The sequence below is a fragment of the Lampetra fluviatilis genome, chromosome 73, assembly GCF_964198595.1.
Source record: "Lampetra fluviatilis chromosome 73, kcLamFluv1.1, whole genome shotgun sequence".
Taxonomy (NCBI): domain Eukaryota; kingdom Metazoa; phylum Chordata; class Hyperoartia; order Petromyzontiformes; family Petromyzontidae; genus Lampetra; species Lampetra fluviatilis.
This window is the reverse complement of record NC_136347.1, coordinates 2,363,091-2,503,591: the sequence shown is the minus strand read 5'-3', so window position 1 is coordinate 2,503,591 and position 140,501 is coordinate 2,363,091. Positions and strand designations below refer to the sequence as shown.

General features: G+C 48.7%; 6 protein-coding genes across 8 annotated transcripts; 2 read left to right on the top strand and 4 right to left on the bottom strand.

Moving 5' to 3' along the window:
• Positions 1–9,061: 9,061 nt before the first annotated feature.
• LOC144953269 (glycine receptor subunit alpha-2-like) lies at positions 9,062–23,143 on the bottom strand. The gene is made up of 9 exons (XM_078883840.1): positions 23,088–23,143; positions 17,967–18,082; positions 17,342–17,409; positions 16,507–16,733; positions 15,674–15,756; positions 13,698–13,835; positions 11,866–12,080; positions 10,483–10,620; positions 9,062–9,241 (listed from the first exon to the last, which is right to left on the bottom strand). Exons 1-9 carry the CDS (start codon positions 23,141–23,143, stop codon positions 9,062–9,064), a joined length of 1,221 nt encoding a protein of 406 aa, XP_078739966.1.
• Positions 23,144–29,315: 6,172 nt separating this feature from the next.
• LOC144953268 (glycine receptor subunit alphaZ1-like) lies at positions 29,316–53,218 on the bottom strand. Its single transcript, XM_078883839.1, has 10 exons — positions 53,189–53,218; positions 44,674–44,744; positions 42,765–42,943; positions 39,487–39,554; positions 37,198–37,424; positions 34,793–34,875; positions 34,090–34,224; positions 32,670–32,884; positions 31,354–31,500; positions 29,316–29,450 (listed from the first exon to the last, which is right to left on the bottom strand). Exons 1-10 carry the CDS (start codon positions 53,216–53,218, stop codon positions 29,316–29,318), a joined length of 1,290 nt encoding a protein of 429 aa, XP_078739965.1.
• A 1,852-nt stretch (positions 53,219–55,070) lies between these two features.
• Positions 55,071–62,527, bottom strand: LOC144953236 (uncharacterized). 2 transcript variants are annotated; one of them, XR_013640778.1, is made up of 5 exons: positions 62,437–62,527; positions 60,199–60,383; positions 58,663–58,839; positions 57,001–57,198; positions 55,071–55,753 (listed from the first exon to the last, which is right to left on the bottom strand). XR_013640778.1 is itself a non-coding variant. In XM_078883805.1 (5 exons), the coding sequence occupies exons 1-5, from the start codon at positions 62,474–62,476 to the stop codon at positions 55,677–55,679; spliced, it is 702 nt and encodes a 233-aa protein (XP_078739931.1). In that variant the 5' UTR covers positions 62,477–62,527; the 3' UTR covers positions 55,071–55,676. The 2 variants fall into 2 exon arrangements, 1 of the variants encoding a protein (XP_078739931.1); XM_078883805.1 differs by having other exon boundaries at positions 58,638–58,839.
• Positions 62,528–69,432: 6,905 nt separating this feature from the next.
• LOC144953231 (uncharacterized) lies at positions 69,433–79,684 on the top strand. Of its 2 annotated transcripts, none has more exons than XM_078883789.1 (6): positions 69,433–69,573; positions 73,262–73,316; positions 74,438–74,622; positions 75,154–75,355; positions 76,081–76,282; positions 77,452–79,684. In XM_078883789.1, exons 2-6 carry the CDS (start codon positions 73,277–73,279, stop codon positions 77,531–77,533), a joined length of 711 nt encoding a protein of 236 aa, XP_078739915.1. In that variant the 5' UTR covers positions 69,433–69,573; positions 73,262–73,276; the 3' UTR covers positions 77,534–79,684. The 2 variants fall into 2 exon arrangements, with proteins under 2 accessions (XP_078739915.1, XP_078739916.1); XM_078883790.1 differs by having other exon boundaries at positions 69,435–69,573; positions 73,265–73,316.
• Positions 79,685–112,692: 33,008 nt separating this feature from the next.
• Positions 112,693–119,042, bottom strand: LOC144953308 (uncharacterized). The gene is made up of 5 exons (XM_078883878.1): positions 118,970–119,042; positions 117,445–117,584; positions 116,678–116,846; positions 116,165–116,363; positions 112,693–115,842 (listed from the first exon to the last, which is right to left on the bottom strand). Exons 1-5 carry the CDS (start codon positions 119,019–119,021, stop codon positions 115,731–115,733), a joined length of 672 nt encoding a protein of 223 aa, XP_078740004.1. The 5' UTR covers positions 119,022–119,042; the 3' UTR covers positions 112,693–115,730.
• An 8,542-nt stretch (positions 119,043–127,584) lies between these two features.
• On the top strand, positions 127,585–139,503 carry LOC144953222 (uncharacterized). The gene is made up of 6 exons (XM_078883780.1): positions 127,585–127,739; positions 135,886–135,940; positions 136,543–136,727; positions 137,258–137,459; positions 137,839–138,019; positions 138,389–139,503. The coding sequence occupies exons 2-6, from the start codon at positions 135,901–135,903 to the stop codon at positions 138,504–138,506; spliced, it is 726 nt and encodes a 241-aa protein (XP_078739906.1). The 5' UTR covers positions 127,585–127,739; positions 135,886–135,900; the 3' UTR covers positions 138,507–139,503.
• The last annotated feature ends 998 nt before the right edge of the window (positions 139,504–140,501 follow it).

Below are 140,501 nucleotides of genomic sequence, written 5' to 3'. Positions count from 1 at the left end.
CTAGAAACTACTATATATTACTACACGACTATATACTACTACACTGATATATACTACTACACTACATTATATACTACTACACTACATGATACACTACTACACTAGATTATATACTACTACACTACATTGTATACCACTATACTACGTTATATACTATCATATACATTATATACTACCGCACTCCAGTACAGGGACGCCTCTACTTACAAACAATTTAGGTTCCAGATGTCTGTTCGTAAGTCGATTTGTTTACAAGTCAAACTTTACTCCTGTCGATTCCAAACATGTTGTACGGCGTGAACACTAAACACGGGGAATGGCTTTAAACGTTGTATAGTCTCCTGTAGATGTAGATGCCACTGGTTCTTCATGCTCTGTAGATGTAGATGTCACTGGTTCTTCATGTTCTGCAGACGTAGATGCCACTGGTTTTTCACGTTCTGCAGATGTAGATGCCACTGGTTATTCACGTTCTGCAGATGTAGATGCAACTGGTTATTCACGTTCTGCAGATATAGATGCCACTGGTTCTTCATGTTCTGCAGATGTAAATACCACTGATTCTTCACGTTCTACAGATGTAGATGCCACTGGTACTTCATGTTCTGCAGATGTAGATACCACTGATTCTTCACGTTCTACAGATGTAGATGCCACTGATTCTTCATGTTCTGCAGATGTAAATACCACTTGTTCTGCAGATGTAGATGCCACTGGTTCTTCACGTTCTGCAGATGTAGATGCCACTGGTTCTTCATGTTCTACAGATGTAGATGCAACTGGTTCTTCGTGTTCTGCCGATGTAGATGCCACTGGTTCTTCATGTTCTGCAAATGTAGATTCCACTAGTTCTTCACGTTCTGCAGATGTAGATACCACTGATTGTTCACGTTCTGTATATTTAGATGCCACCACCGCCATCTATTGCGGGGCGGTTGAACTTACGACTCTCGGTCCGAATAGTTGCAACTGGACCATACGGACAGGTTTGTTCATATCTCTAAAAGTTCGCAAGTCGAATTCTCATAAGTCGAGAAGTCACTGTATTGTGATGCATGGAGGGGGGTAAGCAATGGAATGGATGGGTAACGGAAGAGAGATGAATATTGGGAAATATGAGGAAAGTGAAAGATTAGGAAACGTAGCGGGGAAACGAAGATAAGGCCCCAACTAAGTGGCTGATATTATCATCATCATCACGTGCAAATTTATAGCAGCTGCCAAATACTCTAAACACGTGGTGATGTCGTTTTCTAAGTGTGGAGGGAAAAAAAAGGAGGGCTCAGAGAAAACCCACACGACCACAGGTAGAGATGCACGCAAACTCCAAATATGCAGCAGCAACAGGCATCGTCAGGGTCGGGGGGGGGGTCGGGGCTGTGAGGGCGGTGAGGGCGGTGAGGGGGGTGAGGGGGGTGAGGAGGTGGAGGAGGGGGAGGAGGATGTTCTCACAGCGGGCGGTTTGTGTGATGTTGATGATGTGGGTGATTTGGGTGATGTGGGTGATGTGGGTGATGTTGATGATGTGTTGAACCTTGATTGTAATCTGCACTCCTATCCTGTTTGTGTGAATCGTGCGATTGCTGTTGTAAAGTCCAACTGGGCATCTGCGACGGGGAAAAATTGCTTTATAGCTAATCGGATTCCTCCTTCAGGATAGATAAACAGATTCTGAAAGGGGAGAGGTTCAGAGAGTTGGGGGGTGTGGGGGCATGGGGAGAGTCGAGGAGTTCCCAGAGCACCAAACGATGCGAGAGACGACACGAGGGCCAGGCAGCAGAGGAGAGGCCAAGCGAGTCGCTCGACGTTCATCGTTGTGAGTGAAGTAGAGGTCAGGTGCGAATTGCCCAAGTACACGCATTACAGACCACACCAAGATCACAACAACAGTCCCAGACCACTCCAAGACAACAACAACAGTCCCAGACCACTCCAAGATCACAACAACAGTCCCAGACCACACCAAGACAACAACAACAGTCCCAGACCACACCAAGACAACAACAACAGTCCCAGACCACTCCAAGACAACAACAACAGTCCCAGACCACTCCAAGACAACAACAGTCCCAGACCACACCAAGACAACAACAACAGTCCCAGACCACACCAAGACAACAACAACAGTCCCAGACCACATCAAGACAACAACAACAGTCCCAGACCACACCAAGACAACAACAACAGTCCCAGACCACACCAAGACAACAACAACAGTCCCAGACCACTCCAAGACAACAACAACAGCCCACACTCCAAGACAACAACAACAGTCCCAGACCACACCAAGACAACAACAACAGTCCCAGACCACTCCAAGACAACAACAACAGTCCCAGACCACACCAAGACAACAACAACAGTCCCAGACCACTCCAAGACAACAACAGTCCCAGACCACACCAAGACAACAACAACAGTCCCAGACCACACCAAGACAACAACAACAGCCCACACACCAAGACAACAACAACAACAACGGTCCCAGACCACACCAAGATCACAACAACAACAGCAGTCCCAGACCACAACAAAACAACAACAACAGTCCCTGACCACACCAAGACAACAACAGCACGTACAAGTGTCGCTACCATTAAAGTTGGGTCTGATCCTGTAGTCGTAATCCTTGTACCGGGATTCTACTGGCTCCACCGTGGCATTTGCTGCTTCTGCTGTTGTTGTTGATGTTGCTGATGTTGTTGTTTCCACTGCAAGGCTTGGCCTGCAGGTTACAAGCAGCAGTAATAATAATAATCATTAATCATTGCTCCATGTATATATGTTAGAGGCTTTTCACCAAGGATACAGGACACAGCAGCAGCAGCAGCAGTAGCCATTCGGCATAACACGTAACAATTTCATCATTAACACATTTTACAAGAATCCATTTACTAAACAACAACAGTCCCAGACCACGCCAAATGTATTCTTGAAAAGTCAAAATAGTGGTTTTTAAGACGCATTTCAACAACAACCCAAAACGAGACGTCCACAGACTCGCACCGAGAGAGAGAAGAGAGAGAGAGAGGAGATCCCCTGACATCTCTCTCTCTCTAGAGGTCAAACTAGAGGGGTGGGGGTGGCCTCTCAGAGGCAGCTCTGTGGTGTCCGCTTCCGCGGGCAGCTCTCTAACACTGGGCCAGCTACCTGAGGGCGAGACTCATGAGGAGCCACATTGCGGTGGCGGTGGTGCTGCTGCTGATGGTGCTGGTGGTGGTGGTGATTGCTGCTCCTCCTCGGGTCCACAGAGCCTCCATGCTTCTGTCGCAGCACAGCACAGAGGCAGTGATCCCTCGTACGGGCGAACAGAACCCGTCGGGACAAGTCCTGTTGGCAAATAGAACCTACGAACCCCTGTGGGTGGCTAGGAGATGTTAACTACCTCGCCTGGTCTACAGGAGGTCGTGGGATTCGATCCCGACCCCCTGACGCCTGCTGCTGCTGTATATTTGGAGTCCGCGTTTCTCTCTCAGTGGTCACACGAAATTGTAACGGGGTTCTTGAGGGTTTTCCCCTCCACACTTCGAATCAACTCCACGCGTTTAGAGATAATTTTAATGATGTTATACATTTCCACGTGGTGGTGATGATGATGTTGATGATGATCCCAGTTCGTCGAGCAAGCTATCAATTGTGATCGCCCAGGTCGCTTCTGAAAAAGAGCGACATGGCAGCTCGGTGTGGCCTTAGAGAGAGAGAGACACAGACTCCAAATCTACAGCAGCAGGCACCGTCAGGGGTCGTGATCGAACAAACGCCCTCATGTAGACCTGGCGAGGGAGTTAACATCTCATAGCTACCGTGATGATGATGATGATGAGAGACAGACGCAGACTCCAAATTTACAGCAGCAGGCACCGTCAGGGGTCGGGATGGAACCCACGTACTCCTGTAGACCAGGCGAGGGAGTTAACATCTCCTAGTCACTGTGGCGCCCTGTAGAACTGGGACCAGCAATGGTTATAGAGAAAAGGTGATTATTATCATTTGCATTTACACTTTTCATAGAGACCCACAGACCTACATAGAGACCTGTAGACTCACACCAGAGACCCGTATGCTCACAACAGAGATCAGTAGACTCACACAGAGACCCGTAGACTCAACAGGGATCTGTAGACTCAACACGGAGACCCGTAGACTCAACTTAGAGACCCTAGACTCAACTTAGAGACCCTAGACTCACACAGAGACCCGTAGACTCAACGCAGAGACCAATAGACTCACACATAGACCCGTAGACTCAACAGGGATCCGTAGACTCACCACAGACACCCGTAGACTCCCACAGAGACCCGAAGACTCAACACAGGGACCCGTAGACTCAACTTAGAGACCCGTAGACTCAACACAGACACTCGTAGACTCAACTTAGAGACCCGTAGACTCAACACAGACACTCGTAGACTCACAACAGAGACCCGTAGACTCACAACAGAGACCCGTGGACTCACACAGAGACCGGTAGATTCAACACAGAGACCCGTAGACTCAACACAAAGATTCGTAAACTCACAACAGAGACCCGTAGACTCACACAGAGACCCGTAGACTCAAAACAGAGACCCGTAGATTCAACATAGAGACCCGTAGACTCAACACAAAGATTCGTAAACTCACAACAGAGACCCATAGACTCACAACAGAGGTCTGTAGACTCACACAGAGACACATAGACTCACGCAGAGACCCATAGACTCACACAGAGACCTGTAGACTCACAACAGAGACCCATAGACTCACGCAGAGACCCATAGACTCACGCAGATACCTGTAGACTCACAACAGAGACCCAGAGACTCACACAGAAACCCGTAGACTCAACACAGAGACTCATAGATCATCACAGAAACCCGTAGACTCAACACACAGACAAGTAGACTCACATCAGAGACCCGTAGACTCAACACAGAGATCCATAGCATCAACACAGACCTCAGGACTCGCATAGAGAGCCAAAGGGGGACATCGACTAACCTGGATGGTGGTAGGGTGTGTGGGGGCTCAGGGGGGTCAGGGGGGGGGGCGGTTCAGGCGACCCTGATGGTCTCCCTCTGCTCTCTGCCTCTGTCTCTCTGGAGACAGACAGAGTGGATCTCTGGGAACAGATTTCTCTGGAGACGGAGATCTCTGGTGAGAGGTGGGATCATCGACTGCTGCTCCTGCTGTCTCTGCCTCTCTCTCTCTGGCTGGCTCCTTCATATACAAGAAGAGCAGCCGGTAATCCGCGGGCTTGCTAAGCGAAGCCAGCCCCCCCCTTCCCCCTAGATCCTGCACCCCCCCCCCCCCGTCACTTACCCCTCCGAGAGAGACGCTGGGGGAGTCGCGGGGGGGGGGGGTCAGGGCCCCCCACCCTCCACCTGTGTTTGTCTTGGCTCCGTCACACGCGGATCCATGGCTAAGACCCCCCCCCCCCCCCCCCCGAGTGTAAGCGGACGAGAGTCGGGTTACTTCTGCACACAAGGACGGCCCCTTACGTAACCCACACAGTCCGGCTGAGTGAGCAGAGTTTGTATGATCTCCCTATGTTCTACAGAGTGAATGAGTGGAGTTTGTGTGATGTCCCCCTGTTCTACAGAGTGAGTGTGAGTGGAGTTGGTATGATCTCCCCCTGTTTTACAGAATGAGTGAGTGAGTGGACTTTGTGTGATCTCCTCCTGTTCTACAAAGTGAGTGAGTGGAGTTTGTATGATCTCCCTCTGTTCTACAGAGTGAATGAGTGGAGTTTGTGTGATGTCCCCCTGTTCTACAGAGTGAGTGTGAGTGGAGTTGGTATGATCTCCCCCTGTTCTACAGAATGAGTGAGTGGACTTTGTGTGATCTCCTCCTGTTCTACAGAGTGAGTGAGTGGAGTTTGTATGATCTCCCTCTGTTCTACAGAGTGAATGAGTGGAGTTTGTGTGATGTCCCCCTGTTCTACAGAGTGAGTGTGAGTGGAGTTGGTATGATCTCCCCCTGTTCTACAGAATGAGTGAGTGAGTGGACTTTGTGTGATCTCCTCCTGTTCTACAGAGTGAGTGAGTGGAGTTTGTATGATCTCCCCCTTTTCTACAGAGTGAGTGAGTGCAGTTTGTTTGATCTCCCCCTGTTCTACAGAGTGAGTTAGTGAAATTTGTATGATCACCCTCTGTACTACAGAGTGAGTGGAGTTTGTATGATCTCCCTCTGTTCTACAGAGTGAATGAGTGGAGTTTGTGTGATGTCCCCCTGTTCTACAGAGTGAGTGTGAGTGGAGTTGGTATGATCTCCCCCTGTTCTACAGAATGAGTGAGTGGACTTTGTGTGATCTCCTCCTGTTCTACAGAGTGAGTGAGTGGAGTTTGTATGATCTCCCCCTTTTCTACAGAGTGAGTGAGTGCAGTTTGTTTGATCTCCCCCTGTTCTACAGAGTGAGTTAGTGAAATTTGTATGATCACCCTCTGTACTGGCTGAGTGAGCAGAGTTTGTATGATCTCCCTATGTTCTACAGAGTGAATGAGTGGAGTTTGTGTGATGTCCCCCTGTTCTACAGAGTGTGTGTGAGTGGAGTTGGTATGATCTCCCCCTGTTCTACAGAATGAGTGAGTAAGTGGACTTTGTGTGATCTCCTCCTGTTCTACAGAGTGAGTTAGTGGAATTTGTATGATCTCCCCCTGTACTACAGAGTGAGTGGAGTTTGTATGATCTCCCCTTGTTCTACAGAATGAGTGAGTGAGTGGAGTTTGTATGATCTCCTCCTGTTCTACAGAGTGAGTGAGTGGAGTTTGTATGATCTCCCCCTGTTCTACAGAGTGAGTTAGTGGAATTTGTATGATCACCCTCTCTACTACAGAGTGAGTGGAGTTTGTATGATCTCCCTCTGTTCTACAGAGTGAGTGAGTGGAGTTTGTATGATCTCAACTTCCACCACAACCACCACCTCGTCCTCATCCTCTTCCGTCTCCACCGTCTCCTCCTCAACCACCACCATCTCTTCCACCTCCTCCCTCTCCTCCACAGTTCTCCACATCCTCCCCGGCCAACCATCTCAATGCAAGGACCCTCTTGAAAATTAGCCTTGAGACCCAGTTGGGGATTTCCAGAACCTTTTATTACATATGTTTGATTAATCTCTTCTTAGACGCCCTTTACGGAAAGTGAGACGCACCCCAAACAATCATGCCAATACAATTCCACAAATCTGCTCACACACAGACAAAGATCCCCCGTGTAAGCTGTGACACGTTGTTGGGGGCAAGTGCTGTTAGTAGCCGCACCGCCTATAAAGGCCCGGGCACTGTGGCACACGAGGTGGGGGTGGGTGGCAAGCACCACGCACGCCTGGCCGCCTTTGTCTCCCGAGTGGCAATCTTTACAATACCACAACCGTGTGCTCTACTGATTTGAGGCCGAGTTGACCTAGGAGAGGCCTACTGGTGGTGTTGGCCGTGAGCGGGAATCGATGTAAAAGGATTGAATGTTGCTGCTTGCCATTTCTATCCTGGGTTAAACCGGGCTGGATTACAATGTGAAGAGCTCACAAATCCCTGAAAGATCTGGACAAAGTCCCATCGGTGAGCTCCTCCGGCAGGCAAAGCTGCATTGGCTGGGTCATGTAGCCCGCATGCCCAGTCACCCCATGCCCAAACAGCTTTGTTCGACCGGATAGAGGGGGCTAAACGGGCGCGGCACGGGCTAGAGAAGAGATGGAGTGATGTGGTACAGGGGGGCGTGGAGCTGAGTGGACTTGCCGATGACTGGTACCAGCTCGTGAAGGACGCTACTGGGCAGTTGGAGGCAGTCGCCCTCCAACAACAAAGGAGGGCAGAGGAGCGACGCTCACAACAACGGCAGAACGCCGGGTGACTAAAGCACAGCAGGTTGGCTCCATAAGAGTCATAGGTGGTAAATCGGCCAGTCGTTTCAGTCAGTCGACCCGTGGCACCTGCTGGGTCTGCCCCGTGACCTCCTGCCAGCAGGCGTTCGACACTTCACGTGGCCTCAAGGTGCACATAGCCTGGCACAAGCGTCGTGGTGACGTCACCGTCACTTAGTGACGAATGGCGGTTGTTGTTGTGAGAGTGAGTGGGTGAGTGAGTGTCAGAGTGAATGGGTGAGTGAGCCTCTTAGCACTACGGGTTTTTGTCGGGACACACGCTCCCCCGATTCTGATCATCGTTCCTCGCCGCGATCGTACTCCGCGTGGACTACAGCGACCCCTCGTGCACTCACGAGACAGATTCACGTGGGGTGAGTGGTTGAGTGGGTGGGTGGGTGGATGAATGAGTGTGTGGGTGGGTTAGTGCATGAGTTAGTGGGTGAGTGGATGAGTGGTTGAGTGGGTAGATGAATGAGTGTGTGGGTGGTTTCGTGTATGGGATAGTGGGTGAGTGAGTGAGTGTGTGGTTGAGTGGGTGGATGAATGAGTGTGTGGGTGGTTTCGTGCGTAAGTTAGTAGGTGAGTGAGTGAGTGTGTGGGTGAGTGGTTGAGTGGGTGGATTAATTAGTGTGTGGATGGGTTAGTGGGTAAGTGTTTGGGTGAGTGAGTGGTTGGATGAATTAGTGTGTGGGTGGGTTAGAACATGAGTTAGTGGGTTAGTGAGTGAGTGTGTGGGTAAATGTGAGTTGTTTGCAGCTATTTCGCGAGTGACTTAGTTACACGAATTCCCGTATTGAGTATTCGGACTCCAGTGTATGAGCGCTAAACCCACCAGCAACCAGGGAGGTGCACGTAGAATCTTTATTACATTTGATAACCGGTCCCTTTGCAGATATACATCTGGAGCAAGTTTACCAGCATTAACTTGAAGCAGAGCCTGGCCTTGCTGATGATTCTGCTGCTGCTGATGATGATGAAACACGAAATGTCGAAACGGGCCCAGTATGGGGCTTGCGTTGAACTGATAGCTGCTCAGCGAAATTCACTCCCACAAGTCCACGGCGCCAGATGGAATGTGTGAAATGGGATGTGTTTATCGTGTGAAGAGGGACATATACCACCTCAGTCTATCCCCTGAGTCTATCCCCCTTAGTCAATCCCCTGTAGTCTATTCCCTTTAGTCTATCCCCCTTAGTCAATCCTCTTTAGTCTATTGCCGTTTTACACCTCGCCCTCATTGAGCACCACGAGCAGGATGGACCAGTAGAGGAGGTTGAAGAAGAGGAAGCAGATGGGGAAGAACACGCGGGAGACGTTGTCAATGCCCTGAGCCAGGGAGGAAACTTTCTCTCCAAACTCCGTCTTCTTCTTTGTCTTCTTGTCGACCTCCGCCTCCTCCTCCTGCATCACGGAGAGAGAGATGATCATGATGGGGGGGGGGGGGGGAGACTAGCTAGATGTTAACTACCTCGCCTGGTATACCAGAGCTTCGGGGGTTCGATCCCGTTCCCTGAACGGCATCTGTATATTTAGAGTTTCCGTATTTTCTCTCCCCGTGGTGATTGCGTGGCTTTTTCTCCAGGTCCTCCAGTTTTTCTCTCCAAATTTAGAATCAACATCACGTGTTTAGAGTAGTTGGCTGCTAAGCATTTCCACACGATAAGCCACTTCGTTGAGCGATCATTTGTGGCCAGGTCGCTTCTGAAAACGAGCTACATTGCTCAGTTGAGTCTTACCTGATAAAAATAAAAATGGTTTAGTTTACTAATAGCCATAGTTTCACTGCACAAGCATTTAGTAATGCTCCAATTAGCCATCAAACAAAGACGATGGTCACCGTATCGCACGTTGCTTTCTGATGCATTTCTGCGGCCATCTAGAATGCCGTTCCTTCCGATATAAGTGAGCCACTGGGAGCTATACACTTTTAAATCACCTAGATTGACAAACGAATTTCTTTAGAACTGCTTTTTGTGTTTAGTGTTGTTGTCATCCCCCCCCCCCCCCACAACCTCTGATTAGCAGCGCGGTTGGCTACGTACATTGGTGCGAAAGAAGTTCAACGTACATACATTTGTACGTTTACGAATGTTTCAGCTCAACATAACGGGCGAGTTTAATGGCAATTCTCACAACCTAATGTAGCAATTCGATATCACTCTTATTGTTGTTGTTGTTGTTACGGGCCGCTTAACGTTTTGGTGCCTTTGGATGTTTGGGCCTTTAGGCCTTTGAACCTTTAGGCTTTTTGCCCATTAGGTCTTTGGACCTTTAGGCTTTTGGGCCTTTAGGCTTTTTGCCCTTTAGGTCTTTGGACCTTTAGGCCTTTGAACCTTTAGGCTTTTGGGCCTTTAGGTCTTTGGACCTTTAGGCTTTTGCCCTTTAGGTCTTTGGACCTTTAGGCTTTTGGGCCTTTAGGCTTTTTGCCCTTTAGGCTTTTGGACCTTTAGGCTTTTGCCCTTTAGGTCTTTGGACCTTTAGGCCTTTGAACCTTTAGGCTTTTTGCCCTTTAGGTCTTTGGACCTTTAGGCTTTTTGCCCTTTAGGTCTTTGGACCTTTAGGCTTTTGGGCCTTTAGGCTTTTGGGCCTTTAGGCCAGTCTTACTGCAATCCGCAAACTGTGTCTGAGAACTCATGACGAACCTTGCACTCGGCGAGCTTGAGGAGGAGGTCGTGGCCGTTAGTGAGGGCGTAGGTGACGGCGATGTACTCGAGGAAGGCGGCGAATACGAAGACCATGCAGGCAGTCATCCACACATCCATCGCAGTGGCGTACGACAGCTGTGTGAGAGGAGGTTTCAGGGTTCTTTCTCTTTAACCCAGGGCCCGATTATCACCAAATCTGGGGGCTCCTAACCTATGTTAAGAGGCCCCATCGAGGAATGTCTGTACATTTTAACATAACCATTGCAGAGAGTATTTTTCCCACATCTCCTTTATTTTTCAACTGATTATGGTAAACTTAAACGAAACTAAAACAACTATTAATATTAAGCGGGTGTAAGGCCCCACTGAGCTATGTAGCTCTTTTTTAGACGCGACCCACTGGCTATCACAAATGACAGCCCAACAAAGTGGCTTATCATCACGTGGAAATTTACAGCAGCCAAATACTCTCTAAACGTGTGCTGTTGATTCTAAATATGGAGGGGAAAAACCTGGAGAACCTGGAGAAAAATCTACACGACCATGGGGAGAGAGACACGCAAACTCCAAATATATAGCAGGAGTCAAGGTCTGGATGGATCCCACGGCCTCCTGTATACCCGGCGAGGTAGATAATATCTTGATACCACGGCACTCCAATATTATACGAACTTGACGCTTTGTAGAATTTTTTTCCGTATTTTGTGGCCCCTCATAACGTGAGGTCTTAAAATCGCAGCTGACTTAGCTTATGTTTAACACATAGGCTTTCACGACCAATATCATCCATAATACAGTTTTTTGGGTTAGATCGCGAAAATATATAAATGTGTCGTTAAACCTGCCACCACCCGACACAGCCAATTAGTAAGGTTTGTCACGTAAACAGAACATTCCAATTCGTTGCTAGTACAGCATACCTCGGAGTATAAATGTTGTGGACTTTGCTCTCCAACACACCGGTGTGCTGTACTGTATTATGGATGATTTAGCTTCTGCCTAAATCCAATTGACCAGGATAGGAGTCTCACTTGGAAGAGTGATGCGGGTCAGATAAATTAACAAACAAAAAAACATTGGCATATGATAAAGTAGATACGACAATGACGCCAACCAAAATCAGAGCAAAGGTTGCCAAAGCAAAATCATATCACCCATGTGGTGGCCGCGTGGTGATCACCTGGTGATCACGTGATGGTCATGTGGTGGTCACTATGGTGACTACTTGATGGTCATATGGTCGTCACTATGGTGACCACGTGGTGGCCAATTGATGGTCATGTGGTCATAACCGTGGTAGCCACTTGTTGGTTACTACGATGGTTACGAGTGGCCATGTGGTGGTCACTGTGGTGGCCACGTGATGATCACTGCAGTCACCTTGGGCAAGAAGGTTCGCGAGCCGCTGCTCTGCGTGGTCATGGTGAGGATCGTGGTCATGCCTAGCGCGACGCGTGCCGGCGCCGACTCCATGTTCACCCAGAAGGCAGCCCACGAGATGATTACGATGAGCAGGGTGGGGATGTAGATCTGGAACATGTAGTAGCCAATCTTGCGGCGCAGGGAGAACGTCGCACGGATGCACGTGAAGTTGCCTGGGGCGAAGTGAAGTCACGCGGGAGGTAATAAGAAGAGAAAAAAACATCTCATTCACTTTCCTGGCTGGCTTGTCGCCAGTGGGATGCTGAGACTCCCTCTCATCCTCCCCCTGCAGGACAAAAACAGATTCCGATCCTGTGCTATGAGGCTCGGCACCTCGCCGTCTCTTCCCTCCGTGATCGTATTCATTAGCAAGCTGTAATGCAGGCTTGGGTTTGCCATTAACAGTTGGCTCATGCTCCAAGATTAGCGTGTAAGCTAACCTGAGCTAGATAAAAAAAACTAACGACTCTTGAATTTGTTTTTAAACATGGCCCTGATATTGACTTGTTTTGTTTGGTTTGCCTCCTTGCGTTGTCCGAGTCGCGAGACATTTTCAGGAGGGCCCTTCTAAGATGTCACAATTATGGGGGGGGGGGGGGGGGGGTGGTCACACTTCCTTTGTGTTTCCCAACCGAGTCATAAAATGTTCCATTTTTGTTATTTGAAAGGTAACGCCGGCACGCCCATAGCCTCCTCGTTGAATATCTCATAATCTGTGAGACTGCAGGAATCCCATTGAGTTATGTTGAAGGTGGCACCTGCCCCCCCCCCAATGATCCGATCGAAATCCCAAATATCGATCGGATCATTGGAGTTTATTAGTAATAAATCGGTATTTTGCGACCCCCACTGCCACTGTGTAGCATATTATTGCGTGCCAGGGACTCTATGAGATGATAGGACAATAGTCTGAGTCCATAATTGGCAATAAGTCGAATAAAAAGCAAGGGACAAGTCCTTACCTACTAACAACTCCTATAATTTTTCATTGCTGGAGGGATTGCCCCCCCTACCTGAAAATCCTGGCTTCGCATTGTGAAGGTGTTTCACACCCGTGGCATTAACCGGGGGTGGGCCCATGGGCTGAGAACCACAACGCTTTGCAACAAGCCACCCAAACCTTCCATGAAACAAATTAAATCGTCACGTTCTGCAGGTTTTGAACGCGCCGTTCCATAATTACAGTGTCAAGAACACGGAAAGCAATCCTCACAGCCAAATTCAGAAATGGGTTAAAATAAACTATAAACAATTTTTTTTTGTTTTACCAAGTAAGGCACAACTGAGCTATGTGGATTTTTTTCAGAAGCGATCTGGCTATCACAAGCGATAGCTCAACGACGCCTCTTATCATCGTGTGAAAATGCATATCAGCGAAATACTCTGAAGGCGTGTTTCTAAGTGTGGAGGGGAAAATCGGAGGACCCGGAGAAAAATCCACACAACCACGAGGAGAGAGACATACAAACCCCAAATATACAGCAGGCGTCAGGGTGGGGATTAAACCCACAACCTTCTGTATACCAAACTAGGTAGTTAACATCTCCTAGCCACCGTGGTGCCCAAATTACATGACGAATCACAGGAAAACTGCATCAAGAATCTTCAGGACACACCTCGGGAAATCAGAACTAATAATAATGAGGAGGACGTGGAGGATGAGGGAATGGAGGTGGTTGTGGTATAGGAGAAGGAGGAGACAGAGAAGGAGGAAGTGGTATTGGTGGTTGAGGAGGAGGCGATTCTCACGTGGAGCGCTCAGTGAGTGAAGGTGAGTGCCTCCAACCCACCGGTGCTGAAGTTCTTGGTGCAGTCCTCATGCAGGGTTTTGTCTCCTAGCTTGAACTCGGGCATGGTGATCTGGTCGCTGTACTCCACAGGATTCTCCAAGCTCCACCGGAACACGATATCTCTGGTCGACATGCTGTCTGCGACGCTCAAGAGAAGACGGGGGAAAACATTCGGGTGGCTCTGATATAATTGTCTTCACAATAATGTATTATGAGAATATGTTTTCCCCTTTTTTCTGGCAACAAAACAGGTGTTAAGATCTACACTATGGGAACCTCATTTGCCAGTAAAAATATTATAATTGGTTCTTTACCCTTCTATCTGGCAACAAAACTGACACCTTTTTACAAGGAGTCGTGTTTGCATAGACCGCAATACCTGCAGTCATAATACCTGCAGGTATTGCGGTCTATGCAAACATGACTCCGGTCTATGCAAACATGACTCCTTGTAAAAAGGTGTCAGTTTTGTTGCCAGATAGAAGGGTAAAGAACCAATTATCATATTTTTACTGGCAAATGAGGTTCCCATAGTGTAGATGCTTGCCCCGAGCTCTCATACTCTGATGGTGCATTGTCTTTGAGTTGTGCGCCTTTTGGCGTCATCTGGTCCAACCCATGTGAGACTAGGCTCTAAGGAAAGCTGTCTCGGGTGTGGACCAATCAACTTCAAGGACAGTGCACATTATCAGAGTTATATTCTTTGTTTGCATTATGACTGCAGGTATTGCGGTCTATGCAAACATGACTCCTTGTAAAAAGGTGTCAGTTTTGTTGCCAGATAGAAGGGTAAAGAACCAATTATCAGGTGTTAAGATGTTAAAATACCAAACTGAAACCTTTTACAATGAATCATGTCTGCATTAACCACAATACTTGTGGTCAGGATGCAAACAAAAAACATACTCTGTTGATATATGCATTGTCTTTCAAACTGATTGGTTCACACCATAGACAGTTCTTTTAAGACTAGTCTCAAAACGGTGTTAGATCAGAGGACGCCTTCTGGTGTGGACCAATCAGTTTCAAAGACAATGCATATATTATCAGAGTATGTTTTTTGTTTGCATTCTGACCACAAGTAGTGTGGTTAATGTAGACATTATTCCTTGTGAAAGGTTTCAGCTTGGTGTTTTAACATCTTAACACCTGTTTTGTTGCCAGAAAAAAGGGTTAAACCTATTCTCATATATTTGGTACTGGCAAAGGAGGTCCCAATAATGTATTAGTACATTTACTATTCGTCCTGATAATTGTGCGATTCTGGCATGGTGTCTCAACACAGGCCTCTTGGCCCATCATCTCAGGCATCTTGACCTCTCAACTCAGGCCTCTTGACCTCTCAACTCAGGCATCTTTACCTCTCAACTCAGGCATCTTGACCTCTCAACTCAGGCCTCTTGGCCTCTCAACTCAGGCATCTTGACCTCTCAACTCAGGCATCTTGACCTCTTAACTCAGGCATCTTGACCTCTCAACTCAGGCCTCTTGGCCTCTCAACTCAGGCATCTTGACCTCTCAACTCAGGCATCTTGACCTCTCAACTCAGGCCTCTTGGCCTCTCAACTCAGGCATCTTGGCCCCTCATCTCAGGCCTCTTGACCTCTCAACTCAGGCATCTTGACCTCTCAACTCAGGCATCTTGGCCCCTCATCTCAGGCCTCTTGACCTCTCAACTCAGGCCTCTTGGCCTCTCAACTCAGGCATCTTGACCTCTCAACTCAGGCCTCTTGGCCTCTCAACTCAGGCATCTTGGCCCCTCATCTCAGGCCTCTTGACCTCTCAACTCAGGTCTCTTGACCTCTCAACTCAGGCACCTTGACCTCTCATATCAGGCCTCTTGGCCTCTCAACTGAGGCTTGCACTGCGCAGTTGGTTCCAATGCCGCATCAGTGGAGGGTGGAGGGTGGGAGGAGGGAGGATGAGAAAAAGGAATCGCTTGCAGGCTCGGGTGGCGACGTGGAGGAGTCACTCACAGCTCTCCAGGTATATGCTGCACGTCACCACGTCGACAGGGAATTGGCGAAGATTCATCGGGCAGTCTAAAGTCAGAGACAACCTGCGAGATAGTCATCAACAGAAGCAGCATTATGATAAATTATCAGAATTAGCAGCATTACGAGCTTCATCATCGTCATCATCACCATCATTATCAGCAGCAGCAACAACAACAATAGCATCGTCATCACCATCTTCATCAGCAGCAGGAACAACAACAGCATCGTCATCACCACCCGCACTTACGAACGCCCTGCACTTATTAAGGAACTTATGCACGACCCTCACTTATGCACGAACCGCACTTACGCACGAACTTCACTTACGTACGACCCTTATGAACGAACTGCACTTACGAACGACCCTCACTTACACACGACCCTCACTTACGCATGACCCTCACTTACGAACACCACCAGCACTTAAGCACGACCCTCACTTACGAACGACCCTCACTTACGCACAACCCTCACTTATGAACACCACCCGCACTTATGAACGCCACCCTCACTTACGAACGCCACCTGCACTTATGAATGCTACCCGCACTTACGAACGCAACCCGCACTTACGAACCCCCCTTAATGTTCGTAAGTAGAGGAGTCCCTGCAGTTTAGTTTAACTAATCTAAAGTCACGTTTCTAAATGTAGAGGTGGGGGGATGACGGGAGGGGGTCAAAACCGGAGAGACCCAGAAAAAAATCCACACCACCACCAACCAACCACCCTGCACCTCCATAGCCAGCTCGGTTGTGCCAGTGGGGAAAAAATAATTGCATTGGCTGGTGGTTTGAAGGGGTGCCAGGCGGACCTGACGGAGTAAAAGACGTCCCCATTGGCGAAGACTCGCAGCATCGTGTTTTCGGCGGTGACCGTGTGCAGGGCGGCGCTCTTCTCATTGGAGAAGTACGCGTCGGGCTTCCAGACGGACGCGGCCACCTCGGGGCTCAGGTCGAGCCAGCCGAGGCGCGTTGCGCCCGTGAAGGCGAGCCGCTCGTCGTTCCACCAATGGCGCAGGAACAGGGTCACCGTGTAGTCCTTTGGGCGGTGGGCGGCAAGGAGACGAAGATAAATGCAAAGTTCTAGCTTTGAAGCTTTCGTGACTGCAAGGATTCATACTCTTAATTTTTTCGGTAAAGTCACGTAGGTAAAAAATGAAATAAAAAAGAAAATGTTTTAATCATTTAATTTTTTTCCTACGTGACTTTACTGAAAAAAATAAGAGTACAAATGCAAAGGTCCCCCGTGTAACCTCTCGACAGACTGATGGGGCACGATGCTGTTAGCGAGCAACAGCTATGAAGGAGACAAAGGCAAAAGTCCCCCGTGTAGCCTCTCAACAGACTGTTGGGGCAAGTGCTGTTAGTAGCCATTAGCAGGAGCGCCTATGAAAGAGACAAAAGCAAAGGTCTCCTGTGTAGCCTTTCGAGGCTACACGGGGAACCCCGACCCTAACATCTGATGTATAGTGATAGGTTTTTACCATTTAAACTGGTACAAAAACTGACACCTTTATACAAGGCATCATGTTTGCAATAACCACAACACAAGCAGTCAAAATGCAAACAAAAATAAACAACTCTGATAATGATATGCACTGTCCTTGAAGTTGATGTATATTCGGGCAACGCCGAAGAAGTTCTCACCATGGTTGTTTCTTCAACGGATCCCAGGCTTGTGATGTACAGGCTGCAGTTCACGGTCACGGGAGGACCTGCATCGTGTAAGATAAACCATCGACGGAAAGGGAGTTTGTCATTCACTTCACGTGATTTGCAGTTTAAACTGCAATATTCTAAACCGTGACCAGCAGATCGATCTCTGGTGGGGGTCTTTAGGCAATGCTAGACAGACAGGCGGGTCTCTGGTGGGGGTCTTTAGGCAACGCTAGACAGACAGAGGGGTCTCTGGTGGGGACTTCAGACAATGATAGACATACCGATCTCTGGTGGGGGTATTTAAACAATGATAGACAGACAGACTGGTCGTTGGTGGAGTTTCTAGCAAATGACTGACAGACAGACTGGTCTCTGGAGGGGTACGTAGACAAGACCAGACAGACAGACCAGTGTCTGAGAACAAAACGAAACAAAAACCGCTAAGTATTTTGCAAACGATCCCCGGTAATAGTGAGCGTTCTCGCTTGAAAATAACGGTTTTTGTTTTAATAGCGCATCCTCTTTTGTATTTTGTACACCGGGAGCAGGCTACAGACACACATATACATATATAACCTATGACGTTCAGATTGTGAGCGAGTCTCTCCGTTACCGTCCGCGTCCGGCCTGATGTTGTGGTTGTAGGTGGAGGCGTTCCCAATCAGCGCTCGCAGCAGGTCAAAGGGCAGCGCCTGTGACGCGGCCGCCGCCGGCAGCGGCACCACCAGGCTGGAACAACAACGACAACGACTACAACAATGACAACAAGGACGACGCTGACAACAACGACTACAACAACAATGACGACGACAACAAGAACAACGACAACAACGACAATCACAACAACAAGGACGACGGCAACAATGATAATAACAACAACAAGGACGAGAACGACAACAATGACAATAACGATGACAACAACAACGACGACAACAACGACTACAACAACAATGACAACAACAACAACGGCAACAACCACGACAGCAACAACAACAAATGCAACGCGCACCGATGGCGAGGTCACAGAGCGAGAGTGTGCCGACAGACGGCACAACCGGAGGTAGCGTGACTTCCCCTGATGCTCTAAATAAACACACAGACACAGAAAGAGAGAGCCACAGCGATTAACCGGGGCGACCTGCCTGACGGAGTCGAACCGCGAATCTCCGTGAAAAAAAAATACCCCGCTGGGCTTAGTGTCAACGATTTGGCGGTGGTTTTCTTTTTTCCTCTTGCACATTGGCGGTGACCCACAGAGACCCACAGAGATCCCACAGAGACCCCACAGAGACCCCACAGAGACCCCCAGAGACCCAAAGACCCACAGTGGATTGTGACATGACTGTGAATCATTAAATAATTTAGGTTTTCAGGTCCTTACAGCGTACAGCCGTTTCGATACGGGCATTATATCGTTAGCAACTTAATTTTGGCGGATTTATGTGGATAGGTGTTTGTGTTTCTTCCCTGTGATGGGACTTTGTAGGCTGAACGTTGAGATTCATAAGGGGGTGACCGATAAGTGTGTGAATTGGTCTGTAATAAGGTAGGGCACTGATAAGGGGTTGACAGGTTTGTGATCATCTTTGCTGTCTCTCTATCTCTCAGTTTTCCCTTGTGCTCAATCCCCCCCCCCTTCACCGGAGCAAACTTCCCCCCCCCCCTCCACCACGAGCAGCCACATTGAGCGGCCACCTTCGCTCGCCACTTTCCGCTCCTCGCTCACTCAAACTCACTCCGACGCCACGCTCCCAGACCCCACTCGCCCCGCAAACTCCACCACCCCGCCAGGGAACGGCACCGCCTCTACCCGCACGATCCCGAGGGACACCACGGCACCGTGACGACGCCGTGACGACACCTCGGGAGGTTAATGCCACGCGCCCCGCCCCGCCCGCTCGCTCGCACCGCGTTCGCCTCTTTCTTTGCGGTGTTACAGAACAAGGAAAAAGATGCTGCAAAGTGACACTGACGGCTGCTCTGTGCTTCCAGTGTTCAGGGGACTGCTCGAGGCGTGGCTCCGGCTGGAGCACGTCATGTACAACACACGTCGGTGACGTGCAGCGCGTCTTCTTGGAACGCTGCGGGGCCGGAATAGCCCCTCTCTGTACCAGCGTGGACGGCACCCTCGTGTTCACCTTCTGAAGCACTCGCTCGTCGCCGTGGCGCGCACGATGACCACCACGACCACCACATGGCTTTTATATTCTTGGATTTTTTTCGGTAAAGTCACGTAGGTAAAAATTTTAAATTAATAAAAGTAAAATAAAATAAAAAATAAAATACTTCATACAGCAAGCGTGCTGTGACGGTTCCACCTGAAGACGGAAGCTTGTGTTGCCTCCGAAACGTCGTGATTTTTATTTTATTTTTTATTTTATTTTACTTGTATTAATTTTAATGTTTTACCTACGTGACTTTACCGAAAAAACCCAAGAATATGAATCCTTGCAGTCACGAAAGCTTCAAATCTAGAACGTGGCTTTTATTTTGTGTTTTTTGCGCGGCGCATTTAGCGCCACAGCGCCTGCATGTATAGTGTTTGTTATTTGTGACTTTGTGTATTTCGTATCAGAATCGCCTCCAGTGCTGTTGCTGCTGGCAGCAATAAAAGTTGTTTAAAAGTCTTTATCTCCCACGCGTTCCGTTCCACTCGACCGCTCGCCGAGGCCACTGCCGCCCCGAGCTCCTCTGACGTCGACTGCGACTCGGACGCGCCCACACGGCGCTGACGGCTGCGACGTGTGGCTTGGCAGCAGACTCGTGGCCAGATTCCAAACCCGCATCTCTCTCGCCAACGTCTCCGCTCCTGAGATTTCCAGCTCCAGACAATCTCCCAGCCTCTCCCCCTCTGAGATTCCCAGTTCCAGACAATCTCCCAGCCTCTCCCACTCTGAGATTCCCAGTTCCAGACAATCTCCCAGCCTCTCCCCCTCTGAGATTCCCAGCTCCAGACAATCTCCCAGCCTCTCCCCCTCTGAGATTCCCAGCCCCAGACAATCTCCCAGCCTCTCTCCTTCTGATATTCCCAGTTCCAGACAATCTCACAGCCTCTCTCCTCCTCTGAGATTCCCAGCCCCAGACACAAAACACGATAGCTGTGCAAAGTACGATAAAGGCAAACAAATCACCCAAACACTGACAAATGCAACTAAACCATTGCCACCCTACCAGGCAAAGCCCACTGACAGTAAAACAGCAGGGGCTGTGTTAAGATGTTCAAACTCCAAATAGATAAAACCTTTTGCATGGAATCAAGTTTCTGCATTAACCAGACACGGGACTTGTCTTGAATATGCAAGCAAACATTGCCCTGGTAATATATATGGGCATTGGTTTTTTTAAAGGGGCCGTCCATAAATGACGTCACGCACCTGGGGGGGTGGGGGGGGGTCAGACATTTGTGACGATGTGTGACGAGTGACGAGGGTGGGGGGGTGGTTGAAAAATGTGACGTCACATCAAAATGCGCAAATTTCAATAAATATAGAATTGTTATAACAACACTGATTGATATAACAACACTCCTACAACATCAGAGTGCAGCGCCACATTAAATACGCACTACAATGACAATAGTTTAAAGCGATTTGAAGCATGTTTTATTTTCAAAATGGAAACATGGTTTTGGGGGTGGGGGCAGAGCTTTATGACGTCATATTTGAGGGGGGGGGTCTGACTTTTGTGACGCCGTGTGACGAGGGGGGGCGGGGGTCAAAAATCGTCCAAAATCGCGTGACGTCATTTATGGACGGTCCCAAACTGAATGGCCTACACCAGAGACAACCTTATTGAGGGCCGAGTCTCAACCAGTATTGGATAAGAGGAACAGCACAGAGGCAGATAAGGGTGAAACATATTCTTGTTTTTTTCATAGACACGGACGTTTGGAAGTTGCATTTCTCAAACCAGTTCCGAGACACTGCCCAGGTTTGTGAGTCACCGTGCGCGACATTGACGTGGTCTTAAAATATCTGTGAGTATTAAATGACGAGGATGGCGAAGACGATGATGAGATGACGATAAGAGTGTCAACGCCATTTACTAAAGTCCAGGACACCCTTCATACTTTTTGGCATAAACAAGATAATCCTGCATTGCGATGCTTGGCTCAATTTCCACTTAATGTTTGGCTTCGTTGTGGAAGGAAAACGAAAAGCCCCACTGTGTATATTTGTTTGCCCCACTGAGCCGTAGGGATCTTTTCCAAATCAGACCTGGCCATCGCACAATGATAGCAGCTCAAAGGCGTGGCTTTTATCATCATCATCATCATCGTGGGGAAATGTACAGCAAGTGGCTAAATACTCGTGACGTTGATTCTACATGTGGAGGAGAACAGAAACGGAGGACCCGGAGGAAAATCCACGCGACCACCATGGGGAGAGAGAGATAGACGTTGACTCCAAATATACAGCAGCAGGCGTCATCAAGGTCGGGATCGAACCCACGACGTCCTGTGTACGAGGCGAGGTAGTCAACATATCATAGCCACCGTCGTGATGAGAGAGAGAGAGACGCAAACTCCAAATAGACAGCAGCAGGCGTCATCAGGGTCGGGATCGAACCCACGACCTCCTGTATACCAGGCGAGGCAGTCAACATCTCCCTTGTCACCACAGCACCCGCTGTGTGTGTGTGGCAATGGGCCTTTCTTGATAACACTGCTGGAATCCAGCACCTATGAAGACTACCGGCACTGTGACACACCAAGAGGGGGTGGGTGGCCAGCACCACGCCCGGCCGCATTTGTCTCCCGAGTGGCAATGTTTACTACACACCGCTACACCAGCTACTCATTTGAGGCTGAGTCGACCGAGGTGAAGGCCCAGTACCGGGCTAGATAATCGTCACTGATGTGGGAATCGAACTCGGGTGGCCAGGTTCGTAGCGCAGCGTAGCGCTAACCGCTACAACTACCGCTCCCCACTGATACACATTGACACACACTCACACACACGCTGACACACATTGACGCACACACACTGACAAACACTGACACACACACACTGACAAATACTGACACTCACACACACTCACACACACTGACACACTGACCACTAAGTGGCAGTGACGTCACCACGACGCTTGTGCCAGGCCATGTGCACCTTCAGGAGGTCACGGGCAGACCCAGGTGCCACGGGTCGACTGACTGAGATGACCGAGATGACTGGCTGATGCACCACCTGTGCCCCCTACTGTGCCAACTTGCTGTGCTTTAGCCACCCGGCACTCCGCTCGTTGATGTGAGCGTCGCTCCTCCGCCCTCCGTTGTTGCTGGAGGGCGACTGCCTCCAACTGCCCAGTAGCGTCCTTCACGAGCCTCCTCTACAGAGGCCGATCTTGACACCGCTGGTACCGGTCATCGGCAAGTCCACTCAGCTCCACGTCCTCCTGTACCACATCACTCCATCTCTTCTCTAGCCCGTACCACACCCGTTTAGCCCCCTCGATCCGGCCGAACAGAAGCTGTTTGGGCATGCGGTGGCTGGGCATGCGGGCTACATGACCCAGTCAACGCAGCCTTGCCTGCCGGAGGAGCACACCGATGGGACTTTGCCCAGATCTTTCAAGGATTTGTGAGCTCCTCACACAATCCAGCCTGGTTAAACCCAGGATGGATTGTAAGCAGGCCAGCCTAAATGTTTCTAACCGGCGAAGATGCTCTATTAGGGGGGTCCACGTTTCGCACACACACACACTGACACACACTCACACACACTGACTCGCTCACCTGGTGAGCAGCATACCGTGTAGAAGCCACGTGCAGAGCAGGCCCCCGCGAGGCATGGTGAGTCGCCTCTCTGTGAGTCGCCAGTCTGAGTCGCCTCTCTGTGGCCAGGGATCATCACGCGGGAGGGGGTGGAGGAGGGAGGGGGGAGGGGGTGGAGGAAGGGGGGGTGGAGGAGGGGGGAAGGGGGTGGAGGAGGGAAGAGGAGAGGGGAGGGGGTGGAGGAGGAAGGAGGGGGTGGAGGAGGGGGGGGAAGGGGGTGGGGGAGGGGGAGAGGTGGAGGAGGGGGTGGTGGAGGGGTGGAAGAGAGGGTGGAGGAGGGGGTGGTGGAGGGGTGGAAGAGGGGGTAAGGGGATAGAGGAGGGGGCGGAGGAGAGGGTGGCAGAGTCGGGAGGAGGGGGATGGAGGAGGGGGCAGGGGGTGCCTTGAAAGATCTCCCAGCCACGTGGGGAGGGGGGGGGGTGATCCGCGTGGTTCTTATCACCAAGACGCACACAGAGAGACACATGCCTAGCGATCGTGACAACTCTTCTCATAGTCATCATCAGTAGCAGCAGCAGCCGTGGTTTATCCTATAAACTACTATTATTATAAACTACCCAATCAACTCAGTTGTATCGTTACCAGGTGTGTAGGGGTAATTGTCACTCACCATTCAGCAGGCCTGTAGTACCCACTTATTGTCAATAGGGAGCAGAGGCCTTTCTTCGCCAGGGCAAATGTCCAGGGGCCAGAAAGGGGCCAACGGCAGATCCCAGTCGACGGATCCTGGGACACATTCCCAGGGCCCCCGGGGGGGGGGGGGGGGAACTGGAAGAATGATGTCACCTTCCAGGATGACCCAGAGTGTTCCAGAAGGAGGGCGTGGCTCGGGCGGAGCAAGCCACGAACGGGTATATAAGCCAGAACACTCAGAACTCTGGCTCAGTTATCTGCAGACTGAAGACCGGGCTGGAGAATAGGACCCTGGACTTAATTCTAGATTTGAAGCTTTCGTGACTGCAAGGATTCATATTCTTAGGTTTTTTTTCGGTAAAGTCACGTAGGTAAAACATTTTTTTAATACAAATTAATAAAAGTAAAATAAAAAATAAAATAAAAATCACGACGTTTCGGAGGCAACACAAGCTTCCGTCTTCAGGTGGAACCGTCACAGCACGATAACAAGCTATCGATAACAAGCTATCGTGCTGTGACGGTTCCACCTAAAGACGGAAGCTTGTGTTGCCTCCGAAACGTCGTGATTTTTATTTAATTTTTATTTAACTTTTGTTAATTTTTATTTTAAAAATGTTTATTACCAACGTGACTTTACCGAAAAAACCTAAGAATATGAATAAGGACCCTGGACTCCAAGCTCCGCGGTCCTTCTAAGGGCCGGAGCTCAGGGAGGTCAGGGGTCAGGACCCACAGACCAGGAGGTCGGGGTCAGTCAGCCTCCCCTAGGTCCCAGCCGGAGGACGATAGGGAACGGGTTAGCAGTGTTAGGTCCCGTATAGTTCGGAGGCCATAGCTCCATAGGTATCGGCTGAATGGACCGATATACCCTTCATGGTCGGGACATTTTCTTGGTTCTTTCGGTAAAGTCACGTAGAAGGGAAGTTATGAAATAATAAAAATAAAACATAATAAATAATATAATATTATTTTATTATGTTTCATTTTTATTATTTTATTACTTCCTTTTTACGTGACTTTGCCGAAAGAACCAAGAAGACGAATCCCTGCAGTCACGAAAGCTTTAAATCGAAAGGTAGGGACTTTGTAGTAAAGACAATAAACCAACGTGTTGCCTCATGAGAAGTTTATTCGTCAGTATTTACAACACTACAGGTGTAAGAAGGCCCTACTGAGGTGCGCTGTAGCACTTTGTCAGAAGCGACGTGGCCATCACCAATGATAGCAGCTCAACGGAGTGGCTGATGTGATCATCATCATCATCGCGTGGACATTCATAGCAGCAGCCAAACACTCTAAACGCGTGGTGATGTCGATTCTAAAAGTGGAGGGAAAAAATCGGAGGACTCGGAGAAAAATCGACGGAACCACGGAAAGAGAGAAACACACAAACTCCAAATATACTACAGCAGACGACAGGGACACAGCGTCACAGTGTCACGTGTCACAGTGTCACGTGTCACCTGTCACAGTGTCACAGCGTCACGTGTCACCTGTCACAGTGTCACGTGTCACCTGTCACAGTGTCACAGTGTCACTTGCCACAGTGTCACGTGTCACGTGTCACAGTGTCACTTGTCACAGTGTCACATTGTCACAGTGTCACGTGTCACCTGTCACAGTGTCACGTGTCACCTGTCACAGTGTCACAGTGTCACGTGTCACAGTGTCACGTGTCACATTGTCACAATGTCACAGTGTCACGTGTCACCTGTCACGGCGTCACCGGCTCGACGCTCTGACGAGGCCACAACGACTGCCTGAGCCAGCGAGAGGGGACCGTGACATCTGACACTTGATGAGTCAGCGGACTCGACACCCAGCCAGACGCGTGACTTCAGCCCAGGATTGTCACCGTTGCTGACTCAGCAGCGCAGCTCAACGCGCCCGTTGCGAACCTCACCCCTCGCCTGAGACTGAGAGAGACACCCAGACCCAGGGCTCGAACCCGGCTTCTCGGGGTGTCTGACACGGCCATTGCGAACCTCACCCCTCACCTGATACTGAGAGAGACACCCAGACCCAGGGCTCGAACCCGGCTTCTCGGGGTGTCTGACACGGCCATTGTGAACCTCACCCCTCGCCTGAGACTGAGAGAGACACCCGGACCTAGGGCTCGAACCCGGCTTCTTGGGGTGTCTGACACGGCCATTATGAACCTCACCTCGCCTGTGACTGAGAGAGGCACCCAGACCCAGGGCTCGAACCCGACTTCTCGGGGTGTCTGACACGGCCATTACGAACCTCACCTCGCCTGAGACTGAGAGAGACACCCAGACCCAGGGCTCGAACCCGACATCTCGGGGTGTCTGACACGGCCATTGCGAACCTCACCTCGCCTGAGACTGAGAGAGGCACCCAGACCCAGGGCGACTTCTCGGGGTGTCTGACACGGCCATTACGAACCTCACTGAGACTGAGAGAGACACCCAGATCCAGGGCTCGAACCAAACTCCGTGTGTGTGGAGCGGCAGTGTCGTGGTTAGAGCCCCGCGCTCCAAACCCGGCCATCCGGGTTCAATGCTTGCTCACGGCCAACATCAGTGGCGATTATTTGAACCGGTCCTGGGACTCCTCTACATCGACTCAGCCTCAAACGAGTACCTGGCGTATAGCGGTGTGTAGTGAACATCGCCACCGGGGGAGACAAAGGCGGTCGGGCGGGCGTGGTACTGGCCACCCAGCCCATCGTGTGCCACAGTGTCGGTAGCCTTCATAGGTGCTCGCTAACAGCACTTGCCTCCACATCCTGCTAGAGGCTACACGGGGGAACTTTGTGTCAATCTTCAAAGGCGCTGTTGCTACTCACTACTAACAGCGCTTGCCTCAACAGCCTGTTAGAGGCTATACGGGGGACCTTTGCCTGTGTCTAGCTTAACCAGCGCTGCTGCTACTCGCTGCTAACAGCACTTGCCCCAATAGCCTGCTAGAGGCTACACGGGGGACCTTTGTGTCTACCTTTACAGACGCTGCTGCTACTCACCACTAACAGCACTTGCCCCAGCAGCCTGCTAGAGGCTACACAAAAAACCTTTGTGTCTATTTTCATAGGCGCTGCTGCTACTCACCACTAACAGCACTTGCCCCAACAGCCTGTTAGAGGCTACACGGGGGGCCTTTGCCTGTGTCTTCCTTCATAGGCGCTGCTGCTGCTACTCGCTGTTAACAGCACTTGCCCCAACAGCCTGTTAGAAGCTACACGGGGGCGGGGGGGGACCTTTGTCTTTGTGTTGTGACACCTCGTCACGCGCATGGAGGCACGTGCTGTGTGTGTGTGGAGGGGCATGCGGGCATATTGCGAGCAGGGCCACAAGTCTGATCCGGAACAATCCGGCAGGAACTGGGGGCGTCGATACTCAGGGCGGCAGGGAAACGAATTTAATCGGCACCTTTAATTTTTCATTTCTCCACCATGGCGTGTCTATGAGCCTCGTTCTTGTGCATTACGCAGGCAGACTGTCCCACAGCCCCGACCCGTGCAATGTAAATGATACATTCTGTGACTTCAAATCAAGAGTAAAGAGAAAGAACCAAAGAGTATGAATTGCTGCAGTCACAAAAGCTTAAAATCAAGAGTCAGCTATCTTACCTTATCCAGGATTTTATACGGCGCTTTTCTTTTTTGTCAAAGCGCTCTAAAAGTGGTTCATTAGTTATTGGCTGATGGGGATAGGGAGGGGATTTGAGTGTTGTGGAGGGGTGGAAGGGTGATGCCAGGGAGAGGGAAGGGCGAGGTGAGGAAGGGGAAGGGAGAGGATGGTTACGGTTTTAAGAACGAGAGCAGGAAGTAGTTTAACACGTAGTAGGCTATTGTGACCAATATAATCCACAATGCAGGTTTTTTTGGTTAGAGCACGTAAATATATAAATGTGTCGTTAAACCTGACTTAAAGCTTTCGTGTCGGAGCCGGTCGAACATTGCTGCCCATTGAGTTACGTGGATACGGTCGTTTAGAAGTATTTTAGTCGTTATTTTTCTTTTTAATTGCATAAATATTACCAATTAATTCATCGATGAAAACTAAACGTTAAAAACCTACGTTACGAATCTACACACTCACAGGGAGAATATTGTGTTGACCTATTTATTTTGATCACAGAATCTTGCCCGCGAATTTATTGAAGCCTTAGCCAATTGATAAGCATCTGCTGAAGCAGGCACACTGCCGCACACCATTATTCTAAGACAATTCGTTAAATGCATAATCTTACCGATTAATTCATTGACGCATACTTTGCCTTCGAGATATGTTTCTTTATTGCCGTTCGTATGAATATCGTTGCATGCATGTTTAAGGACTTTTTCCTATCACCGTATATGCTCGCGTTACTCCGAGGAATTAATCGATTGTTCTGATTACCCAGTTTGACAACGTAATCATTGAGGATTAAATGTACGGATCAATGAGGAGAACATCTCCAGGAGTACCGTGTTGACAATTCCAAGCATAAGAGTTCGCATATTAGAGTGTTATGTTTTTGTTTAGAAATTAAAGTTGCTTAACACAGAAATGTCTGAGTGGTGCCTTCCTAAGTTCATGCATAATAATCTTAATTATAAGAACTGTATCCTGCGGTGAGATGTGAATTTGGAGACCTGATATAAACACACCAAGACATCATCAGTAAATGTGAAAGCAAGAATCATTGGATTATCCCGATTGATAATACAACCCTAGACAACGAAGCCAAGCTTAATTTAGCATAATTACATCACACTTGCATAACTTCATACAACTCATTGTATTATCCCGATCGATAATACAGTCCTAGACAAAGCATAATTATCATAACTGCACACATTAGCATAAGCGCATACATTTGCATAGCTCAATATGAGTACCTCCCTAATTAGCATAATTTGTGCATAATTACATAACTTGGCATAATTTCGGATCATTAAGCATGTTTCCATTTTCATTTAATTTGTATTATTTTGTATTAATTTTTCAAGACCCAGCATATACAACACAGGTCAGGCAAAGCCGTAATCATAATAAATATTGGGGGGGCACATCCCCCCCCCCAATATTCAAATATTCTCAAAATGTCCCCCCCAATATATTGCTATAAAATAGATTTCTGTTTATACGATTGCGGTTATGATTGTACTTTGTTAATCCCTAATCTCTGCCATTACATACAATGACACAATAAAAGGTGAAAAAGAAAAAAACAGAGCAATGTAATACAATACACTATTAGACATTGTAAAAAAAAATCCATCCTATGTTAGTGGATTTTTAATATTTTAGGCAGCAAATGGCAAAAAATTCGTTTTCAAAATGAGATTTTTTTTCTGGGGGGGGCCTACACCCCCTGGAAGATTTGGTCCCCCCCAATGTTGACTCCATGGCTATGGCCTTTTGGTCAGGTATTGAACATCTCCTCGCCACCGCGGCACCCAGTAGTGAGAGACGAGAGAGAGCGAAGATGAGAGAGTAGGGTGGTGTGGCGAAGAGCACGGACGAGGGATGTATCGGCCCAGCAGCGATGGACGCCAAGAGAGATGCCGTGCTCCAGGGTAGCCACGTGGCTCTAGAGCCGAGGCCTTCACTTGAAGACGCAGAAGGTGAGCCAGTAGAAGACGTTGAAGAGGAGGAAGAGCGTGGGGAAGAGCACTCGAGCAGTGCGGTCGATTCGCTCCGCACTCCACGGGTGCAACGCAGATAGGACCCCCGTAGCTGCCTGCGCACGCACACAAAGGCAAACATCCCCCATGTATCGATTTAAAGCTTTCGTGACTGCAGGGATTCATCTTCTTGGTTCTTTCGGTAAAGTCACGTAGAAGGGAAATAATAAAATAATAAAAATACAACATCATAATATTTTATTAGAACCTTCCCCGACGGTATGTGGAGGCTACATGGGGGATCTTCTTGGTTCACGTAGAAGGGAAATAAAATAAAACATTTTTATATGTGTAGTAATTACTCAGGAGGCTTGACGACGGGATCGGAGGCACACTTATTTATTAACACAACTTGTATACAGTTAGCGAGTATACACAGGACCTAAGGGGTAACGTCCCCTTACTCGGCTAACAGGGAGACACAATATCTAAGCCCCGCTAACCTAAGCCCAAGTCCTCCACTAGGGAGCTAGGGGAGGCTACCTGTCCCAGCCCTGGTCAAGCTGGGATCCGACCCCCTGAGTTCCCAGACCTGCTCGTCAGTCTGGGCTCTCGGGGCCACGCCACCGGCTTGCCCTGGTCGGCCCTTATAAGGACAGCGAGCCAGGGGAGCTCCGGGGCCTATTCTAGCTGGTCTTCCGTCTTCGCTGGTTAAAGCTGATACCTCGACCTCGAGCCCTCCGGCTCACCCCCTCTTATAGTCCGCGGCCCCCCCGGGAGGGGCCCGTGGGGGATGCAGGTGCGGACGTCGGTGTGGCCACCTCCTATGTGTACGGCCCTAACCACGCCCCTTGTGTTTGTTTGCCATCCGCTCCCATACACAATTACACCTCTACATCTGTAATAATATTTTATAATGTTTTGTTTTTATTATTTTATTATTTCCCTTCTTATTTAAAACATAATAATATTTAATAATATTTTATTATGTTTTATTTTTATTATTTTATTATTTCCCTTCTTATTTCCCTTCTACGAAAACCAAATAATAAAAATAAAACATAATAATATTTAATAATGTTATATTTTTTTATTTTATCATTTCCCTTCTAAGTGACTTTACCGAAAGAACCAAGAAAATCCCCCATATAGCCTCCACATACCGTCGGGGAAGGTTCTGTTCGCGAGTATGCAGCAGCAGCACCTACGAAGGCCGGCACTTTGTCACACGAGGGGGTTGGTGGCCAGTTTGAAACCGGCCAGCCACCCTGGTTAACACTGCGATGTGTATCATTTACGATACAGATACCACGTTGAGAATCCCTCGATTTTACGAACGTTCGCTGGAGGAAATTTCGCGTTCACGCAATTGACAAATTGTGGACACTTTTCGATGAACGAAATCGGATTTCCGCGTAGAACGAAATTTCACTACGGCACGCGCCATGCAATCATCAAACAAGAAGGCTGCATACTCCATCCGCTACTGGACATTCGTGACAAAGCGCCTCATGGCTCATCAGATGGAACCACAAACGTCTTGAAGTGGCGAACGCACCACGGCTGAGCCGTGTGTCTCGCCACCCCGAATGGGAGATGGAGAAGGCCGAGAGAGAGGAGAGGTGTGGACGTGGGCACCGTGTGGTGTCCATAATCAAGGTTTCCGGGTTAGATCGCGCAAGTATACATGTGTCTGGACCCTCCACCACCCGACACGGCCAATTAGTAATCAGGGATTTGTCACGTAAACAAAACGCGCCAAATCGTTACTACTTCAACCCAACTGGTGTGTTGGAGAGTAAATCCACAACATTTACAATTTTAGTACGCCGTTTCGCTGGTAATTACATCTAGCATCATCGGGCGGTTTGCCAGAACAGTGAGGCCATCCACCTGCTTCCGGTCTTAAATAGATCAAGATGACGTCATCACTGAACCCATCAGGTACAGAAATCAGCGGCGGTGGACGGGGGAGTTATTGTAATTATATAATTGATTAGTAATATCTTTCCTCAATACCTCAACCTTGTCACTGCTCGGATTGGCGGACGAGAGGCTCCTGGCTTGTCTGGACATCACGTTGACCGCAGCGAACTCGAGCAGAGACGAGAAGACGAAGATGAGGCACGTAGCCATCCAGATGTCCATCGCGTTGACGTACGACAACTGCAAGACAGTGGTGGGCGGGCGTCGGGTTAATTGATCCGACCGATTGTATTTGGTGGTGCCCCTGCTGCGTTGTGTCATCGGCATAACGACCTGCCGATTGGCATCAGAGAAGCTGGTAGTTTGTGCACGTTTTCATCGTCATCATCATGAGCATCATCATCGTAGATGCATGCGCATGGATTTATTCATGTGCTCGCTCACCAAAATCCAGTGGCATGGAATGAACCCAGGCTGGCTAGTGGTGGATTTGCTGGCGCCAGCCTCGTGAGTTACTGGTGCCGGCCACGTGTTCTAGTTATTATGTAAAGTAAAAAACAAAATGGCGCCGCGCGAGCTGGCTGCCGTACGACATCTCCAGCGTCGCGTCTCCTCCTTCCCATCGAGCTTAGTTATTCAGTACCCCCCCCCCCACCTTCTCTTTATCTTCTGTATGCCCTTAGCCACTGTCTTTAGCTACTTCGCTTTCATATTCTATTCATTCTAGATTTGAAGCTTTCGTGACTGCAAGGATTCATATTCTTAGGTTTTTTCGGTAAAGTCACGTAGGTAAAACATTAAAATTAATAAAAGTAAAATAAAATAAAAATCACGACGTTGTGTTGCCTCCGAAACGTCGTGATTTTTATTTTATTTTACTTTTATTAATTTTAATGTTTTACCTACGTGACTTTACCGAAAAAACCTAAGAATATTCTATTCACTTTATTTTATTATCTTCTTGGCCGCACTGAGTGGCTGACCTCGGCCTCCAGGACTTTGAGTCAAGATCACTCTGGCTGCTTCTCACTGCCTGCCGGCGTCGTCTGCCGGCGTGCAGCCCGTGCACTGCCAGCACCCACCGCTGGCCTGGGGTGTTGTCGACGTCCCTGGGCGAAATCGGGTGCGGCCCGACCGTCTGTGGATCCGGAATTTTGACTGCCTCCATGCTGGGCAAGTGGCGACCCCTACCGTTGTATCGCCGCCACTACAGGCGCCCCAGTGCTGCCTCCGACGTACTGTTGACGTGGCAGCTTTGTCCACATTGCGGCCTCCTCCTCAAAGAGGAGCAACATCGCGCATGTTTATACATTGTCATTACATTTACGTGTGCCGCTTGGGTCACCAGGTTCGTAGCACGGCGCATTAACCAGTGCCAACCACTGCACTACCGCCGTCCCTCAGTTCACCTTGGGCAGCGAGGACCGTGCCCCGCTGCTCTGAGTGGTGAGGGTGAGGACGGTGGTGATGCCCAGGGCGACACGGGCCGGCGCCGCGTCAGGGTTGATCCAGAAGGAGATCCAGGAGAGGAGGACCAGCAGGGTGCTGGGGATGTACGTCTGCGTGAGGTAGAAGCCCATGAGACGGCGCAGCGTGAAGTTCGCCATCAGCATTGAGAAGTTTCCTGTGGTCCCCCCAGCAGAAAGAAGCAGATGCACCCCGACCACTGGAATTATTGCACCATAGACTCAACACTGCACCAGTACATTTAAGAAATCCCCATCAACCTCCCTCCGTTCCCCTCTTTATCACCTCTTCTCTATTCCCAATTCCCTTCTTCGCCCCTCCACTCCATCCCGTCCCTCCCCTATAGAAAATGTGTGATCCCATGTGGCCCTCTTTTACAGCCACTCACTCTTGGGCCCTTGCACTGCCCTTGTAATTTTTATTTTATTTACCGCTAGCAACTTACAATTAGTGACTAAGACACGGCTATTGTGAACCTCCTTCCAGAGACGTGAAGACCCCGGGCAGGGCAGTACTGGCCTAATCTCTTTGACATGGCCATAATGAACCCACTGGGGCGCCACAGTGGCGAGATGAGGTTCACTACCTCATTTGGTATACAGGAGAGCAGGGGTTCAATCCTGACCCCGACGCCTACATATTTGGAGTTTGCATGCCTATCCCCATGGTTGCATGGATTTTTCTCTGGGTCCTGTGGCTTTTCTCTCCACATTTTAGAAGCAACATGCGTTTTAGAGTAGATGGCCGCTATAAATGTCCACACGATAAGCCACTTCATTGAGCTACCATTTGTGGCCAGGCGGCTTGTGAAAAAACAAAAGCTTATATAGCTCCTTCTTGGTTCTTTCAGTAAAGTCACGTAGAAGGGAAATAATAAAATAATAAAAATAAAACATAATAAAATAAGAACAGGTCTGTCGGAAAGACGCTGTCTTTCCGACAGACCTGTTCTTCACCTGAGGACGGCTGCTTGCGTTGTGGCCGAAACGTCGTGAGAATTGTATTTTATTATGTTTTATTTTTATTATTTTATTATTTCCCTTCTACGTGACTTTACCGAAATAACCAAGAAGATGAATCCCTGCAGTCACCAAAGCTTTAAATCGAAACGTATATAGCTCATTGGGCCTTGATAAAATGGCAATGGTTAAAGAGACACAGAACGAGAGCTTGAACCTAGGATCTCTGCATTGCGGGCCTAGTGTGGTTAAAATGGTGCTTTTTTAAACCAACCCAGGGCTTGACCCCCTGAATATCAGCAGTGATGTCCCAGTGTCTTTGGCTTGGCCATTAGAAACCTATGAGATTAGTGATAGACAATTCAGACCCAAGGGCTTAACTCTGCACGTGATAGGCGCTGACCTGTCCGGAGATGCCGCTCGGAGTGCGACAAGGTGACGTTCGTGAAGCTGTACTGGGGCAGGCTGATGGAGGGATCGTGCACCATCGGCCTATCTTTATCCCACATGAACACCAGGTCCTTCTGTGTGTATGCACCTTCAGGACAGAGCGCAGGGAGGACACGGATCACATGCATGGGTCGTCGGTTCCGTTCAGTCTCCCAGTGCGGCAGTTGAGACAACAGTACAAGCTGCTCAAACTCTCTACCCCCACAACCCCCACTCTCCAACGGCACTCTGCGTGTGGCATGGTAACGTGTGGGTAACTACCACTTCTAATAAGTGAAGATGTTATGACCAAATTGAGTTTTTATAAACGTGTGATATCCTCCAAATGGAAATTTCTGAATGTCAAGACGACATACTCTTTGGTTCTTTCGGTAAAGTCACGTAGCTGTAAAATAAAATAAAATCACTGCGATTTAATTTATTTTCTTTTATAGCTACGTGACTTTACCGAAAGAACCAAAGAGTATATGGATCCCTGCAGTCACGAAAACTTCAAGTCAAGACGACACTTGTAGTGCACATGATAGCGCACACCGATAGCTTACCCATTAGATCACCCAATAGCACACCAGGTAGATCACCCGTTACATCGCCCAATCGCACACCAAGTAGCTCACCCGATAGCATGCTGCGCCAATGATCGTTATTGAACTCACCACTGGAAATGTAGAGCGGGCACACCTGTGTGTCCATCGGGAAATCGTGCAGGTTCATGGGGCAGCTGAGGGTCAGCGATATCCTGGATGAACAGAATGATACAAATCCTCATCAGGGTTCAGATCTTCGTAATTGACCTTCATTTACCCTTTTAAACTGGTACAAAACTGACACCTTTATACAAGGCATCATGTTTGCAATAACCACAACACAAGTAGTCAAAAATGCAAACAAAAAGAAGCAACTCTGATAATAATATGCACTGTCCTTGAAGTTGATTGGTCCACACCCGAGACGGCTTTCTTTAGAGCCTAGTCCCCATTGGTGTAGGGCCAGATGACACCAGAAGTGCGCTGTCTTTGAGTTGTACGCCTTCTGGTGTCATCTGGTCCAACACCAATGGGGACTAGGCTCTAAAGAAAGCCGTCTCGGGTGTGGACCAATCAACTTCAAAGACAGTGCATATTATTATCATTATCAGAGTTGCTTCTTTTTGTTTGCTTTTTTGACTACTTGTGTTGTGGTTATTGCAAACATGATGCCTTGTATAAAGGTGTCAGTTTTGTACCAGTTTAAAAGGGAAAAAAACCCACTACTATATTTTGCCACTGGTAAAAGAGATCTCAGTGACCTTCATTTGTGAAGAGGAGACTTGGACTGGTGTACTTCAACTTTCTTTTGTTGTCACCGCTCGAAAACCACAGCAACACCTCGTCATCAAACCAACCTCGTTCCCTCGTTTCACAGTCCCTTTGCTTAAACTTCTCTGCCCTTCTCCACCAATTGCCTTTCTCTAATTTCCCACTCTTTCTACGATCCGTTTCTCCACATCAATCTGATTTGTCATCCACTCGCCAATCGGCTTGCGTGTCGTGCACGTCAGTAGTCGCACCCACAATCTCTATTCCTTACCCGAGCGTGCCGCGTATGTGCGTGGCGTCGGTGACCCCTGACTTCCGACTCTTCTTCGGTGTATTCCCCATGTGCGTGTGTGTCGGTGCGGAAGGTTTGCGTGTTGTTTGTGCAGTGCGAGTGCGTGAGAATGGATGGAATATCCTCGACAATTGTATTACAGCAAACCATTACCTCTCGCGGGTTTAGTTATCACCATCCTCAAACTATGTCCGGGACACTTGTTCCAGTGCCCAGTGTTTTATTATTATTTTATTAAAAGTACCCCGAGCCATGAACTGAACGCCACGAGGGCATTTTTTAAATCCTTTATATTAAGTGCACTTGCTTGCTTGCTTACGACCTTGCAAATCTTTCGGTCGTTTTTTTAACCCACTTCCCGTGATCCCATCGAGCTGACATTTTCCACACAGACTCGTTGTGCGTGACAATTAATGTTCGTGAAAAATTTTTTCAAAAATTTTACACTTTTTAGGACAAAAATATTATATTTAATTACCAATTGCTTAATGCTTGCGCTGCAATCATCTGACCCATAGGTGGCAGCCATCTCAAGCCAGAGGACAAGAGGACTCTAGCCGCCACGCATATAAAGGATTTAAAGTGAAAACTTTGTTTTTACGGGTTCATTTTTTAGAAATGTTAAAAGGTGTTAGTATTTGAATGCCCTCGTTCTGGGTGAGTGGTATGGAAGATCATAGTTCCCTTTTTCTAGATGACCGGGGGGAAAGAAAGATGCTTAAATAAAATCTTGAAAAAGAATGTTTCACCCTTTCTAGCAATAAACGACCAAATAGATACCTTTTTATTTGTAAGGAATCAAGTCCGCATTAACCACACGTAATTGTGGTGAACATGCAAACATAGAGGCTCTGATGACACTGGTCAACACACTTTTTCTGGCATAAGGTATTCCAACGGTTGTAAGGTAATTTTGGGGTGCTGATTCCAAATCTGGCATCAGTTTTTGTCTATTACATCAGGTTTTTGAGATATCAAATATTGCATTTTCAATAAAAACTGCAGAAGAAAAATATTAAATAAATGTTGATATCTACATAAAATGATATTATAAACACACTATCCTAAAAATACAGCACCATATTTTAACACTAAAGCAGTCACTGACTCGCAACAACTTGCAATCATAAGTGACAGAGTTAATTTCGGGTAAAATCAATGAAAATGGGGTATGGCGATAGCATTAAAATGATGTGATAGAGCAAATCTGAGATCAGATTTGGAATCAGCATCCTGAACTTATTCTAGAACAGCTGCAAAAGTCCAGGCCAGAAAAAAATGTTTTTTTTTTGTTGACCAGTGTAATATTTGACATATTCCTTTGAAACTGATTGGCCTACACCAGAGACATCCTTCGTGTCCAAGCCTCACCAGTGACGGACCAGTGAACGCCAAAAGGGCGAACGGTACAAACCCTTCACTTTAAGGCCATTCGTAGCTCTGAGTTGTAGCTGTAGGATAGAGGAACAACCTGATGGAGTAGAGTACATTTCCATTCTCCCAAATGCGCAGCATGCTGTTGGGGGAAACGGTGTCGTGCACGAGGGCCTTCTTCTCGTTGACAAAGTTGAGGTCGGGGATCCAGATGAACTTGCTGATGCTCTTGTCCAGGTCTATGGTGGTGAAATTTTGTTTTGGTTTGAACTCGAGTCGATTGTCGTTCCAATGCTGCCACAATATGAGATCCACTCGGAAATCCTGGAGGGGTGGGGTGGGGGGGTGGGTTGACAGTATACACGGTGTGCGTGTCAGCAGAATGGAGGAACTGTGACAAGGGTCATGGAGGGGCCCATTTGGAAGCTCCTGGAAGCGGCTGGTGGGTTCGAGAAGGGAGGCGTGGCCAGGGCGGAGCCAGGCCACGCTGGTAGCATTAAAGGGGCCAGGAGCCCGAAACGTCGTGATTTAATTTATTTTATACCCACGTGACTTTACCGAAATAACCAAAGAATATGGATCCCTGCAGTCACGAAAACTTCAAATCTAGATTGGAAATGTACTCGTTAAATTGGCAATCCACACCTATTTAATTGTTCCAGAATCCAATTCTGCATCAACTGCCGAAGGAATCGGCCACATTCAGAATTGGGCCATTTGTAATAACCCCAACGCTCAATCAAGAAAAGTCCACAGAACTGATCTTCAGGCCAAAGGGTAGACACGGCAGCTGCGGCATCAACCACTAACCCCGATCCACCTCCCCTTCAATTTATCGAGAGAGGCGGTGATGAAAATTTGGGTGTGGTCATCACCAGTAACTTTTCAATGGCCCCCCACATTGCCTCGATAGTTGTGGTCGTGTGCTCGTACGTTATATGCCCTAGGCACACATCGCTGTCAACACATATGGTTTACCCCGTATTCTTGTACAGGGGAATTGAGTTTTCAGGTCTATACGGCGTACAACCGTTTCAATATGGGAAAAACATAATTGTTGTCTATTTGTGTTTTCCCTTGTGATGGGATTTTGTAGGATGAACGTTGGGGTTTATAAGGGGCACGGGGTGACCCAGTAAGGTCTGAATTGGTCTGTAATAAGGTAAGGCACCGATCAGGGGTTGAAAGGTATGCGCAATCACGAGCGCATGGAATGCCTTGATGCTGCATATATTCTTTCTAGATTTGAAGCTTTCGTGACTGCAAGGATTCATACTCTTAGTTTTTTCGGTAAAGTCACGTAGGTAAAAAATGAAATTAAAATTAATACAAATAAAATAATAAAATAATAACGACGTTTCGGAGGCAACACAAGTCTCCGTCATCAGATGGGACCGTCACAGCCAGATTTGCTCACTTGATACAGCAAATCTGGCTGTGACGGTCCCACCTGATGACGGAGACTTGTGTTGCCTCCGAAACGTCGTGATTTTATTATTATTTCATTTGTATTTATTTTAATTTCATTTTTTACCTACGTGACTTTACCGAAAAAACTAAGAGTATGCATATATTCTGTTTTAATCTCGACCCTTACCGCCAAGATGAGCGATGTTTGTATTTTGTTGTATAGAGCAGCACTATTAGACCCCCCCCTTCCCTTTTGGCAATGAGTTGTAGCCCTTACCACCTTTCCCCCGTGTATTTTTTAAAGTGTTTCCGAAATGATATATGCAGCCGCGGCGTGTCGGCTGCTTTAACTCACTTGAGTGTGTGTAAAAACATGCTTTATTATTTAAAAAGGGATCGAACCCACGACCTCCTGTATACCAGGCGAGGTATTTGACATCTCCTAGCCACCGTGTATTAACCAGCAGTGTGGCTGTGAGCTGCAATTGTGAGCCCCTGCAACAAGCAGCAAATACGCTACCGCTTGTTAGTTTCTTAAGTTTGTTGAGACAGCTAGCCAGGATCGGGAAACACTTAGCCCACTTTTCTGCAAGTCTATGTGTCTTGGAGTCTGAGTCTCTGTTATTTTAGTCATTAAGTTTTTAAGCCGGCAGGCTAGGATTTGGGCAAAGCTTACCCCACGTTTCACCCAGTCTCTATGAATCGCTGAGTCTCTGTATTTCCATTTAGCATGGTTGGCTACGTATGGTGAGAAATAAGTTCTACATACATACCTACCTCCTATGACTATTTCTGCGAGTCTATGTATTTCTGAGCCTCTACGTTAGTTTGTAGTCGGAGTGTCGGGTCTCTGTGTGTGAGACACGGCCGTGTTGAGCGAGCCCCGGGCGATGCAAGTCGACTGTTGTGCTGCCCGGCTACTCGCGTCACTCAGCGCGTTGTTAGGACCTCCGTTAGGAACTCGGCCATCACTCACCATGTTGGTCTCGTCTATGGGCCCGATGCTGCTGATGAAGATGCTGATATTGACATTGACGACATGGCCTAAAAGACAAACATCATCATCAGCAACAGCAGAATCCTCATGGGCAGCAGCAGTAGCAAACACAGCAGCAGTAGCAACAAAGACAGCCGCAGCAGCAGCATCATCTGGAGCATAACACTGGTCAACACACTTTTTCTGGCATAAGGTATTCCAACGGTTGTAAGGTAATTTTGGGGTGCTGATTCCAAATCTGGCATCAGTTTTGTCTATCACATCAGGTTTTTGAGATATCAAATATTGCATTTTCAATAAAAACTGTGGAAGAAAAATATTTAAAAAATGTGGATATATACATAAAATAATATTATAAACACACCATCCTAAAAATACAGCACCATATTTTAACACTAAAGCAGTCCCTGACTCGCAACAACTTGCAATCATAAGTGACAGAGTTAATTTTGGCTAAAATCAATGAAAATGGGGTATGCCGATAGCATAAAAATTAGATGTGATAGAGCAAATCTGAGATCAGATTTGGAATCATCACCCTGAAATTAGTCTAAAACAGCTGCAAAAGTCCAGGCCAGAATTTTTTTTTTTTTGTTGACCAGTGTAATCTATTAGCACGGTTGGCTACTTACGGTGTGAATGAAGTTCAACATACAACTGTAATGGGTTCCGGAGACACTTGTAGAGGTAACTTCTTCATTACAATACAACTCTCCAACAGTCCTGATACTCTGTTACAGCCTAGGTACACAGCCTAGGTACACAGCCTAGATACACTACTCTGGCTTCCTCGGAACTCGCCTTCACAAGGACGTAGAGCCGGGAGTTCCAGAGTCCCACCCCTGGCCCTCACAGCGTCCCAGGGTCCTTAGATGGCTGGTCTTGGGTCTTGGGTCTTGAGCTGCAACTGGCCCTCATCGGCCAGGGAGCTGCCCTTTTATGCCTCGTCCCCAACGAGGGGTGGGGTTGTGTGCGCCCCCAGATATCCCACAGAGCACACACAGCCCCCCCCGTTGGTGGTGCCAAGGGGCTTAACTGGCTGGGGTGCCTGGGATCCCAGCGCCTGGCGCCAAGAGGCCTAAGCGTCTGGGTTGCCTAGGGTCCCAGAGCCCCCAGCAGCCCCTCCCCTCTTATGTCACTACACAACTATGAACGCATCCTGAGCGCGTGAAGGACGTACGTCTGTATTGACACAGACCCCCACTGCTGCTGATTGTTGTGACACACTGCACCAGGTACTCGGATGAGCCCGAGTCGACTTAGGGGAGCCCCAGGAGCTGTTCTCATCTTCTCCACTGCTATTAGGGTCGTGAGCGGGAACGGAACTCGGGTCACCAAGTTTGTAGTGCGGTGCGCTAACCACTGCACCACCACTCCTCAGTGCATCGCTAATACAGAGCACTTCAAAAAAGTGTTAACACTTATATGGGACTATCGTTGTTAATGGGAAAAGAACGGATAATACACTGTAACATGATAACAAATCTTCTTGGTTCTTTCAGTAAAGTCACGTAGAAGGGAAATAATAAAAAAATAAAAATAAAACTATATTATACTTTTTATTATTTTATTATTTCCCTTCTACATGACTTTACCGAAAGAACCAAGAAGATGAATCCCTGCAGTCACGAAAGCTTTACATCGAAAAAAATGATAACAAATGTCTGTTAATAGCTTCCAAAAGTCAATCTCCACTTGTTCGCCATCATTGTCAACACGTGCCTGGACTCTTCTGCATGTGGTCTCCAGAGCCCGGAGGCACATTTCTCGTGGTATTGATGCAAATTCTCAGAAGTATTAAACAACTATTGAAGCACCCTGTCGAGATGTTAACCACCTCGCCTGGTCTACAGGAGGTCGTGGGTTCGATCGCAACCCCGACGCCTGCTACTGCTGTCTATTTGGAGCTTCCATGTAATCCTTCTCCCTGTGGTCGCGTGGATTTTTCTCCGGGGCCTCCGCTTTTGTCTCCAGATTTACGAAACAACATCACGCGTTTTGGATTGTCTGGCTGTCAATATGGCCACGGGATTAGCCAATTCGTTGGGTTATCATTTGTGGGCAGGTCGTTTCTGAAAAAGAGCTACATAGCTCGGTGTGCTGTACCTGGTAAAATATATGTTTAATAGACTAAGTTTGGGGCAATGTTCATTCCTAATATATAAAAGGGAAATTTGTGAATGTGTGGCTGTTCGAAATGTTTTATTTTTATTATTTTATTATTTCCCTTCTGTGTGACTTCACCGAAAGAACCAAGAAGATTTTAAGCTATCGTCCGGTTCAGTGATTCTGCACTTGCTCTATTACTACAATACTATACTGCCTTAATTTTTTTTATTAACGACTGGGTGTTTAAGGTGAGCGATTTGTCGTGTTTTCCGGCTGTTTGGCAAATGGAAACATACAATTACTTGACTATGCAAGTAAAGAAATTGTGTTTTAATATTTTGTTTTTTTAATTTAAGGCCCCATTATAAACACACGCTACAGGGTATAGGGGAATGAGTGACTGCGATAGTTGCGTACTTGGGGATCACGAAAGGGCTATCGGGGAAGGGACGGGGAGGAGTGGAGGTGCGAGAGAAGAGTCTGAGAATGAATTCTAGATTTGAAGCTTTCGTGACTGTAAGGATTCATACTCTCAGGTTTTTCGGTAAAGTCACGTAGAGAAAAAATTAAAAATAATAGAAATTATAATAGAAATAAAATAATAAATCACGACGTTTCGGAGGCAGCACAAGTTTCCGTCATCAGGTGGGACCGTCACAGCCAGATTTACTCACTTGAGACAGTAAATTTGGCTGTGACGGTCCCACCTGATGACGGAGACTTGTGTTGCCTCCGAAACGTCGTGATTTATTATTTTATTCTATTATTTTTTACCTACGTGACATTACCGAAAAACCTAAGAGTATGAGTTTGAGAATGGTCACATTCCTTGCCCATATCTTGTGCCACCACGGAGGGACGTTGCTCACAACGTCAATAACATCGCAACCAAACGCGAGTTTTGTGTTTTTAGATCCTCCAATTTGACTCCCTTGCACGAAGAGAGATGCGTGAATTTTTATTTTTATTTAGTCAACGTGTGCAGACCATTTGTGGAGCCGAGGGTGAAGGGGGGAAGGACGCAGCACGTGGAAGACCCGAGCACACTCGGAGGGACCCAACCCCGCCACCCCCCTCGCTCTTCCACATCCACCAGACGTCTCGCAGTGGTGTTGGTGGTGGAGGGGAGGGAGGTTTGCGAAGCTCACCGTTATTGGGCGGTCGGGTCTCCTTGATGTGGTCCTTCTGGTCAATCAGCTGCTGGACGAATTGGAAGTTTTTCTTATTTAGGGTCGCAATGACGACGGAGTCGCCGTCCTCTATATAATCGTAGTAATCGTAGTAATCGTATCCGGTGGCGTTCTCCGTGGGTTGAGCGTGAGTCGTACTGTGGGCAGGAGGGGATGGGCGGGATGGGGGGGGGAGACAACAACAACGTTCGGCCCGAATCGACCTACGGGACCGCCTCTCTCTCGCTACTGCGATCCCCATCGTGAGTTCCTCTCCGCCGATGTCGCCCAGAGCGAGATCTGTGGGCGTGGTGCGAAGGCGCTCCATCAACACGAAGTGAAATTCTAGATTTGAAGCTTTCGTGACTGCAAGGATTCATATTCTTAGGTTTTTTCGGTAAAGTCACGTAGGTTAAAAAATGTTTTATTAATAAAAGTAAAATAAAAATAAAATAAAAATCACGACGTTTCGGAGGCAACACAAGCGTCCGTCTTCAGGTGGAACCGTCACAGCACGATAGCTGCATCAAGTGATACAGCTATCGTGCTGTGACCGTTCAGGCGACGGTTCCACCTGAAGATGGAAGCTTGTGTTGCCTCCGAAACGTCGTGATTTTTATTTTATTTTTATTTTACTTTTATTAATTAAAAAAATTACCTACGTGACTTTACCGAAAAAACCTAAGAATACGAAGTGAAATGTGCGTGCGTTGAACTTCTTTCGCGCCGTACAGTGAGTGGTCAGCCGTGCACATCGGAGGTGTGGCGGGGGGTGGGGCGAGGATGAGAGCCGTGTGACAAATATAAAACTTTGAAAAAACAAAGGGGCCGTCCATAAATGACGTCACGCACCTAGGGGGGGGGGGGGGGTCAGACGTTTGTGACGAATAGATCACGACGTTTCGAATGCAACACAAGCGCTCGTCCTCAGGTGAAAATGTAAACCACACAGCGAGGGAACACACAGAGGGACATCGCACACATAGCACACAGAAAACGGCAAACTGCACAGAGGCAAATACAGCAAGAAGATGGGAGGGAACTCTTAACCAAAGCAAATAATCATAATCGAGGGTGTATTGCCCACTTAGAGCTGAGATAACCCCTTTAAAAAGGCATTCTACAATCGCATCCAATCAGAAAGGCAAAGACAAAGATCCCCCTGTAGTCTGAAAAGACTGTCGGGGCAAGTGCTGTTAGCGAGCACCTAATGAAGACCGTCACGACACACGAGGGAGTGGGGTTGGCCAGCACCACGCCCGACCGCCTTTGTCTCCCCTAGTGGCGATGTTTACACATTCAGGTCCTCATTAGAGGCCTGAGTCGACCACGAGCGGTTTAAATAATCGTCGCCGGTGTTGGCCGTGAGCGAGAATCGAACTCGTGTCATAGGCGGGTTCGTCACCCCTTACCCACGTGGTGCTGACCACCGACCCCCCCGCTCGTGTGCCAACAACAGCAGCAGCAGCTCCAGGAGGTGCTGCCTGCTGCTGCCTGCTGCTGCTGCCTGCTGCTGCTGCCTGCTGCTGCTGCCTGCTGCTGCCTGCTGCTGCCTGCTGCTGCTGCCTGCTGCTGCCTGCTGCTCCTGCTGCTGCTCCTGCTGCTGCCTGATGCTGCTGCCTGCTGCTACTGCTGCTGCCTGCTGCTGCCTGCTGCCGCCTGCTGCTGCTGCTGCCGCCTGCTGCCTGCTGCTGCTGCCTGCTGCTGCCTGCTGCTGCCTGCTGCTGCTGCCTGCTGCTGCATGCTGCTCCTGCCTGCTGCTGCTGCCTGCTGCTGCCTGCTGCTGCTGCCTGCTGCTGCTGCTGCCTGCTGCTGCTGCCTGCTGCTGCTCGGTCTGGTTGAGGCTATGCGGGGGTGGGGGGGTCATCTGCCGCTGTCTTGGTGGAACCTTTGGAAGAGCGAGTTCATCGTGGCCAGAAAGGTGACGGTCATGGTGAGCACGGCCCTCATGGCGCCCTCCTGCGGGGAGCAGCAAAGAACACGCGACGCTTAGAGGTGTGGGTTTGATTGGCACATCAGCAGCGTCGTCGTCATCATCATCGGCAATCTCAGAAGTAGCAGCAGCAGCTGCAGTAACATCGGCATCCAGCAGCAGCAGCAAAATCCGCATCATCATCATCATCGGCATCATCAGCAGCAATCTCAGCAGTAGCAATACAATCAACATCATCATTAGCAAAATTAACATCATCATTATCAGCAGCAAGATCAGCATCATAATCAGTGGCAAGATCGGCATCATAATCAGTAGCAATATCATCATCATAATCAGTAACAAGATCGGCATCATAATCAGTAACAAGATCGGCATCATAATCAGTAGCAAGATCAGCATCATAATCAGTAGCAAGATCGGCATCATAATCAGCAGCAAGATCGGCATCATAATCAGTAACAAGGTCGGCATCATAATCAGTAGCAAGATCGGCATCATAATCGGTAGAAATATTAGCAGCAAGATCAGCATCATAATCAGTAACAAGATCAGCATCATAATCAGCAGCAAGATCGGCATCATAATCAGTAACAAGATCGGCATCATAATCAGCAGCAAGATCGGCATCATAATCAGTAGCAAGATCGGCATCATAATCAGTAACAAGATCGGCATCATAATCAGCAGCAAGATCGGCATCATAATCAGCAGCAAGATCGGCATCATAATCAGTAGCAAGATCGGCATCATAATCGGTAGAAATATTAGCAGCAAGATCAGCATCATAATCAGTAGCAAGATCGGCATCATAATCAGTAACAAGATCGGCATCATAATCAGTAGCAAGATCGGCATCATAATCAGTAACAAGATCGGCATCATAATCAGTAGCAAGATCAGCATCATAATCAGCAGCAAGATCAGCATCATACAGTGGCAAGATCGACATCATAATCAGTAGCAATATCATCATCATAATCAGTAACAAGATCGGCATCATAATCAGTAGCAAGATCGGCATCATAATCAGTAGCAAGATCGGCATCATAATCAGTAACAAGATCAGCATCATAATCAGTAGCAAGATCGGCATCATAATCAGTAGCAATATCATCATCATAATCAGTAACAAGATCGGCATCATAATCAGTAGCAAGATCGGCATCATAATCAGTAACAAGATCAGCATCATAATCAGTAGCAAGATCGGCATCATAATCAGTAGCAATATCATCATCATAATCAGTAACAAGATCAGCATCATAATCAGTGGCAAGATCGGCATCATAATCAGTAGCAATATCATCATCATAATCAGTAACAAGATCGGCATCATAATCAGTAACAAGATCGGCATCATAATCAGTAGCAAGATCGGCATCATAATCAGTAGCAAGATCGGCATCATAATCAGCAGCAAGATCGGCATCATAATCAGTAACAAGATCGGCATCATAATCAGTAGCAAGATCGGCATCATAATCGGTAGAAATATTAGCAGCAAGATCAGCATCATAATCAGTAACAAGATCAGCATCATAATCAGCAGCAGGATCGGCATCATAATCAGTAACAAGATCGGCATCATAATCAGCAGCAAGATCGGCATCATAATCAGTAACAAGATCGGCATCATAATCAGCAGCAAGATCGGCATCATAATCAGCAGCAAGATCGGCATCATAATCAGTAGCAAGATCGGCATCATAATCGGTAGAAATATTAGCAGCAAGATCAGCATCATAATCAGTAGCAAGATCGGCATCATAATCAGTAGCAAGATCAGCATCATAATCAGTAACAAGATCGGCATCATAATCAGTAGCAAGATCGGCATCATAATCAGTAACAAGATCGGCATCATAATCAGTAGCAAGATCAGCATCATAATCAGCAGCAAGATCAGCATCATAATCAGTGGCAAGATCGGGATCATAATCAGTAGCAATATCATCATCATAATCAGTAACAAGATCGGCATCATAATCAGTAGCAAGATCGGCATCATAATCAGTAACAAGATCAGCATCATAATCAGTAGCAAGATCGGCATCATAATCAGTAGCAATATCATCATCATAATCAGTAACAAGATCGGCATCATAATCAGTAACAAGATCAGCATCATAATCAGTGGCAAGATCGGCATCATAATCAGTAGCAATATCATCATCATAATCAGTAACAAGATCGGCATCATAATCAGTAACAAGATCAGCATCATAATCAGTAGCAAGATCATCAGCATCATCAGCATCATCGGCACCCCTGTTGTATTCTCGCGGTGTGGATGGAGCCAGAGTTGGTGAATCACACACAGATGACGTTGTGAAACTCCCTTCTACCCGTGGGTGGGTGTCGGTGATGAGCCGTGACCCCCTGGCTCTACCAGGGGGAAGTGGTACAGCAGAATCTGTGGACGAATCTCCATCTGTTCCATCTGTACGGGATCGAGTGTTGCCCCCTCGCACGCTGTTCGGATTGTTTTTGTGTCCGGGCACTCCCATTTCCCCCCACGCGTTAGACGCGTTAATAGCCTCACGCACATCGTGATACATAGAGGGGACCGCAGAGCTTGGGACATCTGTTGGGAGCACCGGATCACTGCTTGTCTGTGGTTCCTGCTTGTACCTGCTGAGTCGCTTCGTCTCTGTCTCTGTGTCTCTCTCTGTGTGTCTCTCTCTGTCTCTCTCTCTGTGTGTCTTTCTCTTTGTCTCTCTCTTTGTGTGTGTCTCTCTCTCTGTCTCTCTCTCTCTCTTTGTGTGTCTTTGTCTCTCTTTCTTTGTGTGTGTGTCTCTCTCTCTCATTTTCTCTCTATCTCTCTGTGTCTCTCTCTCTGTGTGTCTCTCTCTTTCTCTTTATCTCTCTCTTTGTGTGTGTCTCTCTGTCTCTCTCTGAGAGAGCAATCGAATGCCGTGCGGTGTGTTACAAGCTGAGATTATGAAATGGTTTTAATAGAAATAATAAAATAATAAAAATAAAACATAATAAAATTACATATTATATTATTTTATTATTTCCATTCTACGTGACTTTACCGAAAGAACCAATAAGATGAATCCCTGCAGTCACGAAAGCTTTCAATCGAAATATGGTTTTAATACCTTTTTATTTATCAGCAGCAGCTGCGAACTCACTAACAATCATCATCAATAGCTTCATCAACATCACATCGATCTCCACCCAGCGGTGAATAGACCATGATGGCGATTACACTTAGAGAATAGAGAGATGAACACGTGGATTAGAGAACACACGCACAGCAGACACCACCATGCTCACATCGATTTCCATCCAGCAATGGATGGACCATGATGACAATAATCGACAGACGAAATGCGGAATCGATCTCAATGGGATCTCACCTGGCTCCAGCCGTGAACTTTGAATGGCTCCGAGGCTCTGCGCGCCCCACCGAGACCCCTCGTGTTTTTATTAACACCACGACGTCGCCTCGTCGCCTACATGCACTAGGATTTACAATCGATGGCATTCGCAAATTACACTGAAAGCCCCCACCACCCCCATCGCTCACGCGCGGCTAGGGCATTGCATTTGGTCCCGCGCATAGGCAGCAGCCAACCCAGCATCAAATTACGCGAAGGTGATGTGGACCCAATGTCAATGCCCTCCCCCTCACCCAGCGGCTGATGGGCTGTCAAAACATCTTCTTGTACATATACTCTTTGGTTATTTCGGTAAAGTCACGTAGGTAGAGGAATAAAATATAATATATCACAACGTTAAATTTCGATTTAAAGCTTTCGTGACTGCAGGGATTCATCTTCTTGGTTCTTTCAGTAAAGTCACGTAGAAGGGAAATAATAAAATAATAAAAATACAACATAATAAAATAATTCTCACGACGTTTCGGCCACAACGGCTGCTTGCGTTGTGGCCGAAACGTCGTGAGAATTATTTTATTATGTTTTATTTTATTATTGTGGTTAATGTAAGCATGATTCCTTGCAAAAGGTATCAGTTTTATTGCCAGAAAAACGGGGGAAAACCCTATTATTGTGTCAACAGGGGGTCAAAACTTATTCTCATTTTTCATACTTTGACACCGGCACAAAAGGCGTTCCCATGAGATGTGTCGGTGGGTGTCCGGCAAACGCAAAACAGCGCTCGGTGGTGCTGGACGGGAACGCGGTGGTGCTTGTGCCGTGCGATGGAAGGACAATTCCAGTCGACTTTAACACCCCCCCCCCCCCCACACGGTGCTCGTTGCCACTGCTCGAGACACCAGCGGTGGACTGCGAGACGCGGAGGAGGAGGAATCCGATGAGCGACGAAGCTCTTGGTCACAGATGTCCAGTAGAGAGGCACAAGGGGTTGGCAAGCTACAACAACACACGCATTAACTCTTGACTTAAAGCTGTCGTGACTGCAGGAATTCATATTCATTGGGTCTTTCGGTAAAGGCACGTAGATTGAATTTCGATTTTAAGCTTTCGTGACTGCAGGGATTCATCTTCTTGGTTCTTTCGGTAAAGGCACGTAGAATGGAAATAATAAAAATAAAACATAATAAAATAATTCTCACGACGTTTCATTCAGACTGTCTTCTCGACAGACCTGTTCACCACATGAGGACGGCTGCTTGCGTTGTGGCCGAAACGTCGTGAGAATTATTTAATGTTTTATTTTTATTATTTTATTATTTCCATTCTACGTGACTTTACCGAAAGAACCAAGAAGCACGTAGATTGGTTCAAAGAAAATAACAAAAAACGAATTATGCGAAGCGACCGCTTGTGTTGTGATCGAAACGTCGTAGTTTTTGGTTATTTTCTTTGAACCTATCTACGAGACTTTACCGAAAGTCCCAAAGAATATAAACACAACAAAAACCATTGTAGGAGTGCAAAGTAGAGACGTGGTAAGAAAATCACTAAACATTTAATTAACTGAATGCATAACTTATCAATAACTTTATTATAAACTTTATTAATAACTGTACTAATAACTTCATTAATAACTTAACTCGTTGACTGTGTAGGCTGCAGGAGGGTTTACGACACACGACGTTTGGCTGACCCCATCCCACCCTAGAGCCCAATAATGAATGTTGACCGCATCCCTTAATAGTTAGAAGGCGTGATGTGCTGTCAGGGAATATTTGCACTCCTGGTTTCATATTTTCAATGAGTCCCTCTTTGGTTTCCCAGCTGCTGAAGATCAACAACTTTGTTAATATTTGCAGGAGCTCACTATCGGGAATGATATTTTAAAAATAAGACTCACCGCAAACATCATTATCAGCAGCAGTTCTCCGACATAATTGCGTAGACCCTTTGTCGGTGTGAATTAGAGATGGAGTCCCTTCTATTTCAGTGTAAGAGAGTGTTGTTTAACAAGGCTGAGATCACGGTGGGTGACATTTTAAAGTGTGAGTGAGTGGGTAAATGGATAAGTGTTTGGGTGACAGTGAGTGTGTTGGTGGGTGAGATGGTGGGTGAATGGGTAAAGGATCGATTGAGACTAAGAGTGCGTCAAGTGAAGTTTATCTTTATTCACCCAGGGTTGAGAACTCAAGAAACCAGGACAGGAGCCGCGTGTACAAACGGTGACCTGACTCGCGAAAAGTGACGAAAGCAAAAATCTAATTGAAAAAATTGGCTAGAGGAAAGGACTCCAATGCAGCGGTGCCAGTTGTCGGTGTGGCTACGATGCGGGGTGGGCTGAGACATCCTCGGTCACAACGGAGCTTGGTTATCGCGCGTGTAGAAAAATTGTGCCCGAGAGCAATCCCGCAGCGAGGCCCGGACACATGCGTCACTAAAGGATGTGCGTTGTAAATTGAATCCGTAACGATGTGTAGTGGGTTCCAGGAGACTTGCGACGTGACTTGGAGGCAACACTTGTATTTATGACAACGTAACACGGCACCCCTTTACCCCGCTCTCTAGGGAGGTACAGCCTCCGGGCTAACGTGCTCTATCACTCGGGGTAATCTAGAGCCCTCTGGCTAGGGGTGACCTCGGGGAGATTGACTGACCCGATCCAGCCAAGGTGCGGGTCCTGACCACTGGTCCATACTCGGGCCCGGCCCTTACATAACTGCTCTAGAGGAGTTGTACACCCCTAGCTGCCACTGCAATTCATTGGCCTAAAATACAATGTTTCGCTCCGGATGATCGCTGCAATGTATGATCTGTGTTTTGATTTAGTGTGCTGATCTTAAAGGTGCATTGAAAAATGTTGACACGCCGACTGATGTTCCTGCTGTTGTGGAGCGACTCATGCAGCCAGCTATGGCTGCAGAGTTTGGTAGTACATGTTGTTTACGTCGTTTATTGTGAAAATTCGGTCACAGTTCCTATGATCACTGTTTCATTGCTTTTATGGCTTTATTTTGTTGATTTTTAAAAAAAAATTCGGTTTGGCCATGTTTGTTGTAGGACAGAGTTAGACTGATGGCCTTAATCTAAGTTGTCTTGTGGTTGTTGTTGTTTGACTTGCATCCCACTGGGATTTTTGCGCAGTGTTGGTGTACGGTGCTTTTTCTGCAATATTTTGCTGTCTTTTCTCGGATTTTCTGTTTGCACATAGTCACTTTAAAATGTTTTCTTGTTCATGTTTTTGTTTTTTTGTTTGTTGCGGTTGCACCCGATTCAAGAGCCAAATGGCTCACAGGGCTATACCTAATAAATGAAACTTGAAAACTTGAAACAAGGACGTCGGGTCCCAAAGTCCCAGGGTCCTAGCCTAGCTGGTCTTCAGTCTTCGTCTTCGTAGCACTGCCTCGAGCCGACCTTTTATACCTGTACCGGGGACTCTCCGCCCCCGGTACCGCCCCCTTTCTGGAACCTTCCAGTGGATTCTGGAAAGGCCCCCCCCCCAGCGCCTCACCTGGGGTCAGAGGTCACAAACGGGTTTTGATTCCGTACCCGTACCCGGCCGCACCAGGGTCGCAAATGGGTACCCATACCCTACCCGAAATGAGTGACAAACGGTTACTCACCGGTGACTCACGGCCTACCCGTACCCGGCCGCACCAGGGTCGCAAATGGCTACCCGTACCCGGCCGGGTACGGGTAGCCGGGTATCGGGTAGGGTACGGGTATCGGGTACCCGGTTGCGACCTCTGCCTGGGGTAGGGGAGGGGAACCCGGCCTCTCTATAGTCCGGCTCTCTATCCCCTTGTCCAGGCTGGCACCCCCTACAGACCCCTGGCGGTAACTGCAGGTAAGTGTCGATTTAAAGCTTTCGTGACTGCAGGGATTTATCTTCTTGGTTCTTTCGGTAAAGTCACGTAGAATGGAAATAATAAAAGAATAAAAATACAATTGCATTTTATTGTTTTATTTTTATAATTTTATTATTTCCTTTCTACGTGACTTTACCGAAAGAACCAAGAAGATGCAGGTAAGTGCACATAGGCGGTGTGTGCATACGTGTTTACGACGCTACAAATGTATTGAGAGTGCAATTTGAACGTACACAATATTTGTTACTGGAGCGCTGTGCGTTGTTGTCGTCGTCTTGGTGAGGTCTGCCTCTGCTTTTTCTCTCGTTTAGCTGCATTGCCCAAGCTTGGTAATTCATGACGCCTTGTCCCACACCTCTTTATAATCTTTCTGTCTCCTCTTCTTCCCCACCACGTAAAATAAATGTTTAACCCAATCCCCAACTCCATTTGTCGTCTATTCTCGGCGACCTCTCTCTCCACACACACGCGCGCGCATAGACGTATTATTTAGCGGTCATGCCACTGCCAATGCTGATGCTGCGCTGGCAATGGGTACACAATCACAGATAGCCGCGCGTGATGATTTCGAAAAGTTTTTTGGTTTGGCCATGTTTGTTTGTTGTAGTACAGAGTTAGACTGATGGCCTTAATCTAAGTTGTCTTGTGGTTGTTGTTGCATCCCACTGGGATTTTTGCACACAGCGTTGGTGTACGGTGTTTTTTCTGCAATATTTTGCTGTCTTTTCTTGGATTTTCTGTTTGCACTCAGTCACATAGTCACTTTAAGATATTTTTTGTTCATGTTTTTGTTTTTTGTTTGTTGCGGTTGCACCCGATTCAAGAGCCGAATGGCTCACAGGGCTATACCTAATACATGAACTTGAACTTGACTCTTCAACTTGCGTGACCCCCCGCCCCGAACATCTGACCCTGATCGCACCAACAACCCCACGTGACCTCTCTCCACACGCACGCTACCGCTGCTGATGCTGCGTTGGGTGCACAATATGAAAAAAATACCAACAATCTCGCAGCACTTGTGTCAATAACAAACAGTGTGTGTGTGTGCGTTTGAGGAATTCCATCCGTAGTGGCTTTTCATTATTTCTGGTGGAGCCCCGAGGGTAAAGATTCAATCTCCTGGCTCCACCAAATGGGGTTTGGCCAGGAGACGTCATAGACGCCTGTCCCCCCGGGGCCTCCGGCACAAGCTTATTAGTTACATATGTCAGTCGTGGTTTAGTGGTAATTTATTGAAGGTGGAGGGGTTACCATCCCCTCGCACTCGTCCAGAGCCCCCATTTAGCCACTGTGGTCGTCTCAGTCAGTCGACCCGTGGCACTTGGGTCTGCCCCGTGACCTGCCAGCAGGCTTTCGACACTTCACGTGGCCTCAAGGTGCACATAGCCTGGCACAAGCGTCGTGGTGACGTCACCGCCACTTAGTGGTGAATGGCGGTTGTTGTTGTAGCGTCTCAGGCGACCCGAGTTCGATTCCTGCTCACGGCCACCCACAGCAGTGACGATTATTATCTGACCCAGTCATGGACCCAGTCAAATGCAAACAAAAAGCACACTATGATAATCTATGCATTGTCCTTGAAACTGATTGGTCCCCACCAAGGGACGGCTTTCTTTTGAGCCTCAACCCAATTGGTGCTCGACCAGAGGACGCCAAAAGGCGTACACAGCTCAAAGACAATGCACTATCAAAGTAATGAGGGCTCGGGGTGAGCATCTACATCATTAGACCTCCTTTGCCAGTACCAAAATATAATAATAGGGTTTTCCCCTTTTTTCTGGCAACACCAGAGATGAACTTTTGAGATTTTTTCACATTTCAAAATTAGCAAATAAACATCTTCAAATGGTGCTTTTCGCACAATGTCATTCTCAAATGGAGAGTAACAGTGCATGGGCAGTGATGTGGGCAGCAGTGCCATCTGTAGAGAGTTATCACTGCAGGCCCTACGGACTAGAAGTGCCCAGGGCCTACAACAAACAAGCACCTTCATCCGTCCCTGAATTTGAGACCGCAATTTTAGACCACAGCCCCTTAGAGGTAAACCCTTTGACATGAATACTGAAAAACACTGTCCAGTCTTCGTGGAACAGTAAGTCCTCTGATTAACACGGTTGGCTACGTATGGTGCAAAAGAAGTTCAACATACATATGTGTAGTGTCAACAATTCAGAGATAGTTTATAGGAGGCAGCTGCTTTTTATGAGAACATTCACGGTCTCGCCTGCACACTCTCCACCGTCGCTTAGCCTAGCCTGGACACAACACTAATACTGACGGCGCTGACTGAGACAGCCAACTACTGTCTAGCAGCGCAATATCGAGCGAAGAGGGCAGCGACGACGGCGACGAGACGGATCGGAGCACAATTCCTCTGCCGCCGAAGAAATACCTTGAGAGGTCAGCGGTTCGTAGCACCATGTTTGCGAGGTTTAGTACCCTGTGCTGTAAAGGGGGGCGGCTATGCGATCCGCGCGTAAAAACCTGTGAGGTGACACAAATTGGCAGCTCACAAAGTGAATTGCACACGTAAGTAGGCTTTCACAACCGAATGATATCCATAAGAGCTTTTTGTTAGGTTAGATCGCGTAAATATGAATGTGTCGTCATACACCACCACCACCCGATATAGTTCATTAGTGAGGGTTTGTCACGTAAACAAAACATGCCAATTAGTTACAAGTTCAGCACTAACACGTTGTGTATTGGAGAGTAAACCCACTACAACAATTACCATTTGCAAATAGTAAATGCAAATGTTGTGGATTTACTCTCCAACACACCGGTGTGCTCTACTAAGGAACGAATGAGTTCACAAAGTTGTTCGTACCTTAAAGAAAGATCCCCCCCTGTACAGCCTTAACAGACTGTAGGGGAAAGTTAGCGAGCATCTATGAAGGCCGATACGGCCCACGAGGGGGTGGGTGGCCAGCACCACGCCCGGCCGCTTTTGTCTCCCCAGTGGCGAAGTTATATACACAAACCGCTCTCAGTACTCATTTGAGACGGAGTCGACTTAGGGGAGGCCCAGGACCGGTTCAGATAATCCGCTCCCCACAACTGTATATATATACACGTACGCACTCGCACTTTACTGTTTTAACATCACGTCGATGTCAGCCGATGGTTGACCGCCTTCAAAAGCAGGCCATGGACAGCCGGACGGTGCCCAAGGGCGGCAGCAGCCGAGAGTGTTGAATCGTCAATGTTGGAAATGAGTTGGGGAGATGTTAACTCTCTTACCTGGTATGCAGGAGGTCGGGGGTTTCATCCGGAACCCGACGCCTGCTGTATATTTGGAGTTTCCGTGTCTTCTCCCTCTCTCCGTGGTCGCGTGGATTTTTCTCCAGGGTCCTCCGTTTTTTTTCCCCCTCCACATTTAGAATCGACGTCGCCACATGTTTCAAGAGTAATTCAGCTGCCACAATAAATTATCACGCAATGATGATAAGCCGCTTCGTTGAGCAGCTATCATTTGTGATGGCCAGGTGACTTCTCAAGCTCAGTGTGGCCTTATCTGGTAAAATAAAAAAAAAGTTTCCATATTTCGTTCGGGAGGAGAGTTTGGCAGCGGGTCGACAATCGTGGGACAACGACGCCCACTGTGAGACTCACGGAGTCAGACCCCCCCCCCACCCCCCTGGGGGGCCTTTGCTGGCCCCCTTCTTGGCCTCCAAAGCGTGGCTTGGAGAATGTTCAGGGTTGATCGCGTAAAAGTGGGGTGGAAGGGGGTGTCGTGTCAAACGGAGCTGATGTTCACGTCAGGCCCAGCAGTCCGATCTTTATGATGTCTATCATCAGCAGCATCATCAGACCCTGACAAACAGAAAATACGAACGGGATTTTAACAATCTGCACAGTATTCCACATTTGGTGTCACGTGTTAATGTCTCATATGGGGAAAGAGAGACACACACAAACTCCAAATATACAGCAGCAGACATCGTCAAGGTCGGGAACGAACCAAAGACCTCCTGTACCCCAGGCGAGGTAGTTAACATCTCACCACTGTGTTCGCCTTGTGGGATCGCCCTCTTGAGCTTCAGCTTGACGGTCGCAGCAATGAGGCAGTGGTTCGTCAAAAGATGTCACAGTTCGTTTGTCAGCGATTGTATTGTGAATTATTGGATCTCTGCTGTGTACAGAGCCTGCTGACGAGGCATTGGGTGCCGTGGTGGCTAGATGTTAACTCCCTCGCCTGGTATACAGGAGGTCGTGGGTTTGATCCCGACCCTGACGCCTGCTGCTGTATAGTTGGAGTTTGCGTCTCTCTCATCATCATAATCATGGTGGCTATGAGATGTTAACTCCTTCGCCTGGTATGCAAGAGGTCATGGTTTCGGGCACGACCCTCACGCCTGCTGCATATTTGGAGTTTGCGTGTCTCTCTCTCCCTGTGGTCGCGTGGATTTTTCTCAGGGTCCTCCGGTTTTTCCCTCGAATCAACGTCACGTGTTTAGATTATTTGTCTGCTGCTATAAATTTCCGCACGATGATGATGATAAGCCACTTCGTTGAGTTATATCAATTTGTGATACCCAGTTCGCTTCTGAAAAAAAACCACATAGCTAAGCAGGACCTTTACCTGGTCAAATAAAGGTTAGGTTTTAGTGTTTTTTGTAATAAACAACGGTCGTTCTATTTCGATGTAAAGCTTTCGTGATTGCAGGGATTCATCTTCTTGGTTCTTTCGGTGAAGTCACATAGAAGGGAAATAATAAAATAATAAAAATAAAACATAATAAAATACAATTCTCCCGACGTTTCGGCCACAACGCAAGCAGACGCTGTCTTTCCGACAGACCTGTTCTTCACCTGAGGACGGCTGCTTGCGTTGTGGCCGAAACGTCATGAGAATGATTGTATTATGTTTTATTTTTATTATTTTATTTCCCTTCTACGTGACTTTACCGAAAGAACCAAGAAAAACGGTCGTTTTCCCAGAGATGTGAGCAAGGTCAATGGCCGATTGCTGCGCATTCGGATCGCCCCAACACAGGGAAGTAGAGCGCCCGTCGCCTGGATCCTGTTCACGTGAAATGGCTGCATCAAAAGGAGGGCACCTGTGTGAGCATGCGGAGCTCCCAGACTTCGGTGCTTGAACTTGACGAAAGCCGCAGTTATCAAGCCCAGTACCGCCACTGCTACCACCGCTGCCATCAGTCCAGTCCTCTTCGTGGAGGAAAAAAGCGATGCATTCGAGGTCACCGCCTCAAGCTCGAAAGTGGCGTTACTCACGTCCCCACCGCGTGGCTGTGGGGCTGAAGAGACACGGACGGTGGCGTCAAGAACCGACGCGGTGGCAGAGAAGGGGCTCAACGAGACCCCCACTCACACCCAGCACCACGGCCTCAACACGGCTTCACGTGCAGCAGGGAGAGACCACTCACTCAACACGGCTTCACATGCAGCAGGGAGAGACCACTCACTCAACACGGCTTCACATGCAGGAGGGAGAGACCACACACTCAACACGGCTTCAAATGCAGGAGTAGGGAGACGCCACTCACTCAACACGGCTTCACGTGCAGCAGGGAGAGACCACTCACTCAACACGGCTTCATGTGCAGCAGGGAGAGACCACTCACTCAACACGGCTTCACGTGCAGCAGGGAGAGACCACTCACTCAACACGGCTTCATGTGCAGCAGGGAGAGACACTCACTCAACACGGCTTCACGTGCAGCAGGGAGAGACACTCACTCAACACGGCTTCACGTGCAGCAGGGAGAGACCACTCACTCAACACGGCTTCATGTGCAGCAGGGAGAGACCACTCACTCAACACGGCTTCACGTGCAGCAGGGAGAGACCACTCACTCAACACGGCTTCACGTGCAGCAGGGAGAGACCACTCACTCAACACGGTTTCACGTGCAGCAGGGAGAGACCACTCACTCAACACGGCTTCATGTGCAGCAGGGAGAGACCACTCACTCAACACGGCTTCACATGCAGCAGGGAGAGACCACTCACTCAACACGGCTTCACGTGCAGCAGGGAGAGACCACTCACTCAACACGGCTTCACGTGCAGCAGGGAGAGACCACTCACTCAACACGGCTTCACGTGCAGCAGGGAGAGACCACTCACTCAACACGGCTTCAGGTGCAGTCCCGGAAATAACGCAGGAGTCGTGTTAAGATGTTCAAATTCCAAATAAACACAAAAAGCTAGCATCACAAGGCATTATCGAATCTACAGTAACCACACATCACACTTGTGGCATTGTCCTTCCAGCTGATTGGCCTACACCAGGGCTACAGCCTTTCTATTTAGCCTTGTATCTGCACCACCCGTGTTAGATGCGAGAACGCCAAAAGACGAACGGCACAAAGGCAATGCAAATATCAAAGCATTAATAGCTCGGGCGAGCAGTTGTATCTATGTGATCTTTTTTTACTGGTATCAAGATAATGAAAAACGAAGAGGTTGCTTAACCCCTTCAGGCAAGAACACAGCTGCTTTTAAGCTGTTCAAACGCCTAATAGACACATCTATTGCAAGGCATCGTCAAATCTGCATTGACCACGCATCATGCGTGTGGTAAAACATGCCGGAAAGGTGCAAATCAGCCTATTCTTTTTTTCATCATCTTGATACCGGCAAAAAGGTTCCCGTAGATATATAAACAAACCATCCCCCCCCCCCCCTTTTTGCAAGTGGGCTTTGGGACCACACGGCCCAATCTCTTATTCACCTGCGGCCGTCACATTCAGCATCACCTCTCCTTCCACCAAGTTGTTCTCCGTGTTGCACCGTCCGCAGATCACCTGGCACCTAAACACGGGGTGGAGGCTCGAGGAGACGTACAGGAGCCTCAGGGAGCAGTCGCCCTTCTCCACGTTGCCCACAAACGTGGCCACTCCGGTACTGGCAATTTCGATTCCTGAGTTGTAGATCTGCAACAGGAAAAAAACAACAACCCACAATTCGCAACACCACACAAACATGCAATTTACCAGAACGCAACACAAAAACTCTCGTACGAGGACGAAGCTAAGTAGGGTTGAGTACTTGGATGGGAGACTTCCTCTAGAGTACAAGGTACTGCAAGGTGACCAGGAGATAGCAGTACAATAAACCCTTCAACCTCGCTGGGTTTAGCTATGCGGTGCCACGGTGGCTAGGAGATGTTAACTACTTTGCCTGGTGTACATATCGTGGGTTCGATCCCAACCCTGACGCCTGCTGCATATTTTCAGTTTGCGTCTCTCTCTCTCATCATCACAGTGGCTAGGAGATGTCAACTCCCTCGCCTGGCATACAGGAGGTCGTGGGTTCGATCCCGATCCAGACGCCTGCTGTTGTATATTTGAAGTCTGCATCTCTTTCTCTCTCCCCATGGTCGCGTAGATTTTTCTCAGCGGTCCTCCGGGTTTTCCCGTCCACATTTAGAAACATTGTCACCACGCGTTCAGAGTCATTTGGCTGCTGCTATAAAATGTCCACATGATGATGATGAGCCACTTGGTTTGGGTTCTCATTTGTGATAGCCAGGGGTCGCTTCTGAAAAAGTGGGGCTTTACGCAACTGGTAAAATTAATATGTATTTAAGTTTAATAGTTTAGTACAAGGGGCTGCTAACACTGCGACCCAACCTTCCCCCTCTACTCATCCCCCCTCACAAAGACAAAGATTCCTCCCCTATAGCCCGTAACAGGCTGTTGGGGCAAGTGCTGTTCGTAGCGAGTAGCAGCAGCGCCTATGAAAGCTACCGGATCTGTGGCACACGAGATTCCTGCTGCACAGCGTCGTCACCGCACTGCTCGCGATGACGCTTCTGCTGCCGCCACGGGAGAACAACACGTGGGTGGTGGTGAGCATGCGCATCATCGATCAATATTTTATGCCTATACTAGTGCTTTTTGGCAGAGATGCATGGAAAATAGTAATATTTTTGGATTATCCACGATTTGTAATTATCCGTAGCTGTCCTCCCGATCTATGAGTGCGGATAATTGAGTCTACTGTGTTTGTTTGGAACTTTACAGTCTCCTTGTGCACATGGCTTGTCCCTTGGGTGTGCCAGTTCCCCCCAATAGGAAGCCATTCAATTATGAAATCGGCCAAAACTTCGTAAAACTTCGTAAAACAAGATTCTTATTAAACGGTACAGTTGTTCCTCCAGGGCAAAAACAAGCACAGACAAATAACATTCCGTTGGTTAAACAAAACCGCGGAGTGTCAGTGCAAGCAGTAACATGCGCACAGAGGCAGTTGTTCAGTTAGACCTGAGGAGGAGGTCACCGTTCAGTCACCTTGGTGATGTCGTGCATGGACATGTTCTCCGAGTAGTACGTGGGCATCATAGACCACTTGACAATGATGTAATTCAGGTCGGTCGGTGGTGGTGAGAAGGAGCAATTGATAGTCAAGCTCGCTCCCTCCGTCACGTACAGCTTTTCCGGCAGAGAGAGCTGGAGCTTTGCGGCAAATGTCACATCTGCACGGGAAGAGAGAGACCGGTTAACACCCGCTACAGATGTCTAACACACAGAGACTGCTGCTCACACTCGTTTATCCGCTGTTTTTGCTGCGCGCTCCATTTTAATCCTCTCCTTGGACAACATAATCAGGGATTGTCTGCTCTGAAACCCCATCTCTTGAAAGTGACCTTCCCTCCTTAGTTTTGTCGGTTGCCCCCTGGGTTCTGTTTTTGTTTGTTAATGTCCATGCAATGCACAATGGGATCCTCGGACGGAATGCGCAATTATACATTTGAATGATTTTTTATTGAACTTCTTTCGCACTGTACGTAGCCAACCGTGCTCATGGGATGTACGGAGGGGGGGACAATAAATGCACAGCTCGAGACGATGCGCGTGTGTATGGTTCTGTGGTCACTTCCCCAAGTGGCCAATAAATACATTATCAGTGGCCTGATAACAGAAAAATCCGGGAACAAACAGCAAAGTCTTCCAGAAAAAAACACCGTATTTCAATGCTGTGTGCAAAAAATCCCAGTGGGATGCAAGTCAAACAATAACAACCATAAGACAATTTAGATCAAAGTTATCAGGCTAACTCTGTACTACAACAAACAAACATGGCTAGATCAAAACGTTTTCAAAATCACCAAAATAAAGCTACAAAAGCAATGCGACAGTGATCATAGGAACTGTGATTCAAATTTAACAATAAACGATATACATAACATGTACGACCAAACTTTGCAGCCATAGCTGGCTGCATTAGTCACTCCATAACAGCTGGAGTATCAGTAGCAGAATCAAAACTTTTTCAATGCACCTTTAAAGATCAGCACACTAAAATGTGATGCTAGCAGCAATGAGATTTGAGAGTTATATTTGTGATTTAAAGCTTTCGTGACTGCAGGGATTCATATTATTGGTTCTTTTGGTAAAGCCACGTAGAAGGGAAATAATAAAATACAAATATAAAACAATAAAAAATTCTCGTTTCACGTTTCGACTGCAACACAAGCAATCATCATCACACCTGATGATTGCTTGTGTTGCAGCAAAGTAAATAGCCCTATATGACCAAGCTAGACATCTGCTCCAGAGAATAAACGTATCAATGATATGCAACTCAACTAGGTTATTTCTTAAAATGCGGAGACAAATTGCAATGAAAGATGCAGAAAAACGCTAATTTAAGGCTTTGTTTACTTGGTAAAGTTTGTATAAAATTGTAGAAACTATTTATAAAATAAAAATAACTATTTTTAAAATATAAAGTTAGTTTTATGATTTTAAAGTCATTGGTAATAACAAAGTTATTGGTAATAATTGTGTGCATGTTATGAAAGTTTACAATTTATAGAAGCAAAATATAAAAAAATATATAAAAATTGACAAACTGATAATCTTAACAGGTACATTAACAATACACTGAGGGTAAAGTTAGCACTTTAGATGTCTTTACTGAACAGAAATACAGAAGCACCAGTACTTGCCTCACGTGCCAGTAAATAGATCATGAGCAAACGAGTATCTAGAAACAGAACAAGCGTGAATAAACGCAAGAATATGTATGAAATACATGTCTTGGGGACAAACATCAATTTTGTAAATTAGGCATTGTCTTAATTAACAGCAGAGGTGTTGGAATGTTTGATTTGTAACGTCCAGGCAAATAGGCGTGATTGCGATAGGTGCAAAAACAGGTTTCCTGCGAGAAAAATTAAACAGCTGGAAAGCTGATCACGTATTATTTTACTGCTGTTGGTGTAACAAATAAAATGGCACCATTGAAGTGTTACTACCTTGGGTGGTATCGATATCTGGTCTGGCCCAAAGACCATATGGTGACCTTTATTGACATGCATTTAAACAATGCATTATTTTACGAATCGCTTCCACGCAGCACCGAGGTCGTAGCTATCCGAATGAAACACCCCACTAGCAACAACACCCGTCTCTAAGTGACCGTGACGTCCTCGCGCCGCTTGTGCCATGCTAGGTGCACTGTTGATGATTATGACGGTGATTATGACCTGGCAACACTAAACACGCAGTGACACGAGCACTCACGCAGTAGAGCAACGAATCGGGCAGTCCACACCAATCCCATATTTTCCTTCCTGCGCCACTGAAACAGACCAAAGCAATACAGCCTGCAAGTGTAAACAAGCCCAAATATAGCGCTGGGAAACTCCCACACATTCCAACCCCTTCTCTCCCCCTATCTCCACCCCTATCTCCACCCCCTCTCTCTGCCCATTGCCTAACACACTTGGACTGTGCCCCTCTCACTCAGCTCCACCTCTATCCCACGCTTTACTCCCACATTTGCATTGGCTGCCCCGCCAATGCTGTTAACGGCCACAGCTTTCCTCCTCGCAACTCGAATCCTCCGCCCACTCACAACTTTGGAAGCCCTTATATGCATGAATTTCGATTTAAAGCTTTCGTGACTGCAGGGATTCATCTTCTTGGTTCTTTCGTTAAAGTCACGTAAAAGGGAAATAATAAAAATAAAACAATAAAATACAATTCGCACGACGTTTCGGCCACAACGCAAGCAGCCGTCCTCAGGTGAAGAGGTCTGTTGTCTTTCTGACAAACCTGTTCTTCACCTGAGGACGGCTGCTTGCGTTGTGGCCGAAACGTCGTGAGAATTGTATTTTATTATGTTATTTTATTATTTCTCTTCTACGTGACTTTACCGACAGAACCAACAAGACGAATCCCTTAGAAGCAGTTGCATTTGGAGGCTTGCCCCCTATTTTCTCTCTGTCTGAAGACTGCTTGTGTTGCGATCGAAACGTGGGTTTTTTGCTTTTATTTTATTCGAATTTTCCATCTACAGTACGTGACTTAACCGTAAGAACCAAAGAATACGCCCCCTTGTGTCCACATATGTGGTTGCTACCACCCTCGTACACACACCCCTTGCCACAGATGTAGTTGGTACGTCCGTTAGCGAGCATCTGTTTGGACACACGAGGGGGTGTGGGTGGTTGGCCGGCCACACGACATTTTGCTTCAAATGCCGCGCGAGGTGCTCGTTTGAGGCCGAGTCTACCTAGGGGATGCCCAGGACAGGTTCAGATTATCGTCACCGGTGTTGGTGACCGTGAGCGGGAATCGAACTCGGGTGGCTGGGTTCGTAGGGCGTGGTGATAATGCACTTTAATGCTGACAGATATTGAGTAATGCTGCATACTAATGATTACAAATACAGTTTACAGGTAGTCCCCGAGTTGCGATGGTCCGACTTACGCTATTTCGATCTCACGCAGGCAAATTCAAGTTCATTTATTAGGTATAGCCCTGTGAGCCATTCGGCTCTTGAATCGGGTGCAACCGCAACAAACAAAAAACAAAAACATGAAAAAAAACATCTTAAAGTGAATATGTGACTAAGTGCAAACAGAAATCCAAGAAAAGACAGCAAAATATTGCAGAAAAAAAATCACCGTACACCAACGCTGTGTGCAAAAATCCCAGTGGGATGCAAGTCAAACAACCAACAACAACCACAAGACAACTTAGATTAAGGCCATCAGTCTAACTCTGTACTACAAACGCAGCAGCGTACAATGTACGATATTGATTAACCTGCTGATTTATCATAGCAATCCTCTTCTGACAACGAAGTTAATGTAGCCATCAACCTAACATCGTTCAAGTATGCAGACGACGGACAGAATCTTGGTGAGTACAGTACAATGATACGTTACGATACGTTCAATGCATGTGTGATACGTAGACGCTGTCTTCTCGACAGACCTGTTCTCCACCTGAGGACGGCTGCTTGCGATGTGGCCGAAACGTCGTGAGAATTATTTTATTATGTTTTATTTTTATTATTTTATTATTTCCATTCTACGTGACTTTACCGAAAGGACCAAGAAGATGAATCCCTGCAGTCACGAAAGCTTTAAATCGAAATATGATAGGTAGCTCTAGCGATTTCATTTTTGGGTTACCACGATACGATACGTATGCATGTTAAAAGTTGTTATAGCAGACAGGATTGTTTCGTGAAATTAATTTTCTATTAAATTGCAGTTCATATAGGTAGGCTAAGAATTTACCTTATTTTTTTTACTTTACATTTTACTGTGCAATACAGTATTGTAATTAATACATACATACAAGTATATAGTTTATACAGTACGGTATTGTAAATTGCTCTGTTTTGCTAAATTATCACCATTCTTTAAGACTCCTGGGTAGGCTGGGTCATCTTCGACTTACGATATTTTTGACTTACGATGGGGTCATCGTAACGCATCTCCATCGTAAGTAGAGGACTACCTGTACTAATAATGCACAATACTGCATACAGTACTTATAATGAATAATAATTCAAACTTACAATTATGCATGCCGATAATAAAGCAATACGATCATTAATAATAATGTATAGTGGAAATTAATACTGTAATCTTATGAAGTAATGCATACCCAAAATGAATTATGCATAATTATACTAAATAATAATTCATACGTATAACGAATGAAAATACTGATAATTAATCATGCATACTGATAATGGATAATGCATACTAATCATGAATATCCATTCATACTTATATATTGAAGCACTGATAATTAATTACAATGCATACTGATAATTATAATGTATACTGGTAATGAATAATATTGTATTTTAATATTACATACTAATGAGGAATAATAATACCCTGAAAAACGTAACTATTCCATTTACTCATAATAAAGGTTTTGATTATATCGCGTAAGTATAAATGTGTCGAAACCCTCCACTACCCGACACGGCCAATCGGTAAGGGATTTGTTACATAAACAAAACGCCAAATAGTAACTAGTATAGTGTAGTGTGTAATGTAGTGTGTAGCGTAGTGTGTAGTGTAGTGTATAGTAGTGTATAGTAGTGTGTAGTGTATAGTCGTGTAGTGTATAGTCGTGTAGTGTGTAGTGTAGTGTGCAGCGTAGTGTGTAGTGTAGCGTAGTGTGTAGCATAGTATGTAGTGTATAGTGTAGTGTATAGTGTAGTGTGTAGTGAACTACTTAAGCCCAGCAACGTGTTGAAGAGTGAATCCACAACATTTAAAATCTGAGTAGTTCGACGTTTCGCTGGTTAATACATCCAGCATCATCGGGCGATTTGCCCGATGATGCTGGAGGATTTTGACACATTTATACTGACGCGATCTAAGCTAAAATCCTTTATTATGAATAATATTGGTCGCGAAAGAACCAGAGTATGGATGGATTCCTGTAGTCACGAAAGCTTCAAATCAAGATTGAAACAGTTAGTTGTACAGCAGCCAAATACTCTGAACAATGAAAACTAACAATGAATAATGGGAATTCGTTTATCAGTGGGTATTGCAGGCTTTGTCTTGGGCTAAATGTTCACGAACTATTTACATTTGCTCGAAACGTTTCGGATTTCTCACTTTATTTATTTCTCTCTTTGAAGGCAGCTGGTGTTTGGTGTCTTCATGAATGATTAATTTCGATTTAAAGCTTTTGTGACTGCAGGGATTCACATTCTTGGATCTTTCGGTAAAGTCACGTAGAAGGGAAATAATACAAATAAAACAATAACATTCTCACGACGTTTCGGCTTCTACCGAAAGATCCAAGAATTTGAATTATAAATTAAAAAAAAAAACTTCTTGCTGTAGTTTTCCCACATGATGATGATTGCTTGTGTTGCAATCGAAACATCGTGATTTATTTTATTTCTACCCTACGTGACTTTACCGAATCAACCAGAGTATGAATTCCTGCAGTCACGAAAACTTCAAATCAAGATGAAAACTTTTCATTCAAATCGCACGCGAGGGGGTGCCACGCACGGGGGATTCCCCCCCCCACGACCCAGAGAGGACCCCCACAATCCAGAGGGGACCCCCACAATCCAGAGGGGACCCCCACAATCCAAAGAGGATCCCCACAGATGCCGCAGCGGCGCGGCAGAAAATTAAAATAAAAATTCAAATTTTCAACGGCTCTCCCGGGCGACGCTCTCATTGGCTGGTCGATGGGAGGGGTCGAGGGGAGGGGTCGAGGGGAGGGGTCGAGGGGAGGGGTCGAGGGGAGGGGTCGAGGGGAGGGGTCGAGAGGAGGGGGTGGGGTCACCGGGCCGGACCCGCGCAATGGAACTGGATTTCCGGATCCCGGAGCGCGCCGTGGTGCGGAGCCGCTCCACGCCTGCCGCTCCACTCCGCGTTTCCGTCGATCCACGCCGTGTTTCGTAGTCTGCCGCGTCGTGGTGATGATGATGAGAGAGACACGAAAACTCCAAATACTGTATACAGGGTCGCGATTGAACCCTCTTGTATAGCAGTCGAGGTAGCTAACATATCCTAGCCACCGTGATAGCGACGAGAGAGATGCACGCAGACTACAAATATACAGCGTCGGGATCGAACCCCCGACCTCCTTCATCCAGTCGATCATCGATTACACTGGTCAACAAACTTTTTCTGGCATAAGGTATTCCAACGATTTTAAGGTAATTTTGGGGTGCCGATTCCAAATCTGGCATCAGTTTTTGTATATCACATCAGGTTTATGAGATATCAAATATTGCATTTTCAAAAAAAAACTGCAGAAGAGAAATATAAAATAAATGTGGGTATCTACATAAAATGATATTTTTATAAACACACTATCCTAAAAATACAGCACCATATTTTAACACTAAAGCAGTCACTGACTCGCAACAACTTGCAATCGTAAGTGACAGAGTTAATTTCGGGCAAAATCAATGAAAATGGGGTATGCCGATAGCATAAAAATGAGATGTGATAGAGCAAATCAGAGATCAGATTTGGAATCAGCACCCTGAAATTAGTCTAAAACAGCTGCAAAAGTCCAGGCCAGAAAAAAATGGGTTTTTTTGTTGACCAGTGTTATAATTGAACACAATTTATCATTAATTCTGTTACGGGATTCATTTCGTCCTCCTGCAGTGAAACACAATGTGGTAAAAATTTACACTATAAGACCTCCATTACCAGTGGCAAAATATAGTAATAGGTTTTTACCCTTTCAACTGGTACCCGAGCTCTCAATACTCTGATAGTGCGCTGTTTTTGAGTTGTACGCCTTTTGGCGTCATCTGGTCCAACACCAATGGAGACTAGGCTCTAAGAAAGCTGTCTCGGGTGTGGACCAATCAACTTCAAGGAGAGTGCATATCATTATCATCATCAGAGTTGTTTCTTTTTGTTTGCATTTTGACTGCTTGTGTTGTGGTTATTGCAAACATGATGCCTCGTATAAAGGTGTCAGTTTTTGTACCAGTTGAAAGGGTAAAAACCTATCACTATAACGTGGTAAAAGATGTGGCACCACAACAGGGAACTGCAGGGATGAGACTCCCAACTCGTGGTGCTGAACGTGAATACCAACAGCACCACCGAGTGGACAGAGCTCCGCCCCTACAGCTCGTAGGTGTCACGAGCGTGAGTAGTGGACAGTGAAAATGAAAAAAATACGGGAAAAATAAGATTAGTAGCTATTTAGCCTTTCTGGCAATAAAACGGGGAGTTGTGTTAAGATGTTTAAACACCAAATAGATTAAACCTTTTGCAAGGAATCATGTCTTCATTAACCACACGTACTTGTGAACACGCAAACAAACATGCTCTGATAATTAATGCACGGGCATTGTTTTTCAACTGATTGGCCTACGCCAGAGACAGCCTTCTTTAAGGGCATAGTCTCACCCGAGTGCGCTGATCTTAAAGGTGCATTGAAAAATGTTGATACTCCGACTGATGCTCCTACTGTTGTGGAGTGACTCATGCAGCCAGCTATGGCTGCAGAGTTTGGTAGTACATGTTGTTTACGCCGTTTATTGTGAAAATTGAGCCAGAGGGCCGCCGTCCACGCGGACGTCCGAAGAAGCGATGGATGGATCGAATAAAGGAAGACATGAAGACGGTCAACGCATCCCTTGAAGATGCCCTGGACCGAGCCAAATGGAGAAGACAATGCCGAAAAGCGGACCCTGCGCCACAGCGGGAACGCTAGGAAGAAGAAGATTGTGAAAATTCGGTCACAGTTCCTATGATCACTGTTTCATTGCTTTTATGGCTTTATTTTGGTGATTTTCTAAAAGTGTTTTGGTTTGGCCATGTTTGTTTGTTGTAGTACAGAGTTAGACTGATGGCCTTAATCTAAGTTGTCTTGTGGTTGTTGTTGTTTGACTTGCATCCCGCTGGGATTTTTGCACACAGCGTTGGTGTACGGTGTTTTTTCTGCAATATTTTGCTGTCTTTTCTTGGATTTTCTGTTTGCTCTTAGTCACTATAAGATGTTTTCTTGTTCATGTTTGTTGCGGTTGCACCCGATTCAAGAGCCGAATGGCTCACAGGGCTACACCTAATAAATGAACTTGAACCCGAGGACGCCAAAAAGCGAACAGCACAAAGGAGCCGTACATAAATGACGTCACGCGTTTTTAGACGATTTTTTACCCCCCCCCCTCGTCACACGGCGGTACAAAAAAATCAGACCCCCCCCCCTCAAATATGACGTCACAAAACTCTGCCCCCCCCCCCAAAATAAAACACGCTTCAAATCGCTGTAAACTATTGTCATTGCAGTGCGTATTTAATGTGGCGCTGCACTCTGATGTTGTTGGAGAAAACATTTATTAAAAGTCTATTTAATTAAGTAGAACGTGTTGTCTATATTTCGATTTAAAGCTTTCGTGACTGCAGGGATTCATCTTCTTGGTTCTTTCGGTAAAGTCACGTAGAAGGGAAATAATAAAATAATAAAAATAAAACATAATAAAATAATTCTCACGACGTTTCGGCTACAACGCAAGCAGCCGTCTTCAGGTGAAGAATGAGACACTGCCAAGCTAGGAGCTTATATATAAGCTGGGTTGGAGGTGGAAGAGCGCCTTAACAAAAAGAATGTGCATATCAAGAGGAATTTAGCATATTCATGGGAAATGCGTAGGTGGGCGGGGGGGTTGTCTATATTTATTTAAAGTTGCGCATTTTGATGGGACGTCACATTTCTCACCCCTCCCCCTAGCGCGTGACGTCATTGACGGACGCCCACTTTCACATTTCACAACACAGTCGGCATTTGGGCCATTTAATCTTCTGTGCGAAACGCGGAGCCGGAGATCAAGCCGAGCCGGGCCTGGCAGTGGAAGAGCTGAGGAGCAGGCGTCTCCCCACGACAAGGCCGACACGAGGACAGGTAGGGAGGGCCTTGCTTGTCGCCGAGTAAGAGGCCGCGAACGTCGCGAACGTCGCGACATGCTCGGGCGAGATAGGAGGCTCGATTGCCGAGTGGGCCGCGTTGAGGGGAGGGGGGGCACCGAGAGGGTCGCGTTGAGGGGGTCGTGTTGAGGGGGGCACCGAGGGGGTCGTGTTGAGGGGGGCACCGAGGGGGTTGCGTCGAGGGGAGGGAGGACGCAGAGGAGGGGCGCAGGGCGCGCAGAGCGGTCGAGGCCTGACTAGCTGAGGAAGAGGCCGCGTCCGTGCCCGTGCCGTCGGGGAAATACTCAAGGCGAGATCGGAGGTTCGATAGGCCGCGTTCACGTGAGAATCGAGGGGGGCCGCAGTGACGGGAGGGGGGGGGGCCGCAGTGAGGGGGGTTTGAGAGGAGCGAGGCGCTGTTATGGTGGTCGGGAGTGCGACGAGAACGGCGTTTGTCCCACATCACCGCCCCTTAGCGGCAACCAGTGGGAGCTCAACCCCAGCCCGGGGCTCGTGGTGGGGAGGCGAACGTTTGGGCCTCCCCTAGATCGACTCGGCCTCAAATGAGTCTGAAATCATCGCCGGGGGGGTGGGGGGAGTGACTCAAAACGTTGGGACGGCGCCCTCCACTCGTGTGCTGTTCGGCCTTTAATAGGCGCTCGCTAACAGCGCTTGCACACCCGGCAGTCTGCCGAGGCGATAGTTGGGGCAGCGGGCGGCAACGATGATGATTGTGATGATAGTGGTGGTGTTAATGATGATGGTGGTGTTGATGATGATGGTGATGGTGTTAATGATGGTGGTGATGATGGTGGTGGTGATGGTGTTAATGATGGTGGTGGTGATGGTGTTAACGATGGTGGTGATGATGGTGTTAATGATGGTGGTGATGATAATGGTGGTGATCATGTTGGTGGTTGTTGACGATCGTGATGGTGGTGATGGTGACAACGCGAAGCGGGATTCGTTGTAAAGCAGTCGAAGCAAGAGCGGTCGTGATCGAAGAGCTCACTCACTCACTCACCTCCTCCCCACCCCACCATCTCCGAGTCGCACACGGCTACACAAATCCCCCCCCCCTCCCGTGCGGGAGGTTTCACGCAGACGACAACGCTCAGCGCAGCGGGGAACGACCCCGTAAAGATGGCGTCCTCGTGCAACCGGACGCGTCCATTCTTGCGCAGGGCTGGGGGGGAGGGTAATGTTCGACCACGCGATTTTTAGTTTCATTTATTCGGTGTAGCCCTATGAGCCATTCGGCTCTTGGGTCGGGTGCAACCGCAACAAACAACAAAACAAAAGCATGAACAAGAAAACATCTTAAAGTGACTATGTGACTAAGTGCAAACAGAAAATCCAGGGAAAAAAAACAGCAAAAATAAAAAAGCACCGGTACACCAACGCTGTGTGCAGAAATCTCAGTGGGATGCAAGTCAAACAACAACTTTCTATTTAAAGCTTTCGTGACTGCAGGGATTCATCTTCTTGGTTCTTTCGGTAAAGTCACGTAGAAGGGAAGTAATAAAATAATAAAAAATAAAATTATTCTCACGACGTTTCGGCCACAACGCAAGCAGCCGTCCTGGTCTTCACCTGAGGACGGCTGCTTGCGTTGAGGCCGAAACGTCGTGAGAATTTTATTATGTTTTATTTTTATTACGTCCCTTCTACGTGACTTTACCAAAAGAACCAAGAAGATGAAAACACAACAACAAGACAAATTAGATTAAGGCCATCAGTCTAACTCCGTACTACAACAAACAAACATGGCCAAACCAAAAAACTTTTGAAATCACCAAAATAAAAGCAATGTTACTGTGATCATAGGAACTGTCCCGTGTAGTTCTGTATTACTCTAGGTTTGGGTTTTGTGTGTGTGGGGTTAGATTGCGTCAATATAAATGTGTCGTCACACCCGCCGCCACCCGACACAGACAATTGGTAAGCTTTGTGTCACGTAAGCGGAACGTTCCAATGAAGTTACGAGTACAGATTGGGGTGCAAATCCACAACATTTACAATCTCGGCATTTACAACCTTACTAACAATGGTCTCTGTCGGATGGTGGCGGGTTTGACGACAAATTTATATTTACGCGATCTAACCCTCCAAAAAACCTACAATACGGATGATATTGCTCGCGAAAGCGTGGTGTTTATCTGATGTACGTAGACGTTCTACTATCGTGTACTGTCGACTATTTACACCGGCGAATATCGAAGTGGCACGCCAATATACACGCGTTACTGCACTGTCAACACCATAGCAAGTTGTTGTTTTTGTTTACGATTAGTTGGTATAAACTCCACGGAGTCCCGGTCGGGGTAGTGGGTGCCATCTTAACGGGAACACCCCCTTCCTTAGGCGTGAGTTGGTAGAGGCCGACGGATGGTTTAGAAGCGGAACCTTCCGATATGAGGGGGTGGGTGGCCAGCACCACGCCCGGCCGCCTTTGTCTCCCCCAGTGGCGTTCTTTACACATCGCCACTCGGTACAGATTTGAGGCTGAGTCGACCTAGGGGATGCCGAGGACCGGTTCAAATATTCGCCACTGTTATTGGCGGTGAGCAGGAATCGAACTCGTGCTCCACAGTGCCGGCCTTCATAGGTGCTCGCTAACAGCACTTGCCCCGACAGTCTGTTAAGGCTGTATGGGGTATCTTTGTCTTTGTGTGTGTGTGGCTGTGTAGGTGTGTGTGTGTGGCAGAGGTCGCAACCGGGTACCCGATACCCGTACCCTACCCGATACCCGGCTACCCGTACCCGGCCGGGTACGGGTAGCCGTTTGCGACCCTGGTGCGTATCCGTACCCGGCCGGGTACGGATACCCATTTGCGACCCTGGTGCGGCCGGGTACGGGTAAGGAATCAAAACCCGTTTGCGACCTCTGGTGTGTGGGTAGGGGAGAGCGGTGGTGGAGTGGTTAGCGCTACGCTGCGCTACGAACCCGGCGATCTGGTTTCTATTCCTGCTGACGGCCAACACCAGTGACGATTATCTGTACCGGTCCTGGGCCTCCCCCAGGTCGACTCAGCCTCAAATTAGTACCTGGTGTTGCAGTGTAGTGTAGTGAACATCGCCGCTGGGGAGACAAAGGCGGCCGGGCGTGGTGCCAGCCACCCACCCCCTCGTGTGCCGTTCCGGTCTTCACTTGCCCCAACAGTCTGCTCAGACTATACTGGAGATCTTTGTCTACAAATATCTCTGTGTGTGAGATGTGTCAAGAAGAAAAACGAAACAAATTGTCTGCTCCTTGTTCTTCTTTGAAAGGTTCCCAGCCTACGCAACATCAACGCCGCTTAGCTACGGTTGGCTCCGTACGGCGCAAAAGAAGTTCAGCATCCATACGAACCAGATGCTCCGTCGCGCCTGTGTGTGCAGGATTCGACTGCAGTGTCCAGTTCAGGCAGCAGGGCTCGGGGTGTGATTCGGGGACAGGATGACTGTGCCTTGGCATACCCAGAACATCGTTTTCTTTCACTCGTAAACCAGTGCCCATGCAGCACGATTACAGTAATAATTTATATTATTGCAAATGGGAAAACCAAATTCAAAAGATAAATCTCATCGCTGATGTTACAGGTGAAAAGATGTAGAAGCGGAGTGATGTGAAAGTGAGGGAGCATGAACCATTGGAGTAAGGCCGTGAGATGGACTAATGACTCATTGTCTTTTGTGATCATCAGCAGACAGAGCCGGCCATGAAGCTGGTCCTCATCCCAGTGTTCATCTCCCTTCTGGGTGAGTTCACACCCAGAGCCACTCACCCAGCACACATTGGACGGTGCCCTTTCGTTAGCCAGGTGAGTGTTCACTGTTACCTCCCTCACCTGGAATGCAGGAGGTTGTGGGTTCAATTCCGACCCTGATGACTATGGGTATCTATTGCCGGGTTGGGTTATTTGCATGGTTCGGTTTACGAAATTTCTCCTTAAACGAAATTGACAAATTATGAACTCTTTTCATTTAAGAAAATCTAATTTCCACGTGAACGAAATTTCACTGCGGCATGCACCATGACATCGTCATACAAGAAGTGCATGGGAGGCTGCATCACCCATCGGCGACAGCGTCACGCCACAGTGCACAACAGCAACGCCTACACATCACCTTCACAAAGGGCTGATTATTTATGCTTCAATTATTTTTTATTCAATCGTGTTTAATATGTATGTTCTTTAGTATTATTTTTGGGATATACGTGATGCATATTTTTTAGGTTAGGAGTAGATTTGGAATGAATGTCTGAAACACATTTTTAGTATTAATTGGCAGTCAAGGGAAAAGCCATTCCGATTACTCAAATGTCGTTTAATCTACAGAGACATCGCTTACACTTATTACGCCACTCTGCAAAGGTTCGTGCAGTGGTAACAGGGTCACAGAGAGATCTTGAAAATGCCTTTAAACACAGGGGTGCTACACCATCTACATTTGTAATTGTGGAGAATAGATAAATAAAACTACGACCTCAATGGAAGCTACAACGCAATGCGCTCCATCAGCTCTTGCAAGAAGTTGCTCACAAGTGTTGTCATCACATCTACCCCTCTATTTAAGGAACGAAACAGGAGGATATCTCCACAAATATCTGTCGCCTGATGAGGCCGGTTGTAATTACTGGCGAAACATCGTACTTAGATTGTAAATGTTGTTTTTTTGCACTCCAACACACCGGTGTGCTGTACTAGTGACGAATTTGCACGTTCTGTTTACGTAACAAACCTTACTGATTGGCTGTGTCGGGTGGTGGCGGGTTTAACGACACATTTATATATTTACGCGATTTCACCCAAAAAAACTGTCTTTTAAACTGAGGGATACTCTTGTGTCTATAACGAGTGTGACCGGTCTCCCTGTAGATGCGGCATCGACTGCGATGCTCCAGATCACTCTTCCGCAGAGTCTGTCTGTGAGGGAGGGAGAGAACGTGACTCTTCCCTGCTCCTTCTCCCCACCGTCGATCGGCCTGGGCCACATCATCATTCAGTGGTTCACGATGCCCAGACGCTACGCAGAGAACATGACCAGAAGAGAGATGAAGAAGGTGACTGCCGCATTTCATGTCAACCGTGAATAATTGTCTCCGTACTTGATGTCTACGTCGACACGTAACAGATAATAACAAAGTTACGTGGCGCTCTTTAATTACCCAGAAATGTCCCAATCAGTCTCACAACTCCATTTCAAGAAGTCACTGCTCTGAGATTTTCCCAATGAAGGTACATTAATGAGAGTCTGGCTTCATGTCGAGAGAAACCAGAGTACCTGATGAAACTCGTGTTTAATACGAGGGGGATTACACGCAATACTCTACACAGATTCAAGTCCACAGGTAGACCCACTCTCAACACGCTACGCAAACTCAACATTGATATTTTGCCATCCCCTTGTCGCGTTGCAGCCGAAGCCTACAACGCTTGGTGTTCCCAGGAGGTGTCCCATCTAGGCGGTAACCGAGCTCACGTCTGCTGAGCTAGCGACATCCAACGAGCCCAGGGGCATTCAGGACGATTTTACCGTGGGTATCGTGTGCCATTGTGGTTGACGTTCCATATTGTGGTTTGTGTCATTGCAGATCTATCAATCGGGGGATGAAATGCACCCCTTGAGTAAAGTTAAGTCTGCGGGAGACGTGCTGACGGGAGACTGCTCCATTGGCATCCCCAGCTTCCCCGGGAGCCTCGGCCCCGTGGCTCTGTGCCGCATCGACTGTCGCCGATGTAACACGGAAAACACAGTGGTGCAAGGGGAGGTGCTGCTGAACGTGATGCCTGCAGGTGAACAAGAGCTGAGCGTGGTGTTGTAGCTGATACAGCCACCCTTGTCGCTATAAAACTCAACAACTAGATAACTAGTTGACTTTGGCAGCATGTTTATTTCGTATTAGCTTGTTCACATTCATTATGTTGGTGATTTGCTTTGCTATACTTTTCGCACGCATAAAGACGAGGACTACTCAAGCGTTCTTGACCACTCATCATGCGCCTGCCATGAGTCCTCTAATGCTGACACGCGATGTCAGTTATGCAGTGAATAATGCACGGAATATGAGGATGTGGTATAATTTATACGCCTTAACAATCAGCAAAGCACTCGTTTAATGGAGAATGCACGTTCGTTTTACAACTTTCATGATTTAGTTTCTTGTTTTATAATTTGTCAGATAAAAAATATATAAGAAAATAAAATGAGCACCGTTCGTCACGACGTTGTTCAAAACGGATGAAGCGATTATGGGGGAACTTACGTTGCACGGTGCACGAGATTCAACTGGTTGAGGCCCGGGAGGTCAAGGGTTATGGAAAAACTGTGGTGCAGGGCTGGAGTGGGGATTTGTACAGAGCTGAGTGATTTCTCAGCCAGGAATCTGTGATGCACGTGGATCGGGCTTTTGATTGTGGCACGTGAAGCCGTGCTGCGTCGCTGAGTGGGGCTGTGGTGCTGGGTGCGAGTGGGGGTCACGCTGAGCCCCCCCCCCCTCTTTGTCTCCGTGTCTCTGCAGCCCCACGGTCACACGGTGGGGGCGTGAGTGATGCCACCCTCGCCCCTCGAGAGGAGACCACACTCAAGGGAGCGGTGGTGGCTGCCTGGGTCCTGCCTGTCATCTCCGTCATTTCCATCATCATCATCATCATCGTCTCCGTCTTTGTCTGGAAGAAGAAGAAATGCTGTCGGTCTTCAGGGCCCTGCCACCGCTCACGCAGGTGCCCCCCCCCCCCCCCCCTCCAGCCCAGGCACCCGGGCAGCCCAGCCCAGCCCCTGGTGAATGAGCGTGGACGTGGGCAGACGGGCTGAGCTCTCTCCGTGGCCTCCCACTCGGTGTCACTGACGAGGTTTCACGTTCGTGCACCGCTGGCTCTGGGTTCACAGCGGCTGTGCTGGGGATGCTGAGCCAACACCGAGCTCCTGGCTGACTCGTACGATGTTTTTATCAACGGCTGTGTCAGCGGCAACAGAATCTGAATCTTTATTCAGGCCGGAGGAATCCGATGAGCTGTGAAAATTTTTTTTTACAGATGTCCAGTCGGGGGCGAGTCAGCAAGATACAACGCCGTAGCTATGAGATGTTAACTACCTCGCCTGTACAAAGGATGTCGTGGGGTTCCATCCTGACCCCGGCGATGCCTGTTGCTGTATATTTTGAGTCTTTGAGGCTCTCTCTCATCATTACGGTGGCTATGAGATTTTAACGACCTCGCCGCATATGGAGGAGGTCGTGGGTTCGATCCCCACCCTGATGCTTGCTGTGTATTTGGAGCTTGTGTGTCTCTCTCTCTCCCCGTGGTGGTCACGTGCATTTTCTTCCCACTCCTCAGGTTTTTCCCCTCCACATGTACAATCAACGTCGCCACGCATTTAGAGTATTTTGGCCACTCCTATACATTCCCCACGTGATGATGATGATGATATCAGGCACTGCGTCGAGCATATCATTTGTGATGGCCAGGTGGTTGCTTCTGATAAAGAGCGACGTAGCTCAGTGGGCCTTGCCGAAGGTGCCCCCCCCCCTCCAGCCCAGGCACCACGACCCCCCCCCTACCCAGCTCCTGATGAGTGAACGTGGACAAGGCATTTTCCAACCGCAGTCCGATGACCCAGTGCCTAAAAGCATCTTGACTGCCAAGTGGATATTTAACTGATCTGCCTGCCTCGTGTGGCTCTGTGGTACCAAGCAACCACGATTTATATTAAGCTATAAAGTGCGTTACCATCGTGGTTTTTTGTTTAAGTGAATATTGATTGTATTAAGCGATGAGGTTTAGTCGTTACCGATTTTATTCAACCCCCGGGGTTTTACATGGGGCTTTAGTCGAATGGCTTGTCGTGTTACCAGGTGGTTCGCTCACGGATGCTTTTGTTTCTCGTTTTACAGTGGCACTTCATCCGTAGTCTCAGGAGAGAGTGTAGCAGAGGGAGGACAGCTGATGGGACCTTCCAAAGGAGTTGTGGAATGAGCGGCACCATCACCCAGGCGTGAAGACCGGGGCCTCCCCATCGTGAGCACTACTGAACCCCGAGCAATTTTACGCCGTTTCCAGCACTGCATTTAGAATAGAGTTGTTTTGTTACTTGTAGTTTTGTTGCTTCTTCTGCCTCAATCTCGTGCACAGTTTGACTCACAAGGATGGGGGCTCGCTTTGGGGGCCTTGACAGGAGGGACCCTCCTAGGTGGTAGTCAACCCTAGGAAGGGTGGGACCTCTAAGTGGCAATAGAGACCCCGAGGAAGGAGGGGACCCCTAGGGTTGCAGTAGTGCCATCGTCCAAATCGGCACGAGGGCAGGGCTAACACAATGGCAGCTGTGAAGATGTTTTGGTAATCGCTGTCAATCTGATCAAAGTGCATGGGATCAAAATCTTTTATATTTACAATCTGCAGTTTACTTGAACACCCTCACGGGCAGCAACAGCAGCAAGCAGTGAATTATTTTGAGACGCGTGAACAACGTAACCACTTTAGCGATGTGCACAGAGACACGTTCCTCTGAAAACGGGTCGGCTCTGCCGCTCGGTTGAACCCACAGCGAGCCAGACCGAGCATATCCGTGCCCACCTCTGTTGAAGTGAGCTGGCCAGTGCGATTACATTTCCTGTGGCAGGGTCCAGTGTTGACTACGCAATGCTGCCGCTCGTTCTACATTCGCGTGGCCCATCCGGTGGCCATAACTATGATGGTGATGAGTGATGGTACCGATCGATGATGTGTGTAGGGTACTTTACATGTGTGCTGGTCAAGTTTTGATGCATCGACTGATCGATTGAGACGGTTTGTTACACTCGGAGTACTCGGCACGGTTCCCCGCCTCTCCCCGTTTACACTCCTCCCTCAAGGCCCCCACCTCTTCTCCTTGTCCCCCATCCTCCCCGTAGCCATCCCTGTCCCCCTCCCCTCTTTCCCCTCCTCTCACACGCCACCAAATCACCTTTAGCTAACCTCATTGTGCCACGTGTAAAGTGCCTTGGATGTAAGCTACGATTACTTTACCATTCGTGTATTCCAATGTAACGTTTGCACTGCAGCTGTTAGCAGTGGAATAGAATACACGAGCGATTTGCCAAATAAGATTTTTTTTGGATGACAATGTGACGATTCAACCCCTGTGAGTTCCTGACTATTGACTACGATGCTGCTACTGATCATGAATTGTTGCCAACCGTCTGTGCCTTGGAACTGCTAAAGTGTTGTACCAACTGTATTGCATTGAGCAACAAACCTCAGGGAATTTTATATTGGAAGAGGGCACGCATTGTTTTGGATACTAGCTTATCTTTATAGATTTTTAAAATTCCATATTTATTTTTTCAAATGAAGCCAGGCGGTAACGTCTTCAAATGGATCACGAATGCAATATATTTATCTACGTCAAACATTGTCACGTGTCGCCTACGGTCTTCGCTCATTTACCAGCTTCACATACCTTATTGCCGTACACATACTGGAGGAAGGGACTTTTCTATTGATGCCCCCAGGGTCTGGAATGCTATTGCCAATAAACTGCAACTTGGATCACTACCTGGGAGATCTTCTCTCAAAACTGCTCTAGAGGAGTTGTACACCCCTAGCTGCCACTGCCTTTCAGAATGGCCTGAAATCAAATGTTTCGTTCCGGATGACCGCTGCAAAGTATGATCTTGAGTTTTGATTGTTGTGTGCTGATCTTTAAAGGTGTATTGAGAAATGTATTCTGCTACTGATGCTCCTGCTGTTATGGAGTGACTCATGAAGCCAGTTGTGGGGTTTGGTCGTACATGTTATGTACATCATTTGTTGTTGGATTAGAATCATAGTTCCTATGATCACTGTCACATTGTTTTTGTGGCTTTATTTTGGTGATGTTGAGGACGGTTTGGTCTTGCCATGTTTTTTGTTGTAGTACAGAGTTGGCCTGATAACTTTAATCTACATTGTCTTAAGGGATTTTTTTGCACACAGCGTTGAAAAACGGTGTTTATTCTCGAAGACTTTACTGTTTTTTCAGGATTTTTCTGTTGCTTTTAGTCACTTTAAGATGTTTCTTGTTCGTGTTTTTGTTTTGTTGCGGTTGCACCCGAGTGAAGAGCCGCATGGCTCGCAGGGTTCTACCTAATAAATGAAACTGAAACATTGTTTGCGTGTAAAACCCGCATTGATGTCTCCTCGCGCTGAATGCGAGTGCAGTGGCACGGCGCGTCTCGTGTGGTGCGTCCACACGAATGCCGTGGCGGTGCCAGAGGCGTAGCTAGGGGGGTACATATGTCCCTGGGCGCCAAGGTAAAGGGGCGCCAAAATGAGGCTTACAAGGTTACATTATAACTTATTGCGGCGGGCGCGGCAGCCTGAAACTACTGCACAAATCTACACCTCAACCTAAAAGTTTATATATCCCGCCACACAGCCTACATGTCATGTAATTGCATTTTGGTATGTGATTAAACGGGGGGGGGTCGCCAATTTTATAGTTCGTCCCTGGGCGTAAAATATCCTAGCTACGCCACTGGGCGGTGCTGCGTGGGTGAGCCGCCCCCCGTGAGGGACACGACGACAAAGTGGGCACCGCGGCCTCGTCAGTTGCCGGGAAAGGCAGCGCCGCCCGCCGCGTCCCCCGTTCACGCCCAGCGCCGCATGAAGCTCGTGCGGGGCCTGGAGCATTTGTTGTTATAAAGGGGCCCTAAATAAATAAGTAATATTAAAACACAAATGTTAAACTTGCTTCGTAAAAATAAAATAAATCACGACGTTTCGATTGCTACACAAGCAATCATCGTCAGGTGGGAAAACCACGGCAAGAAAAACGTTTTTTTTTGCTGAAGTGGGAGAGAGATGCCGTGGTAAGAGGTTATATAGGTAAGAAAGGGGGGAGGGGCAAGGGGGGGGATGTCATTCCTGACATGCAGAGTTGGGATTTAGCGTAAGATCCTAGGGAGTTTAATTCCAAGTAGACGAGGTAGATCGGGTTTAGACCATCGGGAGATAGGTTAGACCTGCCCTGCTGACTCGGACCGATTCGGGTATTAGTAGCTTGCTGACACGCCGGGAATAAATCGTTAGTAGTAGGTTTTTACCCTTTAAACTGGTACAAAACTGACACCTTTATTCAAGGCATCATGTTTGCAATAACCGCAACACAAGCAGTCAAAATGCAAACAAAAATAAACAACTCTGATGATGATAATGATATGCACCGTCCTTGAAGTTGATTGGTCCACACCCGAGACAGCTTTCCTTAGAGCCTAGTCTCCATTGGTGTTGGACCAGATGACGACAAAAGGCGTACAACAAAGGCGTAAAGGGTAAAAACCTACTACTATATTTTGCCACTGGTAAAGGAGGTGTCAGAATAAATCGTTAGTGATCGATAACAGCCTCGTGTGGTTTCTACGAGTGTGAGGAAAGTGTGTGGTGGTGTGTGTCGAAACCGGTTCAGAATGTCTTTGCTGGCTTTGGAACCACCAAGGGTGCTGCTGAAATTGTGCACTCACAGGAAGATTTTTGTAGCTGCATTTTATTTTTGATGTGGAGGGGTCCGATGAACGTGAAAGAGACGAATCCGCTGGTGGCTTTGGTCGATGTGAATTTGTACAGTGGCGTGATGTGACCGCCAGGGGGCAGTGCAGTTGCGTGATGAGTTTCAGTGATTCATAACGCAGACGTATTCTTAGGTTTTTTCGGTAAAGTCACGTAGGTAAAAAATTAATAAAAGTAAAATAAAAAACAAATAAATTACGCAGACGGTTAGGTTTGGATCGCGTGAAACATAAACGTGCCGTGAACTCACCACCACACGGCCAATAAGTAAGGTTTGTCACGTGAACAAGAAGCGTGCCAATCAGCGCCTACTTCAGCACATCGGTGTGATGGAGAGTAAACCCACAACATTTACAATTCGAGTACGACGCTTCGCTTCTGATTACAACCACTTGTGGCGAATTGCCCGATGGAGAGGGATGGAGTGGGGTGGAGTGGGGTGGAGAGGGCTGGAGTGGGATGGAGTGGGGTGGAGTGGAGTGGGGTGGAGGGAGCTTGAGCCAGGGCCCTGCCTTTGAGATGAACGTTCACTTTCCTGCAGTGGAGCTTCCCAGCTACAGACGTGCTGTGATAAGATGATTAATAGACAAGACTAGCTATGGCTGCAACTTTTTTTTTATTGCCTTATGAGTTTTTGGCGACCAGCATTTGAACCTCATGGCAGGACCTCGGGGTCCCATAAGCCCCCAGGCTCTTGCATAAATATTATATTATAATGTAAATATTATATTATAATTAGCGGTAAGTACCCGGCGTTGCTCGGGCGAAAAAGGCAGACACACACGTGAACTTACATACAGACATTGACCCACACACCACAAAGACATCGACTTACACACACACACATATGGACTCACACACACATGGACCTACACACACACCCACACACACACATATATCGACGCACACACACATTGACTGTCACACACATACACACATTGCAATACACACATGAACTGGCACACATAGACTCACACACAAACACACATCGACTCAGACACACATAGAGCCAGACAACAACAACCGCCATTTGCCACTAAGTGGCGGTGACGTCACCACGACGCTTGTGCCAGGCCATGTGCACCTTGAGGCCACGTGAAGTGTCGAACGGACGCTGGCAGGTCACGGGGCAGACCCAGGTGCCACAGGTCGAATAACTGAGATGACTGGCTGATGCACCACCTGTGCCCCCTACTGTGCCAACTTGCTGTGCTTTAGCCACCCGGCACTCCGCTCGTTGTTGTGAGCATCGCGGAAGATTTTGTACAATGGCGTCTCTAACGGTAGCGCGATATTATTTGCGACCTGGAACCACGCGTTTTATTCGTATAACAGCTTTGCCAAGTAATTTAGCCATCATGAACGCGCACGGTCGATCCACTGCTGGATGAATGGCTCCGGCTTCCCAAGCCGCCGTCATCACCTCACGATGATGATGAGGTAACGACGCACGGAGAGCGACTGACGCCACTTCTCAGCGGATGTCATCACCTCGTTAAATGTCATCCCCTCGGTACGCAAAGACTGAACACGAACACGCTTGTAGACATCCACAGACACGCATTGACGTACACGGACAGCAGTACTTAGACACGCATACACTTACACGACAGCTATAGACTCACACAGCCTTTAACTTGCCTGTCGCGGGCAAGTGCTGGAAGCGAACAGCGCCTATGGAGGTCGGAACGGGGGTGGCAAGGACCACGCCCGGCCGCCTTTGTCTCCCCAGTGCTGATGTTTCATACACACCGTGCCACGTAGAAAGTATTGACCGCGAACGGGAATCGAACTCGTCACACGCACGCACAGCGGGCGGACAAGGGGGTGGTGGTGGTGGCGACAGATTTTGTTTTTAATTCCACAGACGATTAAATAATAAGCAGCCACTGTTCGTGGAAAGCTGCTGCTGATGTTGTTGTTGAGAGGTAGGCAGTGCTGGAGTTGTAGCGAGGCGCACACCGCGTTTGCAGGGACCCCAGGTTGTGCCGCTGCGTTCTCTGTGTGACAGTCTCTCAGTACAGTATCTGTTTAACACGTAGTATAGTAGTATAGTAGTGGTACTTTCGCGATCAATATTATCCACAAGTGGTTGTTTTTGGGTTAGATCGCGTAAATATACAATGTGTCGTCAAAGCCGCCGCCACCCGACGCAGTCAATTAGTAAGGGTTCAGTAAACAAAACATGCCAACTCGTTACTAGTTCAGCACTAACTGGTGTGTTGATGCTGGTTGTAAATACTGGCGAAACGTCATACTCGAATTGTAAATGTTGGGGATTTATTCTCCAACACACAACCGATGTGCTATACTAGTAACTAATTGCCAATTTGCAGGCCACTGCTGGACAAGAGCAACTGAGAAAAGGAATTGAAGAAACTAAGCAAAGGAAAGAAAGTACCTTTGCACAGCAGTGAGGAAATTGCACGCGGACAACATTGTATGATTTCAGACACTACTGCATAGCTGCACTTGCAAGTGAAGCAGCGACAACAGCAGCACGTGTAATGACGTTAAATGGATCACTACGGCGCGTAGCGTGGGGGGGGACCGGGGGAATGATTTCACCTTCCCAGAGAGTTCCAGAAGGAGGGCATGGCTAGGGCAGAGCAAGCCATGAACGAGTATATAAGCCAGAGCACTCAGAGCTCTGGCTCAGTTATCTCCACACTGAAGACTGAAGACCGGGCTGGAGAATAGGACCCTGGACCCCAAGCTCCACAGTCCTTCTAAGGGCCGGAAGCTCAGTGAGGCCAGTGGTCAGGACCCACGGACCAGGAGGTCGGGTCAGTCAGCCTCCCCTAGGTCCCAGCCGGACGACGATAGGAAACGGGTTACCAGTGTTAGGTCCCATATAATTCGGAGGCCATAGCTCCATAGGTATCGGCTGAAGGGACCGATATACCCTTCATGTAGGAACCTTGTAGTAAAGACAATAAACCAAAGTGTTGCCTCATAAGAACTTTATTTATATATATAGATAATATTGGTCGCAAAAGCCTACATGTTAGACTTAAAACATGGTTGGCAATCGCAAATATTTTAAATATAAAAACTATAGACCTGAATGGGAAATGTTTGTCAAGACCAAACATGTGCAGCATGGCACTTATAAACTAATCTCTTCCAAGCAGTCACAGTGTGGATCTTCTGGCCCAGTTGTTCCCAACCTTTCTGGACCCACGTTAACTGTCAACCCTCAAAACAAACTGCGGAATAACTTGCAGTGTATACAAAAAAGGTTTTAGGAATAAAATCGTGGTATCGGCAACATTCTTCAGGGAAATTAACATGGCCGTGTGGTCTACAGCTCACAGGTTGGGAACCACTCCTCTCGATCCACATCTCCCAACAGTCACCATGAGCAGCACAGACTCCTGAGATCAATGCTTCCCGATCGTACAGATACAACAGACATTAGTTTGTGGCAAGTTCAAGGCGCCTACGATGTAATCTCTTCTGGGCCAAACATCCCAGAGTAAGAACCTTTAGAGTCCCGAGACTTGTGCAACGCACGCACATTCAGGTCCCTTCACAGCCAAAGAACCCCTGTATAGCCTCATCAGACTGTTGGGTCAAGTGCGGTTAGCGAGTAGTAGCACCGATGAAGGCCGGAATGGCACACGAGGGTGTGGGTGACTGACACCACTCCCGACCGCCTTTGTCTCCCCAGTGGCCTCGAGACTTGTGCAAGGCATGCACATTCATGTCCCTTCACAAGCACAACTCAAACCTGCACCACAACCACGGCGCAAATATTAAAGCGGAGAACATTAACTTAGTACCCATGATCAACACTGGGATACACATGCGGTATTTACAAGTGCTCACACGAATAGATGAATGAATGTCACACCAGTGTAGAAAAACGCACCTCGCTTGTAAACCGCGCGACAGACAAAGACGAACTGAGAGGGAGAGCGGCGTCGCTTGGGCAACCTTCCTCTCACCATCCACGCCGTCCGGTAGGAGTGTGCCGTCTGTGCCACGGCAGCCAATATTAAAAATACAAACCCGCGAATTTCATATTCTGTACGTCTCCAATAAATTCTACGTGAGCGCAGAGAGATTAGAGGGTAGAGGGTAGAGGTAGGAGAACACAGCGAGTACAGGGAGATGAGAGGGGAGAGGTAGCGGAGAGTCTAAGGAGGATCGTGTAGGCGGAGAGTGCGATCTCGCAGTCGATTCGGGATTTGATTTGTAGCCAGTGGGGGAATCTGAGGATTGGGATGATGAGGTTTCATTTACAGAAGCTGTGAGGTGAGGCAGCAGCAGGATTCTGGATCCTGCAGAATTTAGCGATGAGGGATTTGAATTGGCCAAAGAGGAGTGTGGAAAGTCACAGAGAGGGAGAGAGATGACAAAAGCACGGTCTGTAAATAATCAGCTCATAAAACACAGGCAGTCAGCACCGCACTCTCGCGTGGCACTGTGGGTAAGAGCGGCTCCACGTGCCAGCCAGGGTGGTCACGGGGGAGCCCACCGAAGATTTCTTCAAACGGCTTCCGTGCCTTTGTCTCCGTTGTCCCCCTTGTGTCAATTCACCTCCATCAGTGGATGCTCATTTTCCTCCACATCACCGTGCAAGTCTGCTTGCCCATCTCCACTGGGGAACAAGAACACGAGTTTACAAACCGCACGGTGCCTGTACACAGCAACACCTGGACACAGTTCACGGGGAATGGACCCCCCAGGTGCTCATTGGTGCTGACTCAGCGCCTCTGAGGTCCCAGCCCAGCTTCCTGCGTTCACGTTCATTCGTGAGGAGCTGGGCTGGGCGCTCCTGGTGCCAGGCTAGAGGTTACAAACTAATTTATTTGTCACTGCTTTGGGTGTTCAGTTTGTTGTCTTTTCCCCCACCCCTTCGGTTAGCTACGGATGGCTACGTAGGGTGCAAAAGAAGTTCAACGCACACACGTACTGTACATACTTGTGTGAGCCGGGGGAGGTCCCAGACGACCGACGGCATTTCTGGATGAAGATGACGGCAGCCGCTGCTATGACGATCACGAAGACCACCACTGCCGCCACCACAAGCCCCATCCTGTTTCTGAAGTGGGGATCTGCTGTGGGCGAGGTCTCCCCTGCTGCAGCGACAGTCATGCCACTTGCACCGCCGTGCAGCTGTGGAGCTGCAGAGACACGGACGGCGTTGTCAAGAACCAATACAGAGAGGGGGGCTCAACGAGACCCCCACTCGTACCCAGCACCACCGCCCCACCCAGCGACTCAACACGGCTTCACATGCAGCAAGGAGAGACCACTCACTCAACACGGCTTCACATGCAGCAGGGAGAGACCACTCAATCAATACGGCTTCCGTGCATCAGGGAGAGACCACTCACTCAACACGGCTTCACATGCAGCAGGGAGAAGAGACCACTCACTCAACACGGCTTCACGTGCAGCAGGGAGAGACCACTCACTCAACACGGCTTCCGTGCATCAGAGCGATTCTCTGCCGAGACTCCTCTCTGTACAACGACCGCTCTCCAGCGCTGCACCCTCCACCCTGAGATCTGTGACCCTTGACCTCCCACCAACAACCGTGAGCCTGACTCTCCCCTCTCATTCACCTGCAGCTGTCACGTTCAGCTTCACCTCTCGTTCCACCTGCCAGTCAACCTTCCCACAGCTGGTACAAAGAACATGGCACTTAAGCACGGGGCTGAGGTTGCTGGAGACGTTGAGGATCTTGAGAGAGCAGTCACCCTTCTCCTCGTTTCCCGCAAACTCGGCTATTCCAAGCCAGAGATTCCCAAGATGCGAGTCGTAGATCTGGAACAACATGAACCACAATCCTAGCACGATCAAATCACAATGCACCTGAACTCATCGGATCTTGATAGCCAAGCAGAGCTTAATACTTTGACTGGGAATGCCAGAGATTGTCGTAGACTTGGGCTGCCAGGCGGTCATAAGATTGTGAAACAGCCATAGATTTGGTTTGCAGGCAGCGTTCAAGATTGGTTCTATTTATGGATTGAGTGTGTGTAGAGCTTTTCCCATTATCCATTTGTGTGGTGGGGTTTTTCTCTCGATTCTCTGGTTTCCGCTGAACATGATTCCTAACATGTCGACATAAACATCAGTTAATGAGCTGAATATTGAGGGTTGCGTGGAAGGAGGTTCTCACATTGATGATATCATCTGTGCTTACTTACAAGGTAGCGTGTGGGCATCGTGAGCCACGTGATGTAGAGGTCACTCGAGACGATCGACGGTGGGGAGAATGAGCAGGCAAGAGTCACGCTCTCTCCCTCCGTCACATCCACACTCTCCGATAGGAAGAGCTGCAGCTTCACAGTGGACGTCACAGCTACACGGAGAGAGAGAGAGAGACCGGTCACTCTCATGAGAGATGCCTCCACAGAGAGAGATCAGCTAAACTATATCACTCTATAGACAATACAGATATCGAGATAGAGACTGGTTACTGTTGTTAAGGTGCTCAGCACAGGTTTACTCAGCAATAGCAGGGCCAGAGGGAGTCTAGATGCAGGAGTTACACACAGTGGTGCTGTAATATTCACCTTTACACTGACCCAGTATCAGTGAATAACAAAACGAGGAGCTCACTGGAGCACGGTGACTTAAAATTTGCTTAAGCTATTTGAGAGGAAGACCGCTGAGCTGGTGAGTGAGCGTGTTGGATAGGTCATGGACTAAATGTCACGACTGCCTCCCTCACTGGGAGTGCTCACGCGGTCACACGGGCGGCGTGAGGGACGCGTCTCAGCGCAGCGCGACCACGGGAGCCACCGACGCTCACGGCTACAAGGGGACCCTGGCACTGGGATCCCATCGCCATGACGTCATCATGACGACGACCTCCATTGGACTCTCAGCTGGTTACACATCACTTCTTTTCCACTGCACACCTGAGCCATGCTAGGACTGTGCCAAGCCGATGTGGCGCAGCTCAGGAGGGGGCCAGGCTGTTTTTCCACTGCAGAGACTGAGCCGTGCCGTGAACGAGTCGAGATGCATGGAGGTTGAAAATTATAAATGCTGCACCTGGCCCTGCTTGGCCCTGGGTGAGATTCCGATGTCTTATGAGAGCTGGGTGGTTTGGTTCTGGCTCCGTGCAGCAAACTGCAGTGGAAAACCACCAGGACCACCAGGACTCTGGGCTGGCACGGCTCAGTTGTGCCGGTGGGAAAGGGGTCTGAAGGAGACCGCTCCACGTGTGCTGGGTGAGTGCTTCTCGGTGTGAACTCACGCAGGAGGGAGATGAACGCTGTGACCAGGACCCACTTCATGGTGCCTCCGTCTCCTGATGAACACAGAAGAGAATGGTTCATCACATCTCTCGCTCCACTCACCACCAGCGGTTAAAGTGGGGCATGGTGAGCCGGAATGCATTCCAATGAGGGAACAGATGGTTTGGTAGAGCAGCAATAGAGCACAGACATCAGTGAAATACATAAATGCGTCTTTACTACGGATGCGGAGCACAGGCAGAGGCCTGAAATGCCAAGCCGCCAGCAACAAACTGCACTGTTCAAGGTATAATCGATAACGTGAACACGCTTCTTGTAAGAGACGGCAATGTTCTTCACCTGAGGACGGCTGCTTGTGTTGTGGCCGAAACGTCATGAGAATTGTATTTTATTATGTTTATTTTATTTTATTATTTCCCTTCTACGTGACTTTACCGAAAGAACCAAGAAGATGAATCCCTGCAGTCACGAAAGCTTTACATCGAAAAATATTGTCAATAATTGAGGATGCATTAAATGCGTTTATTCAAACGTGTTCTGCATGTTTTCGAACAGATATGAAGAATAGAACACGGCAAATATCACCACGATGCCATGAACACCTTCAAGACGGATCTATTCACACTTTGTGGGCAGGATCAATAAAGGTTGTGATTTTAATGACTACTCACCCACAGCCTGTCCCGTGTCTCTGTCTATCTTCTTGTCCCGTGTCTCTCTCGCCTCGAGTGAATTGTTCCTCTCCCACGCCCGCTCAGCAGCAGCAGCAGCAACTCGCACTTCCCCACAGAAGTCGTCCGCCTCCCGCACCACGAAGCCGGTGTCGGGGAAGCACCACGCGCTCAGCTTATAAAGGCGGCGAGGTGTGTGACGCACTCCCATTGGACGCAGCTGCTTCACTCCCATTGGACGCACCGAGGTAATTTGCAAATGGTAGTCTGTCTGGATTTACGAGATTTTCAAGCGCTATGGGTGTACCGGCCTAAAAATGTGCTGCTACCCCCCACGACCCCCACGACCCCCACCCGCTGGCAGGAGCGGCTCGAACCGGCCTTGGTGTCGACTCCAGCGCTGCACCGCCGCCGCCGCTGTTTGTTGCCGTCACTGCAGCTGGCACCGTTCTGTCTGAGCGCCCCGTTTTGGTGCGCGTCTCGAGACCGGCGTGGTGAAGTATGGTCAAACTTCACCCCCCACGCACACAGAGGCGCGTGGTTGTGAGTGGTGGAGGTGCCCACACTCTACCCCTCCACCCCAGCACCACCACGCATTTGTGATATCCAAGTCGCTTCTTCAAAAGAGCTACATAGCTCAGCGGGGCCTTACCTGGTAAAATAAACGAAATAGTTTAGTTTACATATAATTAAATATAAAGCATCAGTGAGGGCAATTGCTGATCGGGTGCCAACTAATCCACTCCAGTCACTCATTTTTAGTCGGTCGCCTCCTGATCACCCTTCGATTGCTACTGACTGGGTGGGCGAGTGGCTGTGTGGGTAGCTGAGTGGGTGGGTGGCTGGGTGAGTGCTGGGTGGGTGGGTGGGTGGCTGGCTGGCTGGGTGGGTGGCTGGGTGAATGCTGGCTGGGTGGCTGGGTGGCTGGGTGAATGTTGGGTGGATGGCTGGGTGAATGCTGGGTGGGTGGCTGGGTGAATGCTGGGTGAATGTTGGGTGGGTGGCTGGGTGAATGCTGGGTGGGTGGCTGGGTGAATGCTGGGTGGGTGGCTGGGTGAATGCTGGGTGGTGGCTGGCTGAGTGGGTGGCTGAGTGGGTGGGATCCTATGCAAAGTGCCTACCGTGAGCTATGGGATAACACGGCCCTGCTCGAGAGGGCCGGTGAGTGGTGCGGTGCTGGTGCAGCACGAGCGAGCGCTGTGGGGGTTCTGCGTGTGACTGCACTAAGGGGGGATGGGGTCTGCGTGTGACTGCACTAAGGGGGGGGGGTCTCCATGCGTGGCTCCCCCACGCGCAGTGCCGGGTGGCCCTCTCAGCTGCGGCCTCTCGCGCCTTCAGAGGGACCTCGCAGACGTCCCGGAACGTCTGACCTCAAGTACTTTGCTCGGTGATGCATTTGCAGGAGTGAAAACTTTGTTCTTTGTCACCTGAAAACGACTAACCTGCAGTACCTCTATTTAAATACACTATCGAGTGAAATATCGTTGAATATTTTATACACTGTTCTTGTAAAACTCAGGGCCATGTTTTAGTCTTCTGGTTGTGCCATTGACTGCGGTTAAGACTTGTTTAGAGTCGTTCTTTGTGATCCAAGACTCGCACTGTACCTGAGTGGATTCTGTAAATAAAAACACAAGCATGTTGCATTCTCTGTCCAAGGGCTCAAGTGCCCCTCATCCCACCTCGTCACTCACTACTCGCCCTGCTCACTTCGTCACTCCCCACTCGCCCCTCTCACCTCGTCATCTCCCCACTTCTCGTCGTCGCCTCCTCCCTCCTGTCTCTCTCTGTCTGTGTCTCTGTCTTGTGTCTCTCTCTGTCTCTTTCTCTCTGTGTCTCTCTCTGTGTCTCTCTCTTTCTGTCTCTTGGCGGAACTCGTCCCTCAGAGCCACCCTCAGCCAGAGGTGGAAATTCCTCATTCCATGTCCCCCTTTAGAGCAGCAGTCCCCAACCTTTTTGGCACCAGGGACCGGTTCCGTGGAAGACAATTTTTTCACGGACCGGGGAGGGGGGGGTCATCATTGGGTCTTTCCCCCTTTTCAAAGAAGCTCTCCAGCGACGTTTGTTTTTTACTCATTTTGGCTACTAGGGGTTAGCAGCTTGTGGGCTTACCAACACTGACTGAGACAAGCGCGCAGTACGGGAAAGAGGCGTGGATGGAAGTGGTGAATAACACTGGTCAACACACTTTTTCTGGCATAAGGTATTTCAACGGTTTTACGGTAATTTTGGGGTGCTGATTCCACATCTGGCATCAGTTTTTGTCTATCACATCAGGTTTTTGAGATATCAAATATTGCATTTTCAATAAAAAAAAACTGCATAAGAAAAATATTAAATAAATGTGGATATCTACATATATGATATTATAAACACACTATCCTAAAAATACAGCACCATATTTTAACACTAAAGCAGTCACTGACTCGCAAAAACTTGCAATCATAAGTGACAGAGTTAATTTCGGGTAAAATCAATGAAAATGGGGTATGCCGATAGCATAAAAATGAGATGTGATAGAGCAAATCTGAGATCAATCAGATTTGGAATCAGCACCCTGAAATTAGTCTAAAACAGCTGCAAAAGTCCAGGCCAGAAAAAAAAGTTTTTTTGTTGTTGACCAGTGTATAATAAAACAATGGGGGCAGGCCACGTGCAGACTCACCTCTCACCTCCTGCTGCTGTGCGGCCCGGTTACTAACAGGCCTCGGACCGATACCAGTCCGCGTCCCGGGGGTTGGAGACCCCCCTGCTTTGAAGGACAACTCCCGACTGCACACACCGTTCATAACTCTATCATTCATAATCACGGTTTTTGGGTCAGATCGCGTTATTTATAAATGTGTCGTAACCCTCCACCACCCGACACGGCCAAACAGTAAAAAATGTGTCACTTTTTCAAAGGACTAAATAATTAACTTCGTTAGCCCACCAGTGTGCTGAAGAGATAATCAACAGCATTTTTTAATTTGAGTAGTACGACGTTTCGCTGAAAATTACAATCAGCTTCATCGGGCAAGAATGGTGAAGCTCTCCTGTTGCTTCCGGTCTTAAATAGAGCAGCATCAGGGTGACGTCATCATTTAATTCAATTCAATCTGGTGCAGTGATTCTCTATCATATGCGCTGGTAGGTGTTGTGTGTGTGTGTAATCCGGTGAGCGCATTGTGCAATGAACCTGACCCCTAGGTAGACTCGGCCTCAAACGAGTAGCTGGTGTGATGTGTAAACGTCGCCACTGGGGAGAAAAAGGCGGCCGGGCGTGGTGCTGGCTACGGGACTGCGAGGCTCTGGATCTGGATGCAAGTTCACGGTGCTCGGTGAGAGCCCTCGAGGCCGCCGCTTTGTCGCCGGCGAGACGACAGCGCCCCCCGGTGGTGGGAGACGGCGAGACGACAGCGCCCCCCGGTGGTGGGAGGAGCTGTGCAGAGCGCCCTCTGGTGGAGGTCCTTCCGCCTGCAGTGGCGTGAGCGAGCCGTTGCAGGTGTAGAGGAGAGTAGTGGCGTCGTGTGCGCTGTCCAGTGCGATGACGTCACGGGACGTGGGGTCACGCGCGCTGGAAAATGCACATGACATCACGTCTCCTAGGGTACTTAAGGGATACCCCGTGACGTAAGCGGGGTCACTGTGGGAACGGGTAAAGTAAGCAGGGTGAAGAGGGAACCAGGGGTAGAGAGAGGGATCGAATAGGGAGTCTGGGGAGAAGCCGGTGGTAGCCGTAGAGGTGCTTCTCTCTCCGCTCGGTGGAGTCGGCAGAGTCCACGATCCGACACGAGAAAGAGAGACCGGAGCTCGCCGGCAGGGACCCGGACTCAGAGTAGGACCCCCCCTAGCCCCTGGGAGTTGTGTACCCTGCTGTGTAATATTGTAACAGCTTTAATAAACCCTGGCGAAAGCCCTTAACTTACCTCCGTCTCCGAGTGCATCCGTCGGAACTACTCAACACAGAGGCTGCACCTTCATCGTTGATCTTTGTCACATCGAGCGCCGTGTTTTACATTCTCAAGCGACCCTGACTGCTGATGAGACGCTGAATGTCGAAACCGGTCCAGAATGTTTTTGCTGGCTTTGGAAGCACCAAGGGTGCTGCTGAAATTGTGCACTCACGGAAAGATTTTTGTTGCTGCATTTTAGTTTTGATGTGGAGGGGTCCGATGAACGTGAAAGAGACGAATCCGCTGGGGCTTTGGTTGATGTGGATTTGTACAGTGGCGTGATGTGACCGCCAGGGGGCAGTGCAGTTGCGTGATGAGTTTCATTGATTCATCACGCAGACGTATTCTTAGGTTTTTTTCGGTAAAGTCACGTAGGTAAAAAAATTAAAATTAATAAAGTAAAATAAAAAAACGCAGACGGTTAGTTTTGGATCGCGTGAAAATAAACGTGTAGTGAACTCACCACCACACGGCCAATTAGTCAGGTTTGTCACGTGAACAAGAAGCGTGCCAATCAGCGCCTACTTCAGCACATCGGTGTGATGGAGAGTAAACCCACAACATTTACAATTCGAGTACGACGCTTCGCTTCTGATGAAGAGGGATGGCGTGGGATGGAGTGGGGTGGAGAGGGGTCGAGTGGGATGGAGAGGGATGGAGAGGGGTGGAGAGGGATGGAGTGGGATGAAGAGGGATGGAGTGGGATGGAGTGGGGTGGAGTGGGATGGAGAGGGATGGAGTGGGATGGAGTGGGATGGAGAGGGATGGAGAGGGATGGAGAGGGATGGAGTGGGATGGAGAGGGATGGAGAGGGGTGGAGAGGGAAGGAGTGGGGTGGAGAGGGATGGAGAGGGATGGAGTGGGATGGAGTGGGGGGGAGTGGGGTGGAGAGGGATGGAGTGGGATGGAGTGGGATGGAGTGGGATGGAGTGGGATGGAGTGGGGTGGAGAGGGATGGAGTGGGGTGGAGTGGGATGGAGTGGGGTGGAGAGGGATGGAGTGGGGTGGAGTGGGGTGGAGAGGGATGGAGTGGGATGGAGTGGAGTGGGGTGGAGAGGGATGGAGTGGGATGGAGAGGGGTGGAGAGGGGTGGAGAGCGATGGAGTGGGATGGAGAGGGATGGAGTGGGATGGAGAGGGGTGGAGTGGGATGGAGTGGGATGGAGAGGGTGGAGTGGGATGGAGTGGGATGGAGAGGGATGGAGTGGGGTGGGGTGGAGTGGGATGGAGTGGGATGGAGTGGGATGGAGTGGGGTGGAGAGGGATGGAGTGGGATGGAGAGGGATGGAGAGGGATGGAGTGGGATGGAGTGGGGTGGAGTGGGATGGAGTGGGGTGGAGAGGGATGGAGTGGGGTGGAGAGGGATGGAGTGGGGTGGAGAGGGATGGAGAGGGATGGAGTGGGATGGAGTGGGATGGAGAGGGATGGAGAGGGATGGAGTGGGATGGAGAGGGATGGAGTGGGATGGAGAGGGATGGAGTGGGATGGAGAGGGATGGAGAGGGGTGGAGGGAGCTTGAGCCAGGGCCCTGCCCTTGAGATGAACGTTCACTTTCCTGCAGTGGAGCTTCCCAGCTACAGGCGTGTTGTGATAAGATGATTAATAGACAAGACTCGCTATGGCTGCAACATTTTTTTTATTGCCTTATGAGTTTTTGGCGACCAGCATTTGAACCTCAAGGCCGGACCCAGGGTCCCATAAGCCCCCGGGGTCCCATAAGCCCCCGGGGTCCCATAAGCCCCCAGGGTCCCATAAGCCCCCGGCTCTTGCATAAATTTTATATTATAATGTAAATATATTATGTTTGCGGTGGCTGGGCATGCGGGCTACATGGCCCAGCCAACACACGCGCTCTTGCCCAGCGCGAGGGTGACTCAACATTTCGCGAATGGCTTCACTGAATAAAATAGTTCCACGGTTCAGTTTGCAAATGCGCGTTCGCGTTTAAAGTCGATGTTAACAAACGAAACTTCACGAAGCATTTCACAAGTAGTACTAATCACATACTTGCATTTCCCATAAATATGTTAAATTCCTCTTGATATGCAAATTATTTTGTCAAGGCGCCCTTCCCCCCTTCCAACCCAGCTTAAATATACACTCCAAGCGTGGTGGTGTTTCATTCAGACTCTGTCTTCTCGACAGACCTGGTCTTCACCTGAGGACGGCTGCTTGCGTTGTGGCCGAAACGTCGTGGGAATTATTTTATTATGTTTAATTTTTATTATTTTATTACTTCCCTTCTACGTGATTTTACCGAAAGAACCAAGAAGATGAATCCCTGCAGTCACGAAAGCTTTAAATCGAAATTCACGGAAGAAGCTGGTTCACAAGTGTGTGCGTTCGTAAGTCGCGGACTTCCTGGCACGTACCGACACGCGGGGTGTGGGCGGACTGCACAACTCCATATATGGGCATGGGACGTATCCGCCGTTATTTTTGGCGCGAAATGATTTTGGCGGGAAGATTTTGTACAATGGCGTTTCTAACGGTAGCGCGATATTATTTGCGACCTGGAACCACGCGTTTTATTCGCATAACAGCTTTGCCAAGTAATTTAGCCATCGTGAACGCGCACGGTCGATCCACTGCTGGATGAATGGCTCCTGCTTCCCAAGCCGCCGTCATCACCTCACGATGATGATGATGAGGTAACGACGCACGGAGAGTGACTGACGCCACTTCTCAGCAGATGTCATCACCTCGTTAAATGTCATCCCCTCGGTACGCAAAGACTGAACACGGACACGCTTGTAGACATCCACAGACACGCATTGACGTACACGGACAGCAGTACTTAGACACTTACACGACAGCTATAGACTCACACAGCCTTTAACTGCCTGTCGCGGGCAAGTGCTGGAAGCGAACAGCGCCTATGAAGGTCGGAACGGGGGTGGCAAGGACCACGCCCGGCCGCCTTTGTCTCCCCAGTGCTGATGTTTTATACACACCGTGCCACGTAGAAAGTATTGACCGCGAACGGGAATCGAACTCGTCACACGCACGCACAGCGGGCGGACAAGGGGGTGGTGGTGGTGGCGACAGATTTTGTTTTTAATTCCACAGACGATTAAATAATAAGCAGCCACTGTTCGTGGAAAGCTGCTGCTGATGTTGTTGAGAGGTAGGCAGTGCTGGAGTTGTAGCGAGGCGCACACCGCGTTTGCAGCGACCCCAGGTTGTGCCGCTGCGTTCTCTGTGTGACAGTCTCTCAGTACAGTATCTGTTTAACACGTAGTATAGTAGTATAGTAGTGGTACTTTCGCGATCAATATTATCCACAAGAGGTTGTTTTTGGGTTAGATCGCGTAAATATACAATGTGTCGTCAAAGCCGCCGCCACCCGACGCAGTCAATTAGTAAGGGTTCAGTAAACAAAACATGCCAACTCGTTACTAGTTCAGCACTAACTGGTGTGTTGATGCTGGTTGTAAATACTGGCGAAACGTCATACTCGAATTGTAAATGTTGGGGATTTATTCTCCAACACACAACCGATGTGCTATACTAGTAACTAATTGCCATGTTTTGTTTACGTTACACAACTTTACTAATTGGCTGTGTCGGGTGGTGGCAGGTTTAACAACACATTTATATTTCACACGATCTAACCCAAACATACCTCTCACAGTATCTGTGTGTGCGACTGCCTCCTTATTCGATGCCTTTTCTGATGTGCGTATAGCGCTATGCATACTATAAGCATAATTTTAGCCTCTACAAAAACATGCACGTACACTAACATATCGTTGCATGCAGTACTCTACACAGGCTTGCTGATGGGTTTTTACATTGATTGTAATTGCAAATCGCAATTAAGAGGGTTTGTCCAACTAGCTGGGGTGTTACCGTATACGATTTAATTTGGAATCCATTGTCATATGTTAGGGTTTTCTAGTTACGTTAAGCACATAGTACAGATAACATGGCGTCTCATTGGCACGTATACATAATATATCTGTGAATATGACAATGTTGTCGGGTGGTACAGTGTTGATAAGAATTTTGGCATAAAACTACTACGTGGCCTCAACCGAATTAAATATAGATCAATAGTTATGTTGTGCAATCAAGGCAAGTAGCTCAGTATAAGTGCTTTGTCAACATCTGGAATAATGGAGGAAACTTACGAATGAAAATAAGTTACAATTCTATCCTGTCCATGATTAACTCAACAATTGTCCATAACAAACAAACACTTTTCTGTTAATATTTGCGACGGACAATTACTATTTGTGCACCGGAGAAATGTTGTGATGCACAATAACTCAACCCATTAATCTTTAACAAGGCTGTAAAATGAAATGTATAATCGGCGACGTTTTGAGCAATGGCCATTCTTCATAGCAGATAGTTGGAAAACATGATCTATAGACCCAAGTTCCTTAGAAAATCCCCATAAAATCCGAAAAAACAATATTTCGCATACCCGCCATTGCCCTCAATGGAAGAAAAGGCAGGGATCAGTGTTGCTCAAACGTTTGTTTGGAATAAGGTTAAGGAATAAAGACTTTAGAAGACAAATCAGGTGTCACTGATTCTCCTGTTAAATCAAAATAATGCAGGTGGAAATGAGCAGGATGCATCGTGAGCACAGCCTATGAGAGACAACATTTCTGAGAGATCGAGGGAAGGCAAAGGAGGGCGAAAAAGATAGCGGAAGAAACAGTTAATGAGATGAAAGCAACTAATTTGCAGGCCACTGCTGGACAAGAGCAACTGAGAAAAGGAATTGAAGAAACTAAGCAAAGGAAAGAAAGTACCTTTGCACAGCAGTGAGGAAATTGCACGCGGACAACATTGTATGATTTCAGACACTACTGCATAGCTGCACTTGCAAGTGAAGCAGCGACAACAGCAGCACGTGTAATGACGTTAAATGGATCACTACGGCGCGTAGCGTGGGGGGGGACCGGGGGAATGATTTCACCTTCCCAGAGAGTTCCAGAAGGAGGGCATGGCTAGGGCAGAGCAAGCCATGAACGAGTATATAAGCCAGAGCACTCAGAGCTCTGGCTCAGTTATCTCCACACTGAAGACTGAAGACCGGGCTGGAGAATAGGACCCTGGACCCCAAGCTCCACAGTCCTTCTAAGGGCCGGAAGCTCAGTGAGGCCAGTGGTCAGGACCCACGGACCAGGAGGTCGGGTCAGTCAGCCTCCCCTAGGTCCCAGCCGGACGACGATAGGAAACGGGTTACCAGTGTTAGGTCCCATATAATTCGGAGGCCATAGCTCCATAGGTATCGGCTGAAGGGACCGATATACCCTTCATGTAGGAACCTTGTAGTAAAGACAATAAACCAAAGTGTTGCCTCATAAGAACTTTATTTATTTATATATATATAGATAATATTGGTCGCAAAAGCCTATATGTTAGACTTAAAACATGGTTGGCAATCGCAAATATTTTAAATATAAAAACTATAGACCTGAATGGGAAATGTTTGTCAAGACCAAACATGTGCAGCATGGCACTTATAAACTAATCTCTTCCAAGCAGTCACAGTGTGGATCTTCTGGCCCAGTTGTTCCCAACCTTTCTGGACCCACGTTAACTGTCAACCCTCAAAACAAACTGCGGAATAACTTGCAGTGTATACAAAAAAGGTTTTAGGAATAAAATCGTGGTATCGGCAACATTCTTCAGGGAAATTAACATGGCCGTGTGGTCTACAGCTCACAGGTTGGGAACCACTCCTCTCGATCCACATCTCCCAACAGTCACCATGAGCAGCACAGACTCCTGAGATCAATGCTTCCCGATCGTACAGATACAACAGACATTAGTTTGTGGCAAGTTCAAGGCGCCTACGATGTAATCTCTTCTGGGCCAAACATCCCAGAGTAAGAACCTTTAGAGTCCCGAGACTTGTGCAACGCACGCACATTCAGGTCCCTTCACAGCCAAAGAACCCCCGTATAGCCTCATCAGACTGTTGGGTCAAGTGCGGTTAGCGAGTAGTAGCACCGATGAAGGCCGGAATGGCACACGAGGGTGTGGGTGACTGACACCACTCCCGACCGCCTTTGTCTCCCCAGTGGCCTCGAGACTTGTGCAAGGCATGCACATTCATGTCCCTTCACAAGCACAACTCAAACCTGCACCACAACCACGGCGCAAATATTAAAGCGGAGAACATTAACTTAGTACCCATGATCAACACTGGGATACACATGCGGTATTTACAAGTGCTCACACGAATAGATGAATGAATGTCACACCAGTGTAGAAAAACGCACCTCGCTTGTAAACCGCGCGACAGACAAAGACGAACTGAGAGGGAGAGCGGCGTCGCTTGGGCAACCTTCCCCCTCTCACCATCCACGCCGTCCGGTAGGAGTGTGCCGTCTGTGCCACGGCAGCCAATATTAAAAATACAAACCCGCGAATTTCATATTCTGTACGTCTCCAATAAATTCTACGTGAACGCAGAGAGATTAGAGGGTAGAGGTAGGAGAACACAGCGAGTACAGGGAGATGAGAGGGGAGAGGTAGCGGAGAGTCTAAGGAGGATCGTGTAGGCGGAGAGTGCGATCTCGCAGTCGATTCGGGATTTGATTTGTAGCCAGTGGGGGAATCTGAGGATTGGGATGATGAGGTTTCATTTACAGAAGCTGTGAGGTGAGGCAGCAGCAGGATTCTGGATCCTGCAGAATTTAGCGATGAGGGATTTGAATTGGCCAAAGAGGAGTGTGGAAAGTCACAGAGAGGGAGAGAGATGACAAAAGCACGGTCTGTAAATAATCAGCTCATAAAACACAGGCAGTCAGCACCGCACTCTCGCGTGGCACTGTGGGTAAGAGCGGCTCCACGTGCCAGCCAGGGTGGTCACGGGGGAGCCCACCGAAGATTTCTTCAAACGGCTTCCGTGCCTTTGTCTCCGTTGTCCCCCTTGTGTCAATTCACCTCCATCAGTGGATGCTCATTTTCCTCCACATCACCGTGCAAGTCTGCTTGCCCATCTCCACTGAGGAACAAGAACACGAGTTTACAAACCGCACGGTGCCTGTACACAGCAACACCTGGACACAGTTCACGGGGAATGGACCCCCCAGGTGCTCATTGGTGCTGACTCAGCGCCTCTGAGGTCCCAGCCCAGCTTCCTGCGTTCACGTTCATTCGTGAGGAGCTGGGCTGGGCGCTCCTGGTGCCAGGCTAGAGGTTACAAACTAATTTATTTGTCACTGCTTTGGGTGTTCAGTTTGTTGTCTTTTCCCCCACCCCTTCGGTTAGCTACGGATGGCTACGTAGGGTGCAAAAGAAGTTCAACGCACACACGTACTGTACATACTTGTGTGAGCCGGGGGAGGTCCCAGACGACCGACGGCATTTCTGGATGAAGATGACGGCAGCCGCTGCTATGACGATCACGAAGACCACCACTGCCGCCACCACAAGCCCCATCCTGTTTCTGAAGTGGGGATCTGCTGTGGGCGAGGTCTCCCCTGCTGCAGCGACAGTCATGCCACTTGCACCGCCGTGCAGCTGTGGAGCTGCAGAGACACGGACGGCGTTGTCAAGAACCAATACAGAGAGGGGGGCTCAACGAGACCCCCACTCGTACCCAGCACCACCGCCCCACCCAGCGACTCAACACGGCTTCACATGCAGCAGGGAGAGACCACTCACTCAACACGGCTTCACATGCAGCAGGGAGAGACCACTCACTCAACACGGCTTCCGTGCATCAGGGAGAGACCACTCACTCAACACGGCTTCACATGCAGCAGGGAGAAGAGACCACTCACTCAACACGGCTTCACGTGCAGCAGGGAGAGACCACTCACTCAACACGGCTTCCGTGCATCAGAGCGATTCTCTGCCGAGACTCCTCTCTGTACAACGACCGCTCTCCAGCGCTGCACCCTCCACCCTGAGATCTGTGACCCTTGACCTCCCACCAACAACCGTGAGCCCGACTCTCCCCTCTCATTCACCTGCAGCTGTCACGTTCAGCTTCACCTCTCGTTCCACCTGCCAGTCAACCTTCCCACAGCTGGTACAAAGAACATGGCACTTAAGCACGGGGCTGAGGTTGCTGGAGACGTTGAGGATCTTGAGAGAGCAGTCACCCTTCTCCTCGTTTCCCGCAAACTCGGCTATTCCAAGCCAGAGATTCCCAAGATGCGAGTCGTAGATCTGGAACAACATGAACCACAATCCTAGCACGATCAAATCACAATGCACCTGAACTCATCGGATCTTGATAGCCAAGCAGAGTTGAGCTTAATACTTTGACTGGGAATGCCAGAGATTGTCGTAGACTTGGGCTGCCAGGCGGTCATAAGATTGTGAAACAGCCATAGATTTGGTTTGCAGGCAGCGTTCAAGATTGGTTCTATTTATGGATTGAGTGTGTGTAGAGCTTTTCCCATTATCCATTTGTGTGGTGGGGTTTTTCTCTCGATTCTCTGGTTTCCGCTGAACATGATTCCTAACATGTCGACATAAACATCAGTTAATGAGCTGAATATTGAGGGTTGCGTGGAAGGAGGTTCTCACATTGATGATATCATCTGTGCTTACTTACAAGGTAGCGTGTGGGCATCGTGAGCCACGTGATGTAGAGGTCACTCGAGACGATCGACGGTGGGGAGAATGAGCAGGCAAGAGTCACGCTCTCTCCCTCCGTCACATCCACACTCTCCGATAGGAAGAGCTGCAGCTTCACAGTGGACGTCACAGCTACACGGAGAGAGAGAGAGAGACCGGTCACTCTCATGAGAGATGCCTCCACAGAGAGAGATCAGCTAAACTATATCACTCTATAGACAATACAGATATCGAGATAGAGACTGGTTACTGTTGTTAAGGTGCTCAGCACAGGTTTACTCAGCAATAGCAGGGCCAGAGGGAGTCTAGATGCAGGAGTTACACACAGTGGTGCTGTAATATTCACCTTTACACTGACCCAGTATCAGTGAATAACAAAACGAGGAGCTCACTGGAGCACGGTGACTTAAAATTTGCTTAAGCTATTTGAGAGGAAGACCGCTGAGCTGGTGAGTGAGCGTGTTGGATAGGTCATGGACTAAATGTCACGACTGCCTCCCTCACTGGGAGTGCTCACGCGGTCACACGGGCGGCGTGAGGGATGCGTCTCAGCGCAGCGCGACCACGGGAGCCACCGACGCTCACGGCTACAAGGGGACCCTGGCACTGGGATCCCATCGCCATGACGTCATCATGACGACGACCTCCATTGGACTCTCGGCTGGTTACACATCACTTCTTTTCCACTGCACACCTGAGCCATGCTAGGACTGTGCCCAGCCGATGCGGCGCAGCTCAGGAGGGGGCCAGGCTGTTTTTCCACTGCAGAGACTGAGCCGTGCCGTGAACGAGTCGAGATGCATGGAGGTTGAAAATTATAAATGCTGCACCTGGCCCTGCTTGGCCCTGGGTGAGATTCCGATGTCTTATGAGAGCTGGGTGGTTTGGTTCTGGCTCCGTGCAGCAAACTGCAGTGGAAAACCACCAGGACCACCAGGACTCTGGGCTGGCACGGCTCAGTTGTGCCGGTGGGAAAGGGGTCTGAAGGAGACCGCTCCACGTGTGCTGGGTGAGTGCTTCTCGGTGTGAACTCACGCAGGAGGGAGATGAACGCTGCGACCAGGACCCACTTCATGGTGCCTCCGTCTCCTGATGAACACAGAAGAGAATGGTTCATCACATCTCTCGCTCCACTCACCACCAGCGGTTAAAGTGGGGCATGGTGAGCCGGAATGCATTCCAATGAGGGAACAGATGGTTTGGTAGAGCAGCAATAGAGCACAGACATCAGTGAAATACATAAATGCGTCTTTACTACGGATGCGGAGCACAGGCAGAGGCCTGAAATGCCAAGCCGCCAGCAACAAACTGCACTGTTCAAGGTATAATCGATAACGTGAACACGCTTCTTGTAAGAGACGGCAATGTTCTTCACCTGAGGACGGCTGCTTGTGTTGTGGCCGAAACGTCATGAGAATTGTATTTTATTATGTTTATTTTATTTTATTATTTCCCTTCTACGTGACTTTACCGAAAGAACCAAGAAGATGAATCCCTGCAGTCACGAAAGCTTTATATCGAAAAATATTGTCAATAATTGAGGATGCATTAAATGCGTTTATTCAAACGTGTTCTGCATGTTTTCGAACAGATATGAAGAATAGAACACGGCAAATATCACCACGATGCCATGAACACCTTCAAGACGGATCTATTCACACTTTGTGGGCAGGATCAATAAAGGTTGTGATTTTAATGACTACTCACCCACAGCCTGTCCCGTGTCTCTGTCTCTCTTCTTGTCCCGTGTCTCTCTCGCCTCGAGTGAATTGTTCCTCTCCCACGCCCGCTCAGCAGCAGCAGCAGCAACTCGCACTTCCCCACAGAAGTCGTCCACCTCCCGCACCACGAAGCCGGTGTCGGGGAAGCACCACGCGCTCAGCTTATAAAGGCGGCGAGGTGTGTGACGCACTCCCATTGGACGCAGCTGCTTCACTCCCATTGGACGCACCGAGGTAATTTGCAAATTGTAGTCTGTCTGGTGTACACGTGGGTGGATTTACGAGATTTTCAAGTGCTATGGGTGTGTACCGGCCTAAAAATGTGCTGCTACCCCCCACGACCCCCACCCGCTGGCAGGAGCGGCTCGAACCGGCCTTGGTGTCGACTCCAGCGCTGCACCGCCGCCGCCGCTGTTTGTTGCCGTCACTGCAGCTGGCACCGTTCTGTCTGAGCGCCCCGTTTTGGTGCGCGTCTCGAGACCGGCGTGGTGAAGTATGGTCAAACTTCACCCCCCACGCACACAGAGGCGCGTGGTTGTGAGTGGTGGAGGTGCCCACACTCTACCCCTCCACCCCAGCACCACCACGCATTTGTGATATCCAAGTCGCTTCTTCAAAAGAGCTACATAGCTCAGCGGGGCCTTACCTGGTAAAATAAACGAAATAGTTTAGTTTACATATAATTAAATATAAAGCATCAGTGAGGGCAATTGCTGATCGGGTGCCAACTAATCCACTCCAGTCACTCATGTTTAGTCGGTCGCCTCCTGATCACCCTTCGATTGCTACTGACTGGGTGGGTGAGTGGCTGTGTGGGTAGCTGAGTGGGTGGGTGGCTGGGTGAGTGCTGGGTGGGTGGGTGGCTGGCTGGCTGGGTGGGTGGCTGGGTGAATGCTGGCTGGGTGGCTGGGTGAATGTTGGGTGGATGGCTGGGTGAATGCTGGGTGGGTGGCTGGGTGAATGCTGGGTGAATGTTGGGTGGGTGGCTGGGTGAATGCTGGGTGGGTGGCTGGGTGAATGCTGGGTGGGTGGCTGGGTGAATGCTGGGTGGTGGCTGGCTGAGTGGGTGGCTGGGTGGGTGGGATCCTATGCAAAGTGCCTACCGTGAGCCAGAGGTGTGGACTCGAGTCATGTGACTTGGACTCGAGTCAGACTCGAGTCATGAATTTGATGACTTGCGACTCGACTTGGACTTGCATAACAATGACTTTGTCCCACCTATGAGATGTGGACTCGAGTCATGTGACTTGGACTCGAGTCAGACTCGAGTCATGAATTTGATGACTTGCGACTCGACTTGGACTTGCATAACAATGACTTTGTCCCACCTATGCCGTGAGCTATGGGATAACACGGCCCTGCTCGAGAGGGCCGGTGAGTGGTGCGGTGCTGGTGCAGCACGAGCGAGCGCTGTGGGGGTTCTGCGTGTGACTGCACTAAGGGGGGATGGGGTCTGCGTGTGACTGCACTAAGGGGGGGGGGGGGGTCTCCATGCGTGGCTCCCCCACGCGCAGTGCCGGGTGGCCCTCTCAGCTGCGGCCTCTTGCGCCTTCAGAGGGACCTCGCAGACGTCCCGGAACGTCTGACCTCAAGTACTTTGCTCGGTGATGCATTTGCAGGAGTGAAAACTTTGTTCTTTGTCACCTGAAAACGACTAACCTGCAGTACCTCTATTTAAATACACTATCGAGTGAAATATCGTTGAATATTTTATACACTGTTCTTGTAAAACTCAGGGCCATGTTTTAGTCTTCTGGTTGTGCCATTGACTGCGGTTAAGACTTGTTTAGAGTCGTTCTTTGTGATCCAAGACTCGCACTGTACCTGAGTGGATTCTGTAAATAAAAACACAAGCATGTTGCATTCTCTGTCCAAGGGCTCAAGCGCCCCTCATCCCACCTCGTCACTCACTACTCGCCCTGCTCACTTCGTCACTCCCCACTCGCCCCTCTCACCTCGTCATCTCCCCACTTCTCGTCGTCGCCTCCTCCCTCCTGTCTCTCTCTGTCTGTGTCTCTGTCTTGTGTCTCTCTCTGTCTCTTTCTCTCTGTGTCTCTCTCTTTCTGTCTCTTGGCGGAACTCGTCCCTCAGAGCCACCCTCAGCCAGAGGTGGAAATTCCTCATTCCATGTCCCCCTTTAGAGCAGCGGTCCCCAACCTTTTTGGCACCAGGGACCGGTTCCGTGGAAGACAATTTTTTCACGGACCGGGGAGGGGGGGGTCATCATTGGGTCTTTCCCCCTTTTCAAAGAAGCTCTCCAGCGACGTTTGTTTTTTACTCATTTTGGCTACTAGGGGTTAGCAGCTTGTGGGCTTACCAACACTGACTGAGACAAGCGCGCAGTACGGGAAAGAGGCGTGGATGGAAGTGGTGAATAACACTGGTCAACACACTTTTTCTGGCATAAGGTATTTCAACGGTTTTACGGTAATTTTGGGGTGCTGATTCCACATCTGGCATCAGTTTTTGTCTATCACATCAGGTTTTTGAGATATCAAATATTGCATTTTCAATAAAAAAAACTGCATAAGAAAAATATTAAATAAATGTGGATATCTACATAAATGATATTATAAACACACTATCCTAAAAATACAGCACCATATTTTAACACTAAAGCAGTCACTGACTCGCAACAACTTGCAATCATAAGTGACAGAGTTAATTTCGGGTATAATCAATGAAAATGGGGTATGCCGATAGCATAAAAATGAGATGTGATAGAGCAAATCTGAGATCAATCAGATTTGGAATCAGCACCCTGAAATTAGTCTAAAACAGCTGCAAAAGTCCAGGCCAGAAAAAAAAGTTTTTTTGTTGTTGACCAGTGTATAATAAAACAATGGGGGCAGGCCACGTGCAGACTCACCTCTCTCACCTCCTGCTGCTGTGGGGCCCGGTTATTAACAGGCCTCGGACCGATACCGGTCCGCGTCCCGGGGGTTGGAGACCCCCCTGCTTTGAAGGACAACTCCCGACTGCACACACCGTTCATAACTCTATCATTCATAATCAAGGTTTTTGGGTCAGATCGCGTTATTTATAAATGTGTCGTAACCCTCCACCACCCGACACGGCCAAACAGTAAAAAATGTGTCACTTTTTCAAAGGACTAAATAATTAACTTCGTTAGCCCACCAGTGTGCTGAAGAGATAATCAACAGCATTTTTTAATTTGAGTACGACGTTTCGCTGAAAATTACAATCAGCTTCATCGGGCAAGAATGGTGAAGCTCTCCTGTTGCTTCCGGTCTTAAATAGAGCAGCATCAGGGTGACGTCATCATTCAATTCAATCTGGTGCAGTGATTCTCTATCATATGCGCTGGTAGGTGTTGTGTGTGTGTAATCCGGTGAGCGCATTGCGCAATGAACCTGGCCCCTAGGTAGACTCAGCCTCAAACGAGCATCTGGTGCGATGTGTAAACGTCGCCACTGGGGAGACAAAGGCGGCCGGGCGTGGTGCTGGCTACGGGACTGCGAGGCTCTGGATCTCGATGCAAGTTCACGGTGCTTGGTGAGAGCCCTAGAGGCCGCCGCTTTGTCGCCGGCGAGACGACAGCGCCCCCCGGTGGTGGGAGACGGCGAGACGACAGCGCCCCCCGGTGGTGGGAGGAGCTGTGCAGAGCGCCTTCTGGTGGAGGTCCTTCCGCCTGCAGTGGCGTGAGCGAGCCGTTGCAGGTGTAGAGGAGAGTAGTGGCGTCGTGTGCGCTGTCCAGTGCGATGACGTCACGGGACGTGGGGTCACGCGCGCTGGACAATGCACATGACGTCACGTCTCCTAGGGTACTTAAGGGATACCCCGTGATGTAAGCGGGGTCACTGTGGGAACGGGTAAAGTAAGCAGGGTGAAGAGGGAACCAGGGGTAGAGAGAGGGATCGAATAGGGAGTCTGGGGAGAAGCCGGTGGTAGCCGTAGAGGTGCTTCTCTCTCCGCTCGGTGGAGTCGGCAGAGTCCACGATCCGACACGAGAAAGAGAGACCGGAGCTCGCCGGCAGGGACCCGGACTCAGAGTAGGACCCCCCCTAGCCCCTGGGAGTTGTGTACCCTGCTGTGTAATATTGTAACAGCTTTAATAAACCCTGGCGAAAGCCCTTAACTTACCTCCGTCTCCGAGTGCATCCGTTGGAACTACTCAACACAGAGGCTGCACCTTCATCGTTGATCTTTGTCACATCGAGCGCCGTGTTTTACATTCTCAAGCGACCCTGACTGCTGCTGAGACGCTGAATGTCGAAACCGGTCCAGAATGTTTTTGCTGGCTTTGGAAGCACCAAGGGTGCTGCTGAAATTGTGCACCCACGGGAAGATTTTTGTAGCTGCATTTTAGTTTTGATGTGGAGGGGTCCGATGAACGTGAAAGAGACGAATCCGCTGGGGCTTTGGTTGATGTGGATTTGTACAGTGGCGTGATGTGACCGCCAGGGGGCAGTGCAGTTGCGTGATGAGTTTCATTGATTCATCACGCAGACGTATTCTTAGGTTTTTTTCGGTAAAGTCACGTAGGTAAAAAAATTAAAATTAATAAAGTAAAATAAAAAAAAATAACGCAGACGGTTAGTTTTGGATCGCGTGAAAATAAACGTGTAGTGAACTCACCACCACACGGCCAATAAGTCAGGTTTGTCACGTGAACAAGAAGCGTGCCAATCAGCGCCTACTTCAGCACATCGGTGTGATGGAGAGTAAACCCACAACATTTACAATTCGAGTACGACGCTTCGCTTCTGATTACAAGCACTTGTGTCGAATTGCCTGATGGAGAGGTATGGAGAGGGATGGAGTGGGATGAAGAGGGATGGCGTGGGATGGAGTGGGGTGGAGTGGGGTGGAGAGGGGTCGAGTGGGATGGAGAGGGATGGAGAGGGGTGGAGAGGGATGGAGTGGGATGAAGTGGGATGGAGTGGGGTGGAGTGGGATGGAGAGGGATGGAGTGGGATGGAGTGGGATGGAGAGGGATGGAGAGGGGTGGAGTGGGGTGGAGAGGGATGGAGTGGGATGGAGTGGGGTGGAGAGGGATGGAGAGGGATGGAGTGGGATGGAGTGGGGGGGAGTGGGGTGGAGAGGGATGGAGTGGGATGGAGTGGGATGGAGTGGGATGGAGTGGGGTGGAGAGGGATGGAGTGGGGTGGGGTGGAGTGGGGTGGAGTGGGATGGAGTGGGGTGGAGAGGGATGGAGTGGGGTGGAGTGGGGTGGAGAGGGATGGAGTGGGGTGGAGTGGGGTGGAGAGGGATGGAGTGGGATGGAGAGGGGTGGAGAGCGGTGGAGAGGGATGGAGTGGGATGGAGAGGGATGGAGTGGGATGGAGTGGGATGGAGAGGGGTGGAGTGGGATGGAGTGGGATGGAGTGGGATGGAGTGGGATGGAGTGGGATGGAGAGGGATGGAGTGGGGTGGGGTGGAGTGGGATGGAGTGGGATGGAGTGGGGTGGAGAGGGATGGAGAGGGATGGAGAGGGATGGAGTGGGATGGAGTGGGGTGGAGTGGGATGGAGTGGGGTGGAGAGGGATGGAGTGGGGTGGAGAGGGATGGAGTGGGGTGGAGAGGGATGGAGAGGGATGGAGTGGGATGGAGTGGGATGGAGAGGGATGGAGAGGGATGGAGTGGGATGGAGAGGGATGGAGTGGGATGGAGAGGGATGGAGTGGGATGGAGAGGGATGGAGAGGGGTGGAGGGAGCTTGAGCCAGGGCCCTGCCCTTGAGATGAACGTTCACTTTCCTGCAGTGGAGCTTCCCAGCTACAGACGTGTTGTGATAAGATGATTAATAGACAAGACTCGCTATGGCTGCAACATTTTTTTTATTGCCTTATGAGTTTTTGGCGACCAGCATTTGAACCTCATGGCCGGACCCAGGGTCCCATAAGCCCCCGGGGTCCCATAAGCCCCCGGGGTCCCATAAGCCCCCGGGGTCCCATAAGCCCCCGGGGTCCCATAAGCCCCCGGGGTCCCATAAGCCCCCGGGGTCCCATAAGCCCCCGGGGTCCCATAAGCCCCCGGGGTCCCATAAGCCCCCGGGGTCCCATAAGCCCCCGGGGTCCCATAAGCCCCCGGGGTCCCATAAGCCCCCGGGGTCCCATAAGCCCCCGGGGTCCCATAAGCCCCCGGGGTCCCATAAGCCCCCGGCTCTTGCATAAATTTTATATTATAATGTAAATATATTATGTTTGCGGTGGCTGGGCATGCGGGCTACATGGCCCAGCCAACACACGCGCTCTTGCCCAGCGCGAGGGTGACTCAACATTTCGCGAATGGCTTCACTGAACAAAATAGTTCCACGGTTCAGTTCGCATATGCGCGTTCGCGTTTAAAGTCGATGTTAACAAACGAAACTTCACGAAGCATTTCACAAGTAGTACTAATCACATACCTGCATTTCCCATAAATATGTTAAATTCCTCTTGATATGCAAATTATTTTGTCAAGGCGCCCTTCCCCCCTTCCAACCCAGCTTAAATATACACTCCAAGCGTGGTGGTGTTTCATTCAGACTCTGTCTTCTCGACAGACCTGGTCTTCACCTGAGGACGGCTGCTTGCGTTGTGACCGAAACGTCGTGGGAATTATTTTATTATGTTTAATTTTATTATTTTATTACTTCCCTTCTACGTGATTTTACCGAAAGAACCAAGAAGATGAATCCCTGCAGTCACGAAAGCTTTAAATCGAAATTCACGGAAGAAGCTGGTTCACAAGTGTGTGCGTTCGTAAGTCTCGGACTTCCTGGCACGTATCGACACGCGGGGTGTGGGCGGACTGCACAACTCCATATATGGGCATGGGACGTATCCGCCGTTATTTTTGGCGCGAAATGATTTTGGCGGGAAGATTTTGTACAATGGCGTTTCTAACGGTAGCGCCATATTATTTGCGACCTGGAACCACGCGTTTTATTCGCATAACAGCTTTGCCAAGTAATTTAGCCATCGTGAACGCGCACGGTCGATCCACTGCTGGATGAATGGCTCCTGCTTCCCAAGCCGCCGTCATCACCTCACGATGATGATGATGAGGTAACGACGCACGGAGAGTGACTGACGCCACTTCTCAGCAGATGTCATCACCTCGTTAAATGTCATCTCCTCGGTACGCAAAGACTGAACACGGACACGCTTGTAGACATCCACAGACACGCATTGACGTACACGGACAGCCGTACTTAGACACGCATACACTTACACGACAGCTATAGACTCACACAGCCTTTAACTGCCTGTCGCGGGCAAGTGCTGGAAGCGAACGGCGCCTATGGAGGTCGGAACGGGGGTGGCAAGGACCACGCCCGGCCGCCTTTGTCTCCCCAGTGCTGATGTTTTATACACACCGTGCCACGTAGAAAGTATTGACCGCGAACGGGAATCGAACTCGTCACACGCACACACAGCGAGCGGACAAGGGGGGGGGGGGGGTGGTGGTGGCGACACATTTTGTTTTTAATTCCACAGACGATTAAATAATAAGCAGCCACTTCATGGAAAGCTGCTGCTGATGTTGTTGTTGAGAGGTAGGCAGTGCTGGAGTCGTAGCGAGGCGCACACCGCGTTTGCAGCGACGCCAGGTTGTGCCGCTGTGTTCTCTGTGTGACCGTCTCTCAGTACAGTATCTGTTTAACACGTAGTATAGTAGTAGTACTTTCGCGATCAATATTATCCACAAGAGGTTGTTTTTGGGTTAGATCGCGTAAATATACAATGTGTCGTCAAAGCCGCCGCCACCCGACGCAGTCAATTAGTACGGGTTCACGTAAACAAACATGCCAACTCGTTACTAGTTCAGCACTAACTGATGTGATGATGCTGGTTGTAAATACTGGCGAAACGTCATACTCGAATTGTAAATGTTGGGGATGTATTCTCCAACACAACCGATGTGCTGTACTAGTAACTAATTGCCATGTTTTGTTTACTTTACACAACTTTACTAATTTGCTGTGTCGGGTGGTGGCAGATTTAACAACACATTTCACGCGATCAAACCCAAACATACCTCTCACAGTATCTGTGTGTGCGACTGCCTCCTCATTCGATGCATTTTCTGATGTGCGTATAGCGCTATGCAATACTATAAGCACCCGAGGACTCGAGGGGCCGCGTCGCGAGGAGAGGAGCCGGAGAGCGGCAGCCCTCTCCCCGAGATCGAGGGGTCCAGCAGCAGCGGCTCTCACGCGAGTGAGGGATCCATAGACGGCAGCCCCCCTCTGGTCAACCCCACGCCGGGAGAGGACCCCGGGGGCCAGCGGCCTCAACAGTTTCTCCATGGTTGGAGAAACAGCTTTGCGAATAATGCGGGGAGAGTACCCATTCATCTTGAGGGCCTGGTGTTCCGAGTTCACTGGCTAGGTGGTGTTGTCTTCTTGGTTCTTTCGGTAAAGTCACGTAGAAGGAAAATAATAAAATAAAACAAATACAACTTTAATTTATTATATTACATTATTTTATTATGTTTGATATTTATTTTTATTATTTTATTATGTCCCTTCTACGTGACTTTACCGAAAGAACCAAGAAGATGAATTCCTGCGGTCACGAAAGCTTTAAATCGAAATTTAGGTGGTGTTGGTCCGAAATGCAGTGGGACCTATGGTGTAGTGTTTCGATAAGGGAATTCTTCTGTGCCGGATGGTGGTGGGAATCAGGTTTCTGATAGGAATCTGTGTGGGTCGCCAAGCCCTCTGTGCCTGGCTTGAGGGGCTGTGCAGAGCGCCCTCTAGTGGAGGCCCTTCTGCCTGCAGTGGCGTGAGCGAGCAGTTGCAGGGGCTGCACCTTCATCGTTGATCTTTGTCACATTGAGCGCCGTGTTTTACATTCTCCAGCGATCCTGACTGCTGATGAGACGCTGAATGTCGCAACCGGTCCAGAATGTCTTTGCTGGCTTTGGAACCACCAATGGTGCTGCTGAAACGGTGCACTCACAGAAAGATTTTTGTGGCTGCATTTTATTTTTGTATTTTTGATGTGGAGGGGACAAATGAACGTGGAAGAGACGAATCCGCTGGGGCTTTGGTCGATGTGGATTTGTGCAGTGGCGTGATGTGACCGCCAGGGGGCAGTGCAGTTGTGTGATGAGTTTCAGTGATTCATCACGCAGGCGGTTAGGTTTGGATCGCGTGAACATAAACGTGTCGTGAACCCACCACCACACGGCCAATAAGTAAGGTTTGTCACGTGAATAAGAAACGTGCCAATCAGCGCCTACTTCAGCACATCGGTGTGATGGAGAGTAAGCCCACAACATTTACAATTCGAGTACGACGCTTCGCTTCTGATTACAACCACTTGTGGCGAATTGCCTGATGGAGAGGGATGGAGAGGGCTGGAGTGGGATGGAGAGGGATGGAGAGGGATGGAGTGGGATGGAGAGGGGTGGAGAGAGCTTGAGCCAGGGCCCTGCCCTTGAGATGAACGTTCACTTTCCTGCAGTGGAGCTTCCCAGCTACAGACGTGTTGTGATAAGATGATTAATAGACAAGACTCGCATTGGCTGCAACATTTTTTTATTGCCTTATGAGTTTTTGGCGACCAGCATTTGAACCTCATGGCGGGACCCTGGGGTCCCATAAGCCCCCGGCTCTTGCATACATTTTATATTAAAATGTAAATATTATATTAGTAAATAAAAACTTTGCTCTTTGTCACCTGAAACCGACTCACCTGCAGTACTTCTATTTAGATACACTATCAAAACAATAATTTACACAATTCTGTCAATCATCGTGTTTCTCAGTGTGGATTTGTGAACACTTTTTAAACAGTACATAAAATAGTACGCGTTTTCAATGCGCTGTTCATATTGTAAACAAGCGTTTATACCGATGTTACTCTACAGAGTAGTGGGTTGCCCCTCTTATCTGCATTGATACGAGCGGAATGTGGGGACTATGGCTGAACCGCAAAAAAACACAGATGCATACGGACAAGAGAAGTATTATCAAACAGGAGGAATTAACGGTGCAACACATCTCATCTGTTAAATATCTGCAGGTAATAGGATTGTCATCGGTTGATCCTGGCTGCAAACACTGGTAGGTCACAAATAATAATGACGATAAGACAGCAGTTTCACTGTATTATGCAAACCGTTATGACAAATAAAGGACTTGAGTCGTGTAGGCAGTTTGAGCAGCTTTGGATACGACTTATGATCCTGCCCATACCCGAGCATGGAGTGCAGCATTCACTTGTTCAGCTCTTCTGCGCATTCGTCCTCGCTGCTGCGCTTGGACACATGACAACAGAATGATCCGCGCTAGGCGGGTCGCGGCGTTTATGTGCGCGGTGGGACGGAGTCGCAAAAATTTAATTGATTAATTACGATTTTGACGTACGGTTCATGTTTATAAAAATAGCAAATACTAGTGGTTTTACACCAATGTTTTCTCATAGCAAAAATTATACCATAGGTTTTTTGCTTTAAAAACAGCCAATGCTTGCAATATACAGATTTCATAAAACAATATTTACAACCGTAAATACGTAAAAATCTGCACCTTACAAGGCAACATTTTCCCAACACTAATTATTTAATGCATGAGGCTTCTAAACCAATGTCTTACTCTCACTGAAAATATGCATCTTCTAAGACCAGTGGTTCCCAACCTTTCCGGGCCCACGTTAACTGTCAGCCCTCTAAACAAACGTGACGGAGAACTTGCAGTAAGAAAGATGGCTTTGTGAGTAACATCGTGGGGTCCTTAACTCGTTCTGCAGAGCAATTCCCACAGCCTTGTGGATTGCCATGGGCTATGGCCCATAGCCCATAGGTTCAACCACTCCTCTTGACCCATACCTCCCAAAGGTAAACATAGACAGTAGTAAATATGCAATCTCAAGGCACCTCTGGAATTGCAGCGCATAGTGCTCGTAATACACAGTCAATAAAGAATGTGCCAAACAGTCCCAGTGTGAGAACCTCTTGAGTCGTCAGACTCGTGCATTCTGTGGGCAATGCACACAGATTCTGGTCCCTTAACACCACACACACACAACTCTTATTACACCACAACCACACTCCAATACCACCCCCTCTGGCTCACACTCATACACAAGCAAACGCACACAACTCAGACACCCACTCAGGTTCACACACTGACACATTCAGTAGAGCAGGAAGGGGCTGTAGGGAATCTGCATGGAGCTCACGGGAGATGGAAAACAGCGGTGGTGCAGCCCAGGTGAGGAGAGACACAGGGGAGAGACACAGACAGAGGGAAAGTCGGCAACGTCTGGAGTCTGGACGTGAGCAGGGAGAGTCTGCGGTGAGAGCGGCAGGGCGCTATGGAGTTGAGGATTCACGAATCACAGATTTGTGACACTCCCCTGAACCCACTGGGCTATGAAGTGGCCAGGAAAAGGCAGTGGGGCAAGTGGGACTGACTCCCATCCGCGTGAATTGAAGGTTACTCCAGTTACCTTCCACGTCTACAAAGTGTCTTGTGACTCATGGAGCCTCGTTGAATGATTGTGTGGGAATTGACAAAAGGCCTTGTTTGCTGGAGTGGAGAACACGTGGTGGGGAGTGCAGGGGCTCCCTGATGTTCATCGTCTCGATATACACACGCCCTGCCTTGTTTCGCACTCACGTCGCTGAGAATTTGAGGGACGCAATTTAACATTTCATAGGTTAAGGTAACATCTTTAAAAAAATGCTGTTCAAGATTAAGTGCTTTTTTTCCACTAAAAAAGTTCTGCTAGAGTCTTTGCTTAAAAATGTCACAATTTTGTTTTTCTGCTCAAGGAAAACGTTTTAAAGTGCAGAGGGCCGCTTCGAAATGCTAATAAATTTGGTTTTCAATAAAGTGCTTGATAAGTTTAAATGCTGTTTAACGATTTTTGAACTCATAATTGGTGATAAATGTGTGTACATTGTGTTGTAAAGTTCTGTACACAGAGTATGTAGTTGTCTGTACATGTAAAATACGTATTTTGGTTGCTAGGTATAAAGCACAACACATTTCCCAAAGGTACGGTCCCTATTCCTACCTTATTCCATTGTTTCTTATGGGAGAAACTGCCTCACTTTGCGTCACATAGGCAATGTTTACGCTCTTACGGTCCCTATCACCCCTCCATTAACACGGAGTAGTATTCTGATGGGGTTGAAGTCCCTGCTATACATTGTTTCATGAAGTCACAACTTTTCGGTCCCTAACCCGGACGTATATTGGGGACGCCCTGAACAGAGGGAAGAGAGGTGGTGGAGAGTCTATGGAGGATCGTGTAGGTGGAGGGTGCGATGTCTCAGTCGATTGGGGACCGTATTGGGAACCAGTGAGGGACTCTGAGGATTGGGATGATGAGGTTTCATTTACAGAAGCTGTGAGGTGAGGCAGCAGCAGGATTCTGCATCGGTGAGGGATTTGAAGTTGCCAAAGGGGAGTGTGGAGAGTCAGAGAGGGAGAGAGATGACAAAAGCACGGTCTGTAAACAATCAGCTCATGAACCACAGACAGTCAGCACCGCACTTCCGTGTGGCACTGTGGGTAAGAGCGGCTCCACGTGCCGGCCAGGGTGGTCACGGGGGGGGGAGCCCACGGAAGATTTCTTCAAATGGTGCCAGTGCCTTTGTCTCCGTTGTCCCACTTGTGTCCATTCACCTCCATCAGTAGATGCCCATTCTTCTCCACATCACCGTGCACGTCTGCTTGCCCATCGCCACTGAGGAACAAGAACACGAGTTTACAAACCGCACGGTGCCTGCACCCAGCAACACCTGGACACAGTTCACGGGGAATCACCCCCCAGGTGCTCAGTGGTGCCGACTCGGCACCTCTGAGAACCCAGCCCAGCTTCCTGCTTTCACGTTTATTCGTGAGGAGCTGGGCTGGGGGATCCTGGTGCTTGGGCTCGAGGTAAAAAAACTAATTTCTTTAGAACTGCTTTGTGTGTTTAGTTTGTTGTCCTTCCCCAGCACCTCCAGTTAGCTACGGTTGGCTACGTAGGGTGCGAAAGAAGTTCAACACACACGCGCTGTACATACCTGTGTGAGCCGGGGGAGCTCCCAGACGACCGACAGTGTTTCGGGATGAAGATGACGGCAGCCGCTGCTACCACGATCACGACCCCCACCACTACCGCCACAATCCCCTTCCAGCCCAAGAAGTGGGGACCTGCTGTGGGCGAGGTCTCCGCTGCCGCAGCGACAGTCATGCCACTTGCACCGCCGTGCGGCTGTGGATCTGCAGAGACACGGACGGCGATGTCAAGAACCTAGACAGAGAGGGGGGCTCAACGAGACCCCCACTCGCACCCAGCACCACAACCCCACCCAGCGACTCAACACAGCTTCACGTGCATTGGAGAAATTCATGATGCAGGTCACACAGAAGAGATGCATGAAGGGGATCAGCACGAGCTCACTTTTCAAATCACGTGGCCAAACACAACCAAAGCCAAGACTTCTCTAATATTTGACAAACACGTCCTGGGCAATTGTAAAGTGCGTTTTAAAATGCGGTGACGTGGGCACTCCCCCGCTTCCACTCTCACTCACCTTCAACCACACTCAGCGTCACGTTCGGTTGATTCACGTTGATGAGGTTAAAATCTATCACAGAGTCCCTGGAGTTGTTGGGCAGCATGAGGGAGCAGTCGCCCTTGGCCAGGTCTCCCAGAAATGTTGCCAAGTCAGGTCGAGGAACCTCACGGTACGAGTTGTAGATCTGAAAGGAGAGGAACCACCAGTGGTCACCCCAACGTTGATTGGTCAACCACCCAAAGGAGCCACCCCCTTTGAGATTCACGATCCCTAGCAATTTTTTTGCACGTGCAGAATTTGGAACGGGGCTTTTGATGAGGATCGCGCCAGCGATACGCTAATGTGTGTTGCACAGCCTCCTCCATCCGTCGCTGGTAAATCAATTAAGTAGTCATGTGAAGAGTGGGCCGTGCTTCACACCTGTGTGGACATGTTGATGACATCACACAGACTAATTGAAACTAAACGACCAGGTAAGGCCCACAGAGCTCTATAGCTCTGTTCTTTCAGAAGCGACCTGGCTATCACAAATGATAGCTCAACAAAGTGGCTTATCATCACGTGGAAATGTACAGCAGCAGACAAATAATGTAAATAACGAGAGACTTCATGTAAATAACGAGAGACTTCAGAAGACCACAGTCGTGGAAGCAGCGGTTCAAGAGTGCAAGCTGAGAAGGGACGACATCGCAGGGAGAAGCAGACTGTGTGGAATTGTTAAAAACCTGGAAATGTCACTTATTAGCAAAAAGTGCACTTTGATTATTGCCTGCAGAAGTTACCAGACGCGATTCGCTGCTTGAGTATCTGGTGACTTTGAGGTTGATACGACCCGTGCTGTTCGGCAGTAGAGAGAAGGAGCATCTCACAAGCACTGTCCTGACCAGACCCCCCGGCACAGGGATCGAAGCAGGCAACGCATCTACGCAAAGAGAGACAAGTCACACTTGTTACGGACATGGAGAGAGACTGGTCACATTGATTGCAGAGATCGGATGCTTAGCATATACCCACTCGGGTCAGGGTAATGGTTGAACTCTGGGTTGGTGCCAGGATTGAGGTCCGAATTGGTGTCAGCGATAGTGCTTGTGCTAAGGGCAGTGTTTTGATGGGGAGCGGTGGTGTAGCGGTTAGCGCACTGCGCTACGAACCCGGCGACCCAAGTTCGATTCCCCCTCACGGCCAACACCAGTGTCGATTATCTGAACCGGTCCTGGGCCTCACGTAGGTCGGCTCAGCCCCAAATAAATATCTGCTGCTGTGTGTAAACATTTCCATTGGCGGGACAACGGCGGCCGGGCGTGGTGCTGGTCACCCATCCCATCGTGTGCCGTTCCGGCCTTCATTATGCGCTGCTACTCGCTAACAGCACTTGCCCGAACCCCGACTGTTAAAGGCTACACAGGGGATCTTTATCTTTATTTAGGTTAGAATTTGCACGAGCAGTCAAGGTAAAGGATAAGTGTGAAAAGTGAATGAAGGTTGGCTTAATCACTTGACTTGATGCCTCCGTGACACCGACTGGTGGGTGAGTGATTCTGAGTAACAGACCATCTTACAGTCTTTCCCGCTTCTAGGATCGTGAAGTCCCAGCTCCAGAAAATCTTCGACGATCTTATCGAGCCATAGTTCCCCCCCGGACAAACCTCCGGTCATTTTTCCACCCATGTCACCGTATGAGATGATTTTGGCAAAACTTTGACCGTCCATCCCCACTTCTACGCATGAAGATCACGGTCACATTGAGGGAGACAAAGTCAAGGTGAGGGTCCCCGGGTTCGGTTTGACTTCATCGTAGAGAGACTAAATGTCCTCAGGGCTGTCAATTAGAGGCCGCCGTCACAGTCCCTGGTACAAAATGCACCCCAAACCACTGCCCACCCACCAGACCTTCAGGCCATGCTTCCACCCCCATATGAAAGACGCCGTGCCACCCGATTATGCACAACCCCTGCCAAGCTACGCCCTTGCCCCCCAAGTTGCCAGACAATTTCTCCCTAGATAGAAGCTCCCTGGACAGTGGCGCCTTTAATCTTCTTCACTGCTGTCCCGATATGGAACTGCCTCCCTGATGAAAGCATTGTCGGCGAAATCACCGACTTGGGTCTCCGGGCCTTCAAATGGCGAGCACGTGGTACATCTCCCAACTTCACCACACGCCTTGTACGGACTGAGTCTTTGAGCTGCATGAGTGAACCAATGATTATGCCGATTTGATGAAGTAATGTCTGATATGGCTGTCGTTCACAATTGCACCGCATACAAAAAGAGGGCTGTAGGGTGTGAACGAATCGTGCGTCAACTTACGTGTGATGGAAATCAACAGGACGGCGACTATCCAGACGAACTTGCGCTCCATGTCCTGGTGACAAAAAAAGAGAACGATTCACAAAGGGCTCGCGCAGCCATTCCATTCACCTCCGTTCGGCGGAGGAGACGGACCCCTTTTGTTTGAAGCGCCGATGAGTCAGGGATCACGTGGTCTCGCGGGGCGGGATCACGTGGTCTCGCGGGGCGGGATCACGTGGTCTCGCGGGGCGGGATCACGTGGTCTCGCGGGGCGGGATCACGTGGTCTCGCGGGGCGGCGTCGTCTCGCTTAGACGGGGGCCAGAGACGATCCGGCACAGGACCCTCGTGTTCCCCGTTGACTCACTGCCAAGTTAAAAGTCGAGTTCGTTTCTGCCCCCAAAATGCTCCACTCTCGAACGACTTTTTTTCACGCGAGAAATACAAATTACTTCTTTCTTCTTCTTGGTTCTTTCGGTAAAGTCACGTAGGAGGGAAATAATAAAAATAAAACATAAAATAATTCTCACGACGTTTCGGCCACAACGCAAGCAGCCGTCCTCAGGTGAAGAACAGGGCTGTCAGACGCTGTCTTTCCGACAGACCTGTTCTTCACCTGAGGACGGCTGCTTGCGTTGTGGCCGAAACGTCGTGAGAATTATTTTATTGTTTTATTTTTATTATTTCCCTTCTACGTGACTTTACCGAAAGAACCAAGAAGATGAAGCCCTGCAGTCACGAAAGCTTTAAATCGAAAAATACTTATTTCTTGTTTTAAAATAAAGCAATTAAACATAAAATGTAACACTTGCCGCACATGAAGAACCACAGCGCAAGATCTCCCGTGATAGCATATGATATAACCTCCTTACAGCCATATATTTGAAATCACTCTCACACTCTCCACTCAGTCCCACAGCCCTCTCTCTCCACGTCACCCCCGCCCCCTTCGAGACAAAGATCCCCCGTGTAGCCTGTAACAGACTGTAGGGGCAAGTGCTGTTAGCGAGCTGCACCTATGAAGGCTGGCACGGCACACGAGGGGGTGGGTGGCCAGCACCACGCCCGGCCGCCTTTGTCTCACTAGTGGCGATGTGTGTGAGTGTTGTGAGTGCTGTGAGTGTTGTGTGTGAGTGCTGTGTGTGTGTGAGTGCTGTGTGTGTGAGTGCTGTGTGTGTGAGTGCTGTGTGTGTGTTGAGTGCTGTGTGTGTGTGTGAGTGCTGTGTGTGTATATGAGTGCTGTGTGTATGTGCTGTGTGTGTTGGCTGTGTGTGTGTGTGCGTCCTGTGTGTGTGAGTGCTGTGTGTGTGTGCGTGAGTGCTGTGTGTGTGTGTGAGTGCTGTGTGTGTGTGAGTGCTGTGTGTGTGTGCGTCCTGTGTGTGTGTGCTGTGTGTGTGTGCGTCCTGTGTGTGAATGCTGTGTGTGTGTGCGTCCTGTGTGTGTGTGCGTCCTGTGTGTGCGAGTGCTGTGTGTGTGTGTGCGTCCTGTGTGTGTGTGCGTCCTGTGTGTGCGAGTGCTGTGTGTGTGTGTGCGTCCTGTGTGTGTGTGCGTCCTGTGTGTGCGAGTGCTGTGTGTGTGCGTGCCGTGAACTTTCCGTCACCAGCTCATTTCACTGCTCCCCAGAGCAGGAGTCGAGCTCTCGTGTCCAGCTGAGCGCTAGAGACCGCGCCCAGATTCACTCTCCTTGCACAAATAGACACACAGAGACACACACAGAGTGATAGACACACAGAGACACACACAGAGTGATAGACACACAGAGACACACACAGAGTGATAGACACACAGGTACACACACAGAGTGATAGACACACACAGAGTGATAGACACACAGAGACACACACAGAGTGATAGATACACAGAGACACACAGAGTGATAGACACACAGAGACACACACAGAGTGATAGATACACAGAGACACACACAGAGTGATAGACACACAGAGACACACACAGAGTGATAGACACACAGAGACACACACAGAGTGATAGACACACAGACACACACAGAATGATATAGACACAGACACACACAGAATGGTAGACACACAGACACAGTGATAGACACACACAGAGTGATAGACACACAGACACAGAGTGATAGACACAGTCACACAGACAGAGTGATAGACACACAGACACACACAGGGTGATATATGCGCAGAGACACACAGAGTGATAGACACAGAGACACGTAGACCACGAGTGTAACAGTCACAGGCAGAGACTCACACAGAGAGACGCCTCGACACGAGGAGTCGATGAACCAAATGGAACCCCGAGAATCGCGGTGGGGACCCAGGGACGCAGTCTCCGTGAGCAGGGCGAGAGAGAGACAACGTCACCTCCTCCTCTCAGCTGTGATGATGCTGCTGCTGGGGGTGACCAGGGACGTGGGGTCGCCTCCAATACCCAGCGATAGCAGCAGCAACAAGGCGACTGGGCGACTGGGCGACTCTAACTAGGCGACTAGCACGACCGGGCGACACGAATTGTGCGACTGTGACCGGGCGCCAGCAGCGTGCAGAGCGCGGCAAGTCGCTGGGGCTGCCACTTGTAAAGAGCCGATCCAGAGCACGTGGTGTGGCCACGCGTGCCGGTGTGCGGGGCCTCACCCCCCAGTCTTAGATTACTGTACCTCACCACGTGACACGTGCCCGGGGGGTGGGGGATTGGTACGAAATACAGTAAAGTGTAAACCAAGGCCCGGTGTGTTGCGTCATCGGCATACGTAACGTGGCTGACCAATAGGGAGCCATCCGTTGACTGCACCCGGGCATCGATCAGCCTCCCATTGTACAGTATTTGTACCAGATGGAAATTCCTCCGGTACAGCTATTGAAGGCTTCACGAACTACGTGGTCGAAATAGATGTTAAATAATGTGGGAGCCAGAGGACATCCATGTCGCACCCCAAGGTGTACAGGGAATGGCTCCGACTCCCGGCCACATAGTTTTACCCGGGCCCGCTCACCATCATGAAGGTCCTTAATGATCGTGAGCAGAGGGTCAGGGACTCCGAAAGCACGAAGAACAACCCAGAGCCCAGGCCGACTGATGGTATCATAGGATTTGACCAGGTCAATGAAGCATAGATGTAGGTGTTCTTGGAATTCCCTACACCTCTGCTGTTGCAGACGAACAGATAATATGGCATCTGTGCAGGAAACCGCACACACACGGACCAGTCACCAGAGGTGTGGACTCGAGTCATGTGACTTGGACTCGAGTCAGACTCGAGTCATGAATTTGATGACTTGCGACTCGACTTGGACTTGCATAACAATGACTTTGTCCCACCTCTGAGATGTGGACTCGAGTCATGTGACTTGGACTCGAGTCAGACTCGAGTCATGAATTTGATGACTTGCGACTCGACTTGGACTTGCATAACAATGACTTTGTCCCACCTCTGCCAGTCACACACACGAATCAGTCTCACACACACGCACGGAATCGCGCTCACCTCGCGTGTTTTTAAATCCTTTATATTAAGTCCGCTTGCTTAGGACCGTGCATATCTTTCGGTAGTTTTAACCCACTTCCCGTGATCCAATCGAGCTGACATTTTCCACACAGACTCGTTGTGCGTGACAATTAATGTTCGTGAAAAAAAAAATCCAAACTTTTACACTTTTTAGGACAAAAATATATTTAATTACCAATTGCTTAATGGTGCAATGCAATCATCTGACCCATAGGTGGCAGCCATCTCAAGCCAGAGGACGAGAGGACTCTAGCCGCCACGCACATAAAGGATTTATAGTGAAAAACTTCGTTTTTACGGGTTATACTTATTTGTCCTCCTCTCGCGAAGGGCTGCTGCTGCTGCTCTGTGTGCACGGGCGGCGGCAGCTGCAGCGGTGGTGATGATGATGATGCCCTCGCGTGTGCGGTGTGTGCGAGAGGGAGCGAGAGGGGGTGGATGTGGTGGCTGTGAATGAGTGCGCCGTGGTCGCTTTTACTGCGTGTGGCTGAGTGGGTGGGCAGGGGGAGGCGTGGGTTTGGTGGTTGGTGGCGATGCTGGATGATGTCCAGGGGTTTGTGGGGCACCACGCGATGGGGTACCTCGCGATGGGGTTCACCCCCCCCCGGTCAGCCCCGCCCCCCCCCCGGTCAGCCCCGCCAATGGCTCTTGCGAAGCGCTGCCCGCCGCGTGTGTCACACCACCGCCACCCACGCCATTTACTCCTCCTATTGCCCCCCCCCCCCCTATCATCTCCCAACCCCCCCCCCTCTACTGCAGGTAACTCCCGTCCAACACTGCCCAAGTCTCTCCCCCCTCCCACTCGCTCACACCAACCCAACACCGCACCCCCCATGCACCTCCCCGCGCGCCTCTCAGCTTCCGTCTGCTAAATTCCTCTTGCTCTACAATTCACTCCGAGTTGCGGGCGCAACTCTCTTAGCCCCGTTCACGAGCTCCGAGCCCCGTTCACGAGCTCCTAACGCGAGCGGCCGCAGAGAACAACCACTCCGCGGTTGTCGATGCGGCTGCTGTGGTTGAGCAGCGTTGTTGTTGCTCGCTGTGGCGGTAGCTCTAGACCTGTGAGAGGGGTCTGCCAGAGGTCGCAAACGGGTTTTGATTCCTTACCCGTACCCGTACCCGGCCGCACCAGGGTCGCAATCGGGTACCCGTACCCTACCCGATACCCGTACCCTACCTGTACCCGGCCGGGTATCGTGTAGGGTACGGGTACGAGTACCCGATTGCGACCTCTCGGATGAAGCCATGTTGCAGGCGCGGGTCGGTTGATTCTAGGAACTTGAATTGTGAGAAGAGACAAGACGTTGGGAAATGAGTGACAAACGGTGACTCACCATCGACTCACGGTCTACCCGTACCCGGCCGCACCAGGGTCGCAAATGGGTACCCGTACCCGGCCGGGTACGGGTAGCCGGGTATCGGGTATGGTACGGGTATCGGGTACCCGGTTGCCACCTCTGGGGTCTGCCTACTCATCACACGCGCGTACGGGCAACAGTGGGCAGCGTGTGTGCGTGTGAGAGGTACGACCTTCATAGGTACTCGCTCACAGCACTTGCCCCTAACAGTCTGTTTAAGGATGTCTGGGATATAGTTTGTCTTTGATAAGTGTACCGTATTTTCCCGCATATAACCCGCGGGGTAGACCACTTTTTACAAACAAAACAAGACCCTGCGGGGTATATGGAGGTGCGGGCTATCCCAAAAATATTTTACACGTGTCACATTTCATAACTCGATCTTGTTTTGAAGCTTTCGTCACTGCATCAGGTGGGACGCTTGTGTTGTGCCCGAAACGTCGTGATTTTTTTATTTTATACCTACGTGACTTTACCGAAAGAGCCAAAGAGTATGGTGTAATTTTTATTTCGATTTAAAACTTTCATGACTACAGGGATTCATCTTCTTGGTTCTTTCGGTAAAGTCACGTAGAATGGAAATAATAAAATAATAAAAATAAAACAATAAAATACAATTCTCACGACGTTTCGGCCACAACGCAAGCAGCCGTCCTCAGGTGAAGAGCAGGTCTGTCGATAAGACAGAGTCTGAATGACACGTCCTGGGCTTGGAGCGTCTATTTAAGCTGGGAGGGAGGAGGAAGAGCGCCTTGACAAAATAATTTGCACATCAAGAGGAATTTTAGCATATTTAATTGGGAATGCAGATATGCGACTAGTACTATTTGTGAAATGCGTAATATGGTGTAACTCGTTAATTTTTTTCCACTGTGCATCACTTACCTTTGACTAAAGCACTGCTGAATAAACCATTCACACAAAAATTGCACATGTTATCACGATTCAAATGATTCCAATTGTTTGTACAATGAAACGACAATGTTTGAAGTGGGCGCACTTTGTTTACCGGCGATGGGAGAGCTGGAGGGAGAGAGGTAGGGGGGGAGACAATGGCGTTGCCGCTATTGTCTGCGCAGTGCGCAATCTAGCAGTGCTAAAACTGTACTTATCTACCAGTTGTGTGTTACCTATTTACTGTTTTAAGTTCACTCGTTTCCGGTTAGTTTGTTTTCTTTGTGCACGTTATGATTTTAACGTTAACAATTGATAGTGGAATGTATTACAAATGTAAACTTTGTATTAATATGATGGAATTAAGCTGCGGTAACGACGTTAAATATATGAATGCATGTGGGGTATGTGGAGGTGGGGGCTTTTTGAAATTTGTTTTACACAAAACGCTAGTTTTGCAGGGTATTTGCATCTGTGGGCTATATGCGAGAAAATACAGCACTTGCCCCAACAGTCTGTTTAAGGATGTCTGGGATATATGTTGTCTTTGATAAGTACTACTCGCTCACAGCGCTTGCCCCAACAGTCTGTTTAAGGATGTCTGGCTGTGTGTATTTTATCCTCATCGTGTGTGTATCTGTGTATGTGTACATGTGTATGTGTGTCCGTGTGTATCTGTGTATGTGTACATGTGTATGTGTGTCCGTGTGTATCTGTGTATGTGTACATGTGTGTGTGTCCGTGTGTATCTGTGTATGTGTTTATGTGTGTGTGTATCTGTGTATGTGTACATGTGTGTGTGTGACCGTGTGTATCTGTGTATGTGTACATGTGTGTGTGTGTGTTCGTGCGTGTTCGCGTGTATCTTGGGGAGCGGCAGCGTGCAAAGCTATACGAACCCGGCCACCCGAGTTTGACCGCCCGAGCAAGTACTATGATATTTATTGTATCACGTCGCACGAGGGTTATTTTATTTATATTAACAAGTCTTCAAACTGTCTTCAATCGATACTAAGCGCATTCGTTGATTCTATTTTAACGTGAATTTAGAATCAGAGTCAGATGTTTAGGATTTTTTTTTTCACAGCTGTGTAATCTTTCGTCGATTATGTTTCGTTGTTTAAATTGATTCCGGACTCTTGCGCAAGTCTTGTAACAGGCGACGTATGTGATCCGACAAGAAGAAGGCGAAACCATTGTGATATTTATGATAATCATATCGAACAAATAAGGCACGCGATAAAATAATAATTATTTTTATAAATAATATATCGCGGTCGTCGTGGGTGTAATGATTTATTGCGCCCGTAATGCCACAAACCGGCCTACGAGGCTGGAATCCTGCCTGAGGGTTGTATCTCAGCCCATCATTCCTCCATGGGTTACACTTGTTACACCGTACGGTTTAGCCGTATTCTTGAACATGCAAATTGAGGTTTTAGGTCCATACGGCGCACAGCCGTTTCATTCCGGCCTCAAAAATGTCTCTGTTTGTGTTTCCCCCTTGTGGTGATGAACGTTGGGATTTATAAGTGGCACGGGGTGACCAATGAGTGTTTGAATTGGTCTATAACAGGGGTCGGCAACCAAAATAACAAGAAGAGCCATTTCTTTCCAATTCGGTACAAAATTCAGTATTTCAAGAGCCGCAATGCATCTATGTACATACGTACATATCGTCAAGAAGCAGCCCGTAAAGAGCCGCATGCGGCTCCGGAGCCGTAGGTTGCCGACCCCTGGTCTATAATAAGGCAGGGCACTGATAAGGGGTTGACAGGTATGACGGTTGAGCCAAAAAATATGATTACCACTTCGTGGTTGTTCCAACGGAGAGACTCGCCTCCCCGGCCATAGGAATGTGGAATGTTCCACCAGCGGCTCTGCAGGGCTGCGATCGGGAGATGAGAACCAATTTCTCGACGTGACTCGACAAAGGCGGTCGGGCGTGGTGTTTGCCACCCACCCCCTCGTGTGCCGTGCCGGCCTTTAAAGGTCCTCGCTAACAGCTCTTGCCCCAACAGTCTATTAAGGCTATACGGGGAATCTTTGTCCTTGTGTGTGAGAGCGTTACTTCGTGTGAGTGAGTGGAGTGTTATTAAGAGTGTGTGTAATTGGGGGTAGGTGGCCAGCACCACGCCTGGCCGCCTTTGTTTCCCTAGCGGCGATGTGTGTGAGTGCGGTGTGTGAGTGCGGTGTGTGAGTGTTGTGTTGCGTGTGAGTGTTGTGTGTGAGTGCGGTGTGTGATTGTTGTGTGTGTGTGGTGTGTGTGTGTTGTGTGTGAGTGAGTGTTGTGTGTGAGTGAGTGTTGTGTGTGTGCGAGTGGTGTGCCAGTGAGTGCTGTGTGTGTGTGGAGTAATGTGTAAATGTTGTGTGTGAGAGTGTTGTGTGTGAGAGTGCTGTGTGTGATAGTGCTGTGTGTGATGTAATTGTTGCGTGTGAGAGGGGAGGCTGAGCGTGCCGCTGGTGGGGCCTTGCGATCAGCTCCACCAAAACGAAGCACCTGTGTGGGTATTTTGTACCATCGGACACCCCACCCCCACAACTCGTGACCGGCTCCGGTTTAATAGTAGAGGTCTCACTCCGAATCAGAGCGGCAATATATTTGCATAGGTTGCGTCATGCTGTGTGGAAGCGACCTGGTCTGTCGCTGCGCACGAAGCTTCAGGTCTTCTCGGCCACAGTCATTCCCTCCCTTCTCTACGTTTGCGAAACGTGAAACCCCATTAATGGAATATCTTCGCTGGTTCGCTTACGGAGCGATGGGGCGGCGCTTGCCTCGTGCACCAATGGGGGGTGAAGGTGCGTGGCCCAACTCGTCACGTGCCTCGCTGGCTGTGCAGGTCGCGTGCTGCTGCCCCGGCGCGCGCGCGTCACTCGTCAGGGCGCACGCGCGGAGGCGGCTGCCGACTTCGTGGTGCGGGAGGCGGACGGCTTCTGTGGGGAGTGCGAGCTGCTGATGCTGCTGCTGAGCGGACGTGGGAGGGAAACAATTCACTCGAGACTCGAGAGAGACGGGACAAGAAGAGAGACGAGACACGGGACAGGTCGTGGTGAGTCCTCCTTAAAATCAGAACCTTTGCTTATCCTGCACACGGACTCCGCCTGAACTGGCACAGGGAGTGTGAAAACAACCCCGTATTGTCCCCATTCATCGATGATTAAATTATCCGTAACAACATGAATCACGTACGTATAGAAACACATTTCAAACTGGTGTTTGTGTTCGATTGCTGCTCTCTGCCGCGGAATGAATGCCGGCTCGCCCTGCCCCACTTTACCCGCTGGTGGTGAGTGCAGCGAGAGATGTGGGGACTTGCGGTGAGGCTGTTACGAAAAGTGAAAAATAAAGTAAAAATTAAGATTATTCCACTGATCTGTGTTTAGTCATTTCTGTACGATTCCAATCATGTTGATAGTCAAAATCGCCAAATTTGCGGAGCTCCGCTGCACACTCAGAGAGAGGTGAGCTCATTCATCTCTCTGATTGCGCAACCCCTCCGACACTGGGTGGAGCGCGGACAGTAAGCGCGGGTCTGTTGCTGTCTTCTCTGGAATGATTGGAATCGTACAGAAATGACTTAACACACATCAGCGGAAGAATAATGTTTATTTTATTGTTTTACTTTTCTTAACAGCCATCTTCATTGTAGTATATGGCAGGTGAGGCTCTGCCTCCCTAGAACCGCACGTCAGGCAGATAGACACGTGACAGGCAGATAGACACGTAACAGGCAGACAGACACGTGACAGGCAGATAAACACGTGACAGGCAGACAGACACGTGACAGATAGACACGGGACAGGCAGATAGACGCGTGACAGGCAGATAGACGCGTGACAGGCAGACAGACACGTGACAGGCAGACAGACACGTGACAGACAGATAGACACTTGACAGACAGACACGTGACAGACAGATAGACACGTGACAGGCAGACAGACACGTGACAGATAGACACGTGACAGGCAGATAGACACCTAACAGGCAGATAGACACGTGACAGTCATACAGACACGTGACAGGCAGATAGACACGTGACAGGCAGACAGACACGGGACAAGCAGACAGACACGTGACAGACAGACACGGGACAGGCAGATAGACACGTGACAGACAGACACGTGACAGGCAGATAGACACGTGACAGACAGATAGACACGTGACAGGCTGGCGAGGCGGCGTTGTGGCATCGCGGGGTCGGGGGAGGTGGCGAAGGCTTGGAGGGAGCATTCATCCAGCAGCGGATAGACCACGGCTGAGCCCCTTCGTGCTGCCTGCAGCGAACACGCGGCGCGTGACGTCACCACTCGAAGCTCTGCAACTCGTTCCTCCCCCCCCCTCCTCCTGCAACTCGCCCCTCCCCCTCCTGCTGCTCTCCCACCGCCTCTGTGTGTGGTGTGGGGGGTGGCCGTGGGGTGTGAAGTTTGACCATACTTCACCACGCCGGTCAGTGTGGCTTGCTGAAGGGACCGACAGAGCCCAAGAGAACCCAGCGGTCACCCAGACACAACACCCAGACACAACACCCAGACAACACACACCTTCACCAGACACAACACCCAGACACAACACACCTCCTGATGACGACCAATTGCGTTGCAATCGAAATGTCGTAGTTTTTTGTTATTTTCTTTCAACCTATCTACGTGACTTTACCGAAAGACCCAAAGAATATGAATTCCTGCAGTCACGAAAGCTTTAAGTCAAGATGTGCTCAATAGTTGTCATGGTTTTCCAGAAGACCTTTGGATTACCATGTGAATCCAAGAGGGTATAGTACAGTGAGGGAAAAAAGTATTTGATCCCTGCTGATTTTGTATGTTTGCCCACTGACAAAGAAATGATCAGTCTACAATTTTAATGGTAGGTTTATTTGAACAGTGAGAGACAGAATAACAACAAAATCCAGAAAAACGCATGTCAAAAATGTTATAAATTGATTTGATCATTTTTTTGTCAGTGGGCAAACGTACAAAATCAGCAGGGGATCAAATACTTTTTTCCCTCACTGTATGCACTTGTTGCATTACGCATCAATCTCAGGGAGCGATTATGCAAAATTATATCTGTAACCGGTCGGTCTCAAGATCGTTCTTCCTTGCTAACCACCGAGCTTCATCGCAACGCTTTGTGGGTTAAACCAAGGTGGATGGTATTTAAAAAAAATTGTTAAAGGAGCATGTTTGTCAAGTATTTGAAGGAATTGGTTCCTGAAAAATGTCCAAGCTGTATCAAGAAGAGGAATTCTGCTCACTATATCCAAATTAGCTTGACAAATGTCGTGGGTAAACGCTTTCTTAGATCATTTAACAAGTTTAGGCGAAATTGTAGGACTTTTTGAAGATCTAATGCCGACAATTATAGAATGATCACTTCAGTGGTTTCCCAATATACCAGTGAAGCAAAATTTGCATGGTGCATTGGTCAGTCTGGCATCTAACAAAGTAGGGTGATCCCGATTTTATAGGTTTGGCCGAATGGGTGAATTTAACAATCGAGGAAGGTTAAATTAATTGGCAAATAACAGCACCTATGTTAGGGGGTCAATCCATTGCCAATTTAATAGCTGTCAACCCATACGGTTTACCTGTATATTATTTACAGGGAAATTGAGTTCAGGTCCATACGGTGTACAGCGGTTTCAAGACGGACAAAACCATGTTTTTGTCTATGTTTGTTTCTCCCTTGTGATGGTACTTTGTAGGATGAACGTTGAGATTTATAAAGGCACGGTGTCTGTAATAAGGTAGGGCATTGATAAGGGGTTGACAGGTAAACAATTTAGATCGCCCGTTATGATCAGTTCACCCTTCGGTAGAGCAGAAATAAACTCTTTGAGAACAGTTTCAGGCTCTTTACTGCTACTGTTAGGTCTGCAGCAGAACTTTATGAAGAGGTTGTGATTATTAGTTAAGGATATATTCATCACCAACCCTTCAAGGCACACTTTTATATTGACTGTACTAATCGGAGCTTTTAATATTGTTTTGCATATAAACGGCTGTGCCCGCCACCTTTTGGTTTGTCTATGTAGATGTAGTGGGTTCGAATTAGGTGCACACACACGCAGCTTGGAGGCAACACTATTTATTAAACGGTAAGTAATATAACACTGTACATGAGGTGGTGACCACCTTCCTCAACTCACTAGCACTCTGGAACACGACACAGACTGGACCAGGCAGGCAACGGCCTGCCTGGCCCAGGACGACGACTCGGGACTTGACGACCGATGATGTCTTCACTTTGGATTACAGTACAACAGCCTCGCTCTGCGTTCACACCACGCTTATATCTGCTTTGGCGTGGCCGGCTCTGCCCAGGCGTGGCTGGCTCTGTCCAGGCCACGCCTCCCTTCCCAGGCCACGCCTCCCTTCCCCCACCTCTGGGAAGGTCCGGATCCCTCCACCACGTGACCCCCCAGGCACCCCCTTGGGGCCCCCAGCCCTCGTACGGGCCGACACAGTAGTGACCGTTCTATGTCACTACATAGACGAAAGAGATTGTAGCTTTTAACTTTGTAGCTTTCAACTACAAACTGAGATGTATTTTGTAGCCAGAGGAAACAGCGTCTCTCAGACAAATGTTCGCCTCCTGCTTTAGCTGATCAAGTTTGCATAATGTCCCTCTCTTATTAACTTGCATAAATCCAAAACCTCTTCTATCAATTAAATCAGAAGCAATGTAGCAGGAATATTAGCACCGGGACGAGGTTCCATCTCTATGAAGAGCATACGGTTTTTATTGTTGGAACATCTTTAAAACACAACTCCTGGTGTTTTATTGCCATAAAGGGTAAACATCGATTCTTGTTTTTTGATTTTTGATATTAGCAAAAAGCTCCCATTTTGGGCTCGTTTACGTTTCAGAGTCCTCGCCCGCCAGTGGAGGCACGGGGCGCTACAGCTTTGCCTTGAGCGCTACGAGCTGGTGCCTTGTGCTAGGCCGCTCTGCGGAGCCTAAAGCCGGCTATGTGTCCAGGCGAGCCGAAGCTGTCCCCACCACGCTAGGCCGCTTTGCAGAGTGCGCAGCCGGCGATGCCTCCAGGCAAGACCGAGGCTCCTCGCTTTGTGGGAGCGGCCGGGCCTGATCGGGAGCGTCAAGGTTCCCCACCAAGCCGTCGATTCTAAAAATGCTTTGGCAGTCCTCTTCACTACCCGCCGCTCCAGCCGGTGCGGCCGCTTCAGGACACCGCGCCGCCTCAGCCCTGCCATGCCAGCACGCGGTGGCAATGGGCAGGCAGCCCGTGGCCTCTGCTGGGGCTAACACTGCGCCGCTGGGCCCTAGGGCTTGCCACTGCGACTTCCAGCTCTTCTCACAGAAAGAAAGAAAAACTAAATCCCCCTCCATGCTCTTCCGAAGCCCGAGGAACATTCCAATTGGAGAAGTCTCCGTGAGCACAACGTAACGTCAGTAACGAGACTAAACATTCGAAGCCGAAAGCTGAAGAGCTCGCCTGAAGACTAGGACCCTGAAGATCCCCGTACCCGACGCCCTTCTCAGGGCCGGGTCTGAGTGGGCCAGTGGTCGAGACCCGAGGACCTTGGCTGGGTAGGGTCAGCCTCCTCTAGGTCCCGTTAGCCGGAGGGCTAAGATGAGGTGGTCCCAGTGACTAGGGCACGTTAGCCTAGAGGCTGTACCTCCTCAGGTTGTCGGGTAGAAGGGGCCATTACCCCTTCGTATTAGGGACCCCGTGTGTTACTGTTATTGTTAAATAAATACGTGTTGCCTCCTAAGAAAACTCCGTCTCCATACAACCCACTGCAGGAGTATAAAAAAATTCCAATGCACATTTAAAGATCAGCAAATTATCATAAAGATTATACTTTGCAGCGGTCATCCAGAGCGATACATTTGATTTCAGGCCACTCTGAATAGCAGTGGCAGCTAGGGGTGTACAACTCCTCTAGAGCAGTTTTGAGTGAAGATCTCGCAGGTAGTGATCCAAGTTGCAGTTTATTGGTGACAGCATTCCAGACCCTGGGGGCTTTAATAGCAAAGGCCCTTCCTCCAGTATTTGTACGGCAATAGGGAATGTGAAGCTGGTAAATGAGCGAAGACCTTGGGTCACATTTGTGCTTCGAAACAGAGAGGAGATCCAGCAGGTAGTCTGCGGATTTTTTTGTAAGTACATCGTCAATAAATAAGAGCTGATGCACAAGCCGTCGATCATTAAGAGATGTTGAGTTTGACCCAATGTAGAGATAGCAGTGGTGGGTCCTATATGAGCAGTTCAATGCAAATCTTAAGGCCGAGTGATACATTGAGTCAAGCTTCTTCAGTACAGTACTTGGGGCTGATTTATACACGATGTCACAGTAATCAAGTAGAGGCAGTATGGTAGTTTTTATCAATTCCAAACGGAACATAGGGGGGAAGCAGTGCTTGTGTCGATACAGAAAACCAATTTTTATTTTTGTCTTTTTACCAATATAATAAATGTGATCTTCAAATTTCAGTTTTGAATCAAGAATGACCCCAAAATACTTATAGATCTTGACTTGCTCTATTTGATAATTATTTAAGGAATGTAATTGGGGAAAATAACTTCCTGCTTTAGTCCTGGTGAGAAGCATAGCACCTTGGTTTTGGAGGTATTCAGGACTAGTTTAAGAGCAATTAGCTGATGTAGTTTGTTGAAATCACCCTGGAACTTAGCAATCACGTCATCCAGAGAGCGGCCAGCAGTAATCAGTATCGTGTCATCTGCAAAAAGATTTACCCTGGAATGATCCAGGTCAGTGCCCAATTCATTTACATAAAGAGAGAATAAGAGGGGGCCGAGGATTGAACACCCTTTTGTTATCTTAACACTGTTTGACCTCCAACCATCTGTGAGTACAGTTTGGGTACGAAAAAGGGGTAATTTTTTAACCATTCTACTGCGTGTTTGGAGAAACGGAGGCAACTTAGTTTACTAAGCAGGGTGTTGTGGTCGACTGTATCAAACGCTTTGGACAAGTCAAGAAAAAGACAGGCGCAGTACTGCTTATTATCAAGGCTACTGTAAATGTGATTCAGAGAGTCTAATGCAGCAGATGTGGTGCTGTATTTTTTTCGGAACCCAGATTGTTTTCGATGTAATCGATTGTTGTCGGACAGGAAACTGCTAATTTGGTAGTTCAATAATTATTTTTCTACAATTTTCATCAACGGGGACAAAATTGAGATAGGTCGGTAGTTATTTGGATCATCTTTAGGGCCCCCTTTGTGAAGTGGACGGACATAAGAATGTTTCCATGCTAGAGGTACTGATGCTTCTTTGATGGACAGGTTGAAACTATGGGTTATAGCTTTAAATCGAAGGTTAAAATTGTCGACTATTTTTTGGGGCTCTGAAAAATATTCCCCATTTCGGTTAAGCGCAACGGGCAGATTATCTTTGTTGGATGCCTTTTCGATACTTTTGATTGTTTTCCAGAATATCCTGACCTTGCCATGTGATTCCAGGAGAGTGGAGGAAAAGTAGGCATTTTTGCATGCTGTATTTTTTTTACACATCTATTCCTTAAAATCCTTTATTCTAGCCAGTCATTGACCAAGTTACTTTTCTGAGCACATGCCCAAGCCTTGTCCCTAGTTTTCATGAGCTTAGTGATCAAAGGATCAAACCATGGTGAGCGGTTGCCTTTAGTTTTTAATCTAATCAATGGAGCATGTTTGTTAAGGATTTGGAGAAACGTGTACCTGAAGGTCTCCCAAGCCGTTGTCAGGTTGCGGATATCGCAGACCTTGTCAATATCCGAGTGAAGCACATCATTAGTAAATGCCTGTATGCTGAAGTGTCTCATGGAATGCTAATCAACCAATTTAGGGGTGGCTTTGGGTCTGACTAATGATCTCATCCCAAATATGAAGGAATGATCACTAAGATTATTACCCAGAACACCAGTAAGTGGGAGATTGTGAGGGGCATTAGTCAACAGGATGTCAAGCAGAGATGACTGTCCCGGATGTTTTAGATTGGGTCTTGTGGGGACATTTATTAATTGAAACAGGTTAAATTCATCTGCAAAATTTGTGGCCATGGCCGGCGGGTTTCGCCAATTCCAATTCAGATCACCCACTAAAACTATTTCACCTTTAGGGAGGCCCCCAAGAAGCTCTCTCATTGCAGACGCAGGAACAGCAGCGCAGGCAGACCCAGGGAGCAGCAGCTCAGGCAGTGCGTGCAGAAAGTGCTGCTGTGCGAGCCTGTGCCCCCCCCCCTCCAAGCCATTCCTCCGGTGAAAGCCTACAACGTGTTAAGCACGCTACACTACCGCTCATAATCACAACACTGCCTGCTCCATCACCCCGGACTTCTCGGTTTCTCAGTCTGTTACTTTGTCCATGAGTTTGGTGGAGTTCCTCGCCTTCAAGGGTCGTAGCCCCCCTCCCGACACGGCGACAAACCCGACTGAACCAGATGCGTTGCCGCGTCGGTGAGATTCCACTGCTTGTTCAGTTCAGACTCCTCCCAGCAGCAGGACTAGGGGTGTGATTCCCGTACAGGATGACTGTGCCTTGGCATTCCCAGAACATCGTTTTCTTTCACTTGCGAGCCAGTGTCTATTAGGGCTGAATAATTAATCGATTTCAAATCGATTAATCGCAGTTTGAAACAATGTGATTAGCAAATCGCAAAGGCTGCGATTTTTTGTTATTTGAAAAGTCCTATTACTTATTGTAATTGTTGTATTTTTTTTATTATTATAACTTCATTTATTTAACTTAACAATTGTTCTATGTTTGATTGTTCTATTTCAATTAAAACATTTTAATAAATACATGTTGGAAGTAATTCATGTTTTTTAAGTTCTTATCCTTGCATTAGAATATATAGAGTAGTACATATTTTGATGATATCACGTGGTAATACTTCATCACATGTTTTAAATCTATTACACAGTGAATATTGAACTGACGCTTGACTTTAAAAAAATAATCGTAAATAAAATCGCAATATCTGTCAGAAAAATCACAATTAGATATTTTCTCCAAATCGTTCAGCCCCAGCGTCCATGCAGCATGTTCAAATGAAGCGTGCGTTTATGTTATTAAAGCTGGGATAACTAAATCCAAAAAATGAATCTCATCGCTGACTTTACAGGTGAAAAGATGTAGAAGCGAAGTGATGTGAAAGTGAGGGAGCGTGAACCATTGGAGTGAGGCTGAGAGATGAATAATGACTCATTCTCGTTTGTGATCATCAGCAGACAGAGCCGACCATGAAGCTGGTCCTCATCCCAGTGTTCATCTCCCTTCTGGGTGAGTTCACACCCAGAGCCACTCACCCAGCACACATTGGACGGTGTCCTTTCGTTAGCCAGGTGAGAGTTCACTGTTACCTCCCTCGCCTGAATGCAGGAGGTTGTGGGTGAGATCCAGACCCTGACGCCTGCTGCTGTATGTTTGGAGTTTGCGTGTCTCTTATTTTTTATTCCTCCACATTTGTAATCAACGTGCATTTCGATTATTATGCTGCTATAAATTTCAGCACGCAAACCACTTCGTTGAGCTATCATTTGTCGCCAGATGGTGGGGGGGGCAGCCCTAAGATTTTGTCGAGGGGGAGACGTTTCACTGCGCTCACTCACCAGGTGAGCTGCCTTCCTCTCCAACAGCTGATGCTACGCAGAGCTCACCGTGTCGTAGCTTTCATTGAGGTCGTAGTTTTATGAATCTATTCTCCACAATTACAAATGTAGATGGTGTAGCACCTCTGTGTTTAACGGCGTTTTCAAGATCTCTCAGTGACACTTCTACCACTGGACGAACCTTTGCAGAGTGGTGTAACGAGTGTAATGATGTTCAACATACGTACATCTCTGTAGGTATATGTGTAACGAGTGTGACCGGTCTCCCTGTAGATGTTGCATTTGCTACGAAGCTCCAGATCACTCTTCCGCAGAGTCTGTCTGTGAGGGAGGGAGAGAACGTGACCATTCCCTGCTCCTTCTCCCCACCGCCGCCCGACCTGAACCACATCATCCTCGAGTGGTTCACGATGCCCAAACGCTACGCAGAGAACATGACCAGAAGAGAGATGGCCAAGGTGACTGCCGCATTTCATGTCAACCGTGAATAATTGTCTCTGTACTTGATGTCTACGTCGACACTAACATAATAACAAAGTTATGTGGCGCCCTTTAATTACCCAGAAATGTCCCAATAAGTCTCACAACTCCATTTCAAGAAGGCGCTGCTCTGAGATCTTTGCCTAATGACGGTACATTAATGAGAGTTTGGCTTCATGTGGAGGGAAACCAGAGTACCTGATGAAACTCGTGTTTAATACGAGGGGGATTACACGCAATACTCTACACAGATTCAAGTGCACAGGTAGACCCACTCTCAACACGCTACGCAAACTCAACATTGATATTTTGCCATCCCCTTGACGCTTTGCAGCCGAAGCCTACAACGCTTGGTGTTCCCAGGAGGTCTCCCATCTAGGTGGTAACCGAGCTGAAGCCTGCTGAGCTAGCGAAATCCAACGAGCCCAGGGGCATTTAGGACGATTTTACCGTGGGCATCATGTGCGATTGTGGTTGACGTTCCATATTGTGGTTTGTGTCATTGCAGATCTATCAATCGGGGGATGAAATGCACCCCTTGTGTATCGTTAAGTCTGTGGGAGACGTGCTGACGGGAGACTGCTCCATCGGAATCCCCAACTTCCCCAGGAGCTTCGGCCCCGTGGTTCTGTGCCGCATCGACTGTCGCCGATGTAACACGGAGAACACAGTGGTGCAAGGGGAGGTGCTGCTGAACGTGATGCCTGCAGGTGAACAAGAGCTGAGCGTGGCGCTCGCGTCGCGAGATGACGGCGTGAATTGCGCTGTAGCTGATACGGCTACGCTTGCCGCGATATAACTCTTCAAAATATGATAAAATATCAACTTTCACAACGTAATAATCTCAATCTCGGATGTTATTAACTTGTTCTCGTTCATTATACAGGAATCCCTCACCAACCCCGGTTTAATGTATATGCGGTTTATTATACCAATTTACCAACCCTGCTACAGGTGAAGCCGTGTTGAGTGAGTGGTCTCTCCCTGCTGCAAGTGAAGCCGTTTTGAGTCTCTGGGTGGGGCGGTGGTGCTGGGTGCGAGTGGGGGTCACGCTGAGCCCCCCCCCTCTCTGTTTCCGTGTCTCTGCAGCCCCACGGTCACACGGTGGGGGCGTGAGTGACGCCACCCTCACCCCTCTAGAGGAGACGTCGCACAAGGGAGCGGTGGTGGCTGCCTGGGTCCTGGGGACTCTGGCTGTTATCGTCGTCTTCTCCGTCGTCGTCTGGATGAAACACCGTCGGTCTTCAGGGCTCTGCCCCCACTCACGCAGGTGCCCCCCCCCCCCCCTCCAGCCCAGGCACCCGGACCGCCCAGCCCAGCCCCTGGTGAATGAGCGTGGACGTGAGCAGACGGGCTGAGCTCTCTCGGTGGCCTCCCACTCGGTGTCACTGACGAGGTTTCACGTTCACGCACCGCCGGGTCTGGGTCTCTTCCTCAGGGGTTCACAGCGGCCGTGCCGGGGACGCTGAGCTAGCACCGAGCTCCTGGGTTCAGCCCCTTGGTCTTGCCGACTCGAACCGATATTAAAGAGTGAGCGCCATTGAGGCCCTCTGCTCGTTCCCGGCGAGATACGTCCACGCGTTGCTGTGTGCAGGCACCGCGTGGTTGGTAAACCTGCTGTTTATTTTTATTTCCACAGTGGTGGTGGGGAGAATGCAGACGTGCCTGGGGACGTGGATGGGGACGGGAACGAGCAGCCGCTGATGGACGGACACGAAGAGAAAAAACAAAATGTATTGGAGATTATGGACGTTTGATATTGTTCAGGCAGCTCTATGCCCCACGTAGAGCCGGTCGCACACACACATACACACAGGGCGCTGGTTTGGTACAACTGCCCGTGTGCTCTGGGTTCCATGTTTTATTTTAAACCTTAGACCATCATGCCTTTGCCACCTCTTGCCTTGACAACCGTAACTTTCGACCGGATATCTCTCGTGTGTCTCCAACTCTATCTTATATATAAAAGTCTCCGCGCGCTCGCGCTTGCGGGGGATTTGGCTCTCGGACGGTGGCCTTCACGTAGAAAAAAATTTGACAGGCAGCACGCCCTAAGCCCCACGGTTGGAATAGGCTATTCCGTTTTCCCATCCGTAGACTTTAAAATAGTTTAATTAACACATTTGGGCCGTTTCTATTATTCATTATTTACTTATTGCGCGACATCGACCGTACCAAGTGACGATAATTGCGTGGGGGGGGGGGGGGCGGACCCTGCCTGCGCGTTCGCTCGAGCTCACGGGGGACATTTTCTTTTACGCATTTTACAGGCAACTCATACACATCACGCTGCGGATGTTTCTTCACAGTGTCATGTCCTCTTCGCCCCCCCTAACACGATGCGTCCAGTTTATAGTACAGACTCCATAGATAATAATATATTAGTGCTTACATAGCATTATTCTTGCACGGTTGGGGGATGGTGGGGGGGGGTAGCGGCCCAGCCCCTAACCTGGCAACGTGCCAACTCCGCCGCCTCGCCAATGTAGGCCAGGACGGGGGCTATGCATGGCACAAGGCCTCAACACGCCTATGGTAAGTTCCTTGCTTCTTAGGCTAACAACTCAAGTCCATTGTTTACTATTGTTAAACACATTAGTTCACAAACATTACTACAATAATAATGTTTGTGTGCAGATCATGCATCACGTTCATTGCTTATTATTATTAAACAAATACGTTGCCAGATATTGTGTGCAGATAACAACTCAGGTTCATTGTTTACCATTATGAAACAAGTTGACAGATGTTACAATAATTATTTTGTTTGCACAAAAGTCTTTTGGGATTTTTACGTTGCTCAATTTTCCATTTTTTTGCTGCGCTTTTATAACGCTGCCACGGTTTACTGTCAGTCTGTGATTTCTGATTATTTGTTCAATACATTTCTATTGTTTCCATCGCTTATGTCACGCTATTTCCTCATACGTAGTACTGCCATACTGATAGCTGTGCCATCATCAGGGATTGCTGTACCCGTCGATGTGTGTGTCTTTGAGTCCATATGTGTGTGCGTGTAGAGCCATGTGTCTTTAACTCCATGTGTGTGTGAGTCCACGTGTTGCTGTGTGTGAGTCAGTGTGTGTGTGTGTGTGTGAGTCGCTGTATGTGTGTACATCCATATATGTGTGTGTAACTCCATGTGTGTATATCTCAAGTCGATGTCTGTGTGTGATAGTCCACGTGTATGTGTGTGTACGGCAATGTGTGTGTCACTCTATGTATGTATGTGTGTAAGTCCCTGTATGTGTGTACGTCGATATGTGTGTGTAACTCCATGTGTGTGTATCTCAAGTGCATGTCTACGTGTGTGTGAGTCCATATGTGTGCGTGTGTCTGTAAGTCGATGTGTTTGTATGTGTGAGTCCGTATGTGTGTGTGTCTCAGTCCATGTGCGTGTGTGTTAGTCGCTGTGTGTGCATGCCTCCATATTAGTCAGTGTAACTCCATTTCTTTGCGTGTCTGTAGGTCCATGTGTGCATCTTAGTCCATGCGTGTGCTTTATTGACCTGCTCAAGGCCTATGATACCATCAGTAGGCCTGGCCTCTGGGTTGCTCTTCGTGCTTTCCGAGTCCCTGACCCACTCATCATCATCCTTAAGGACCTTCATGATGGTGAGCGGCCCCGCGTCTAACTACGTGGCCGTGAGTCAGAGCCATTCCCTTTACACCTTGGGGTGCAACAGGGATGTCCTCTGGCTCCCACATTATTTTACATATATTTGGACCCACGTAGTTCATCAAGCCTTCAA

Coding starts and splice junctions, on each gene's coding strand:
- LOC144953236 (XM_078883805.1), bottom strand. CDS start 62,476: ATGGGATTGGTGTGGACTGCCCGATTCGTTGCTCTACTGC. Junction 60,384..62,436: donor CCGATTCGTTGCTCTACTGC/GTGAGTGCTCGT, acceptor CTTCCCGTGCAG/ATGTGACATTTGCCGCAAAG. Junction 55,754..57,000: donor AGCTCCGCATGCTCACACAG/GTGCCCTCCTTT, acceptor TCTGTTTGTCAG/GGTCTGATGATGCTGCTGAT.
- LOC144953222 (XM_078883780.1), top strand. CDS start 135,901: ATGAAGCTGGTCCTCATCCCAGTGTTCATCTCCCTTCTGG. Junction 135,941..136,542: donor AGTGTTCATCTCCCTTCTGG/GTGAGTTCACAC, acceptor GTCTCCCTGTAG/ATGTTGCATTTGCTACGAAG. Junction 136,728..137,257: donor CCAGAAGAGAGATGGCCAAG/GTGACTGCCGCA, acceptor GTGTCATTGCAG/ATCTATCAATCGGGGGATGA.
- LOC144953269 (XM_078883840.1), bottom strand. CDS start 23,143: ATGCCTCGCGGGGGCCTGCTCTGCACGTGGCTTCTACACGGTATGCTG. Junction 13,836..15,673: donor CAGCATATACCTGGAGAGCT/GTGAGTGACTCC, acceptor TGAGCGTCGCAG/ACAGCATGTCGACCAGAGAT. Junction 9,242..10,482: donor TCAAGCTCGCCGAGTGCAAG/GTTCGTCATGAG, acceptor TCCGTGATGCAG/GAGGAGGAGGCGGAGGTCGA.
- LOC144953308 (XM_078883878.1), bottom strand. CDS start 119,021: ATGGAGCGCAAGTTCGTCTGGATAGTCGCCGTCCTGTTGATTTCCATC. Junction 116,847..117,444: donor CAAGCAGCGAATCGCGTCTG/GTAACTTCTGCA, acceptor CTCTCCTTTCAG/ATCTACAACTCGTACCGTGA. Junction 116,364..116,677: donor GACGCTGAGTGTGGTTGAAG/GTGAGTGAGAGT, acceptor GTGTCTCTGCAG/ATCCACAGCCGCACGGCGGT.
- LOC144953231 (XM_078883789.1), top strand. CDS start 73,277: ATGAAGCTGGTCCTCATCCCAGTGTTCATCTCCCTTCTGG. Junction 73,317..74,437: donor AGTGTTCATCTCCCTTCTGG/GTGAGTTCACAC, acceptor GTCTCCCTGTAG/ATGCGGCATCGACTGCGATG. Junction 76,283..77,451: donor CCCTGCCACCGCTCACGCAG/GTGCCCCCCCCC, acceptor CTCGTTTTACAG/TGGCACTTCATCCGTAGTCT.
- LOC144953268 (XM_078883839.1), bottom strand. CDS start 53,218: ATGGGGGCTCTGGACGAGTGCGAGGGGATG. Junction 42,944..44,673: donor ATGAACTCGCTCTTCCAAAG/GTTCCACCAAGA, acceptor TCCTGCCCACAG/TACGACTCACGCTCAACCCA. Junction 34,876..37,197: donor AATGTACTCTACTCCATCAG/GTTGTTCCTCTA, acceptor CTGTTCATCCAG/GATATCGCTGACCCTCAGCT.